We start from the raw sequence: 130,799 nt of genomic DNA, 5'->3' as shown, positions 1-130,799 counted from the left end.
GAAATGGAGGAGGCTTTAATTATTTTGCCACCTTCTGGGATAATCAGCTGGCCTCTGGCTGGGTGCTGCTGTGGGGCTCAGGAGCTCTGCTCCCAGGGAGCTGGGGCAGGTGAGGGGACACTCACCATTAAACCCCCCCAGCTGTGCTGTGAGGGATGGGCAATCTATTCTGGGACCAGTATGGGACCAGTACAAGCAGTGCTGCTGGCTGGGACGTGGTGGGGGAGCCCTGCTTGTGGCAGGGACGGCAGGAGGGGCCCGTGGGTCAGTGCCCGGTCCCGGGGTGCCCTTCCCGGGCTGTGCCAGCCCTGCCACGGCCGTGCCCCGTTAAGGCAATGCCGCCTGTGCCTGTAACCGGAGGAGCTGGGCGCTATCCGGCGCAGGGTGAGTCAGTGCCCGAGGCAGCCCTGGGCCGGGAGCATCCCTGGCTCTGCTGCTCCCTGCACCACCTGGGTGACCTTGGGCTCTGCTCTGTTCCCCAGCTCGCCCTGCCCTCCTTGCTGCCTCAGGTTCCCTGGGGGGGCACAGGGAGGGTGGTCCTGGCTCACTCCTTGACACTCTTGAGCTGCAGGGACGCGGCTGCCCTGGCTGGAGGGGCATTCCTCACCCCGTGGGGGCACCGAGATTCGCCCCCCTGCGGCCAGCCTGCCCCAGCCCCTACAGCCAGAATTTTTGGGAACGCGGACACCCCCGCGGCAGGGATGCAGAGCACGGACAGCCTTGGACCACCTCCTCCGAAGGGATGCATGAGGACCTGACCTCCCTGCGGCATCTCTGCGGCACCGCCATCCTCGCTCCTTTGCGGGGGTGACCCCGGGTGCCAAGGTCACCCAGCGGGATCGCGGCGGGTGCCGGGGCCGCTCTGCACTCCCCGGTACCGGCCGCGTCCTCCTTCCCCGCTCCGCCGGGCCTGCCGCGGCTCCCGCTTGCGTCACCCGCCGGAGCCAGCAGCTATTTTGGGAACTGCAAAGTCACTGGCGCAATTAGACGGCTGGCAAAGGCAGCGGGGGGACCGCGGGCACGGCTGCTCCCCGCGCCGTGCCGTGCCGTGCCGTGCCGTGCCACACGGGCACCGCCAGCCTCCCTGCGCCTGCAGGGTCCCTCTGCCTGGACAAACGGCCACGGCTGCAAATCCTCCCATCCATCAATGCCTTCTCTCTGCCTTTTTTTTCTTTTTCTTCCTTCCTTTTTTTTTTTTTTTTAATATTTAATTTGATGTCGCTCCCCCGGCAGGAGGCTCCCCACGTGGGCTGCTGAGCCAGCTCGCTGCCACCGCTGGCGTTTGGAGAGAGGCAGCAGCAGCACAGGGATTGTGTGCCAGGGCGATGATGCCCTGCGGGTTGGGGGGGGTCCGGCTATTCCCGGGTGCTCTGCTGCCAGCTGGGTGCTCGGTTTAATCCGGTCTGCATCCTCCGAGAGCAGCCAGCGCCGTGCCCCAGCTGGCCCCGTGGCAGACGTGGGGCTGTGGATGGGCTGCGGTGACACTGGAGGGACACCTGACCCTGGGGCACAGCACAAAGAGAGGTGGCGTTCTGCCACGCAGTGTCCTTGGGGGACAGCCCAAGGGGATGTGGGGACAGCCAGAGGGGACAGCTGGGGATCTCAGTCCCTCTGCCCAGCGCTGTTTGGTTTCTCTGCCCACCCTTCTCAGTTCCCGGTAACCTTCAGGTCATGGCAGAGGGGATGTGTACAGAAAGGCTGGGACAATCTGATCCTGGCAGGCTCCAAACACCCCAAAAGTGAGGCTCAAAAAATCCTTTCAAAAATCTCCAGACTGTTCTATGTGACCTGACATCTCTTTCAGTCCTATCCCCCAGGAAAAAAAACCACCCCAAATCCTCTCTCCAAACCATCCTGGAGAGGTGCCACAGCAGGAGCTGGTGCTCAGCTCCCCTGATCCCATATGGGGCTTCGGGTGGGAAGGGCCAGATCCAGACGGATCCCTGGGCACAGCAGAGGTGATGGGCGCTTGCAGACTGACCCCACCCTGCTCTCCATCCCTCCGAGCCCTGGAGGAGGGGATCCCTGCCTGCGCTGGGGCTGGAGGAGCCGCTGGTGCTCCTGGGCTGGGCACAGACAGCGATGGGTGGGACCAGGGGGTGGCTCTGGGGTGCCAGGGGCTGTGGGAGGGCAGGGGGAAGGTGGGCATCGTGTGTTCCCCGCGGGCTGGGGGAAGAGGCCGCGGCGGTGGGGCTGGGAGCGGTGAGGCTGTGCTGAGTCACGCTGCAGAGCCTGCGAGCAGGACTGCAGCAAGGCTGCCTGTGACAGCCCTGTCCCTCCGCCCCCGGCTCCTCGCCTCCTCCCGGGGGCCAGCACGCTCATGGGGCTTGATGTCCAGGCTGGGGAGGGCCCGCTGCTCCCCTGGACATGGCTGTGTTGAAGTTCCCAACCCTGCTTGACTCTCCCCAGCCCCCTTGCCCTTCAATAGGGATGGGGCTGGTCCAGGATGGGGGTCCTGGAGTTCCTGGGCAGGGAGAGGGGAGGACTGAGCTGCCCCTGGGGGATGTGTCCCCGAGCCCAGTGCAGAGGGGTGTCCCTGGGTAGCCCTGGGGACAGCAGGGTCACTCGCTGCCAGCACAAACACAAAGGGCACTTAGCAGCCACTGGAACATGAGGCAGATCTCCCCTGGCATGGGTGGAGTGGGGTGGTGGGTGGGCAGAGATCCCCCCAGCTCCTCCCTGACACCACCAACCCAGCACACAGAGCTGAGCATCCACCCCTGCTGCTGCACAGGAGAAAGGCTGAGGCAGGTCCCTGCTGCAGAGGGAAACTGAGGCACGGGCTGTGCCCCGAGTATTGGCCCCAGATGCTGCCACTTCTCAGGCTCAGAGTCTGGGACAGCCCTGTCCCCACAGGACGCTGTGACCACCTTGCCTGGTGCTGCCTCCCAGCCCCACAGAGCTCAGAGCTGCTTCTGGAGGGCCCGAGACAGGCAGGGCTTTTTTTAGGAGCTGGGTAAGAGCCGTCTGGGCGGTATTTATATCGGCTCCTTAAATAAGAGCTGCCATCTGAGCCTGACGAGCCTGCTTAATTATTAATGCCCCGCAGGGAAGCAGCACTCCTGCCTGCTCCAGGCCCACCTTCCCGCTGGGATCCTGCATCCCAGGTCCCACCCAGCTCTCCACCAGCACCCAGGGTGGGCTGTGACAGCCTGGACATCCCAGAGCGCCCCGGCTTCCCATGGGACATTTCTTATGTGGGAGCATCTTCCCCAGGGCAGGGAGGAAGGCTCAGAGGGGATTTTCCATGGCATGGGCATTGCTGCAGTTTTTAGTGGGTGTTGGTTATAAGGGGAGGGTGGGAGGCACAGGGTGATGCTCTCCCATCCCATCTCAGCAGCTTGAGGTGGTTCCAGGGAAAATCATCCCTGGAAGCCCCGAGGGGTAGGGGCAGCCCTGCTTGGAGACAGAGCTTATGCTAAACAGCACGGGAGGGCAGCTGCTGCAGCAGAATTAATTTGAGCTTGGAAAGTGCTTTGAAAGGCTGAGATGAAAGGCCAGGGCTGGGTACAAAGAGCTGCAGCTCCACAGACAGGGGGAAGGAAACTCCCAGCAAAGCACCCTCAGTCTGTCATCAGCCCCAGCAGCCACAGCCCCTCCATCCCCTCCTGCCCCAGGTGAGGCAGCCTCTGGCTCTGGGATGTTTTGGGGAGGGTTGGTGAACCCTGAGCTCACCCAGATGTTGGTTGTGGGGTCCTTGGTTGGGTGTGACCTCCCCCAGCTCTGGTTTGTGTCAGGGTGGAGGGGCCAAGGCTGCACCGTGAGGGGCTGGGGAGGTGCAGGGGAAGAGGGACAGCCTTGCCCTGCTCCTGAGTTGTGTCCCTTGCTGTGTCACACAGCCAGGCTCAGGGCAGGATGGGGGGAAAGGGGCCAGGGTGCCACAGCACTGGGGTGGTGGGGACAGTCTGGCCTAGTAAGGGGTCAGGCAGGGAGGACATGAGGGCACCACTGTCCTGCAACCTCAGGGAAGGGGACACTGAAGCCAGAGGTTTCCCCATCTTGGTTTTCCACCAACATAACTGCAAGAGTCACAAAAGTGCTCCCCTGGGCAGGCAGCCCCTCCTCAGGGCAACCCAAGCAGCAGCTGCCTGGGCAGTGGGACTTGGGGTGACCTGGGGCTGTGCAGGAACCTGGGCAGCATCCCAGGGATAGATCCCATCCAAACCCCCACACCAGCCCTGGAAAATGCCACCCTGTGTCCCCTGGCCTTCACAGCTTTGCCACCCACCAGCTGAACACACCAAGCAGTCGGGTCACTGCTGGTGTGGCAGATGTGCTGCTGTGGTGACAGCTCCTGGTGTGGGGACAGGTTGGGACACCTGCACCATGCATCCCCTTCCTTGGGCATCCCCTTCCCTGAGCATCCCCTTCCCTGAGCATCCCCTTCCCTGGGCATCTCCCTAGCTCCAAGCAGGCAGACATGGAGGGAAAAGGCACCAGGCTAGGGGCACATGACTGTTGTTCTCCTGCTGGAAGTGAGGGGTGAGGATTTCTGGATCCATTTTCAGAGCAGTCAGCAGCTCACCCAAGCAAACTCCAAGTCACGGAGAATTTCCTGCTTCCCCTCACGGTGTCACAAGGCATTGACAAGACGTAGCAGGGAAGGCAAGAAAATGCAAAGAGAAAGACTCTTCTTCCAGGCCACAGGAATTAACAAAGTGGCACATTTGAAGGCAGGGAAGTATTTTTAATCCCACAGGCAGAATCCAGGTTATTAGGTTTTTCTGGGACATCTGCAGAACAGACCCACATCCTTTGGGTCGTTGTGATTTCCCAACACAGCAACTGCCCCAGCCTCTCACTGAGGGGTGTCTGCAGGCACCAGAGGTGGGAAAAGGGGATTTAGTGATGTCCAGCTAGGTAACACCTCCAGCTGCCCATGCTGCCCACCAGAACCTTCTAACTTGGACCATCCACCACCAAACCCTCACCCCACTGCTGGCCAGGCTGTGCAGCAGAGGAATTAGGTGTTGTGAGGGGTGTTGATTTATGCATCAGAGCTCAAAAAAGGGGGCTGGATTCACTGCAGATAAATATTACAGCCAGATTGCTACTCTGAAGAATTTACAGCATCATGAATATCCTGTTCTGACCTGTGATGGGGAAGGAAATCATCTGCGTTGGGAAATGTATTTATGGCTCTGGTGCTCTGACAGAAATAAATCAGTATTTGCTCGTTTTGGGGCAAAAACAGGGTCACTGTAAATCAGCAGAGTCGGGCTGGCTGAGAATGTGCCAGGTTTATGGAAAATACTAGATAAGATTCCAAAGGTTTGTATGGAGAGGCAACAGTTTTTATTAGGACTGTTGATATATTTGGAGAAATCAGGGGATCTTCCAGGTGCAAAAGCACTTCTTCAGGTCTGGGCTTGTGTTCAATATTGTCCCTGAGAACCCAGGAATTGTACCCAAGGGATAATATTATTTATTTTCCAAGTTAGAGGATGCATATATCCAGCCCAAATGCAGTGGATCACCCAGAAGGGGGTGAGCAGGGAATCTGCTCTCATTCATTCACAGATCCGAGCGTGCTTGTCTCGGGTGATGCCCCACAGACACCTCCAGATTATTGATAAGAAACAGCAGCAATAACTGAAAAATTGATTTGGGAACCAAACTTCTTTAATATTCTCTTGCATTCTGCACTTTTTTACTCAAACCCTCTCCCAAAACTGGCGCCAGGCTGAAAACAACCCCGAGCTCTGCAGTGGGAGCTGTGCAGAGATGCCAGCGAGCCCCCAGGGGAGGATGAATGAGCCTTTATCAGGGGAGAGGAATAAACTGCCCTTGTCTGAGGGATCTCTCCTCGGGATGGCCGGGCAGTAAACAAAGGCTGGGCACAAACAAAGGCTGTTCTCACCCGCAGCCACGTGCGCTGCTGCGGGGTGTGAGGGAGGAGACAGCCTCTGACTTTTGCAGAGGAAATGGAGAGGATCCGGGCGTGTTTCTGCTTCTGTTTAGCAGAGTGGGGGGGGGGATTTCTTCTGCTCTCGGAAGCTGTAAACAAAAGAGGATTCTGTGCTACACAAATCCAGGCGATGCCGTTCTCTGCTCTTTGCAGAGCAGTGCTAAACCCACAATAAAATCTTGCCCCAAAAGGGTGTTGCTCACCACCAGCAGCATTCCCAAACCAGTTTGTCCCCACCCACGTGGGTGAGGCCGTGGCTATGGGCTCTGGACAGCCACAGCAGTGCCCTGAGGACACTGGCACATCCCAATGCCACCCAGGCTTCCTGTGAGGTTTCAGAAGGAAACCACAGGGCACAGGGGGATGGCTGAGTCCTCTGAGCTCATCCTCACATTTCCCAAAGCACCTGTGCGGGGACAGTGGCTTTGGGAAGGGCCAGGGACACGTGGCACAGGAAGGACAGTGTTTATCTGGGCATCAGCACTGCCTGGCTCTCTCCAAGCAAGATAAAGTGCTTCCATTGGGATCACTGTTTATCAGAACCCTTTCCTTTCTCCCAGTGCCACAGCATCCTCTCAGCACTGCTTTATCCAGAGGCTTTTTAGGAAAACAGGATTAATTAAACCCTTGCATTCCTCCCAGTGCTGTAGCCTCCTCTCAGCATCACTTTATCCATAGATTTTTTAGGAAAGTGGGATGTCTTATGACTCCCAGTGGCTCTCCCCATGGCTGGAGCAGACATGTTTTCATCCTATGGGTTATCCATGAGTGACTGCCCAAGGTGGCTGTCACTGTCCGTTATCCAGCGTTGATCTCCAGTGGGAATGCTCTCCTCTGTGGATCAGAACCCTGGCCATGGTGGGAAAAAGGGGGCAGGGGAAAGCAGGGGACATCACCCCAAGATTGTCACCATGACCCCAGGCACAGCAACACTGCAGGGTCTCCGCGGGGGAACGGCGCATGGGCTCTGAGTGGGTCTGGGTTTTGAGTGGAGCAGGGTTGTCAGTGGGATCTGGTTGTGAGTGGGTTTGGACAGTGGGTGGGTTCGGGTTGTATGATCAGGATCTGTGTGGGTCAGGGCCACAAGTGGGCCTGACCACGAGTGGGACCACGCTGTGTGTGGCTCCAGGCTCTGAGGCCAGCCTGTGGGTGGCTCCAAGCTGTGAGTGCCCATGGGCTGTGAGTGGGCACGGGCCGTGTGTGGGCTCTCCGTGGGCCTGGGTGATGAGTGGGCACGGTGAGGATGGGCTGTGTGTGCCGTGTGTGAGCTCTCCGTGGGCACAGGCCGTGTTTGTGGGCTCTCTATGGCCCTGGGTGATGAGTGGGCACGGTGAGGACGGGCCGTGTGCGGTGTGTGCGGGCTCCGAGCGGGCCTGGGCTGTGACTGAGCCCCGGGCTGTGCCTGGGCCGTGGCAGCGTCCCCGCCCTGAGCGCGTCCATGCTGGAACGGCTCCCGGGCCGCGAGCGGGACCAGGCTGTGAGTGTCCCTGCCCCGCGTGGGCCCGTGCCCGGCGCTGTCCCGCGGCTCCATCCCGAGGGCCGCCCGTCCCACGGCGCCTCCCGGGCCCCCCCCCCCCGCTCTCCCGGCGCGGCCGCGCCCTCCGCGGCCCACCCGGGCCGGGCTCCGGTGAATCAGCACAGGCGGGGCCCAGGGGGGCCAGGGGCCGGAGCCTTGGCGCGGGGCACGATGGGAGATGTAGTTCTGAAAGGAGAGCATGGGCTGAATGAACTCAGCGCCGCTTGCGCATCCTGAGGACTTCATCTCCCGTCGTGCTCCGCGGGCGGGGGGTGGGCGGGGCAGCGGGGGAGGGGCGGGGCGGGGCGGGGCGCGCGCAGGGGGGTTGTGGTGGCCCGCGGCGCGCGCACAGCACCGGGCGCAGCCGCCGCCGCCGCCTCAGCCGCAGCAGCGCCGAGACCGCCGCGCCCTCCTCGTCCTCCTCTTCCTCCTCCTTCCTCCTCCTTCCTCCTCCTCCTCCTCCCGGAGCCCGCAGCCTCCTCGCCCCTCTCCCCCCCGGACCCCGCGAAGATGGTGGACCGCGAGCAGCTGGTGCAGAAGGCCCGGCTGGCCGAGCAAGCCGAGCGATACGACGACATGGCGGCCGCCATGAAGAACGTGAGTCCCGTCCCGCGGCCGTCGCGCTCCCCACACACACACACATAGACACACGCGCACACCTTCCTCCTCCTCCTGCCCCGCTGGGGCCGCCCTCCCCTCGCCCTTCCCGCGTGTTCTCCGCGGTGGGTGGTGGGCTCGGCCCGGGGGGCCGCGGGGGTGTCAGGGCCCCGGTCCCTCGCCCTCCGACACCCCCAGCTGAGTCCCGTTCCCGCCGCTTTTCCCCATCCAGGGTTACTTTGCTTTCTCCCGACCCCCATCCTTGCCCTAGAGCCCCCCACGCATCCTTTGCCCTGCAGTGGGGCCCCCACCCAGCCCCACGCATCCTGCTCCTCTGCCCCGGAGCCCCCTTTCCACATCTTTCGCCTGGTCTGGGGCTCGCATCCAGCCCCACACATCGCTCTTTCCTGCCCTAAACCCCCCCCCGTATCTTCTCCCTTATTCCCGGGCCCCCACCCAGTCGCACACATCCCCCTTTCTGTCCTAGAGCCGCCCCCCATCCTCCCCTGCTCCAAACCCCCGCGCTTTGCCCTGCTGCCCCCATCCAGCCCCACGCATCCCCCTCCCCTGCCCTAGAGCACCCCCACATCCTCTCCTCTGCCTCGGGGCTCTTTGCCTCCGCAGCCCCACATCCCCCCACATCCCCTTCCAGCCGCATTTCTGCTCTCCCCCCGCCCCAGGCCCCCTCCCGTGCCCCCTCCCCACCCTGCCTGAGCGTGGCGGGGCACGGGAGCCAGGCGGGGCTGCGGCGCTGCCCGGGGGGGTCACACCGGCTCGGGGCCCCGGGAGGCGAGGCAAGGGGGGGACCCGGTGTGGCGGGGGGGGGTTCGTGCACATCTCTCCCCGCTGCCGAAATATCTCCCCGTGCATCCCTTCCCACGCGTGGTCGCCGGGGCTGGTGTGTGCCCCTGACCCCAAAGATCGGCAGCCCTTTCACTGTCAAAGCTCTTATTTTTACTGCTCTTGGTTGGAGATTTATGAATTGAGTCATGTTGTATTCATTTCACGCTCTTAAAATAAAGACTCTGCATATAGCAGGCTGATCTGATTTGTGACACTGAACGCTCCCTTTCAATACTGACATTTTGACAATATAAGAAGGGAAAAAAAAACATATCTCTGATCTGATCTTGCAAACAAAGCAATCGTGGGAGGCAGGATCAAGTCATTCCAGAAGATTCTGCATTTGTCATATTGCAGAGAGGCTAGACTGGGTGGAGGGAGGGAGGGGGTGCTTTAAAGGGGAAAACTGTTCTTTATGTTTGTCTTCTTAGTCAGGTCTGAACCTTTGCTGGGAGCTGGGGTGTCCTCCCCGGCTGATGAAAAGTGAATGCCGATCTGGGAATGTCGCAGTCTGCCGTGGGTGCAGCTCTGTTTGCCCATATTGCACCATTTTGTCAATAACCTTGCATTTATCAAACAGACAAAACTGTCACAGCCCGAGCCCGGGGAGGGAGGAGATGTCTTATCAAGGAATGAAATACGGATAATCGGAACGAGATATTATCACATTAAGCCAGCCTGGCTGTCCCTCTGCTGCTCTATGGCTTTTATACCATTTTCTGATAGCGGCATCTATTCATTTTAAAGCAAAGCCTGCTGTGTGAGCAGATCCTACAGCTCATTTCCTACGGATAATGCAGCCGCCGTGACAAAGCCAGCAGGGATATGCCCGGGACTCACAGCCGCGTTGCACTGTGAATTTCTCTTAGCCTGCTTCCCCGGGCTGGGTGCTCGAACCCCAGGTGCTGTTAAGAGCTCGTACGTGTGATTTTTCCTTACGGGCCCTGGTGAAACAGTAACCCGGGCTAACGCCTCTTATCAGCTGCCGGGTAGTTTGGCCGTAAGGAAACGATCCCCAGCGGGAGCGCTGACGCCTCCCTTCACCAGCAAACAAAAGGCAGAGCTTTGTTCTTCCTTTCAGCACCGCGCTGCCCCAGCTCCGGCACGGCCGGTCCGGCGGCCACGGCCATGTCACAGCCGTGTCACAGCCGGTTATCCCCGTCCCCCGTGCGCTGCCCAGCCCCCAGCCCCGGTTGTGCGGGAGGCTGATGACCTCGCACTCATTTCCGTAGCAACGCCTAGTGATGTCATATGCCATGGTCCAAGCTGCAATGCACCCAGGCGGTAGCAGAGAGCATGCGGGCTGCGCCTAGCGAAGGTGATGCAGAGCCATCCTGCCCTCCAAACCTAGCCCTGCCTAGCGCCCTGCTGAGAAATGCTGGATGGTTCTCCTTTCAAACCTGTCGTGGCAGTGATGGGCATTAAAGAGGCTCGTTTTTCCAGCAGCTTCATCTCACCGTTGCATTTTGGCGGCTGCCTCACATGGGTTGTTCAGCCTCAGCCCTGTGTGCTTGGGAACCTGTGCTGAATGGATGTGTTAATGGTTTAAAATGGAAATGGTGTGCTGGGCTTCTTGCTGTCTGCTGATTCATCTAGGGATGTCTGGGATTGCAATAGTTTCTCAAAAATAATATTTATATATAATAACTTCTACTTCCTTCCTTCTTGCAAGTGCTAGCTGCCAGTGCCCCTAATTGCTACCTGCAGTTGTGTTGCTGCTGCAGGAGCAGGATTGCTCCTTCAGTCCCCAAAAGGGGTAGGTTTACTGGGGAGGTCTCTGAAAACAACAGATGATTCCTCACCTAGCAGCGGGAGCAGAAGGTGATGCCACACCCAGGAAGGGTGCAGGGCTGGGCCCATCAATCCAGGGTATGTCTTCATGACCTTGGTCACCTCAGTGCTGTCTGGGGGTACCATCAGCCCTCTCAGGTGCTGGGGGACAGGAAAGCTCTCTGCTGGTCCCCAGTGTGGTCAGACATTGGCCTTGGGCTGGCTTGCTTGCTGGAGTTTCACTTCCCACAGTGCTGGTGGTTGGAGCAGGATGCATTTTTGTCTGGTTCAGCTTCAGGAAGAGCTCTGCTGTGGGAGCCCACGCCAGGGCTGGGGATCAATATCCATTAGTGCTGCTGCTGGAGGCTTTCCGGAGGTGGGAGCCCTGCCAAGCCCCTGGGCCAGCACTGCCCAGGGAGCACAGCACGTGCCTCCCCACAGACCTTTACGTGGAGGGGATGTGCAGGTGAATGAACAAAATGATTGCAATAAAAGTGTGTGGGGAGGATTATTGCACTGCACCTATGGGTGGTGTAGGTGTGGGGCTGTCCCCTGTGAGGGGAGCACTGCTCGATTTTGGGGGGCCCAACCTCTGCAGCAGGGCCATGGCTGTGCTGCACGCAAGGACCACCAAGTGTGGGTGTGAAGGGGGGACTGTTGGAGATGCTGGAAAGCAGATGGCTGCTCCAAGCTTCAGACAGCACAGCTTGGTGCAGTAAATGGCCATTGTGGGTGGAGGAGGAGCATGAGGATGGGGAAGTGCAGGCCTTCCCTGGCACGGGGTATGTGGGCTTCTCCCGTGATGGTCACCAGCTGGGCAGGTTATCATCCCCCACATCCAGTTATCAGTGCTGATAGCAAGGCTTCACACAGACAGCAGGATCACCCTTGGAAAAGGGGTAGTGACACAAATGAAGCCTATCTGGAGAGTCCCCAGGAAGCAGAGCAGGGATGATTAGCTGCTTTCTGCTCGCAGTGTACACAGACAAAAGGGTGGTGAAGGTGGAAAGGCTTCTCCAGGAGGAATGCTGGGCAGGCCATCTGTGATGGTGGGAGGGGACCAAGGAGTGCGAGCTGCTGTAGTAGCACTTCCCAGGGGGGCTGGGGATGGCTTTGCAGAAAGCATTCCCAGTGCTGAGGTAGATGGTGCAGTCATTAGCTGTTGGCATGCCATGGCAGCATCGATGCTCTTGTGCAGGCAGATTGAATGCTGCCCAGCCTCACGGTGCCTGCAGAGCACTGCTGGACTGCAGTGGTGCTGGGCATTGCAGACAACCTGACTCATGAGCAGGGCTTCCTTCCTGGAGGTCCATGGGGTCAGGACAGGAAGGTGGCTGTCAGGGGCTCCTGTCCTGACCTTGTAGAGGTTCACAGTGTGGGGTTGTCTCTGTGTGACTCAGCCTTGGAACCTCATAGCCATAGCCTGAGTCACATCTGCTCCTAAGCCACAGATAGGTCACAATGTGCCCTGTGTGTGACTGCAGTGGACACTGCTCACAGTAACTGGCCAGTCTTCAGCACATCAAGCTCTTAAAAATTCCTCTTTGAGCTCCTGTGAGTTCTTATTTAGTCCATTAAGGAAGAGTCACTGACTTACAAGATCATGCTGGGTGTCTTAGTTGGCCGAGTGTGGCATCCAAGGTGGATTGGACCCAAAATATCTCTTCTTGAACTAAACAAAAGTGATATTGAGACTGTGGTGGAGAATATGGCAGCTGAATACATTAAAACTTGGGCAAGGGCTCTCCATGAACCCCTGGATTATTTGGGCTTATTCAGTAGATCTATTGGATGTCTAACCATGAAAGTGCAAGAAGATTGGTGGGAGTTGTCTTGATTTATTAAATTTTTTTCAACCACCTTTCTTTGCTGCTTCTTGTGTAAAAGATGGCTGGTTCACAGGAGATTCTGTTGTTTTAGTACACCAAATAAACTTCATAATGTCAGTGGATAAACCCTATCTGCCCCAGCTGTGTTCACCAGTTGATCCCAAAGTTGCTCTCTGGAATCAACTCCTTGAGCAATGATGATGTGTGCTTGGGCTTGCTGGAATGCTCAGGAACAGCAATTTAGGGACAACCACAGAACTTCAGCTCCAGAAGTGTTTCCTGGGTTGAAAACTCCAGCATCTAGGGACATACACACTGTTCTTGGAAACTGGATGATGCCTTTGGCATCCTTTTAGTGGTTCTCATGGATGTTCTGGATGGTGCTTTTAAGAGGGTTATCCACATAACTGTGGTGTATCCCTGTGCCTCCTGCAGCTGAGATTTGGTTTCTGATCAGGGAGGTGAAAAACATGGTTCTGCCTCAGCTTCTGTGGCTGGTAGAATTAAGATTTTCCTTAATTTGAGGATCCCTACTCTACTTTTTCCCCTTCTTCATGTGTATTACTGAACCACTTTTCTTGTGCCTGGGCCAGTAGCATTAGTGCTGCTCAGGAGCATGCTCAGCTTGGCTTTCCAAGTAAGAATAAGCAGTCTCAGCCTTGCTAAGCTTAAGATCAGGGAGGTGGAGTAAAAGTGACCTGATGGACCCCATTAGCCTATGGGGGGCCTGGGTCACAATGACCCCAAGGTCACAATCCTAAGGACAAGGATTTTTCAAAGCCTGATACTTCTACTGCCTCTGCAGGGTTGTAGCTTAGAATTGGAGCTACTAGCTGTTGCTCTTGAGGACAGAAGGAGAAACAGGGCTCAGGGTGCAGCTGATGGAGCAGGGGCTGGGGAGGAGAGTGGTAGCCATGACCCCACATCTGGACAAAACTCCATGGATGGTGACACATCTGGCAGGGCCTAATGCACCAACTCTATCACTGAACTCTTGAGCTTCTATTTGGAGCAGCTTCATGCCAAGTAAACCATGCACAGAAATTGTGTGCAAGAGTACATATTTAGGGAAAAAAAGAATCCAAGCTTTTGTGTGTCCCAGCTGCTAGTGCTTGAGTAACCAGCTGCTTTTTGGGAGGTGGCTTTGTCTGAGCTCAGATGTGTCCTTGGATGTGGAGCACTGCTGAACTTGTTGGTGCTGCTTTCTCCTTGGCAGAGGTGTGTTGGGAGCTCAATTCCAGTCTGGCAGGGAAGAGCCATGTGGACTGTCAGACTAGTTCAGACCAGAGCTGGCTGCTTGGTGTCCCAGCCAAGCACCAGGCTGTTCAGAGGCAGGTACAGGGAAGGAGGCATTGAAAAATGCCTCCAGTCTGACCTGAGGGAGCTTTTCCTCAGGTGGGTCAATGCCTGAGGCATTTAGTACTCTGCCTTGTGCTTTCTGCCCTGTTCAGCCTCCTGAGCTGCCACCAAAATGTGAATGCATATTCCAATACCTGCAGTCCAAAGCACAGTGGAACAGGATTTGCCTGGCTTCCCAAGCGTTTCTCCATTGACAGCCTTGATAGGATCCAGGCATCATCTTCCAGCTCACTGTGGCAAAGCTGTGAGGCAGGGCTGAGGTTGTTTCTGGGTGGTGCTGCACCCTCAGTGCTTCCAGGCGTTCTCCTACGCTCCAGTGCTCTGCAGCTCATGACAGATTTTCCAAAGGAGGAGTATTTTTGTGCTAACTGGTTTGGAGCCAGCTTAGACCTTCTTCCCTTTGCTGGTCAAGTCTTTCTTTTCCTTCTGGAAAGCTGAAAGCCTTCAACAACTTCTGTTCTTTACTGGACAGGTAACTAACCCAACTGGTCCTTAGCTGAAGTCTTATTCCCCAAGTGTTAGAGTCACATAACTGCAGAGAAATGGCAGCTGCCATTTCTGCAAAATGGCAACTGCCTTTTCAGGGAAGCAAAAATTGAGTGAAAACAGAAGTATTGATTTGGCTAGTGATGGTCACTGCTGGGCAGCAATAGCCTGGAAACCAGCTAAAACAAGGGGAAGTAGCAATGGATTGGTCACCTTGCTGGATTTTGGGTGGCTTTGTCTGTCAGCCTCTGAACTTTGGCTTGTCTTGAAGAAGCAGTCCAGATAAATGGTGGTGGCTGGTTTAATGCTGGTGGCATTGAGATAAAACATTCTGCTGTGGCTGCTGGCTGCCAGGCTCTGCCTGTGCTTCTGCCAGTGCAGTTTTTGGTCATCGAAGGTGAGGGAACTCTTCTTTCCTCATGCAAATAAAATAGCTTTGTGGGAATGTTTTTCCCCCTGTCTGCTTGATCTAATGAGCAAAGTCCTTCCTCCCAGCCTAAAATGAAGGAAAATGGCAACAAAATTACTTCAGTTCTGCTGTTTAAATTTATTTCATGTTTTAAGTAAGAGGTCTGACTCTTTGCTTCAGAATCCAGATGCCAAGATGTGGGATTCCCACCCATGGCTCTGGGGGAGGAGCTCAGCAGTGGGATGGCTTTGTCCATCTTTTCTGAATGCACAATGATAGTGATGCTGAGCTGCTGCATCTTTCTGGCCACTTCTATGGGCTGGAGCCCTGGGAGCTGCTGGGGCTGGTCAATCATAAGGGTTGATCTTCACTCTGGAGTCTCATGCTGATTATCTTGGTATAGTCTGGAAAAACTCAGAAATGGTAAATTCTGGAAAATGGAGCTGAAATGATGAGGCAGCAATTCTTGTGCTGCAGGAAACACTGACAAGACTGTCTCTCAAAAGCAAAGCCTTCGTGTAGTGGTGAAACAAAAGCCTTTGTCTGCCTATTTAAGGGCAAACCTCCCCCAGTTTGAGGTTTTTCTGTGCTAACCCAGATTTAGTCACATCTTGGACATGACCCAGTACATGCTCAATTAGATATTAAACAAACCTGATTTTTGGCCCCAAGCTAGTGATCTAGTGACCAGGGGCAGTGCATTAGTTAATTGCAGTAGGAGAGTGACTAGAGAATGATGGCGTGAGATTCCCTTAAAGTGATCCCCAGATTAGGGATTAGAGTACTTAATGTTTTTCTTCTGTGAAGGAGATGTTGGAATTGAGTCCGTGTATGGGTGTTTGAGGCAGCTGTGCTTGGACGAGCCCAAGTCTGCAGGGATTCCAAGTGCAAACCATTCCTTAATTGTTTGCAAATTCCCTCTGATCTCTCTAGATGGGTTGGCTTGCTTGGGATGTGTCTTTGCTTACGTACCAAGCAAAGCTGCTTGGCGTGTCAGTGTGCTTCTGACTCCTCTCTGAGATGGTTTCAGCAAGGCTCCAGGAAAACACCAGTGAGAAGTCTGAGCCTCAGTGCTAATGAGGCTGCTGATGGACACGTTGTTTGGACAGTTGTGGTGCTCAGCAGCATCAAGTTTATTAATAGTAGGTGGAGAAGCTGTTGCTGTGCCATGTGCTAACAGACATGCTCAACAATTGCTGTAGGAGATCTCTACTTGTAAAAGGCTAATGCAGCAGTGAATGAGAACCTGGGGGAGATTAACAGCCTTTGATTTACACCCAGCTGGGGCAGGCCTTGGAGCTTTGCCTGTTTATGCTGTTGGGCTTTGTTACATGGGGTGAATATTTCATTACCTAGAATTTGGGAGCTTGGCTTCTTGTGTTTGGTGGTGTCAAGATGATGTTGGCACCTGAGGGGTTCTGTCACCTGTGATGAACTGAGATCAAATCTGTGGTGGGAGTCCCTTGGGCTTCAGAAGAGGCTGGGAGGGGATGGCTGCAGCCAGGCAAGGGGAGTTAAACAGTTGGATCTAGGATAGTGACCCTCCTTGTCATTTAAAATCAGTTACAGTGCTCCAGAAAGCTGCCAGAGCAAAAACTTGACTTTCTTCTTTTCTGCAAGTTCATTTAAGAAGTTAAATAAAATTGTCTTTGCTAGAGGTGTGTAAAATCAAGCCTAAAATCCCCAAAGCAGTGGGAGGGTAAAGTACATCTGGAGGCATAATCACCTTACTCACTGATGTAGAAATTAAACCTATCGTGGAGCTGGCATGCAGGAATCCACCTGGGTGTTCTGGGAAGTCTCTTGCTTAATCTGGAAAAACATGTTTGAGACACCAAGGAACTGCTAGATTTGCAGACCAAGAGACCTAGAGCAAAAATCTTGTGAGGTGCTTGTTTTTAATATTTCCAGAATCTTACCTTGATGTGCAACAACCAGGTGTTCCCAAAGTGTTTGTGGGAGTGACCTGGAGCAGCTAAAAACATGCATGCTCACTGCAGGGAGTTTTGCATGGCTGCAGCTTCTCCCATTTCACCCTTTGGAGCAGCAGCTTGCAGCTGCCATGGCAGCAGTGGCTCTGCCATGCCAGCAGACAGGAATTGCCCAGTTCATCCTGCTCCAGCAGAGCTGGGAACAGGCTCTCCCAGCAACCAGAACCTGCTCTCAGCCTTGGGGTGGCCTGCCCATGGCACATGAAGCATTCTCTCTTGGCTCAGCTAGGCAGAGGTCATGGGCACAGGCAGCACAGAGCCCCTGATTAAGGACAAGGCCTGGCATTTGATGCTCTGGGGAGGATCTGATGATCTGGTGGCAGGATTCTTACTGCCTGGCACTGGGGCTGGAGGTGAGCAGGAAAGCACTAAGATCTGAGCCAGATTAGTACCCTTGGAAGCTGTGAGGTAAATCTTTAAGCAGCTAATGCTCCCAGCAGCACTAAACACCCTCCCCACATGAAACTTGGTGCATTTATCTAGAGTCGCTGAAATCTGTCTAGCTTGGGTTTGTTTTACCATTAATTGGAAAGAAAAAAAAATATCTTCCTCTGCATGGACCAAGTCTTAAGACTCTAGAAATGTCCAGTAGCCATCCTGTGAATGGCTGCTTCAGCTCAAAAGCCTGTGAGTAGGTGGAGTCTTCTGAGGAATAATGCTTAAACAGAAATTTAAAACCCCCAAGTCTTTAAACTTGTACAGAAATGCTTCTGAGGAAAGAGCTGCAGTTACTCTTGAAGAGCTCTTCACCTCTCACCTGGAAAAGCTTAATGCAGCCCAGAAGAGCCTGTAGCAACCATGAATTGTCATTCTCCTTCCAAAAGGATCAACGGATCAACTCTGAGCTCCTGAAACTTGCTGTGAGCTCCAGGGGCACATCTGAGCTCTCTCAGCAGTGGCACGCTGTGGCACTGATCTTCCACGTGCTTAGCAGAGAGCTTGGAGACCAGGCTGTCAGCAGGGAACAGAGCAGATAATCTGAGGCAGGAGAGCTCCCCAAGCTGTTGGGTGATGGAGAAGGGTGGTGCTGATCCTGTGCTGCTGCTGAGGCACTCAGAACACAGCAGTGGGCAGATGATGCTGCCAGCCTGCCATATCCTGGGGAAGGAATAGCTTGGCATCCCTTCTGTTGCTTTGTAGTTAGCAGGCAAAGGTGCTGGTATCCCATCTGCCAGGGACAGTGTGATGAGCCCTGAGTGACAATCCCCTGAAATGCTGGGGCTGATGTGCTTGGACTTGCTGCTCTCTCCATCTGGTGGCTGGGAGGCACTAGGCCAACAGAGGTCAATCATTTTCCCCGAGAGTTTTTAATAAGCACCAGGCAGGTAGTGGCAGCAAGATGCTGAAACAAGTTGTCCTCCAGCCAGTTTTCATCTTGTTTAATAGCCTGTCAGTAAGGCTAATGGGAATCAGGGTGTTAATAAGGAAAACAAGAAAACTTGAGCATAATTCCTTCCTGGCTCAAAAAGCACATGCTGGCTAGAGGAGCAGCTCCCTGCAACAGGACTGTGCAATGCTAACTCAGAAATGGTTTGTAGCTCCTTGAACATTTGTTTGTAAAACACTTGAACATACACAGAGCTGGGAGGCCAGAGTTTTTCCTTCCGTTTGGTTACTGGGATGTGTCCGGGCTGCTCTCTGTCCACAATAGCCATGGCAGGCAGATGCTCCCTCGTGTTTGCCTTATCTCAGGCTGCAGAAGAAGTCAGGGACACAAATCAGTGGCACCCAGGTGTTCTGTGGTGGAAAGAAACCCAGAGTCGTTAGACCAAGTGCTGGGACTGCAGTGCTGCAGATAAGGGCTGGTACACAAAATGGAGCAGCTCAGAGCTCTGCTGCTCTTACTGGTGTTCTCACCTTGGCTCCCTTCAACCTTTCATGTGAAAGAATGACCCAAGCAGCTGAAATTTGCTTTTTTTCCAACTGAAATCCATGATGGCCACACTGAAACTGGAGCAGGAGGTCTGCAGGCTCCAAGGACTGATCAAACCTGAATGCAGTGCAATCACATGTAGTTATTAAGCTACAAAGGCCAATAAAATAAATGAGCTCTTGGTTTCCACATCTCCTAGTTTGAAGACTTTGTCTTGGGTGGTTCAAAGTCGCCTTAAGTAATAAAGGCTGCAGAGTGGGATGAAAGCTGCTGTTAAATGTAGGAACATGCAGAAATCCTAATTGGTGTCTGGAGCGCCTGAGTAGCCTCTGAGATGCAGTGGGGCTGCAAGCAATAAACAGTTCTCTGCAGACACGGGTCCTTGAGGCACTGGGGGCAATTTGAAATGTAAGGACAGAACCATCCCATGTGCCCTCAGCTGCTGTCCTGTGACGTGAACTGGCCCTGCCAGCATAGAAAATGGGAACTAGTAGGGGATAATTCATAGTGAAACAGGCAGAGGAGAAGGCAGTGGGGAACTGTGTCTGCCCACAGCCTGCACGTGCTTTTTTTTGGTCTTGTCTGGGATGAGAGGAAGGGTTTGACCTACAGCCCAAAACCCCCCTGGCCACACTGAGTTAAAACATGAGCAGAGGACAGCAGAAGGGGTCAGCAAGGAGAGAAGCAGTTCTGGTGTGACTTCCACTTTGGAAGTGTGACATGGGGGCGAAGGCAAGGCAACAGGGAAAAGAACCCAAACCAATCTGGGAACATTTTAGATTTAGGTCTGGTTTAACACACGCCTACTTCGCCAAAGTAGGACAGTGCTTAAGAAAAGCATCTTTCCCACTGCTGTGATGGAGGACAGCTCACTCTGGTGCTTGGGGAGAAGCTGCTCTTGGTGAGGCTGTGTGACATCGAGTCGTGACTCTCACCAGGCTGCTGGGTAATGGTGACAATTTCTTGTACTTGAGGGCAGCCATTTCTTCAAGCTAGGGCGAGCTGGGGACAGGAAAAAACAGCCAGAATGTCAGTCATGACCTTCCAAAATGACAGCACTTGGGCTGCTGAAGGTGGTCTTGACACAGAATCATTAAGGTTGGAAAAGACCTCCAAGGTTACAGAGTCCAGCCTTTAACCAGTCACCACCTTGTCAACCAACACTTAATGCCACGTCCAGTCATTTCCTCAATACTTCAGGGATGGGGGCTCCCCCAACTCCTTAGGCAGCCCCTTCTGATGTCTGACAACCTTTTCTGTGAAGAAATTCTTCCTGATGTCCAGCCTGAACCTGCCCTGGCACAGCCTGAGGCTGTGTTCTCTTGTCCCTGCTCATGGGTGGTGGGGTCCCAGCATGAGACAGCAGCTGAGATGGGGGCAGGTGACATATCTGCAGGTGTTGTGACCTTTTTCACTCCTTGAGCCTGGAGGGGTTGTGTGCTGGTTGCCCCTTGCCAGTGGCTACAGATCAAGAAGGAGTTTCAGTGGTCAGAACATCATTTCAAAAGCACATTGGCCTTTCAAAAAATGAAACACAGGAGGGGACCTTCAGGCCAGTGCTCAGGCTAACGAGCTGCATGTGAAGGAAAACAAGGCACTTGCTAGGGTTTGTGTGGAGAGATAACAAATTTAATTACATGGTGCAGGAGCTGTAGATAGAACAGGAAGCATGAGTGCTGAAGGGGAGATGGATGTTGTGTATCCTGGCAGGAGAGGAGCTCTGATGATCTTTAAAAGCTTTTCTCAGTGAACAGTTTGAAGTTCTCATGGCTGTCTCTGTCTCTCCAGGAAAGCTTCACTCTTTTGTAGCTGTCTGCTGTCCTGAAGGACTCAGATTCTCTTTTAAGCAATAAGAAGAGCAAGTGTTGAGGTTTATAACATGGGTTAAACTGTCAGATGTTGATGGTATTCCCCAGGGAAGGATCTCTGGGTCCTGTCAGCTTGCCAGTGCTGTCTGCTTTAAGATAAGACATCAAAGCCAGGCAGAAGCTATAAATGGGTGGGCACTTAATTATCAAACTAAGTGAAAAGTGTGCAAGAATAAACAGGTAGAGCTAAGTCCTGTGATGGATCTCCACTGCAGTCACTGCAGGGACCTCAAAAACAATCATTTCCTGATGTATACTCAGACCTACTCATGCAAGGTGAGAAGTGGAGGATGGGAGTCCTGGAATAAGCCCCTAACCAACCTAACTTGCTGTTCTCTGGGAGCAAACCTTCCCCGTGGGTCTCACCAAAGCCTGTTAATCATGATACTTCCAGAAAGCAGGTGCTGTAGAACCAACCCTTGGGCTTTTGGAGTTTACATACCTTGACATCAGGGACAGGTAAAAAGTTCTGCTTGTTCCCTGGCTTCTCCTCAAGAGGCTGAAGCTTGCCTGGCTGCAATGTGATCCTCGGGCATGCCAGGAGCCTGCCAGGTTTTGGGCAGGGTGCTGAGTCAGAGCTCCAGCTGTAGTGGAGAAATCAGGAAAACCTTCTCAGAGATGGTGCTGCCTCTGCAGTGCTTTGTTGCAAATCAGAGGGCTTGGATTTGTACAAGCCTCTTCTGGTCTCCCAGGCAGTATCAACCCTAAACTTCCAGTAATTTTTGTCCAATGGGAACTCAGGGAGATTCCCCATGGCTTAAGGGCCCTGGAGTCTGGGTAGTGCAGACACTGTGCCATCAGAGAACTGGTGAGACTGGAAGTGGCAGTGTCCTCCAGCTTGGTGATGAATGTGCCTCCCAGCCAGAGCCTGGCAGCATGGACTGCTCCATGCCAAGCTCCCTGCACTCCCTGCCTAGGTGTCCTTGTGCAGTCTGCTCCTGGCAGGTGTGTTCTCCTTTTTTTTTTTTCCAGAATAGCCAGATGACTTTCCTCTATCAACTTTCCACCATTGGATCAGCTCCTTGTCCTTGGCTGTTTGTGCCACATCCAGGACTTGACACTGGCTCATGCATCCCCTGCCCCTCTCCCTGGTCTCCATGAGCACAAGAGTGAGATGAGGCTGGACAGTTACTGGGATTTGCAGAGCAAATTCTGCTGTTCCCTGCTGGCAGCCAGGGAAGTTCAACTCCAAACTGACTGAGCTTCCCAAAGAGCAGGTAGACTGCAGCCAGGGCCTGATGGTTTTGTGCTCCTGCCAAGCACTCCTAATGCCAAACTAGGATTTTCCTTTGGCTATTTGAAGTCTCTGACTCCATGTAACAGTGCTGGAAATGGCATCAGGGGACCTGATCCCTCTGGGGAGGTGAAACCCCTTCAGGGTCTGAGTTAAGGGGGAAGGTTCTGCCCTTCCATAATGTGACTGCTACAATGTGATCCAGGCCTGATGCAGGATATTGCCTTATTTGATGTTAAATCAGAAGCATTCAGTGCAATGCTACAAACTCAGTATATCAGAACCTGCTGTTTAGCCAGTGGCTTGGTTGAGCTCACTTTGTTTCTGTATCCTGCAGTGTAAGAAAAAAAAGCCCTCAGCATTTGTTTGGCCAGCAGAGGCTGCAGAGAAGGCCCAGCCCCACGTGCATGTGACAGGCTGGTGCAGAGGTGTTGGAGTGGATTCTGCTGGAGATGGGCACTGGTGCAGTGCTGTGGAAGAGCAGAGTGACAGTGACTGCACAGTCTGGAGTGGGCAGGGGGCTGTGGCAGGAAATGCCAGCACAGGCAAGGGGGGCAGCAGGCAGCTCTGGGCAGACTGAGGGCAGAGATGTCCTCAAAGGCAGCTGAACCTGGGATATATCTTTTCTGCCTTTTTCTGACTCTGATAAGGCAGCTCAGTGTGCCCTGCTGTCTGATACCTTGTATCCTGGGCATCTTGCATTTTCTTCCTGCTGGGAATGCAAGAGCCAGATGGTTTTCTGTTCTTCCTCCCTCAGCTCAATTGCAAACTAAAATGTGTGGGACTACAGCCTCTTCCCTCTCCTGGTGCTGAGGGCTGTGGTCCTTGTCCCCACCCGTGTCACATCTTGGCCATGTCTCTGCAGTGCTTCTTCCTGGGAGTCTGGGTCCTGCTAGAAAGCAGTGACATGGTTAACAAGGCTCCCTTCCTGCTTTTACAAGTTCCCTGTGAGCTCCCTAGGGGAATCTGCTGTCTCCACAGGTGTACCTTCCATCTGTCAGCCAGTTTGTTGAAAGGATTTTGACAGGCAACTTTCCTCCGTAATCCTTAATAGCTTCGAATTTAAAATGTTTATGGCAAAGCTAATCCCACGAAACTCCCTGTAGTTTTAATAAATCTGTCCTCCAGCAAGACTCTTCTGGTGAGAGGAGGTAAATCTACTTCTTCCTGCAGTGATAGGTATCTGCAGACTTGGCTGTGGGGCACCTGCTTGTTCCTCACTTCAGAACTGGTGTCTCTTCTCAGGGAGCATCTTGCTAAAAGCAAAATTTCATCTGGTGATCAATCTCCACAACCCCTGGCAGGACAGAAAACTCTTGGAATCAGTGAGTGTTTTGTATAGCTGTTGGCGTTGGACACTCCATTTACAGCTGGAAGAGAATAACTCAGGCTGGCATTTCTGGATGTTTCTATTTCCAAATCCCTCACTCAAAACAGGGCAGCTTTGGTGGGATAAGCCCCCAGGTAACCTGATGGAGTCTTTGGTATCTCTGAGGACGGACAACCCATAAGCTCTGGGGCAGGGGTACACCTTGCTTGTGCTCCCAAACATGTCTTTAACCCACAGAATGATTACTGTGTGTTTGTGCAGGTGTCACTGAGAGGGAAGAACGAAGGGAGACATTCTGTAAAACTGCAGAGCACAGCAGGCAGGCTGGAGGCAGTGTGTGAGTGTCTCACCACGGGTATTTGGGCACATTGTGGTTGGGCCCTGCCTGGCCCTGCTGCAGGAGGCAGGATATCACAGGGATCCCGGGGCCCTGTGGTTAAACAGTCACCGTTGTCTTGGCCAGGAGAGGAGTGTGAGGGTTGGGCTGGCACTGGGAGCTGGGGATGGCATCGCTGCCCTGCTTACCTTGGGCGGGAGCACTGGCAGCTGCCCTGGCATCCTGCTCTGTGCTCTTTGTCCTGTGCCTCTGGCAGCTGCTGATAGTCCCAGGAGATCCTGCCCTCATTAATGTGACACCCATTTCCCTGCTGCCTCGGCTGTCTCTCACTCTGCAGCAGAAGCAGCTGTGCTGGTTTGCACAGGAAGACCCTCTTCCATATAGAAAATGGGCTGCTGTTCCTCTGCCAGGCTCTGGAGCATCCTGTGGAGCAGCACAGATCCACACAGCAGCAGGGGTGGGAGTGGAGGGTCTGCTTGCTGCCTCTGCCTTGAGGGAAAGGGCTGGAGGGGGTCTGATCAGAGACTCTGCTTGCTGTGAGGGAAACAGGCTTAGCTGTGGCCTGGTTTTGGGAGGAGACATTAGCCAGAGCATGGCTGAAGAGCTGCAGGAGGAGTGGATGTTCTGGAATGTGCAGGTCAATATGGTGTGAGCAGCTGTGAGTCGTTCAAGGCCATTCAAATGAGGTCCTGGGCTGGGCCTTTGGCCTCCTGCTCCCCACCATAAATGTGGTTATCTGGGCCCAGAGCAAACCTTGTCCTTACAGATCCTTGTGAAAGTGACTCAGTGTTTGCAGAAGCCTTTCACATCCAAACAATTACCTAATCCTTTACTGCCCTGAGGTGGCTCACAGGTTCCTGCTTTGGTGGCCTGATTCCCAGGTGGCTGTGCCCAGGGTGTGTCCTGGGGGAAAGGGGACAGTGGCCATGCCCAGGCTCAAAGTGGCACTTGGCAGCTGTAACCAGCCCAGGGGAGCAGCCGTGTGCAGCTGCTGCGTGGTGTCCTGGCTGCTGCAAGGGCTTCTCCTGCTCCTTCCTGGGGCTGGGAAGCTGCTGCAGTCTTGGCCAAAGGTGCTGCCCAGGTAGCTTCAGGCAGTAATGGTGTTGTGAGAGCTGGAATGGGATTATTGTGATATCAAGTGGTGCTTCCCAAGTTACTGAGGGAGCTCTGTGCTCATCATCTCCATAATCCCTTTGCAGTTTTTGTGGTGCATGAGGCAGGTAACGCTGTTAACCTCAGTGAGGAAAACCCAGTGTGGGGGATTTCCCCTCACCGTGTGAGCTTCAGTCCTCTTCTGTGCAGGTGCCTGAGGCAGTTGCAATTGTGCTGTCTCAGAGATTCTTTGGGTGTCTCTGAAGCGTGCCCCATGCTTGTGGGAAGTGGAAAAGATGAACACCCTGTAGCTCTGGTGGTGCTAATCCATGCAGGTAGCTCATAACCCTGGACCATCTCCTCCCTCTTGCTGTGACTGTCCCTCTCCCCTGCATCACCAAGCCCAAATCTCATCCTACAGGTGAAAGGCATCTATTTCCTAGAAGACTTTTCTGGAAGATGCTGCTCTCTCAAATAAAACCCAACGCCTGCTCTTTTTGTTGTGGGTCTGGACCCCACAGCATGATTTCCCAGCTGGCTCCTGCTGGATGGGAGCAGAGACAGAGCTGGATGACAGAGCAGGACTTTGCGAGCTGCCTGCCTCCTCCTGCCTCTCTCTAGAGATGCACAGGAGCACCCAAAGGAGTGATGGGAGTATCAGAAGGCTGGGACTTAACCCAAACGTCTCTTTTCTCTCCCCCTCTCTCCACACAGGTGACGGAGCTGAACGAGCCCCTGTCCAACGAAGAGAGGAACCTGCTGTCCGTGGCCTACAAGAACGTGGTGGGGGCGCGGCGCTCGTCCTGGCGAGTCATCAGCAGCATCGAGCAGAAGACCTCTGCAGATGGCAATGAGAAGAAGATCGAGATGGTCCGTGCCTACCGCGAGAAGATCGAGAAGGAGCTGGAAGCGGTGTGCCAGGATGTGCTGAGCCTGCTGGACAACTACCTGATCAAGAACTGCAGCGAGACGCAGTATGAGAGCAAAGTCTTCTACCTGAAGATGAAAGGGGACTATTACCGCTACCTGGCCGAGGTGGCCACCGGCGAGAAGAGGGCGACCGTGGTGGAGTCTTCGGAGAAGGCCTATAGCGAAGCCCATGAGATCAGCAAGGAGCACATGCAGCCCACCCACCCCATCCGGCTCGGGCTGGCCCTTAACTACTCGGTTTTCTACTACGAGATCCAGAACGCGCCGGAGCAGGCCTGCCACCTGGCCAAGACAGCCTTCGACGACGCCATCGCCGAGCTGGACACCCTCAACGAGGACTCCTACAAGGACTCAACGCTCATCATGCAGCTCCTCCGCGACAACCTAACGCTCTGGACGAGCGATCAGCAAGACGACGACGGCGGAGAAGGCAACAACTAGACCCCCCCGATGGACTGGCAGCCGCACGCTGATGCTAACTACTGCAGTCTTTATTTTTTTCCCACGAGTGGGGGGGGTCCGGGGTGGGGGAGGGAAAGGGAGGGGACACCTTCCCAGGGAGGCCCCCCACAACCTGTCTTTGATTGCCTCGTTGACATTTTTGCCAAAACACCACTAGTGGAAGTCAGGCTGGCTGTGCTGGTATGGAATAGCAGCCTCACTGGCATATGGACTGTTCTGTAGATTATTAATACAAGTGGAGCTGTCTTTAATTTAACTTTATTGCTAGAAATAAAAAAAAAAAGGTTTTAAGACGAATTTGCGTGGATGGAATGGCCCTCATTTTTAAGGAAAGCAACGCAAAAACATTTGGAGAAAAAAAAAAAAAAAAAAGAAGGGGAGTTCTGTGGTTCCAGTAAGGCTTCGAGCGTTTGTTTCCGCAGCCCAGGTGCCGTGTGCCCGCTCCACGTCGCGGGGCCTCTCTCTGCAGCTCTGCTTGCCAGGGCGCAGCTGCAAATCCCCAAATTGAGAAGGAATTAAAAATAAAACCAACAAAACTAAAGAATTTGGGGCTCGCAAAGCCCTGGGATTTAGGCCATCCAATCTTTTTTTCTTCTTTTTTTTTTTTTTCCTTTTTTTTTTTTTGGTTGAGATATTTATTAGGGTAGCTTACAGTATTAACACTAAATTGCAGTTTACAGTATTTCTACATTACAGCCATATGACATCAAGCCTTTGATTGTCTGTTTTTCTTTCTTTTGCTAGTTCTTTTGGCTTGCCTTCCTGAGCAGTCCTCGCCTGTGGACTGGCTTTAGCTATTCTGTGTCGCCCAAGGCAAGAAGACCGCCCGCCCCGAGGAACATCAAAGCTGCTCTAGTTTTTTGGTCAACAGCTTAACAGGTGCTTGGCTAGCGGCTGTTTCAACTATTTTAAGTCCACAGCAAAAGGTTTAAGAACTTAATTAGACAAAGGGGGAAGTGTTTAAACTTAAAAAAAAATGCCACTTAAATAAAAAACAATAAAAAAAATATTAAAAAAAAAGAGCATTCAGGTCTGTATGTCATGTACTGTGTTTGGTATTTCAAAAGACCATCCTGATTTAAGGTGCCACAGCTGCTTCCTCAGGGATTGCACTGCCATTTCACTCTGCCTGACTTTCTCCCACTGTACCATGAGGTTTGTCAGCAGATCTCCAGCACCCAGGGCTCCCTTGTTTGTCACCAGGGAAGCCGGGTGCATTTTCCTTTCTCCTGGGGAAGCTTGTGGTGTAATGAGTGAACTTCAGGAGCTTAGACACTAATTTGGTAGAGAAATTCCTCAAGGGAAGAGCTACAATCATAGACATTTCTGTCCACCATCGGGAGCCCAGGAACTTAGTTCTCTTCTTAGCAAAACCTTTTCTCAGTCTGTCTGATCCGGCCGGGGGTGGGAGTTGGGGCATCTGAATTGCTTAGCAGGTACTACTTACCCCATTTTGAGTAAGTTTAGCTTTAATTTTGATTTTTTCCATGGTTGTTGGAGGTTCACTGCTGTTCTCTGGCTCGCGGAGTGCTGCGCCCTGCAGCGCTTCCCCCAGCGCCGCGCAGTGAGGAGAAACCGCGCTCGTGCTTTAATTCAATCCTTATCGTGATTCTGAGGCTGATTTTGGAACCAGGCTTTCCCCGGCCCTTGCGAGAGCCAGCCCGACACGGCGCCTTGTGCTGAGGCACACACGGCACCGCCGCTCCCGCTGCCGGGGCCCGGGGGGACGGAACCGGCTCCGGCCCCAAGGGGCGCCCCAGCCCCGGCCCGGCTTTGTTTGGGCCGGGCTCCCCCTGCTCCGAGCGCCCCGCAGGGAACTGGGGGCGCAGCCTCCCGCGGCGAGGGCTGTGCGGTGCCGCTGTGTGCCGGGACCGGGAGATGCTTTTAGGCTTCTGAGCTCCCTCTCATCGACCCCCGTGTCCCGTGAGCAGTCTTGTCCCAGCTGTATAATTGGAAGTGATTTACTGGAATTACAAAACCTATCTTCTTTTTTTTTTTTTATTTTTTTCTTGGTTTTTTTCCCAAATAATTACTACTCTTTTTGGCTTTTTGCTCTGGCTGCTTTAGGAAACTTATGCAGGAGAGATGGCACAAGAGGGCTAAAAACGGAGTGGGGGTCAGGGACTTGATTTTTAAGCAGCTTGAATGGTTTCTTTCATTTTTTAAGAGATGCACTTGCCTATGATACTGTCTCTCCAGTGAAATGATTACTGCTCCATTACTCTATTGATACAATATTGTGCATGCTAGTGTCGTATTTCTATACAGTAGCTTGAAATTTATTAACTTATACTGTAGATGTTATGTATTCCTATGACAAAATAGTCTTCAAAAATTTTTTAAAGTTTTTTAATTTATTTTTCTTTCCTTTTTTTTTTTCGGGGGTAAAGTTTGCTCTACCAAATAGTGATCGTAACAAACTGATCTGTTATGGATGTTGCTATAGTGACATGCAATTATATATGATTTTGTTTTTAAAAAGGAAAAAAAAAAGCAAAAGAAAACACCAGTGTTAGCTTAATCTTAATGTCTGGTGTTCGTCATGGTGAAATTATAACTATTACAGTGTAGGAGAACAATGACTGTGTTCTTTGAATGAGCCTTTGTTTGTGCTTTTTGTCATGTTATGCAGTGAACTATTTTTAAGGTCTAATCAGTGATTATTTTTCCAACTCCGTGTTTCTGTAAGGAATTATTTCACACACGGACCATTCTTAGCAGTTTTTCCTCAGTGATGGAATATCATGAATGTGAGTCATTATGTAGCCGTCGTACATTGAGCAAATAAACTTACAGATCTGACGTCAGCGCTGCTTAATTGTTATCGCCTTGTCTCGACTTTCTGGGGGGCTCCGTGGGTCGGGGGGGGCTCGGGGACAGCCTGGCCTCTGCTCCTGGGCCAGCACCTCCCTTCCCCTGCCGCTGGGGATCCGCGTCCCGCGGCTTCGGGCTCTGGCCGGGGCCTCTCGGGTGCTCTGCGGGGCGGTGGAGCCGCGGGGAGGGTGCCGTGGGTTCAGCAGTGCCTGGGTGGCTCCTTCCCCACCTCCGTCCTTCCCCACCTCCGTCCCTTCCCGATGCTTTTCCGCTCGCAGCCACACGCGCGGTGACTCACGCTGTAAAAATATTCCCCTCCCCGCCAACCCATAAACAGAAAATGTGCCTTGACTCAGCGCCCTGCGAGGGATCCGGGGCTGCGGCACCCACACCCCCGGCCGGGGCTGCGAGCGGGAGCGGCTGGGGGCTCACAGGGCACCCCCACACAGGGAGGGACACCCCGACCCCGCCCCAGCGCCGTGGCCTGGCCGCAGCCTCCACCCTCGGCCTTTTTCGGGAAGCAAAAATCACCGTGGTGAGGCCACGGGAGAGGGGAGGGGGCTGGGGATGCTCCTCGGGGGCTTCTTCCCCTGCAGTGAGGCTTGGGCTGGAAAAGCCTCACACCCAAACGGGAACCTCCTCCCCCCCAAGCACAGGAGTGACCCCCAACAGCAGGAATTGATCATCAGGATTGGGAATTGATCCCATTGATCCCCAGGATCTGCCTGAGACCTGCCAAACTCATCACACCCCTGGCTGCCGGGCAGGGGCCTGGGGGGCAGGGGCTCGGGGGCACAGGGAGCCCCCCGGGCTCGGAGAGGGGCCTCGCAGCTGCAGGATTCCTCCCAGGTCAGCGTCGGCCAGGGATGACTCAGGGGGGATTAGTGGGATTTGACTGAGCAGGGAACATCGGGGGACATCGTGGGCCTGACCTCGGCCATGTAGGGCCAGTCCTGCCCAGAGCCCCGGGGGCATGGAGGGCACAGGGGACACGGGGCCAGCCGGGGCCAAATGGCCCCAGGGCCACAACCCAGCCCCTCTCCAGCCTCCAGGGAGGCTGCAGCCCCCGAGCTGAGCCCCCAGCCCCTCAGACAGTGGGGTGGAAGGAAGGGGGAGCACTGGGGGCAGGGCTTGGGCTCAAGGGGCTGCACTGCTGGGGTGGGTTCTTGCCCATGAAGCCCCTATTTGCCCTCTGACCTTAAGGGGGTGTTTGTGCACTTGTTTTTTGGGGATTCAGCATCCTAGGATGGTGACACTGACGTGTGGAAAACCCAAATATTCTCTGATAGGGCATGTGGAGACCCTGAGCGTGGGAGAGCAGGAATGAGGAGATCTGGGACTGGAGACACGTGGGATGTAGGAGACCCAGATTGTGGAAAACTGGGATGCTGAGACAGGGATGTTGGAGACCTGGCATGTGAACACCAGAGATGTTGGAGACGTGGGATGTAAAGCCCCCAGAATGCTGGAGGTGGATATGGAGAGCTGAGATGAAGGAGACCCAGGTGTGGGACATCCAGGGTGTGCAGGTCAGGGACATCGACCCCAGGTTGTGAACACCTGAGATGAGAACAGGGGATGTGGAGCCCTGGGTTCCAGACCCCAGTGCTGGGCAGGGCTCGGGGGCCCTGCTGGCCCCTCTGGCCCCAGGCAGCCCCGTCCCGTGCTCTGGTCCCGGTGAGGCTCCCACAGGAGTGGCCCAGCCGAGGGGCAGGGGGCAGACACGCCACAAGGACAGGTTTATTTCACCAGCTTTTATTCCGGCTGATTCTGTCGGTTCCTTCACATTTATTCAAGGCACTCAGTGGCAGGGCGAGTACAAAATCAACAGTAAAAAGGGGGTGGGTGTGAGGGGGCAGCTGGGGGCGGGCGTAGCAGCGGCGGCTTCTCCTCTTCCTCCTCCTCCTCCGTCTCCTCCTCCTCGGTGCCGCCTACTTCTTGGCCGGCTCCTTGGCCTGGCTCTCCACGGTGACGGGGATGGTGATTTCGGCAGACTGGATGGCGGGTTTGGGCAGGGGGGCCTCCACCGTCAGCATTCCATCGGGAGACAGCGAGGACCGCACGGCCGTGGCTTCCACACCAGGGGGAAGGCTGGGAGGAGAGGGGAGAGAGGGAAAGGGAGGTGAGGGCTGCAGCATCAACCCAGGGGATGCAATGCTCAGCCCCAAATCGCTGCCTCTCCCCCTCCCAGTTTGGCTGAGCAGCATTCCCAGTTTGGCCAGTGGGCTTTAGAGGGTGTGGGTGGGTGGGAAAACGTCCCCAAAGACATCGGGGCTGCACCAGGTGTCTCCCCTCCTCCCTGGTACTCACGTGTATTTTCGGGTGAAGCACCTGGAGATGAAGCCGTGTTCATCCTGCTTCTCCTCGTGTTTGCCTGCAAGGAAACAAAACCTCTCAATGGCTGGGCGTGAACCTTCCTGCCCCACCCCAACACTTGTGAGGGGCTGATTCTGCCCATCCTGGGGCTTTTGCCGTAATATCAGCCTGGAGCAACTTGGAGGCACCCTCTGCAGGGCCACCCCGGGTGCATCCCCCAAATTTAAGCAGAGGAAAGTGCAGTGCCAGGAGCTGGGGGTGGCCAAAGGGGCCCAACAGTGCCCAGCCGGCCCCACAGCTTGGCAGGGCTGGAGATTGAGCAATCCCCTCTCCCTGAATTCATCTGGGAATTGCCCCATTCCTGTCAGGCCCGCCCTCACCCGGCAGGAAGCACATCCTGGCCTCGTGCCACAGATCTGGGCTTTGTCGCAGCATCCAGGCTGCTGTGGGGGCTGCAGGCCTCACAACACCCCACATCACCCCCGGGACCCTCTGTGGCTCCCTGTGTCCTTCCAGAACAGCAGCAAGGGGTCAATGTGTGGGGCTGGGGGGGGTCCCTGCACTGAGTGCACCCTGAGACTGAGCTGTAATGCTGGGCCTTCCTCCGTGCCTCGATTTTCTCTTTCCCTTTCCCTTTTTCTTCTCTCCTTTCCTTCTGCTTTTCCTTCCTTCCCTTATTCCACCCTTTTCCCCCCATCAAGCTCCAGGACAGCAGCTCCCCCCTCCAGGAAGCCCCACCCCAGCACCCACCGGTTATCTCCACGATATTATCCTTGGTTTTCACCACCAGCTCCTCGGGTGCAAAGTGGTTGACGTCCAAGGTGACCTTCCAGCTGTCGGCGGTCTGGCGGATCTCGGAGATGCCGCTGCTCAGCTGCCGGCTCAGCGCCTGCCCAAAGGGCGAGCCCGGCGCCGGCATCAGGGCGCTCTCCCGGGGCAGCAGGCGGAAATAGCCGGGCCAGGCGCTGCCGCTCGGCCACTTGTACCAATCCTCGGGGATGTGCGGCATCCCGAAGGACTGGTCGAACAGGCGGCTGCCATGGTACCTGGGAAAAAGGCCAATCACTCGGTTTTTTAGAATTTTAAAAGTTTAGTAGTGTCGTGGTTTGAAAGGAAGTGAGTTTTTTTGGGATGCTGTGGTCAAACCAGTGGGTGCTCAGATTTGAGTATTGGCACCTGGTGTGGCCACTGGGGACATGGATACGCCTCTGAGAACACAGGGGTTAAAAGCAGAGGACTCCCAGGAAACCTTTCTCTTGGGTTCCGGTGGGGAAAGAGTTTGGATAAAATTGTTATAAAAAATAGTAATACGATTAGAGTAATAATAATTTGGAGAAATTGAATTAGGACAATACGAGACAATAAATACAAAGAGTTACGGATGTCCAGGTACCTTTTTCTTGGCAGTAGGAGCCCGAAAAAGGACACCCATTAACAAAGGATTAACCCTTAAAAGCAATAACCTGTTGCATATTCATACACTTCATACATGATGCATAAATCCATTTGAACACAGGATTCTGTCTGGTCATCATCAACTTCTTCCTCTGAGTCCTAACAGCGCCTTCAAGGCAGGAAGAAGTTCGTTTCTCCTGATAATGGGGCAATAAATTCTCTTTCTCTGAAAGATTCAGGTGTCCTGTGGCTGCTATCTCACTGCAAGTCCTTTCTTTAAAAAAAGCATCCTACATAGCATAGTTTCTATTTTAACACTTTTTATAACCTAACACTATATTTAACACACTACTTAAGAGAATTAATACAGCATTAATTTCTAACACAACACATATAATATTCATTTCGATATTTGCGAAAAGCCAATCATAAAACGCATGCACGTTTCACAGTACCAGTCACGGAAGGGGTCCCAGCTGGGGCTGCGCAGGAAGGTGAAGGGGACGCGGCGCTCGGCCATGGCGTGCGGGGCTGCCCGGGGTGGAGGCGGTCCGGCCCTTATGAAGAGGGCCCGGGGTTATTTTTAGCCAGGCAGCTCAGCTGGCTATTAATGGAAATCGCGGCAGCCCCGCAGAAGGGACCAGAAGCTTGTCCCGGGGCTGGGGCGGCCGCACGCAGCCGCAGAGGGTGGGCGGGTGGGTGTGCAGGGAGGGGGCTGGCAGCCTGCAGGGCCCCCCTGCCAAGGGAATGTCCGTCCTCCTTTCATCGGGAGAGGCTCGGCCTGCTTGGGAGTGATGGATGGCCCTTGGAGCCGCTCCCGGCCTCTCTCCCGCCTGCCTGCCCGGAAAACGATCCCCAGGATGCGGCCCCGTGCAGCGTGAGAAGGGGCTGGGGCTGGGCCAGCGCCTCGGGAATGGCCGGATGAGTCAGTGCGGGAGGCTCTGAGTGGCCCTGTGCTGTGTCACCGCCTGCCAGAACCTTCCAGAGCCCCCCAGCTCTTGATCACCCACCTGCCAGAACCTTCCAGAGCCCCCCAGCCCCTGGTCGCCCCCCAGCCCCTGGTCACCCCCCAGCCCCTGGTCACCCACAGGCCAGAAGGTTCCAGAGCCCCCAGCTCTCGATCACCCACCAGCCAGAAGATTCCAGAGCTCACCAGCTCCTGGTCACCCGCCTTCCAGAAGGTTCCAGAACCCCCCCAGCAACCAGTCACCCCCCAGCTCCTGGTCACCCACCTTCCAGAAGGTTCCAGAGCCCCCCAGCCCTGTGGGACTCCAGTGGCTCCAGTGCTCAGCACTGTGGTAGGAAGCCCCTGCACCAAGCTGGGCTCCAGTGCCCAGGAATTGGGTCCCTGAGGCCCTTGTGGGGTTGGTGAGGGTCTGGGGGCCAATGGGACCTGTGGTGGTTGGGGGGGGCTTACAGGGCCTGATGGGGGCCAGTGGGGACTGGGGGCTGGCTGTGATAATGGGGCTAGGGGGGCTCTAGGGGGGCAGAGGGACTGAGGGGCTGGAAGGGGATCCTCTCATCCAAGTGTCTCCACACCCCTGGCACCCAGGAAGGGGTTCCCATGTGGGGTCAGAGGCCAGGCTCCCATCCTGGGGAAGGGCTGGCAGCTCTGGGCCCCCATCACCTGGGCCCAGCTCCCCTCTGGCCCCAGATTTGCCCTGGAGAAGACGGGAGGTGGGGGGCACCTGAGCCCTGACACACTCAGTGTGTGAATTACTGACCTTCAGAAGTAGGGGGGGATGGAGCAGCAGGAAATTTGGGGGTGATAATGGGGTTAGGGGGGCTCTAGGGGGGTAGATGGACTGGAGGGGACTGCAGGGGGGCTGAGCCATGTGGGCCTGGGGGCTGTGGCAGGCTGAGGGGGCTGAACCAGGGGAAGATGGGGCACTGCAGAGGGGAGGAGTGGGAGGGATGCAGGGAAACGAGAGGGATGTGGGAGGGAGGGAGGGGAGAGATGCAGGCAGGGATGCAAGGAGGGAGGCAGGGAAATGGAGGGGAGACAGGGGAGGATGCGAGGAAGATGCAGGGAGGGATGCTGGGAGGGAGGGGAGGGGTCAGAGGAGGGATGCAGGGAGGAAGGGAAGGGTGGCAGGTGGGAATGCAGGGAGGGCTGCAGGGAAATGGGAGGGATGGGAGGGATGCAGGAACGCAGGGAGGAGCAGGGAAGGATGGGAGGGATGGAGAGAGGTATGGAATGGATGGGAGAGTTGCAGGCAAATGGGAGGGATGCCGGGATGTGGGAGAGAGGGGAGGGATGCAGAGGTGCAGGCAGAGATGCAGGTGAGGATGCAGGGAGGGATGCAGGCAGGATGGATGGCAGCTGGCAGACAAATGGGAGTGATGCAGGGAAGGATGCAGGGAGCCAGGAGCACGGCAAGGAGCCAGGGAGGATGCAGAGGGACCCCCACAGACACAGCAGGGTTCTCGGAGGGATCAGACACAAAACTCCCGGTGCTGCTCCACATGGAGGGAGAGGGAAGAGCAGGATGGATCCGCGGGGAGCCGGAGGGAAGGAGCAGGACAACCCTGCCGTGCTCCTGGCAGGAAGAAACCTCTCAGTGCCCAGCAGGGTAATTTACAATATATACTGTATATTTATTATAATTGCACCAGCTCACGGCATCTACAGCTGTACTCACAACCCAGAGAGAGAGCGCACGCGCGACAGGAAAATACTGAAGTATTTCTACAGAGTATTTGTTCCAGTTGGCTCCCTCCCGGCAGGAGACAGAGACTGTAAAAGAGGAAGACTGGAATTTTTCCCTGATGTGCTGGCTGCTCCGCGGCGCCGCTGCAGGCGGGGCTCGGGTCTTTGGGAGCCGCGGCCCCACGGGGGCTGCAGGGCTGGGGCTGCAGGGAAATCCCCGCTGCTGGCTCGGGTGTGGGTCCTGTCAGGGGATTCCCCCGTGGCCCAGCAGGGTGGGGGCTCCAGCGGCCGCTCTGAGCTCCCCGTGGGGCGCTGGGGGGCCGGGGGCTGTGGGGCAGCAGCTGGAATTGCTGGGGTGGTTTTCGGAGCGCGTGGCTCAGGGTTTGTGGGGATGCTGGGGGAATTCGTGTCCTCCAATCTCCCCCAGGCTCCAGGAGAGCAGAACCTTTTGTCTCCTCCTCCTCCTCCTGCCACAGTCGCATCCAGCGCTGCCACCCTGCCCAGGGCTGGCACGTGGGGACAAGCTGCACCACGGAGTGCCACCAGCGTGTGTCCCCTCCTTACCTGTTCACCCCATCTCTAACACCTCTGCTTGTTCGGGTGGGTGGCTGGGACACCCAGGGGCTGCCACCCATCACTGCCCAGCTCCTGGGATTTTTCTCCAAGGGCTGGTGAATCCTCAGCCAGGACATGCCAGGTTTGGGAGGCTGACCCTGAAGTGCCCTTTTGCTCCCGTCTCTGTCCTCTCGGCTCCTCTGGTTCGTCAGGCCCCGGCTAAGGAGGCTCAGCTGGACCCCAGAGGATCCTCCCGACCCCGGCTGGCTGGAAACCAGCGCCGGAGCCTGGCTTTGCATCCAGGGGCAGCGGGTTAGTCCGGGCAGCTGCTCTCCCACCCAGGGAGGCTCATCCCCATTGTCCTGCTCCAGCCAGCCGGAAAACGCGGGGCCACCGGCATTAAACACCAGCCCCGGGGGCCACGACTCTCCTCAGCGCCTGGGGACTTTCTTTTTTTTTTTTTTTTTTTTGGGAAATCAGCAAAATCCTGCAAAAGCCGGGCGGCAGGCCAAGCCCGGGACCCTCCTGCCTCTCTCTTCCCATAATTGAGTTTAAAAAGCAGCCACTTTTCCCCAGAGCAGGAGGGGGCAGGCCATGCCAACGCCAGAGGGTGGCTGGATGCACCCCCTGCCCAGCCCCAGCCCTGCAGCTCCCTCCTCCCGGGGGTGTCCCCCAAACTGGGGGGGTGGGTGGGTGCCAGGGCCGGCTCCTGAGCTGGGACCAGCAGCGTTTTTCTCTGGATCTCCTCGCTTGGGAAGAGAATTACAGGTGCTGCCGGCTTTGTTCATCCATGGCTCGGCGTGTGCTCAGGTCTGGGGGGACCCCAAAATGTTTTGCAGAGCCCCTGTGCCCCGTGACACCCTGGGGACAACTTTGCTGGGGGAAACAGGGCCTTGCTCACCTCTGGTTGGCATCACACCCTCCAGCTGAGCCTGCCCCCCCTCCCGCCCACCTCCCCGGGATGCTCTTGTGCTAAAAAACAGTCAAACAAACCCAAAAAAAGCACAGGGGGACCCCAGGGGTGTCCCCAGCCACCCCCACCCTCTGGCCCCAAAGTCTCTGCAGAGCATTTGTTCCCTGGCTCTGTGCTCGCCCACCCCACCCCGCCCCTCCCCGGCACTCGCAGAAATACGAAGAGATCCGAGATCCTCCCCTTCCCCATCCCGACCCCAAAACGCCCCGGAGCGGGGGGAACCACCCCCTCCCAGGGCGTTCCCATCTGAGTTCCCGTCCGTGCTCTCCCCCGCTGCCAGGTCCATCCTCAGCATCCCCCGGGGCTCCTTTGCACCTCCCCGCTGGTCCCGTCCCTCCTGGGGGCGCAGGCGGCACGGAGGGGGCAGAGCTGGGCTGTCGGGGGCTGCCGGGGGGGCTCAGAAGCCGGCGCTCTCCGAGCTGCTGCGGCTGTTGTAGCTGGGGCTGCGGCTGGGGCTGCGGGAGCGGCTGGGGGGGCTGCGAGTCCGGCTGCGGCTGCGGCTGGAGCTGTAGCTGTCGTAGCTGCGGCTGCGGCTCCGGCTGTACGAGTAGGTGCTCAGCGAGCTGGAGGACGAGGGGCTGGGCCGGTAGTAGGGGATGGGACGCTTGCGGGCGCTGCAAATGGAAAAGGGAAACTGAGTCAGGGCCCCCCCCGCGGCCGCTCCGGGAAGGGGATTCGGCGCTGGAGCCCCCGCACGGCCAAGCATTGAGCCAGGGCAGCCAAGCATCCCAGAGGCCGCGCGTCGGGATCAGGACCCGGCATCACCTCCCCTTCCATCCATCCATCCGTCCGTCCGTCCATCCATCCATCCCTCCATCCCTCTCCTCCTCCCCTGCCCCCTCCCCCGGGGTGTTAGTCCTGGATTAGGCAGCGTCGAGGGCAGAAAGTGAGCAGGTTAATGTGGCTTTTGTGTTTCCCAGACACCAAAGATTGAAAGCTGCTGAAAAAGAGACGTTTGGGATTAGCGGGGGGCGAGCTGCAGCCCGCCGGCGCCTGAGGATGAGGAGGGACACAGGAGGCACGGGGACAGTGGGGTGGGGGGACACAGGGGGCAGCGACATCAGGAGTCGGCCCCTTGTCCCTTCTCCCAGCCTGGTGTTAGTGGGACCAGAGAGTGGCTGGGTGCTGGGGGTGTGAGGAGACACAGAGGGGTCCAGGAGGAAGAGGAGGAGGAAGAAGAGGAGGAGGAGGAAGGGGGAAGGTTACCCTGGGAGCCGGGCTGGCGGCGATGCTCTCCGGGAGGGACCTTGGGATGAAATGGAAAAGGAGAAGTTGGCGTCACTGAGGTAGGACCACATGGTGGAGGGTTTGATGGGAGCTGGGGACAGGAACTGGGGCTTCTGGCTGCGCTCTGGGGCAGGCAAGGGGGGCTGGGGGTGTTTCCCTGGCTGCCCCCTCCCTGCAGCATCCTCTACACCTCCCAGAAATGGCTCTGCTCCTCCTGAACCCCGAGCAGAGCAGGGTCTGCCACCCCCAGCCCCCCAAGGATGGTGATGGGATGAGGTGAACAATCCCCACAGGGACCATGGGCTGCGTTCTCCAGCCGAGCCCTGCCAGCTCTCTGGGGACATCCTGGGAAAACCTGGATGGAGCAGGAGGGATGGAAACCAGACAATGGCACCTGGGTTGGGCTGGGAGCAGCTTTCCCAGCCCATTCTCTTTCCAGGGCATCCATCAGGGAGAACTGTGGGGAGCTCTAACACATGGGCTCTGCAGTGTTCCTCCTGTCCTTTCTCCTGTCCTCCCTCCTGACAACTCCAGTCCTGCCCAGGCAAAACAAAATCCCTCCCACAGGGAGGCAGATTTCTGAAATCCAGCCCCCCCTGATCACCCAGCTGATAGTGGGAGAGACAAATAGGTCAGGAAGGAGGTAATCTGGGCTGGGCACGGCCCCGCCGCCAGTGCTGCATCTTAACGAGGTGCTACATATGCACACAGTGTTTTGTCTGGCACGAAATATTGCCTGTCTTACAGCTCAGGATCCTGAGGCAATAGGATCCCAAGGAGGAGAAACCAGCTTTTGGAGGGCAGGAGAGACGTGATTGCGGACGTGAGCACTGCTGGAATATGCGCAGCGGATTAAAATTAATTCCTGTTTTCATGCCTTGAAATAGGAAGAGATCAGAAGGTCACAGCATTGGAGGCAGTCTGGTTACCCATCTGTCTGGGCCAGCTGATTCACCCAGCCATCCTCAGAGCTATCTGTGCAGCCACAGAGCTGCTGCTGTCCATTTGTGTGTCCATCCATCCATCCATCCATCCATCCATCCATCTGTATGTCCATCCATCTGTGTGTCCATCCATTCGTCTGTCCGTCCGTCTGTCAGTCCATCTATCTGTATGTCCATCCATCCATCCATCCATCCATCCATCATCCATCCCTCCATCCATCCATCCATCCATCCATCCATCCATCATCCATCCATCCATCCATCCATCCATCCATCCATCATCCATCCATCCATCCATCCATCCATCCATCCATCCATCATCCATCCATCCATCCATCCATCTGCCCACCCAGGCACCCTTTGGGGTCAGCTGGCATCAGAGCCCAGCCCTGTGGCAGTGTCAGGGTCAGTGGCAGTGTCAGAGTCAGTGGCTGTGGCAGTGTCAGGGTCAGTGGCAGTGTCAGGGTCAGTGGCAGTGTCAGGGTCAGTGGCAGTGGCAGTGGCAGTGTCAGTGTCAGTGTCAGTGTCAGAGTCAGTGCTGTGGCAGTGGCAGAGCCTTTGCCCAGTGCCAGGACACACCTGGTGATCCTCCTGGGCTCCATGAAACTGGGCGAGTCGCGTCTCCTCTTCCTGATGGGGGAGTAGCTCCTGGAGCGGCGCCGGGGGCGGGCGGGATCGGGGTCACCGTGACGTGTTCGGGGCTCGTTGTCCTTCTCTCTACAGCCCGGGGAGGAGGAGGAGAAGGGTCAGGCAATGGGCGCTGGGGTCCCGTGTGGGACGCAGGGACACCGTGTAACAGCAGTCACTGCCCGGATGTCACTCCCACCTGGGGCTGGCGTTTCCAGTGTGACCAGCAATGACATGTCCCCTCCCCGAGTGCCAGGGCAGCCGGGACTGCCCTGAGCCGCGATGCCCTCTGAGCCCCCTGGCACCCGCGGTGTCCCCGTGCCGCTGTCCCCTCGGGCCTGACCTGCTGGCTGGCTTTTTCGGCGAGGGCGAGCGGGAGCGGCTGCGTGCTGCTCTCTTCTCCCGGGAGCGGGAGCGGGACTTGGAGAGGGAACCACTGGAGCTCCAGGAGCTGCTGCGCTGGCCCGGGCTGGGGGACGGGCTCTTCCTCCGCTCCGAGGCGTGCCGGGAGTGCTTGGCTGACGACTCCGAGCTGCTGTTGGGCCGGCCCCGGTGGTGCCGCTCCTTCACTCTGTGAGGGCAGATGCCAGCACCGCCTCGCACCTGTCCTGGCTGGCAGGGTGTCCCCACCCCAGCCAGGGACCCCAGGTTCACATAAAGAACACTTCATGACACCAGTTTTTGACTGGGCTACATCCCTGACTGTAAAGCACAGGGTTTCCATTTGCTTGGCATCCCACATCCTGTGGGATGCTGTAATCCCCTGCTGCCATCCAGGCACTGCCCTTCGCAGTGGGATAATCCCTCGCAGGGATGATCCTTCCCACAGTGCTACCATTGACCCACTGTGGCTCTTCCCTGTCCCCATCCCTATCCCCTATCACCATCCCCGGGTCTGTCCCCATCCCCATTCCCATCTCCAACTCGTCCTTATTGCCATCCCCATTCCTGTCCCTTTCCCACCCCTATTCCCACTCCCATCCCTTGAGCATCCCTACCCAGCCCCGCTCCCCAGGGCTTTGCCCGGATGGATTTAAGGGATTGCAGGGAGCCGCACCCCAAACATCCGAGCCCAGCTCTCGTATCCCGGCAGGGATGACAGGAGCCCATCCCGGGCACTCCCTTACTTCTTGCCGTGCGCGCCGTGGTTCCTGTCGGGGCCGGCGGGCGGGTGGTAGGGGTGGGAGCCGGCCGAGCCCTCCGAGTCGCTGCTGGAGCCGGCGGGGCTGAGCGGCGGCGGCGGCGGCTCCCGGGGGCCCGGGGGCCGCCCCTTGCTCTGGCCGCGGTGTCGGGACGGCGGCGAGGCACTGCGGGAGCGATGCCGGTGGCCGTGCTTGGCCCGCTCCGGCGTGGGCGACCGGGGGCTGCGGGCGCCGTGTCGGCCGCCCCGGGTGCGGGGGGACGGCGGCTCCGTCCTGCCGTGAGCCCGCGGAGAGGGGGACGCCGAGGCCGGCCTCTGGCAAGGGGGGGAGAGAGAGAGAAAGAAGGAGGGAGAGGAGGAAGGGGGGAAGGAGAGAAGAAAGAAGGAGAAAGGGGATTTTAACGGGGGGGCGCCGGGCCGGGGGCGCAGATCACAACGTCAATGCACATCGCATAAGGCAGGCTACACAGACGCTACTCTGCACCTTCCTCTCGCCCTCAACAACGTGGGTCATGCAAACCTCCGCATGCAAAACGCCAAAAAAATAGAACTCAACTTAAATCGTAATAAAAACCCAAAGGAAGGGGTGGGATGGGAGGAAAAGAAATAAATCCAAGAAAGCCCCAAGTCGTCGGGGAGGGAAAGCTTGAAGGGAAAGAAACAAACACCCCCCCCTCCACCCCAAAAAACACCTGGAGAGGGGATAAAGCAAACCCTGGTGCCCGCCCGCCCCGACCAAGAAAGGGGAAGGGAAAAGGGGGATAAAACCCAAACGAAGGAAGGAAAATGGGGGAGAAATTAAAAAAAAAAAAAAAAAGAAAATATGAGAGGAGGGAAGGTGGGGCAGTGGGGGAGAGTAAATCAGACTGAGCCGAGGGGAAAGGGTCGAACCAAAGAGGGCTGGAGGTGATGGGGTCTGCTCACACAGAGGCATGCACATATATAGAGATATATGTTCTGATACGTGTAGATTTTATCAATAGTACGGCTTTCGGCTTAAAACAAATCCAGAAACGAGGAAAAAACGGCACAGAGCGACAATGGAGGGCAAGGCAGGGGAGGGGGCCGGGGGGACGAGAAGGCATAAAAGAAACCAACAAAAAAGAAAGAAGAAAAACCATCCAAATCAAATCAATTTAAAAAAATAATAAAAATAAATAAATAAAAAACAAAGCAAAACTTCACAAATGTCCTCGTTACTGAGATAAACGAATGTCTCTGAGCTCTTCCTGGGACACGCATTGAGCTGTTAGCTGTGACTCTGCAGGGAACTGCTAAGTCCTCATCAGCACTCAACACAGACTTTGCTTTCTGCTTCCTTTTTATTTTATTTTTTTCCATTATATGCTTTTTTTTTTTTTTAAGTCCCTCTTGGTTAACATCCACTTACCAAAAAAGTGGCATTTCCTCCTTTAGTAGGTAAGGTATGAAGAGAAGGGAAAAGCGGGGCAATATAAGTGCATCATTAGATTCACAAAAATGCAAGAGAGAAAGAAAGAGCGAGAGAAGGAGGAGAGACAGAGACAGAGCCAGAGAGAGGAGAAATAAAACAAACCAACTCACTTCTCCTACAGGGAGGGGAAACCTTGGGCCACCACCGTGGCCAAGCCCTGAGCACTGAGACCTCAAGGGATTTTGCCCAGCCCTGAGGCTCCCAAATATCTCAGCTCCTCTGAGCCACAAACGCTGCCTGGGTGTTTCCCCCATCTTTGCAAACACCATGAGACCAAAAAGATGGGTGGAAACAGCTCCTGTAACACCAGTCCTGCCCAAGCTGGCAAACCCCAGCTCGGGGGCCTTTGGGGTCTCCTTGCCCCCAGCCACAGAGCAGTGCCAGGTCCCTGAGAATCCCTGGGAGGGTGAATCCTGCACAGGGCATGGCTGAGTCCAGCCAAGGGGGTTCAGGGACATTGGGGTGGTGCCAGGATTGTGCCACCACACCCAGGGCTGGTGACCCCAGTTCCTCACCATCCCCTTGCCCCAAATACACCAGTGAATGGTCAGTGAATCCTTGAGGCTGAGGTTCTCTCCACCCATCCCCCTGTGTTCTCAATGCCACTTTTCTCCCCCCAAAAAAGAAGGGGGCAGGGTGAAGGGCTGGGATTCTGGGGACCACTACAAAGATGCTGCAAAAGGGACACGAAGCTTCCATGTTCCTGAGCATCCCAGACTTCACATCCCACCACCTCCTTGTCCCCATGGAAAAGCCAATCCCTCCAGCCACAGAGCAGCAAGCTGCAGCCGAAATGGGGGGGATCTGGGGGTTTTTATTAAAAATCAGTTGCTGTTGCAATGGCTGCAGCGAGGGGAGGCTGGCAATGACCATCAGCCCTGCAAGGATCTGCTCCAGGGGGATCAGCAGCCCCAGAGAGGGGGATCAGGGGAGCCCATGCCCAGCCCCACATCCCAGGAGAGGAACATTAAAGCAGAGAAGATGATGAAGAAGAAGAAGAGGACGATGAAGAGATAAAGAGAGGGGGTTCCTCTCTACCAGGGTGGCATTTTGGCACTGGCTGGCCAGGCCATGGGCTCAGGCTGTGGGATGCAGGGCTCCCACCCAAACCCTGGAGTCTCCTGCCCTGGCGTGCAGAAAGGCAGCAAAGGTAAAAGCATCTCCAATAAACCCAAATTGCCAAAGAGGGAATTTCCCTCAGTCTAAGAGGGAAAACACACACTGGGCACCTGTGGGGATGGAACAGCCAGGGCAGGGATGCTGTCACCTGCCCCTCACAGACTGGGATGTCCTGGACCTGCCTCTCTCCACGCAGGAAGAATTAAACCTTTCCCTACTGCAGCCTCCTCAGTATTTTCCCTGAGCTGGGTTTTTTCCCCCTGAAGAGGGGCTAAACCCACACATCTCCCCAGATTTCTCATTTCTTGCCCCATCCATCCACCCAAAACCCCCTGTGCCCACTTCTACCCGTGGCCACTGCCCCTATTTCTCCCTAAATATCTTCACCTTCATTTAATGGGGGATCGAAAGGGAACAGCCGTGCTCGGCCCCTGAATGGAAAGGAACACAAATTCAGAGGGCTGAAAGACACAGAAATGCATTCTACCGACAGCACGAGGAGACAGGGAAGAGAAAAGGGGGGAAGAAAGAAAAAAATATTACGTGGACAGGGCAAAAAAATATATATAAAAAAAAAGAACGAAAGAGAAGAGCATGGCTTTGCAGCTAACTGGGGAAAACCATACAAATAAAAAAAATAATTATATATAGCCACCAAAAAGAGACAAAATGAGAGACAGAGAAGGGGAGTGAGAAAGAAAGAGAAAGAAAGTCAGAAAGAAAGAGAAAATAACATTAAATCAAGCTACGGTGCTTTTCAACAGGCTCATCTGCAGAAGTGAACGTGCAGAGGTGGACAAAATACCTACCTTTGGAATTGGCAGTGACAGGAATGCAATAATAAAAAAAGAAAACAATAATCTCCACATTTGGAGGGCAGAATGGGAAAAAGACAAGGACTCTTTAGTACGGCGATCCAGACCCCTCGGCTAATCCCGTTTGCTTTGCTTAGAATTTTTAAAATTATTTTTTAAATTGGTCTCTTTAGCTTCTAATTTTTTATTCTCTTTTTTAAAAAATGTTTGTTTGTTTGTTTGTTTGTTTGTTTGTTTGTTTAATTGGGAGGCTGCGGCCGGCCGCCGAGCGGGGGGGCCGCGGGTGGGGGTGGCTGGCTGGTGTCTGTAACCCGATCAGGCTGCGGTTCAGTCTTTAAAAGTCACTCTATACCATGGCCAAGTCCCGGGTAACATGCAGGGAGGGCGATGGATGGAGGTGGGACACGGCGAGGGATGTCGGGTGGTGTTGGCCCAAAGAAAACCGGAGAAAGAGAAGGGCTGGAGGGTGCGTGTGGGCGAGGAGGAGGAGGAGAGGCCCAGGAGGAAGGCTGGGAAGGCAGCAGGGATGGATGGAGACAGGACCGGGTATTTAAAAGGGAAGGCAACGCCGCGCAGCGCCCCGGGGCACCCCTGGCGGCTCTGGGGGTGCTGGGGTGGGCACGGCTCCCCCGGCTGAGCCCGGAGCTTTTGGGGGGTCTGCGGGAGGTGGGGAGGGGGCTGGGGACTCATCCTGTCGGGATGCAGGGTGCGGGATAGCCCCGCACCCAGCGGCCTCATCCTGCAGCCGGGCAGGAAAAGCTCGCACGGCTGCAGGATCCAGCCGAGGAGAGCAATTTGAGGAGGAAAAGGGCAATTCGCTCCTTTGCGGTGTAGAGCTGCTGGGTTCTCTTCCCTTTTAAATTCCTTGTTCAAAATATAGAAAATGGAAATACAATGTTCAGCGGCCGTAAATATTTAGAAAACACTTCGGGTTTTTGGTTTTGTTTTGTTGTTGTTTTTTTTTTTTTTCTTCTCCACATTAACACACACAAAAGCAAAAAATTCTAGAACAACACGACGACGACGGGGTGGGGGGAAATAAAAATAAGAGAAATATATATCGTTTGCATTTCTGTACATCACAAGGGAAAAGAAAATAAATCATGAGAAAGGAAACTAAAACAAGGGGGCGGGGAAAAAAGCACGTTTCATTGCCCTTCCCTCCCCCTCGTCCCTGCTTCTGCTGAGCAAGAAATGGAAGTGTATATTACCGTTTGGGTTTTTTTCAAATGGGAGGCTAAAGAAAAACACAGATGGGATTAAAAAGAAAAAAAAATAAAAAATAGAAACCAGAGAGAGAAAGAAAGAGAGAGAGAGAGAGAGAGAGAGAGAGAGAGAGAAAGTTGTTGGAGAAAAGTCCCGCTGGTGCCGGGGAGCCAAGGGAGCTCGACGGCCTGGGCGATGCTGGGGTGGGCAGGGGGAGAGCGGGGCCAGCCGGGCCCCCGGGGGCGGCGCCTCGGCACCCGACCCGCCCCACGCCCCCGCCGGAACCACAGGAAAGAAGAAAGCAGAGAGGTGCCCCGAGAGCTGGGCAGGGTGCTGGGTGCTGCTGGGGGTGCTGGGCTGGGCAGGGTGAAGGGGACGTGGGTGTGCACCCCGTGTGCCGGGGTGCCCCTGGCCCTGCAGGTGTTGGGGTGTCAGCGTTGGTGCTGCCAGCCCAGGACCTCACCTGTGGGAATAAAGATCCCTGGGGCAAATGGGGACCTGTGTGGGCTCCATCAGTGGAGTGTCCTGCTTTCACTCAGACCCCCTTAGCCAAAGCAGGTTCCTCACCATGCCAGCACTGGTTGAACTGGGGCTGGCTCCCTGGGCCCACTGGGTTAGGGCCTTGCCCCACTCAGCAAGGGAGCAACCCCCAAGGTTTCACCAAGATTTTCACCTGGGGATGCTGAGGCAGAGCTGGGGATGCTCAGCTCTGATGTCATCTGCCATGGGGACCTCAGTGTCCTAAAATCTGAGCATCCAGTATCAAATCCCCTCCAAACCCTAAGTTGGTCAGACTGGGTGTTGGAGTCCTGAGCACTGGTGCTGGCCCTTGGCACTAGGGAGAATTGGGGTTGGTGGGCAAACAAGAATTTTCCTGCCTTGGCCATTTCTTGGCAGCCTGGGATCAATCTCAGGGAGGTGCTGAGCCCAGTGGTGACCCTGGCAGGTGATGCTGGCCTGCCAAGCCATCATCCGGGGGGGTGACATCCGCAGGGCGACCAGTGGCTTTGGGACAGGGATGACCTGTTGGCTGCCCTGATCCCTGCCTCAGGGCGACGGGCTGGCTCCCCCAGGGAGATCGTGCACCCAGCGCGGGGTCGGTGAGTGCTGGGAGGGTGCAACCTGCACCCCACATCTCCCCCTTGTGCTCCGGTTGGGCGGGGCGGGGAGCCGAGCGAGTGGGGAAGGAGGGCAGAGGAGAGCAGGGGGGCAGTCCTGTGGAGGGAGGAGGGGAGGGAAGCGAAGAGTGATCCAAGAAAAGCCTACGTACATCCGAGGGCTCCGGGAGCGGGGCGCCGTGGCTGTGGCGGCCGTTCTGGGCGCTGCCCTTGTGCCCGTTCTGGTGCGGCGAGGCCGAGCGCTGGGGCGAGGGCGAGGACGGGCTGCGGCTGGAGCGGGCGCTGCTGCCCTTGGGGCCATCCTGCCTGCGCTTGGGGCTCACCCTGAGGGCAACAGCACCGTCAGCTGCCGGCACCCCCGGCCCCGAGCCCGGCCCCGCCCTTGGCCCGGCTCCGGCAGAGCCGCCGGCTGCAGCCCAGGCTTTATCGAAGCCAGAAATGGGGTGAGAATTGGTGCTTTGTGCTGTCTTTAGCTAAAAATTGAAACCCCGTCTGCGGACCATGTTCCCAAACCTTCCAGAGATGCTGCAGCACCATCCCACTCCCCTCTATAGCTGTCTCAGGGATGTCTCTGCCACCTGCCTTTACCCTCCATCCCCTGGGGTCCTCATCCCTGGGACTCCTCTGCCACCTGCCCTCTGCCCTCCATCCCCAAAGGTCCCCATATGTGGGACATCTCTGTCACCCACCTTCTGCCCTCCATCCCCCAGGGTCCCCATCCCTGGGACACCTCTGTCACCTGCCCTCTGCCCTCCATCCCCAAGGGTCCCCATCCCTGGGACTCCTCTGTCACCTGCCCTCTGCCCTCCATCCCCCAGGGCACCCATCTCTGGGACACCTCTGTCTCCCACCTCCCTGCCCTCTACTACATAAGAGTGTCCATCCCAAGATCATCTCTGTCCCTGCCCTTTACCCCACAGGGTCCCATTGCGGAGGCTGGGGGTGGCTGTGCTGGTGGGGACGGGGGTCCCGGGCTGTCCCTTACCTGCCCGGGGATTTGGAGCCGCTGTCGTCGGAGGAGAGCGAGGCGCTGTGGGAGCTGCAGGAGCTGCGGCGGTGCGAGCGCCAGGCCGGGGACTCGCTGCGGGACCTGCGGAGAGGGCGGCCGGGGCCGAGGGACAGGCTGAGCGGCCGCGGGGGACACGCAGGGACACAGAGAGCCCCGCTGCCCCCGCCAGCCCGCCCCTCACCTCTTGCGCTCTTTGTTTTTCTCTTTCCGTTTGTTCTTGGGGCTTCGAGACCTGCGGGAAGAGCCGAAAGCTGCAGACGTGGGAGCGGGGGCAGCACCTGGGGGTGGCTTTCCCAGCCCCCCAGAGACACCGAAGCTGTGGGAGGAGTGAGGGGAAGGACCTGCCTGGTCTGGAGCTGGGCTCCATTGAGGTTCAAAGCGTGGTGGGGATCCCAGATGGATTTGGGGGGACTGTGGGGTCAGTGCAGGTTGGTGGGACCAGGCAGGAGAAAAAAGGGGGACTGGCTCTGCTCAGCATCCTCAGGGCTTGAGCCCATTGTCACCTCCCCAGCTGTTTTGCCCTGTGCCCTCTCTGGCACCCTTTGTGTGTTTTTCACTCCTTTCACCCTAAAATAGCAGTGTTGGCAGAGGGCATCTGCAGAGCAGGGCAACAGTCAAGGTTTGCCCTGGCCATGGCTGCCTGGGATCCCCTCTCCTCCCCTGGGGGACATTTGGGGCCCCACAGTCAGCCAGAGTGGCCTTGTGCCATACCCAAGGGCAGAGGACACACAGCAGTGTCCAGCTATGGGGTGAGGAGGCTCATCATGATGGGCAGAAGAGAGGGGACAGCAGGAGGGCAGCACACAGGGGGTCCCTGGCAGGGGAAGCTGGCAGCTGGTGGCAGTGGGGTGGCTCCTGGTAGCTGTCACTCTTACCTGTGTCTTCTCTTTTTTCGTGACCCGGACTCAGACCTAAGGGATGAAGAGGAGGCAGAGATGAAGGAGATTACACTGATCTGGCCAGGGGGGAGCAAAGGCTTGGCAGTTTCCAAGCATGGGGACAGGGGGGTGGCCCCGAGGTGGGCTGCTGGATGGGGCAGGTGACAGTGGCTGTGAGGAGGTGATGGCCCCATGAAAAGTCATCAGAGTCCATCCCTATCCACTTCTAAATCCCACCCCAGCCCAAGGGCCTGAGCAGCCTCAACCAGCCCCTCTGTCCCCAGCCACCCCTGCTGTCCCCAGCCTGCTGTTATGTCCATCCTACCTGTCACGTCTGTGTTTCTTTCCAGTCTTCTTTTTCTTTTCCTTGCGGATGGGTGAAGAGCTGTCACAGCTAGAGGGGAAGTGGGTGCCCTTGAGCAGGGAGCAGGGGACTCCCCAGCCTCTTCCCCCTGGCCCAGGGGAGCCTGGTCCCACCACCCCCAGCCACGTTGCTTCCCCTGGACCACCCCATGGGATGCATGAACATCACATGGCAGTTATTTCCTGGGGGATTTGGGCTGGGGGACAGAAAGGTCAGCCCCCTTTGGCAGAAGGGCTCTGGCTGCCTTCAGTTATGGAACGCCCAAATCCTGCTGTGTCTCATTGCCACCTCGTGGGCTCTACTGCCTCCAGCAGGAGACAAGGTGGCCAATTCCCAGGGGGATTTCAGAGGGGGACAGTGGGTGGCAGAGGCCAGTCTGTGCCCAGTGGCCTTGCAAGCCCAGAAGGGACCCCACAGCCCACCCAGCCCAGTGGTCACTCACCTGCGCTCTGAGCCGGGTTTCCTCTTTTTGCTGCCATGGGAAAGGCAGAGAAGAAAGGGACATTAGGGACAGCAGTGCTAAGTGGTGAGGTTTTGGGTAGATGGACCCTTCACAGAGCCATATCCTGCCTGGTGCAGTGCCCTGTGGCAGTGAGCTCCTTCCCCACACTGACCAGGCAAGGTCCCAGCAGTGCATGCAGTAGGTGTGTGCACACATGTGTGTGTTGCAGTATCAGTACATGCAGATGCATTGCACCTCTTAAGGGTGCACATTCAGGGATGTACTGCCCCCTAAAGTGGGGTGACTTGCCCCTCCAGAGCCTGGCAAAGGGCTGAGCTGGGAGGTGAGCTGCCCTCCAGAGAGAGGGGACAGCACAGGGACAGCCGGGCACTCACCGGCTCCGGCGGTGACCTGATTTCTTCTTCTTTTTCTTCTTGGGTGGAGGAGAGGTGGAGCTGCTCGAGCGTCTTTTCAACCTGTGGGAGACAGCAGACAAGGCTGGGAAAAGAAGAAGGGACAGGCCCCTGGCCTCTGTGTCCCTGGATAGGTAGCCTGTGCCCAGCAGGTCCCCAAAAGCCACGCAGACCTGTACTCGCGGTGGCCGCTGTCCTCGCGGTAGCACTCGGCCGAGCAGTCGCACTGCAGCAGGCAGCCCTCTCCATAGGCAGGGTACTCCACCTCGTACTCCTCCCCATCTGCCCCGTGGTGGTTCTCTATCACACTGCCAGAGGAGGGAGAGCAGGATTAATTGGGGATCCCCATTCCCTGTTTCCCATCAGAGCAGCTGGGGCAGCCCCAGTGGAGCTGCAGGGGTTGGGTGACATTGCCTCTGCCACAGCATCCCCAGGGGACCTTGGTCATGTCCCTTGATGTCCACACACAGCAAAGTCCCAGGGTGCAGGTCTGCTCAGGGTATTCCTGTGGCTCCAGTCCCTGCAGAGATCCCCACCAGGCTGGCACAGGGACACTGTGACACTCAGGCCACCATCTCCCCACAGGGCTCAGCCTCAGCCTCGTTTGGGCCCCTTTTGGCTTTGCTCAAGTGCTGGGGCTGAGCAGGAGGCTGGCTCAGCCCAGGTGGGTTGCAGGGCTGGATAAGGGTGAGAGGAGCTGGCAGAAGACCAGCAGTGGAAATTTAGGTGGGAACTCCCCAGGATGATCTGGGCTTTGAGGCCAGCATCCCCACAGCGCCACCAGCTCAGCACTGGAGCTTCAGGCAGGTAATGGTCAATGTCCCTCCTAGGCCAGGTGAAGAAGGGGTGGGAGGACATCATGCCTAGAGCCATCAGGGTCTCTCTCTTTCTCCTGAGTGACTTCATCAGCATTAATTTTTCCCACTGCCATGGAAACCGGCATGAGGTTGCCATTGACTACCGGGGCTGTGGGCAGGGCTTGGTAGAGGCCTGGCAGCTGGACTAGGACAGTCTCAGGAGTCCCTGCCCAGCCTCTTCCTGATGCCCCCACCTCCCTGGGCTGGCTCTGCCATCAGCCCCAAGTGCAAAACCCACAGTGAGCCTCTCATTTGCTCTTGGGGGATCTAGGACCTCTCACCCATGGAGGGACAAGGATATCCAGGTGCACTGGAAGGAAACTTAAGAGATGTGGACAGGCATGGAGGGTACCCAGCAACACAGCAGCCCAGGTGCTTGCTTTCCAAGGGATATTTGCCCTCAGAAACCTGATGCAGGCTCCTCTGCCCTTCCCAGCCTGGAGGTGAGCAGTCAGCAATGCTGGTGGAGAAGTGCAGCCCCACAGCATCAGTCCCTTGGCAGCCTGGCCATTGCCTGAGAAAAGGGAAGCTCCCAGTCCCAGACTGCAGATCTGACAGAGGCACGTGTTGGCATCCCTGACCACAGGCAGGCCATGGGCTGTTTAACCTAATTAGAAATGTCTTGGACCGAAACTACACACGAGGCACCTTCCTCCCCCACGGATGAGCGCTCAAGCAGGACTTGGGCTCCCTTCTGTGCCACCACCATGGCTGGCTGGGTCCTCTCCACATGACTCCTGCTTTGGCCATGTCCCAAAGGTAGAATCAGCCTTTCAACCACCCACCCAACTGTGGGAAGGGGGAGAAAAGAGGCAAAGAGAGAAGGGAGCGGGGTTAATTCTCTGTGTGTGTCTCTGCTCTGTGAGCAGGCAGTGCTCCACGCCAGAGCCTGCTGCCAGCACCTCACCCATTAGCTGTGCTCAGCAGCTCAAGACCAGCCTTGTGCTGTTCCAATTATCCCTCCCTGCCCAGCACACACTTGCCTTTGTCTGCAATCCCACCAGCCTGTCCATCAAACCCTTCTCCTTGGGGACCAGGCTGTACCGAGCTGTGCACATGGAGACGGGAGCTGGGAGAGCACAAAGAGCAAAGCCAGGGACTCAGGTGGTCACAGCTCTGCTCGATGCCTCAGTTTTCCCTGGGGAGTTATGCAGATGATGCTGAGCCCTGGCATTGGCTCTGAAACAGGACCAGCTGGTTCAGGCTCACAGTCCCGGCAGCCAAGGACCGCACGGTAAAAGCCCAGAGCGGTGCTGGAGCAGGACCAGCCCATGAGGTGTTCTGCTGAGCACTCTCCCAGCCACCACAAGGGCTGAGGCTCTTTATTTAAAGCTTATTTAACCCCCTTGTCCAGCTTCTGTCAAGCAGCAGAGACCTTTGGCATGCAGGATATCCTCCAGCAGCTCAGATCCCTGCTGTTTGAGGAGCCACCTCCTTTGGACCCAGCTCCTACCAGCCTCCTCAAGCGCCTCTGGCTTTGCTCTCCTCCGAGCAATCCTTTGCTGTGAGACTGCTCCTTCCAGCTCAGCACTATTATTTATAGCCCTGGGGCTAATCTTTAATGATTACCCTTCATTTTGCAAAACCAAGCCTGTAAAGGTGACAGCCAGGGCTGCCTGGGTAACTTGCAGGCACCTTTGGCTTCCCCGTGTGCTCGTTACTGTGCTGGCCCTAACGAGCCTGCCAGGAAGATGCCCTGGAGATGACTCCTGCCCCCACCGGCAAAGGCCACTTGTTAACATCTCAGGCATGATGCTCAGTGACCTGGGCAGGATGGTTTCCCCCATGCCTTGTTTTTTCCTGCCTGCAGGAGGAGGATCCTGAATGTTTCACACTGTTCCAAGCCCATGAGCCCCCATCCAGGCAGGGCACAGCCATGTCCCTGTGTCCCACCCTGCCTGGCGTGCCAGCAGAGTGGTGTGAGGGAGGCTCTCCCTGCTGCCATGGCTTCCCTGCCTCCCCCCTCGCCCTGATTTCCTGACCCTAATGAAGCATTAATATTCAGTGAACCTGAAGCATCTATTCCTGTCCCAAGTGACCTGGTTTCCAGGCTGATGGATGGTGCACGCCAGGCCAGCCATGCTGCCTGGGCCATTAAGCATTGCACTGATAAATCATCATCAAGCCAGGCTGGACCCTGGTGAGGCAGGGAACAGTCCAGTGCAGGGCAGGAGCAGCAACTGGCATGTCCCCAGCAGGAGCTGGGCTGCTTTGGACACCAAACTTGAACCCTAAGCCCCCTTCTAGGGCAGATGCAGCCCCCCAGGACAAGGCACTGTGAGGAGTGATTAGAAGCAGAGGAACAGCACAGGATCTCCTTGGAGGAGCTTCTTCCATGGGGTCCCTGTCCCTGGCTGGTGGAGTGAGCCAAGCATTGAGAACTTCTGCACTTGGGTTTCATCCTCTGGGACAGGACCATTGCAATGCTGGCCTCTGCACAGCACCCAGAGGTCTCCAAACGACCAGTGCAGGACAACCTTCAACCTCTCCAGAGGTAGGACACTGCCTTAGAGAGGCAAAACCTGCCTCCAACTGACTGAGCAGCCAAGCAACTGACCAATGATCAAATGAAACAACAAACCAGCAAATCAACCAACAAACCATCAAATCAACAAATCAACCACCAGACATCAAATCACCAAATCAACCACCAACCAACCAACCAACCATCAAGTCAAACAAGCATTGACTCAAAGCCAACACCCACCCATCCATCCATCCATCCATCCATCCATCCATCCATCCATCCCTCCATCTCTTGATACCCTCTCCATGTCCATCCAACTATCCAGTCATGCCTTGATATACCCTCATCCACCCACCCACCTGCCCACTGATGCTCAGAGGCAATCAGGGATGTGCCTCTCTGGGATGAGACACACAGATGGACCAACTGGAAGCTGCCTGACTTACATTTGGCGCCCGTGCTGGTCCTCCCTGGTGAGCACACCCTCCTTCTCCATCAGCATTTGCCGAAATGTCCCCACTTTCTGTCGGATCTCCTCTTCGGAGTACCTGGATGGGCAAAGATGTGGTCAGGGCTCCATGCTGGAGCATGGGCTCCCTGTGGACCTGCTGAGGAACTCTACACCTTTGGAAGTGGCACATGGCCCAAGGGGACAATCAAAAGGGGAGGTGGCATGGTGATAGTCATCAGGGCCTGGAGCACAGCAGGACCTCTGCTCAGTCCCCTGCCACCACTATCCATGTCCTCCTCTCTCTTGCCTGCTTCTCCCAGCAGTGCTTGGCAGAAGAAGAGACACCAAAAAAGAAAAGGATGACTATGAAGTTGCCATTCCCTGTGACCACCCCAGGCTTTGGGGAAAGTGCCCACCAAACCCTCTTGGCAGTGCCACCACTGCAGCCAGTGATTCTGGGGTTCCCTCCCAGCATCTCTGTCCCTTCATGAGCTCCCCCTGCTCATCCCCTGGTGCTGTGTGCCCTGAAAGCTGTGCCAGCTCTGCACTGCCGCTGAGCTGACTCAGGCGCCGCAGGGTTATTAACGAGAGACACTAATCACTGTGTCCTGGCATCTGAGAACAGCCACTGCAAACACGGCACTCCTGCTGTCCCCGAGGTGTCCCTGCAAAGGGACAGGTGACAGCCCTGGCCAGGTGGTCCTGTGCCACATCCCGTGGCTGCACAAGGGCACCTGGGCATCCTCCTCAACTAAAAACATCCCAACAGAGGGATGTAGTGGAGAGACCCACGATGCTTTTGGCATCATCCCAGGGGAGAGGGTGAAGGGAGAGGGACATCATGTCACCACCACATTGCCACTCTGGGAGCAAAGGGGTCAGGCTCTGTGTGTGTCCCTGTGCTCAGCCACAGCCTCTAGAGGGGCTGCTCAAGGCCCACCCTCTCCATCACACCCCACCAGCATCACTGCCAAGAGCCCAGAAAACTGGATGCCAGAGCCAGGCCTAGCCCTGCAGTCCCCCAGGCTGGCACTTCACACAGCCCATGCTGGGGACAGTGATGCCCTTTGCAATGCTCTGGGTGCCCTGGGTGAAGAAGGGCACGTGGCACCACCCACCCCTCCTGCAGTGTCCATGAAGGGGAGCAGCAAGGAGAGGGGAATTAATATTAACAAACTCATTTGCACTGAAAGGCTCTCGTTAACTCCCCAGCCACACTCCATACAGAGGAAGGCTCATAACAGGGTATGGAGGCAGCCTGGCTGCTTCCCCTCACCTTGTACCTGGGCATGGGGAGCCCCAAGACCAGGGTAGGACCCCCAAATGCTGCTCTGCTCCATTCCCTCGATGGCAGTGCACCCAGATGGGCAGAGTGGCCACCCCACAAGGATGGAGCTGCCAGCCCCGGCCATCCCATGGACACCAGCCAGCCCACAGCAGCAGGAAGATGTCTGCCCAAGATCAGCATTTGCTGCAGCACATTAAGAACACGGCCGGTGCTCTTGGAGAGGGGACATGAGGCCAAACAGGAGGTGACAGATGGGCCACTGCGGCTGGGCCATTAGCAAATCTGTGGGGGGAGGCCAAGGGGAGGAACTCCCCACCACCTCCAGGGATGGAGGCAGGAGCACCACCAGCCCTTTCCCTCCTGCATTCCCCTGGTGCTGCTTATAACCCTGTAGGAGGGGGTTTGCTTTTGCATTTAACATACAGAATGGATTTGGGAAAGAAAGAAAATGTGCTGACACTTCTTTTCTGGACAAGGAATCCAGCCTGCAGGCAGGGAATAACTGTGCAGGCAGCCTGGAGCGAGTTACAGCACAGGCAGGAGGAGCCATCCTCCTTTAAGGAAACAAGGGAGTGCTTAAATCCCTGCAGAATCCCCTCTGCTGACACTCACATCCATCCTGGAGCTCTGCCCTCATCAACAACTCCCCCAAGGCCATGGCCAGGAGGCTGCCCCTGGTCCAGGCAGAAACCTCAGGGGTGCAAATCCCTTCTCATGGAACCCCCCTGGAAAGCCCTTGTGTGGAGGGGAAGAGCAGGCAGAGGATTAAGCAGGTTGACCAAGATTATTACTGTAATTATATTATCATTTCAGCGTATCACCATCATCAGTGTTATTAATAGCCTTAATAACAGCAAAGCAATTACAGCAATAACAACAATCCTGGTTGCAGTGCTGCTATTACCCATTGCAGTAATGCTACTACCAGTAGTAAGATCCCTACTAGGGCTCGGGAACCTGACAGGAGGATCAGGGCTCCCCAAAGCGCCAGGTCAGCCTTATTTATTTCCATAATGACAAATTAGGCACAATCATTATTCCAGTCTGTGTGAGACAATTTAATTCTGGGTCACGCTTGCACTCTTAATGAAAGCCTTGGCGAAGCCTTCCCTCAATCCATTTTCCTTCTCCCCAGCTGATACCAGTCCCCATCTACCCAAGTGTGCCGAAGAATTTGCTCCATCCATCAGGTTTTAGAGAGCTGTCAGAGGGATCAGGATGTTTGCCTGCTGCCACAGACAGCACAGCCATGCCCAGCAGGGATGGGGCGCTCCTTTCTGGCCCCCCCAGTCCCTTCTGCCGGCCTAGAAAGGGATTTTCCCCAGCCCCTTGGGTTTTTCCCTATCCCTTTGTTTCCCAAGGGGAGAGCAAAGGCTGGGGAGCAGCTTGCAGTGGCCATGGCATTGGTAGGATGGGGACAGGGGGTCCTGTCACCCCAAAACTGGGGAGGAGAAGGAAAACAGGGCAAACTGAAGCCCTAAACCAGCCTCTCCAGTGACTAAACCCCAGCTTTCCTCTGGGATCTCACATCCCAGCCATGTGGGGCACAGAATGGGTGGCACTGATGACTTCCACATCCATGAGCAACTTCACTCCTCTTTCCTGCTTCAGCTTTCCCTGCAGGACAAGCTGGGAGCCCAAACTTCCAAGGAGGGCAAGTGGATGAACTCCTAGGCATTTCCCACCACCGTCCAACCCACCAAAGCTGCTTGGTTCACCCCAAAATGGATTTACTTCCAAACACTTGCCACATGAATTTATTTTTTAAAGGGGGAAGAACAAAGTGCAAACAGGTCAAAAGGATCCCATCCCCAATGTCCCCATCACTCACCCCTGCTCCTCCATCATCTCCTGCAGCTCCATGCACTTCAGCTCCACGCGCCGCTTGCGCTCGTGGTCCAGGATTTCCCGGTGAGCCTTCTTCACCATGCTGGGCTCCACCAACCTCACCTCCTCCTCACCCTTGTGCCACGTTCCTGAGGCACTGGGCTGGGGGAAGCCGTTGGAGGCCTCCTGGGGCGAAGGAACGTCAGCCCCATTGTTGTAGAGAGCCATGACTGCCTGGCAGGGAGAGAAAGAGTCAGGGTCAGCGCCTGCCCTGCTTCCCCTCTCACCCCCTGACAGTGAGGGGACCCTGCGAGGACCTGAGGGTAAAACCTTGCAAGCAGGTTGATGGGGACAGTGACTAGATGTCCCTCAAAAGCAAGGCTGGGGCTACTCATGTCATCATGACAAGAGGGCTGGCTCCTGGGAAAGAGGAGGATGCTCTGCTCCAGACTTGTACTGGAAAAACCTGGCCAAGGGTGGGTCTGTGGGGCCCAAGACAGCAGCAGGACATGGACCCCATGAACCCCATTGTCAGCCAGTGTGGATTTGGAGCAGGGACAGACATCTATCCTCACATTCCTCTAGGGACCCAAAGACCTCAGATATCCCCTTGCATTTCCCAGCTGCACGGGCTGGTTTGGTTGCAGTGGTGGGACATCCTGATGTCTGGCTCAGGCAGCAAACACTTGCTGATGCTGTTGGGCCATGGCCTGGCATCCTCTGGCATAGCCCAGTGTGGGTTGCAAGGGGAGATGAGGATCCCCACCAGCCTCTGCCCCTCTGCCTTCTCCCTGCTCCTTCACCTTCACGTGTCTCTGCCTCCTCTTTTCACCACACAGTCAATGTGTCCTCACTTGGCTCCAAAAATAACCCCTGCAAGAGGACAACTGTTCCCAAGCAGCACTGCCATGCTGAGGCTCTGGCTGATGCTCCCTGAGCCTGAGGGAGGAGATGCTCCCAAATCTCCTGGATCAACCAGACAGACACAGCCCTGTCTCAGCACCCTCGGGCCATTGGAGCATGGCTGAGCACCCATTCCTCGCTGTCCCCGTTTTCCTCCCCTGCCTAGCACTCCAGCCCTCTCCTGAGCATGGGATGCTCCCACTGGAGTTCTGCTGCCTTAACCACCAGCTCCACCAGGCTGCAGAGGCACCACCTTGCCTTTACATGGGCCCTGCACAAAGAGAAATGATCAGGAGCAAAGGCAGAGCATCCTGCCTCACTCTCCAAGCTGGATTTGGGCTTGGAGAAGCAGCTTTTGCCAGAAAGACACTTCTCTGAGGTGTTTCTACCCCAGGGACCCTGCTGGAGAAGGATGGGTGATGCCTGAATGTCATCTCCTGAGCAGGAAGCAGCCAATGGAGGCTGGCACACGCTGCCCATGGAGGATGGGGCAAACACTGGCCCAGGGAAGGAGGAATCCCTAAGCCCAGCAGAAGCAGGAAGGGCAGATGGACCATGGACTGATCCACACTGTTTCAAGCCCAGGAAAGGTTTGCCATTCCCAATGTGCCATTCCACCAGGATACCAGGCAGTTCAGAGCTTTCCATGACCAGGCCAGCTGGGACAGAGCCAGGGTGGGAATGCAGATCACCCATGAGAGGCTTTGATGAGGTTTCTTTGCTGTTTGAGAAGAGAAAATGCCCTGGAGCCCTCCCTGGGATGGTGGGGCCAGAAGGTGTCTCCCACCCCACAGCATCCCCCCAGGACATCCCTGACTCTCCTGCTGCCTCTGGCTGCCCCACACAGTCATTTATCTCCTGATGAGCCTGCTCAGGGAGGACAGCAGCTGAGTGCTTAATTACAAGGCTTTTTTTTTTCTTTTTTCCCCCTCATTACTACCATGCAGAGAGGAGCCGGCAGCCTTTATTTCCACAGAGACACTGGTGCAGCAGGAGCCAGCCAGGGCTCTGCACTCCTGGATGCTCATTCCTGAACCTGGAGGGTCCCCTGGTCCCCCCTTGCCTGCAGCACCCACATTTCAAACCCCATGATACCCCACAGCCCTGCTCAGCCCTCCCTGCCCACCCTGAACCCAGCCCTCTCCATATCCCAGGATGGCTCCAGGCTGGAGAACAGAGAGATGCTGCAGAAAAACCTTGGGGGCTCCTCTCCCTCTGTTTCCCATCAGGACATGAAACCAAAAAGCTGGAAGGAAGCTAGAGAAAGGGGGAAGCTCCCTGCTTAAAAACCTTTCCCCACAGGGGAGGAGAGGGGAAAGGAGAGGATGCTTTCTGCAGCAGCCTCTGCTTGCTTGTCCCCAGTGGGAATTTATTTTATCCTGAGCCCAGCAGTGAATAAATTCATTGCTGAAAAACCTTGACAGTGTGTGGGATATGGAGCTGGGCAGGTAGATGGAGACAAACTGGCAGCTGGATGGGTACCTGTGAGAGAAGGCTGCATGGTGGGGGAGGCATGCAGGAAATGCTCCCTGAAATGCTCCCATCAAAAGGAGGGAGCTGGAGAAATCTCCTTGCACCTGGGGCCAGGAAGGTGGAGGTGGCCTGGGGGTGGACATGGTGCTGCATGCCAGTGTCCCCTCAGCCTGGAGCAATGTTCACCGTGGGAGCTGCCCCCAGCCCCTGCCTCAGCCACAGCACGGGCAGGGAAACAAAGGAAAGGGAAAAACCCACCCACAACCCTCCCCCCAGCCCTCCAAAGGTGCTCCAGGCAAATCCCTGGGTGCCAAACAGAGCCAGCCCTACACTGCTGGTGACAATGGGGACGAGGCATCAGGGCAGGGCCATGTCCCCCAGCTGGGTCTGTGCCCTCCCTGCCCCACAAGGAGAGTCCCAGTGATGCCCTGCACTCCAAGGGACAGCTCAGGGACACAGAGTGGCTGACACCACCATGACCTCAATCCATTGGCCTCCACACAGGGACCACCTGGTTCTGCCAGCACCAAAACCAGCACCAAACCCATCAGCACAGCCCTGGCCAAACAGCAGTGGTTTCCCACCAGGCTCGGAGCTACCCCGATAATAAAGATGATGGTTAAATATTTCATTATCTACAGTAATTACCCAAAAAACATCAATCACTGGCAGCCACTGCCTGGCTGCCTTGCCCAGAGGGAGAGGAGGCAGCCTGGGGCGAGCTCTGTGTCTCCACACACTCCCAAAGGCTGCAGGATGTAGCTGGAGACAACTGCTGGCATCCATTGCCACCTCCCAGATTCCCTCACTGCCATCCTGGCACCATGGGCTGGAGCTGCTGGGGAAATTCCTGAGCAAATCCCTCTTTTCCCATATTAACCAGGCATTCACCCATGGATTTTGGGATCCTGATCCTCCTCCTACGTGCCACCTTGGGCCTTGGGGAGGTCAATCCAGCTTTTCAGCTTGCAGGTGCTTTCTGATACCTGGATTAGAGCTTTTGGAAGTGTTCAGAGATGCCCCATCCTCCATTCTCATCCTCCATCCCTATCTTCAATCTCATCCTCAAATTCCATCCTCATACCCCATCCTCCTCCTCATCCCCTTCCTCATCATCCTGCCCATCCTCATCCCCATTCTCCATACCCCTCCCTATTCTCCGTTCTCCTCCATCCCCATATTCCATCTTCATCCCTCTTTTCCATTCTCCTCCTCCTCACCCTCCACCACCACCCTCCACCCCATGCCCAGGTCTTCTCTCCCTCTCTCCCTCCCCAGCCATGCTGAATCACAACCAGGGTGTGGAGGGCCTGGGCACCCTCAGTACCAGCTCAGAGACTGCCAGGACAGACAGAAGGACGGACACACTGCACTTTGCCCCTGTCACACAGCCAGGACAGGGGGTGCAAGGCCCAGCCTCGCCATCCTGCCAGGGTTTGGGGCTGCTGGTTTCCAGCCAAGCTCTGAATGGAGCTCACTCCCTGTGGCCTGGGGTGGCCCGAGGATGGTCCCACCCCTGGGGCTGTCCCAGCTGGGCTTTGTCCAGCTCACAGGTCCAGAACTCCAGCCCGAACGGAAAGAAGCAAAATGATGGGGAAAAGAGCGTTATTTCACGCTCTGGCCCTTCCCATCCGGCCGTGCTGAGATCTCCCCCCCTGGGCCGCGCTGAGCCCCGGGCGCTGAGCAGCCGCCGCAGGGCCCTGCGGCCGTACTGCGGCTGGAGCCGCTTCCCGGGGGGAGCGGGGACGGCAGCGCGGAGCCGCCGGTGCCTGGATGCTCTCCCGGGTGCCTGGAGGCTCTCCCGGGTGCCTGGGTGCTCTCCCGGGTGCCTGGATGCTCTCCCGGGTGCCTGGGTGCTCTCCCGGGTGCCTGGAGGCTCTCCCGGGTGCCTGGAGGCTCTCCCGGGTGCCTGGAGGCTCTCCCGGCGTCTCTCCCTCGCTAGGGAAAGGCGGCAGCGGTCCCCGGGCGTGCTGCCCCCTCCCCGTGCCTCGCTGCTAATTAAAGCCGCCTCCGGCCGGCGCTCCATTAATTCTCGCCGCATCCAGCTGCACCAGCCGGGGCGGCCGTGAGCACCCGGGATGCGGGCACGGGATGTGGGCACCGAGCCCAGCACGGAGGCTCCCTGGACCACTCGTGCACTGAGCGTGCCAGAGCTCGGCCCCAACACGCCAGAGACAGCCCAGATGAGGTGAGGATGCTCCGCTCGCTCCAGAGGGGCTGAGAGGGGTGGTCCCCATGGTTCTCCCGCCTGTTGGGATCTCATCAGGACACACCACCAGCAAATGAAATCATAACCCTGTCCCCAAGCAGGCACAGCCCCATCCCAGGCTGCTCCCTATCTGTGCTCTGGCGACAGCTGGGAGAAAATATTTTTTTTCAAGACACAAAATATGCCAGAACACCACGGCCAGGCAGCCAGCCTCCTCTGAACACCCAGCTGGAGTTACAAAGAGGAAAAGTCCGGGGCTGCTGCCATTAATTGGGCTGACCTTCTCCGGAGCTGCCTTCCAGTGCCAAAAACTGTGAGTCAGACCTTCAAGAACGAGGGAAAAAGGCAAATGTAGCTTTAAAAGTGCAGCCATTCTGGGGCTCGTTAGCGCTGCCCTCCAGCCCCAAGGCATAGGGATGATGCCCCTGGGAAGGGACAGTGGGAACGGATTGGTGACAGCCGTCCCAGTGCTTCCATCCCTATTTCCCCAAGCCCAGGGCATCTTTTCCTACAGCTGCCTCAACAGAATTTGACACCTCACAGACTTAAAAGCAATTAGTAAAGAATATATGGATGCTGGCTGGGGGGTCAGGAGCTGCAGATGCGTGTGCATACCTACGTCTGTGCAGATATATATATGTATATATAAAAATACATATATATTTTAAAATAGATGAGGAGGCTGGTGGAGAAGCTAAACAGTTGCTAAGCAACTGGGCTCCTTCCTGGCTTGGGGATGTAGGGATGGGGGAGCCAGGATTGGGAACTGGTCCCACACTGGACAAGCATCACACAGGGGTGTGGGCACCGAGATCCCCTGGAGATGATCCAGGGAAAAGGGCACAATGGAGGGTGAGGAGCCAGGATTAACTCCTGTCCCCAGAATGCTGCAGATGAAGGCCCCCCAGCCTGAACCCCTTGGGCTGTTGGCCATTGAGGAGCTCCATTCCCAGCTTTGGCTGGAGAAGAGCTGGTGGGAAAGGGGTCACCCCATACCAGGGAGGGAACCCCACTCAGTGACCCCATTCCTGAATCAGGGATGAGGGAAAGGAGCAGCACATGCTGTGGTAACAGCAATCCCCCCATGCTGAGTGGAGAGGCAGCACATCCAGCTGATGGGTTTTCCTATGGGATCCCCAGCCCTGCATCCCTTTGGCCACACTTCCCTCATCCCCTTGGAAATGCCCTGTCAGACCTTCCCTAAACAGGAGGTGCTTAAACAAGGAATGGGGATGGAGAGGGGGAGCAGCCAGCCCAGGTTTTGCACCTTTGGGGCCATTTGCTTTGCTGGGCAAGGAGTCAGGAGGAGGTACAGTCAGCTCGAGGCCCATCAGCCCTCTGAGGAAGGGGAGTAACAACACTACTACAAATAAAAGCAATTATTGAGCACATGGAGGAGCAGGGGGATGACTGTCACAATGAGGTCACCTTCCCCAACGGGGACACAATCCTGGTGAACAACCCCTGGAGCTGAGCACTGCAGGCAGAGGGGGGTCACGGCCAGTGCAGGGGGAGCATCCAGCTGGGAATCCCCCCTAGACCCCCCTCCCGTGGCTGGCTGGGTGGTTGTGTAACGGGAGGAGCTATTCCGGGGTTTGAGCACATTATATAAGCCATGGGCCACCTGGCCGGGGAAAACGGGAGCTGGGAGACAGGAAGGAGGAGGAGGAGGAGGAGAAAGGGCTCTGGGGATTGGGGACCCCCATATCTGGCAGACCCTCAGCATAAGCACCAACCCCACAGGGTGACCTGCACCCCACAGGCATCCCCTGCCCAGAGATACAGGGTGAGCACCCTCTGCTCCCTCTGCCAGCAGCCTCCAGGACCTGCTGCCACACACCCACCCACAAGGGGATCTGGCTCCTGGGGCACAAGACCCTTTGTCCAGGGGAAAAGCAGCATTTTCTTGGCACCAGAGACAAAGCCAACCAAGACCCCTGCACCCTTCTGCCTGGCAAAACCCTTGCTTGCCATTCCCAACAGTGACCAAGGACCAAAGGTTCCCTTCAAATCGGCCCAATTTGAGGCTCTGAAAGCCCCCAACATTCCCTGCATGTGCTGTCAGGATGAGTCCTGGGGCAGGGGGGGCAGGTGGGATTTTGGGGGAAGCAGGTGAGACACAGAGGGTGGCACTGTGTGAGGCAGAGTGGGGCAGAGCGATGACAATGTGTGTGTGGACACAAACACTGTCCCCAAAATCCCCCCGCAGCGGGGGTGTCCCTGTGCTCCTGCCAGAGGAGAATCCACATGCCAGGGCAAGGAGACCAGTGAGCATCTGCACCCTCAGAGAAGGTCCTTGACATTTGTCATCAACTTGAGACACCCCCAAATGCTGCCAGCTCCCAGGTGACCCCCACACAGCAGTGGGAGCGCAGGCAAACCAAGACACATCCAGTCTGAAATCTTGCTCTGGAGGGAATGAATGAACCTGTGTCCTCTGAAAGTCCCCCTGAGCCATGGCCTGACCCATCACCCCCAGCCCCCTGCATGGCACAGCCTGGACATCCCTGGGGACAAAGCTGATCTGGGAAGGAGAAGCACAGAACACTCCCAAAAGACAAGCACTTGAGTTGCTGCTGTGGCTCCCCGCTGCCAAGCCTTGCCCCCTTCTCCTTCCCTCGTGCAACACCCGCAGGGTTTGAAATCTCATCAGCCAAACCCTCCCCAGCACAGCCTGGGGGTCCACACAGCAGAAAGAGAGAGGGGCTTTGGGAACCTTGTCTCAGCCTTGTCTACCACCTATACCAGCATCTGCTGAGGGATCATCCCTGTCCCGTCCTTCCCAGCCAAAAACCTACTGCTGGGGGTCACCCACTGTCCCAGTCCCATCCTGGCTTCCCCCAGCACGGAAAGGAGGGATGTGGGTGCCCCCCAGCCACTCCCCCAGCACCAGGGAGCCCCTGGCACATCCCCGTCCCTGGAGGGACCCCCTGTACCCCAAAAAGCGCCTCATCTCCAGACTCCTCACCCCATCCCACACCCCCAGGAGCATCAAACCCCACAGGGGACACCCCTGGCACACCCCTCCCAGTGGGGTCCCCAGCTGTCCCAGCACCCCCAATACCCCGTACGCCTTCCCCATCCCTTCCATCCATCGGGGTCCCTTTGCAGACCCCAATTCCCAGCCCCCTGCGGAGCACCGCACCCCCAAATCCCCATCACCGGGGACCGTCACCCGCCTGTCCCCAGCACCACCGGATGGGTGGGGGGGCTCCATCCTCCCGCACCCCCTGCACCTCCCAGCGGCCGCCTCATGGCCCGGTGCGGTCCCACCGCCCCCCGCCCCGCTCCTCTCCCTTCCCGGCCCCGCAGCCCCGGGCCCGGCCGCGCCTCACCTCGCCCCGCCGTCCCGCTGGGCCCGGCCCCGCTGGGTGCCTGTGGGCCGCGGTGGGTGCCGGGGGTGCCGGTGGGTGCCGGTGGGTGCCGGTGGGTGCCGGGGGTGCCGGGGGTCCCGCCGGCCGCGGCCCCTCGGCGCGGCCCCGGCGCGGCCCCTGCTGAAGTGCTGGACAGCTCCGGCACACGGAGCCGCCCGACACAGAGCGCCGCCGCCGCGGGGGAGCGCGCCGCCACCGCCCGCAGCGCCGCCTGCCGGCCGGAGGGCGCCCTGCACCGCGCCGGGCCGCTCCGGGAGCCCCGTCCGTACACAGAGCCCCGGCATTCCATAGATCCCGGTAATTCCATAGATCCCGGTAATTCCATAGATCCCCCGTCCGTACACAGAGCCCCGGCATTCCATAGATCCCCCGTCCGTACATAGAGCCCCGGCATTCCATAGATCCCGGTACTTTCATAGATCCCGGTAATTCCATACATCCCCCGTCCGTACGCAGAGCCCCGGCATTCCATAGATCCCGGTACTTCCATAGATCCCGGTAATTCCATAGATCCCGGTAATTCCACAGGCCCCCCGTCCTTACACAGAGCCGTGTCCTTACACAGAGCCCAGTACTTACACAGACCCCTGTATTTCCATGGACCCCCGTCCCTACACAGAGCCCCGTTATCCTTACACAGACCCCTATCATTCTGTAAACCCTTGCTCTTACACAGACCCCTCGTCCCTACACAGACCCCCGTTATCCTTACACAGACCCTGTACTTCCACAGAGCCCCATCGTCCTTATACAGACGCCCATCCTTACACAGACCCCTCTGTCATCCTTACACAGACCCCATATCCTTACATGGAGCCCCAGCCCTTACACAGAGCCCCCAGTCCTTCCACAGCCCCTTTGATCCCTCCACAGCTCTCCCGCACTGCACAGAGCCCCCCATCCTTCCACAGAGCATCCCCTCACTGCTCAGAGCCCCCCATCTTTGCATAGTGCCCCCATCCCTGCAGAGACCCCCATCCTTACACAGCCCTCCTTGTCCTTTCAGAGGCCCCCATCCTTCCACAGAGCTCTGCTTCCCTGTGTCCCATCCCATCCCATCTCCCATCCTGCACCCCATCCCATACCCCACCCTGTATTTCATCCCATATTCCACCCTGTATCCCATCTCATATCCCACTCTGAATCACATCCCATCCCATTTTCCACCCTGAACTCCATCCCACCCTTCACCTCCTCACCATGGTGCCCCCAGTGATCCCCCAGTACCAGCCCAGTGCCCCCAGCCCTGCCAGTTCCCAGCTGATTCCCCAGCACTGCCTGGGAGCACCTGAACCCCCCCACCCTGGCAGGTGTGGGGGCTTTGGGATGGCTGGGGGGTTGTGGTGATTTAGGAGGTGTTGGGTCCCCAACAGGGACACTCCCCAGTGCTGCAGCTCAGGGAATGAGTCCGTGTTAATGAGCCCATAATTAATTTTCATTTCCTTCAGTGATGCCGAGCACTCACCCTCCTCAGCAGACAGGAAATGGTGAAACCAGAGAAGGGGGAAAGATCCCAAACCTCCTCTGAACCACCTCAAAACTGCCCAGTGTGGTCATGCCAGGGTTTATCTTCCCAAAACACTCTGAATTTACCCTGGCTGCTCTGCCAGGGACACCAAACACACCTGGTCCCACCCCAGCTCAGTTTCCCCGGCACTGCCTGGGCTCTGCATCCCCTGTGGCCACAGCTCCCTCCTGAATCTGGCTGCAGCCTCCCAAGCAGAGCCCAACAAAAGCACCTGACCATCACTCCATGGGGGACTTGGCCTCAGAGCAGGATTTGGGGAGGGAGCAGAGACAGGGATGGGAAGCCAGAGATGGGGTCTAAGGGGACCTTTCCTGGGGCAGCCAAGGCTCGAGAGGCCTGTCCTGGTGGGGATGTCTCCACAATGGATGGCAACGGGGTGAAGCTGTTTCCTGAGGGAGGACAGACCCAGGAATCAAAATGCTGCCAGCAACACCAGCCCTTCATCCCTGCATCCCTCACCTTCCTCCCTGTCCCTGTGCACAGGCTGAGGTGGCAGCAAACCATGGGGACAGGTCCAGCTGGGGGTTCACAGATGCAAACAGGGTTGCAGGGCATGAGCATCCTCTTTCCACAAGGGTTAAACATCAGTTTGGGGTGGTTTGCTACACCTGCTGAGCAAAACCTGCATTCTGCATCCATTATCCATGTCAGGACTACAGAAACAAGGGGCCATGTGTTGGAGTTGTGTCTCTATTAAACTCTCTTAAAAAATTGGGAGGTGCAGCCCCTGGAGCACTGCCAGCACCACTGCTGCCTCCTCCTGCTCCCACCTTTGTCCCTGCCATGTCCCCCCAGGGCTGACAGCAGATGTCACCTCCTAGGAGGAGCCTCCTGCGTGGTCAGGACTATTCCTGGTTTAATGCTGGAGGGGGAAATCAGGCCATGACAGAAGATCCAGCATGGCCAGGGTGAGCCCATGCCCTTTGCAGCACCATTATCTTCCCCACACCCCGCAGTGCTGAATAATGCATCAAGCCCTGGGAAACAAAGAAATGAGGGATGAAAAAGCAGCACAGGGAGACCCTGGCATGGCAAGGACAGGAGCCCCATGGGGGTTTCCTGGTTTTGGCCAGGAGCCAGGGCTTTGTAGCAGGGTTTGACCAGTAGCCCAGGAGAACAGCAGTGGGAGATAGAGAATAACCCAGCTCAAGGTGCAGGATCCCTGGCACAGGCAGCAAACTCAGCCAGAACCACACCTGGAATGGGATGGAGACAGGCAATAGCCAGCCAGGAAGGAAAAATTCAAGAAAAGCAGAGAGAAAAGCTGCCAGGCAGGCGGGCAGGGTGAAGCCATGAGAGCAGCGAGGAGTGATCTGGTGGAGAACAAAAGGGGAGAGATGGAAGGAGCAGAAGGGTCGGTAATTGCAGGGAAACAGGCAGAGCCAGCCACGGCTGGGGGGAGAGGAGGGAAATCATCACTTGAAAGAAACCGAGGATTTAGGAAAGAGGAGAAAGAAAAGGCGATAAATAATTAAAGGAGATCAAACGAGGCAGGCAGCAGAACAGGCCTAATTGCGAGGATTTGCGCTGAGGATCGACATCTCCAGCAGCTCCTCCCGACGCAGAAGAAAGGGCGGCCGCGAGTGGCGGTGCCGGGCGGGAGGGAGCGCGGCACAGGCGGCAGCCCCTGATCAAAGCCTGCGCTGCCTTTCATGGTGCTCAACAACCTCGACGAGCCGGGGGGGGGAGAGAAAATACCAGAAAATACCAGAAAATATCAGAAAATACCAGAAAATACCAGAAAGTGGGGAGGGGGGGGGAAAGTAAAGGTATGAAGGGGAAGGGGCTGGGGCACTGCGATGCTGTGAGAGCCCAGGACAGGACGGGGACAGGGCATGGGGACAGCCCCGCTCGTGCCCAGGGTGACCTTGGCCCCGCGGCTGGAGGCTCCCATAGATTTGGGCTTGACCTTGTGGCCCAGCTCAGTGCTGGGGTGGGTTTGCTGGGTTTCCTGCTTCCTCAGGGTTCCCTAACCTTCCTAGCCCTCAGCAGGGGTTTTTCTTCCCTGTGGATTTATCGGGTCACTCTTGGAAGCCCTGGGAAATGTTCTGTGCTGCAGCAAGATGCCCACCTCCTGTGCCCACCTCCCTCAGCTCATCCAGGAACTCCTGCCTGCTGCTCTCCTTGGCACCTCCTTAGCCAGAGGTAACAAGTCCAGGAGGAAAGAACACAATCCAGAGTTGCCATTCCAGCCTGGAAGTACCCCTGAGCAGTCATTCATCACCAGAGCCATCCTCTGCTTTTGCAAACCCTCCCAGAGCATCACCCAGCATGGGAGAAGCAGAGACCTGCCACTGTCCCAGAGTCCCCAGCTGCATCCTGCCCTGTACCCTGTGCCCACACTCTCATCTGTGACCCCAGCCAATCTGTCCCAGTGTCCCCACAGAGTCCCTGCAGGCAGCAGGTGCCAGGGATGGGCAGGGTGGTGGCAGAGCTCAGCCTGAGCGTGCTAACCTCTCCTAACAGGCAATCAAATCCCTGCCCCGGCAGGACTCCGTGCATATTAATTGCACTGTGTTATCCAGCCATCTGTTCCCACAGCCAGGAAAAGAGCAGTCCCTTTGGTCTCCTTTATTAACAGGTTTCCCTGTAAATGCAAACAAACCCTCCTGCCTCGGCACAGCTCTCCAGCTCTGCTTTGAGGCACCCGGGAGGGAAGTGGGAGCTCTGGGGCATTGCAGTAAATTAAGAGCAGGGAATGCAAAGGTGGTGATTTCACACTGCCTGTGGCCAGGAGGGAGAGCCAGGGGAGGGGCAGAGCTCTGTGCAAAGCCAAATCCGCAGCTCAGATGGTTTGTGATGCTCCTGCTCACGTTAAAACCCTTTGCCCTTGCCCTGTGAGGAGAGGGGGAAGCTGAGCTGGCTGTGGGGGAGATCTGCCTGTGCCCCCAGCTACACCCAGCCACTCTTGGGGTCTATTCCCACCTCTCCTTTCCCCATTCCTGGGCAGAGGATGAGCTGCCTGCTCTGGACTGCCAGCCCCAGTAATGTGAGGCTGAGCACAGAGTAGCCCAGATTGGTGGTGCACAAGCTGAGCTGCCCAGGGGAGGGAAAGGGCAGCAACAGCTCTCTGTCCTGGCAGCTTCTGTGGGGAGAAAGCACTGGAGACTGTGGATTTTGGAGGTGGGCTCCTGAGAGAGGGCAAGAGTTACCCAGCACCTTTCTGAAGTACCTCCAGCCCCTCCAGTCCTGCTCTTTTGCTGGAGCTGGGAAGGCAGCCAGCTTTGGCAAGGCAGAGGCTGCACTAAACTGTTGTTCTTTCTTCTGCTTCTCCTAAGTATCACCAAAATGCCATGGATTGTCCTCAGGCTCAGCCACACCTGCTGCAGCTGTACCAGCCTTAACCCAAGGAAAGTGGCTGCTGGCAGCACCCAGAGCCCCCCAGGGTGAGCTGGGGTTTGGGTGGGAGGTCTGTACCCCCACACCAAAGCACCAGCCCTTGCACAGAGCCAGGAAGGGAAAACAGATTTCCCAGGAATAACAGACACAGGTCTGCCAGCCTGCTCCTGTGGTCATCCCACCTGAAGTCCTCCAGGACAGTGATGATCAGGATGAGGCCTGAGTTACACCACTCAGCATTTTTGCTTTTCTCCTTGTTCTATCCTTTCCTGCATTTAACAGGCTGCTGCAGCAGCACAGGAGCAGCAGGTGGGCTCGAGTGACCTGACATATGGCCATCTGGAGAATCTTTATTTATTACTCTCCACACACATCTCCTCTGTATTTTGACATCTGTGCTCGGGTGCAGGGCTGTGCTGCCCAAGGAGGTGGCAGCTCCATGTGCAGAAATGATGCTGCAGGGGAAGAGGTGCTTAGAGACCATCAAGGCAAAAGTCTGCTCAGTAAAAAGGATGAAACCCCAAGAGATGTGCACAGGGCAGGTTTTTCACCTCCTCCAGACCTGGTCACTCATCTCCACAGGAGGTTAACACAAAGGCTGGCAGCACTGGAATGAGTGCTGTGACTCAGCAGGGCAGCCCTGCTGCACAACTTGGAGGAGAGGGGATGAAGGTCTTGTGTGTCAGAGCCACAGCACCAGGAAACAACTTCCAGGACAGAGGGTTGGCTTTTCTGGGTACACCCAGCTGATTCCTACCCCTCCCAGGGAGGGATATGGCCCAGATCCCTTCCTCCTCCAGGGAATCTGCTCAGAGAGAAGGGGTGGGATGACCCACACCTCTACAAACCATCCCCAGTCCCCAGAGGGATTGTTACCCACCACAGCACTGCTCAGTTACAGGGACAGCACAGGGAGCACTGACACACATCCATCCATCTCTCACCTTTAGCCAGTGCCCTTCTGGCCTCTGATTTCATTGCAGAAAGCCACAAAAGGCTGTCTCCTGTCCTTTCTCAAAAGGGAGCAGATTTCCAGCATAGGGAATAGCTTCAACTCCAAAAATGCAGCATGGGATTAAGGAGAAGAAGAAACAACCCCTAAATCCAAACAGTGCAGGGACTTTGTTAACATTCAGGAGATTTGAAGGAGACCTTGGAGAACCTAAAAGTCAGCAGGTGCTGAGACATAATCCTCTTCCACCTCAGCTCCACTTGCCCAAGCTGTCCCTGAGTCCCCACTGGTACAGGCAAAGCTTTCTGCTTGTCCATGCAATTCCCCTGGACTTTGCTGGGTTTGGACTGCTGACACAAGGAAAGATTGAATAACCTAAGCCACACAATGAACCTCAAGTTCTGAAAAGTCTCCAGTGCTCAGAAATCTGCTCTATCTGCTGTATTAAAAATAGCAGGACTGGGACAAAGGTGTGTTCCTGTCCTGCAGGTTGCAAGGCAAGGCTTTCCCTGCAGCCTCATGGAGCACTGCCCCTGGACCACCTGGGCACCCAGACTGGACACACACCTCTGCAGGTGCACACACACTGGTTTTAACACTCTGGGCTGCCTGTTTCAGGTTTGAAATTGCTGACAAGTTAGAACAGTCTGCCACATGCTTTCCATTTATTGTTTGGAACAGTCTCTGCCACATTTACCAGGTCTGGCCTGTCACTCCTCCTCAGTGTCCTCCAGTTCCACATCCTCCCCTGCCCCCTCCAACACCATCTTTAATTCTATTAATACCACCTAATAATTACTTTGTTCCAAGCCTGCTGAGTAATGACTGCCAACGCTTCTATTTCATTACTATTCCTGTAAAGAAACCAAGCTTTTAACACGCTGGATTTCTGCAGAGGAGTGACAAGGACTGTGCTTGCTGCCCTCCTTGCCCACTTCTTCCACAGGGCAGGAAAAGAACCAGACACTTTATTCTCCATGCATCTTCAACAGTCACAATTGTGTGATCTGGTTCAGAATGATGAACTAATTAAAATAAAAAAAAAATAAAACATGGTAAAGAGAGCTCAGGAAAAAAAAATACATGTGGGAGGAAGATAAAAGGCAGTGACCAAAGAGCATTTATGGCTTTTAGGTATCTTGTAAGCAACTACCCCATGTTCTCTGGCTCAAATCAACATTCACCTCAGTTCCTCCAGAGGTGCTGGGCTTTGGCTTTTCCTTCACTCATCAAAATAAAGTCTGTTCAACTTAGAATTCAACCTACACGGATGAGAGCAATTCAAAGCAACAGCGTAAGCAGCGCAGAGCACGGAGGAAGAGTGAATTAATAACTTCCTTCATTAAAGCTTACCTTCAAAGAAGTCAGCAACAGAACTCGTCATCACCATCTTCTTGCAGACATTTATTTTTATATTCACAAGAGGATGAATGTAAGAGAAATTTATGGAGATGCTAAATCAAGGCTTTTGTTCCTAACTAGAAAGAAGTCGCTCTCAGCAGTTTAATTATTGTCTTAGTGCAGGACTGACGTTTCAAACGCTGTGCTCTTTCACTAACTCCTTTAAAATCAAATTACATAAGAGATTAAGGTAACACAAGGTAATAGAAGTAATGCCACCTCCTGAAAAAACATCTTTTACATAATTTCACTCAGTTATCCCTATACCCATCCTGATCTGGTCACACCTGGTTCCCAGTGGCTGTGCTGAACAAGGAGCCCAAACCCAGGCAGCAGCAGAGTTGGGAGTAATGAGTTCATCCCCTTTCCAAGGCTATTCCATCCCTGCTGAAACCAATCCCCTCTTACAGACCTACAGCCTCCACCTTCCAAAGGACAAGCACATCAGGACACCTCCACATGGTACACTGAAAAAATGAGGCTGTTTTATTGATGATTAGACTGCACTGGCAACAAGCATCAAGCTAATACAGACAGACTTCAACCAAAGCATGAGCTTTGAATCAGAAGTCGATAAGTGACATGATGCCTTAATAAATTAAGGAAGTTAATTCCTCTCCGTAGTCAAGTCTTCACTTGAAGTTCTTTGCAAATTCCTCTCCTTTCTTAATAGAGCCCTTCAGCTCAGACATGGCTGCAGCAACCATCTTCTCTTCAAAGGGGGAGAGCTTGCCAAGGCCTAGGTTCTTCTCAATTCCTTTTTTCTGAGGGAAAGAGGATTTAAGGATTAAGCATTCATTGAATGACCTAAAGAGTAGCTTAACAGTTCTGACTAAGTATTATCCAGCTGAGACAGAGACCCAGCCTGGCACCTGTGTCATCTCTAGTCTGCCAACCTTGTACTTCCTGGAAAGAAGCCTCTTACTATCTGTGGCAACTTCTAGAGCCCTCACAAACTTCTCATTCACTGTTCACATGTGAGAAACCAGAAGCCAACCCAGCAGCTCCTTCAAGAGGAGACTGACACCAACTGACCCTTCCTAACTTCACACCCACCATCTGGCAAGAGGTGTGTATGTCCTTTGCTTGCTATCTCAAACTGCCTCAGAGTGGCGCACACAGGTTTTCAAGATGTCTACATTCCCTCTTAACATTCCTCTGCTTGCATCCCCTCACCAGCAAACACCACCCTTGGCATCCCAGCAGCCATGACAGGGCTGCAGCATCACTGTTTTCCACACCCCAGGTTATGGGTGACAAAAGAACACTGCTTTCAGAGTTCAGCAGAGGTCCTGAAAGCAAGCTATTAATCCTAATCCATGCTGCAGCTCCCCATGTGCCTCAGTTTCTGAGGATTTGCTTGTAGCAGATCAAGCTGAGGAGACAGGATTGCTGACTCTGGTTAATCATATGAAAGCCCAGAGTAAACAGGCCTGACTTGAGGCTAGTGTGACCTCTTAAGCCAAGTCTGAACCTCTGGTTACTCAGTGACCTGCAGTCTAAGAGCAGATAAAAGCAGCAGCATCCTTGTCAAGCTGAGCTATGTGCCTAAACACCACACCCAAATACTGCAGACTCTTAAAGGCACACTCAGCTGCTAACTCCAGCAATAGCAGGCACTCAGCTAAACTGAACCCCCTGAGTAAAACCCACATGACACAAGCAGTAGCTGCTGCTCATAAGGCTTGTGATGTAAAGTACATACCCCAAGCTGCAGAGGTGTAGAGAAGTAGGGGACCTCTGTCACGTCCGACCGAACAAAGGCACATTCAACAACCCCCTGCTTTCCACTCATGGCCTCCAACAGGGAGAATGCAAATCGAGCACCAGCATAGGCCATGGACAAGGTGGCAGATCCTGCAAGAGTTACACCACTTTCAGAACAGATCACACTGAAATTTGATACTTCCTTTAGCATCAAAGGTTTCCATACCAGTGTGCTGTCAGTAATAATGTGTCACTGACTTCAAGTTCACGGCCAGTTAGATAAAGCAGAAGCTTTTAGCCAGTTACATGTATCTAACTGACAAGATTTATAAAAGAAACAGCTTAATTTGACAGAGAAAAATCTTTTAAAGCCATAGGTGGTGTGGGATCAGTTAATATTTAGTGTTACATACTGAGCTGTTTCTAGTAGCACAGCCCAGGCAGCAGTGAGACTGACAACCAGCAGTTCATAACCTGTAAATAAGATTAAACTGCAGAAGACTGCAGCCCTACAGAAAGACAACAAGACTTACTTGGGAGCTTTACTCAAGAACCCACCTGCTCCTGCTTTAGCTTGGACAACTTCAGTCCCAGCTTCTTGAATTCTTGCTGTAAGCTTCTCCAGCTGATCCTGAGGAAACTCCACTTTTGGTGTGCACTGGATGGGAAAAAAGAAGTTACTACAAATACCAGAAGCCCTCTAGATGCAGTATAAACACACAATATTTTTTGTACCACTGCAGTTGTTATCAATAATTCTCAACTGGGCAAAATGGGCTTCCCCAGCTTGTGTGACACTGACCAACTGCAAAAGTCATCAGAGCTGGGGTTACTGCATGGCCTGGAACAGGAACCCAGCCCTGCCCAGCTTCCTCAGGGACAAACCACAGCTTCACAGCCAAACCAGGGCTTGCCATGGCTCCTCACTACTGTGTAGTCCTGTGCATTACAGACACCCTCCAAGCTTGAGGAATTTCAGAAAGTCATCTTGTAAATATTTGGGTCACCGTGGCATTATGGAAGTCAAGCCTTATGGAAGATCCAGTTTCCCAGCAGTATTTAGGAATTCACTGAACCTTCAGTTACAGCTACACCAGCAGCTTAAGCACAGTTGTGTCTGTCCCAATGGACTGTTTAACTAAAGCACCTCTCAGCATTCAGCTGCTCCAAAGCCCTTGCTCTTATTCCCAAGAAAATTCTTCTCTAAAGGATACTTTATTCCCCACTTAGAGCACAGCTTTTCTCCAGATTGCTCCTTGGCCACATCCCAGCATCTCCCCATGAGACTGCACCTGCTTCAGAACTGCATTTCAGCCTGGCTGAAGGGCCAGACTACCAGTCATGGCTGGAACAGGCCTCCCTGCACAGCCTGACCTGTGCCTTCCAATGCTGGAGCTTCAAGTGGGGTTTCCACTCCATCACAGCAAAATCAATTCAATTTTTCTCCTGAAGCCAGGTATTCCTGTCATGAGATACCTGTCACAAACAGTGCCAGGACACCTAAACACCCACACTACCCCTCGGTTCTTATCCCAAACTCCTTTCCTTAGAGGAAAGCTGGAACTGTTTACACTGCCCAGATGGGTTCAGATTTAGGCTGCTGCCTTCCACCTCATCCTGCACTCCATCCCAGAAGGAAAGCAGCCATGAGAGCAGGAAGAGACAGAGCAGGACAGCATGCTCTATCCTGGCACATTTCCTGCCATCACAGAGGCACTTTATATCAACCCTAGCATGCTGCTGAGTGTGCTGCTACACACAGCTGTCACCCTGACTCACCTGAGAGATCAGAGGGATGATGGTCTTCCCAGCATGGCCACCAATAACTGGCACAGTTACTCGAGCTGGATCCAAGCCCTGAAGGAAACACAAAACTTTCCAGCTTCTGAAGCACACGGGCAAGAAAAACAAGTGACTTCACTCCCTGCCCTGGATACCAGGACACACAGGGCAGGAGTTCCAGAGGCAGCTGCACTGCAGGGACAAAGCCACATCCACAGAGCAGAACTCTGGGTTACTCTGATCACTTCATACAGTTACAGGATATTATTACTGCAGGGCTGGATAAAGAGCAGCACAACATAAACACCAGCAGGGCTATTAAGAGCAGTAACCTGTTACAGCTCCTGATACTTTGCAGAGTATCCTGTGACACACAGCACAGAGTTTGACTTGCAAACACACACCACAACTCAAGCCTCTCCTCTGGCTGCATGGCAGGGCTGGGAATGCCAAGGGAATTAAGGCCAACACGTAGCTCACTTGCAGGGCTCAGCTATGAAAAGGAAAGGTCAAAGTCTCTTGAACCACATTTTGCAAGAAACCTTATCTTCAGGCTCCTCTAAATAAGGGAGACAGGGAATCATTGCCTTTGCCTCTAGCTGCACGGAAATCTGAGCTCCTTTGGCTCTCTGCAGTGATTTTGGAAGAACTTTATAGATCTGATGATCAAAGCAGGCAGTATCCCTCCCCCTGTACGTTAACCATGACCTGCCTTTAGTTCAGCCACAAAAGTGTTGGCTCTGACGATGTCCAGTGTTGTAACACCAAAGATTTTGTTGGGATTATACACACCGTGCTTCTTGAAGACCTCTGAAGTTATTGGGATGGTTGAATTTACCTACAAGCAAGAAGAGGCAAGCACTGATTAAAAGCAGTTTAATAAAGAAGCCAATGCATGAACTTAACAGGCAAATTAACAATCTGAACTATACTTTCAATTCGGAATCAACTGTAGCCAATTACTTTAATGCCTAAATTGAAGAGCAATTTACAGTCAGGCTGGAATAAAAATCATTAATTTTAAATAACCATTAAGACAATAAATTTGTTCATTCCCATTACAAAGGCTCCTCCCTTAGTGAGCTAAGGCTTTTATCCCAGCTAATACACCAGCTTGCATTATAACCAGTCACACAGACTTGGAGATATTAAGCACTTTTACATCCAAGTTTTCTCTGAATTAAAAATAGCCAAGAAAAATGGGTTAGTAGAACCAGGCTTTTCTGCAAATACACTGCAGATTTTAAAGACACTGGTCAAAATTAGTAGGACTTAGGATTACTCTAGTATTTGGTATACTCTAGTATCTGGAATTTGGTGAGGTTTTTCCTCTGCATTCCAAGGTCTCCAGAAGACACTTACTGGGTTAGAAATAATACAGATCATGGCTTCTGGACAGTGCTTTGCACAGGCAGTTGTCAAAGAGGCAACAATGCTGGCATTGGTGTTGAACAGGTCGTCACGGGTCATACCTAAAACACAGCCAGGGCAGGATTCCAAGTTACCCACAGTTACCATCACAGGCAGGAAATGCCATCAAAATCCAAAATCAAAATTCTGCTCTGCACAGACACACATGTGGTTTCACAGATCAAGAACAAATTCTCCAGCTGCAGTAAGGAATTGGCTCCACAGGTAACTCCTCTCACTAATAGAGAGATCAGCCCTTCCCAGGAGGAACCAGCCCAACAGAACCCACTTCACTGAGACTGCCTGAGTGCACTGTGACCACACAACCCACACCAGAGGTGCTCACAGCAGCACAACTGCTCCCAAGATGAATTCTCTTCCCTCTTTTAAGTCACTTCCACAACTACAGTTTAAATGACAACTGCTGTGTGCAAATATTGCTGGCTGTGTAAGTGCCACCCCCCACTGCTGTTGCAGCAACTACTTTAACTATGAAAAATGAATATTTAGGAAGAGCTAGGCATTAAAGTCTAGAATTTTGTTATGTTCCTAACAGAATACTGGAAAATAGAAATGGAGGAGGTCAGAAACATTCCAGGAAGGTTTAACAGCATTTATTCAGAGATGCCCCAAGAAGTTGCTGTAAAATTGACACAAACTAAAATGGATTATTTCTCTTCTGCTGAGAAATTAAACAAAGAACCAGTTTTTATTCCTTGAGCATTGCTCTGGGACAAGGAACACTAAGGGAGATTTAGGATGACTTGCATCAAAAGCCTTTGCAGCTCAGGCCCAAGTAGGAACTCCAGAAATCCATTTAGCCCATTTCAGAAGGGACAGTGTAAGAGAGGCTGAATGAGCTGCCTGAGAGCACCAGGAGCTCTGGGGCAGAAGCATGAACAGACCTCTGACACCCCAACAGACACAGCTCTGAGCAGCAGAACTGCAGAGATCCACTGCAAAGCAGCCCTGGGGCTTTCCAACAAACAGAACCTACCTGGTTTTCTTGGGACTCCTGCTGGAATAACAACAACATCACAGCCCTTCAGACATTCTGGCAACTGCTCAGGTCCCATGTAGCCTGAAATGGAAGACATTCAGGCATTATGTTTCTGATAGTTATTAAACAGTTGACACTTTGAAGTATAAAATCATGCCCAGAGGCAACCAAGTTTTTTTTTTTTTTAATTTAACCTTCAATTTAGACTTGATGCTGAAAAGCAAAGCAACACAATTATGGATGGATCCCATTTGATGTTTTATTTTTATCCTTGTTTCAAAACTTACAGAATGAGAGTGGTGAGAATCTCACATTCACCTGTGTCCAAACTCTCAGTTCCTCCAGCTATGTGTATTTACTCCCCAAAAGCCTTGGCACTAGAGTCAGTGCCCCCAAAGAACTGCAGACTGGCACATTCATGTAAAATGTCACCTTTTGGTGATCTTCAGATAAAAGAAAGATGAGCAGATTAAGTTTTGATTTCATCAGAATCTAAGAGAAAAGAAGCACATGGAATTCACCCAGGGAGTGTTAAACCTATTTCTGGTCAAACTTTTAAATTCAACGCTCTGTGATAATTTCACTGAATGTTTCCTGCCAGATGTCACAAATTTCCCTTCAACCACAGCCCATATTTATCTCTATACACGTCAATCTAATCAGCTAAACCTTAATTAATCATTCACTGCTTGAGGAAAAAGCTACTTAAATTGATACTGGGCTTCAGGATCAGTGGGTGAAGACTTCCCCTCAGAGGCAATGGGCACTCAGGGTCAGAGCCACCCCTGTGGGAGGATCCCTTCGGCAGCGAGGCCATTCCCAGGGTACCTTTGACGCTGGCTTTGGTCTCGATGTGGCTGAGGTCGGCGGCCACGCCCGGCGTGTGAGCGATGTCGTAGAGGCTGAGCTTGCTCACCAGGGGGCTGTTCTTCAGCAGCAGCGACAGCGGCTGCCCGATGCCCCCCGAGGCCCCCAGCACGGCCACCTTGGCATGGTTCTGTGCAAAACAGACAGCAAACACGTTGGAGAGCTGTTCTGGCACTCACCTCCCCCAGCAGCGACCTTGGGGATTTCACCACTCTTTCTTTACTTTTAAGTTCTGCTTCTCTTTTTTTTTTTTTTACAAAGTGCTGTGCAAACTTGATGGTTTAAGCCTACAGGAAATGACCCTCACAGCAGCCTCCCCGAGGTTTATTGGTAGGACAGGTTGGAGGAAATGGTTACCTGTGATCTGAAGCTCAAAAGGGAAGCTAGGCTAGGTTAAAGGAACCCAAGGGATCACCCTTCCCCCAAAAGAAATGCCTGCCTGAGACTAATACCTGCTACCCTGTGGGCCCAGGCCTGATTTAAGGCAAATCTGGTTTGTAGTTTTTCTAGTTTACATTGCCAGTATAAAAAAAAATGCTTTCCATTTGGCAAATCAGTACATTCAATGGACTACAAGAAATGTAATAACCACTGCATATATGTGAAGAACATGTTTAGACCTGATATAAATCCAAAATAGCACCTGCAGATTGAGGACAGAGAACATTAAGTGGCTACAATTTCCAGCTTTGATCACATGGATGAGAATCAAGTAAAATCAACTCTGCTTGGTTGCCCTGTGGACCAATTTTATCCTCACTCAGGTACCGACTGGCAGAGTGTAATTTCTGTCAAAAATGCCTGTTTGCAAAGTGCTGCTCCACAAGAGGAAAGCTCCTTCCAGGGCCAGATCAACCTTAAAGTGCAACACTGCCAAAGTGATGGAAAACTCCTGTGGAGACGTAACGAGCAATTACTGCTGATAAAGCCATTCTTTATCACAATATTTCCAGATAAAAGCCATAATAGCTCTACTTCTCGTCATGAACAGCTTAATTACTGTGCTATGCAGGAAAAAATTTACCCAAGAACTGGACCAGATTAACCTCAACCCAGTTTTCTTGCTATTGCAACAAAGATAATTTTGCATGAAACTCTTTAAGAGGAAGCTTGAGTCACTGCTGAGCCCCATTTGTGACCGAGCTGATACCATGGGGTCAAAATCTCACTGCTAATCAATACAGTTTCCATAGACAAGGCTGTCCTATACAACACTTATTTACAGCTGCAATAATCACTCTTTTACATCCCACCAGGCCTATTAACACTGGACAGAGGTCGGTTTCTATCTGTGCAGCCACAGCAGAGTGGTCTGGAGCCAGCACAGTGGATTTTGGCACATGAAGGATTACTGCTAAACCAACCACCAGCGTTAGTTCTTAACACCTCCGGAACACAGGGGCATTTTTGCACCGGAGTAAGGAAGCAGCAAACCCATCACCCTCCGCACACCATCAGAGAGACGGAGCTCATTCGGGATCATCACACTCACAGCCTGGCTGGGCTGACACCCGCAGGGCCACGGTGCTGTCACCGGGCACACCCAGCACCGAGACCGCCCGAGCCCTCTGCCTGTGTGCCTGAGGCACAGTTCCCAGCCCCTCTCCGAGGTGTTCTAGGCTACACCCGAGCCCTGCAGCCCCGCTCTGTGGAGCTCCTGGGCTCCACACACCCCTCACTGAGGCCCCGGGCTCCTTCCCGGCCCCGCAGCCCCGCTCCGAGGAGGGCTCTGAGCTCTACCCCGAGCTCCGAGGAGGGGTCCGGGCTCCACCCGAGCCCCGCAGCCCCGCTCCGAGGAGGGCTCTGGGCTCTACCCCGAGCCCGAGGAAGGGTCCAGGCTCCACCCGAGCTCCGCAGCCCTCACCGAGCAGACCCAGGGCTCTACAGCCGAGGAGCACCGGCGCTGCCTCCCGACCCCGCAGCCCCTATCGAAGGCCTGCGTTCCACCCGAGTCCCGCAGGAGGAACTACGTCCAACTCCGGCCCTGCAGGCCCAGAACGGAGAACAACTAGCCTGCATCCCCGCTCCGCACCCCTTCAACCGGCAGCGCCCGTGCTCCACAGCCTCCTCACCGAGCAGCACCGGGGCTCCTCCCCGGCTTCCCCCCGCGCTCCGCGGCAGCCCCAGAGCGGAGGAGGAAGCGCGGCGGGGGGCGGTGTGTGTGCGGGGGCCGTACCTGCGCGGAGGTGGCGATGCCGCGGCGCAGGGCGGTGGCGGTGCTGAGGCGGGACAGCATGGCGGGCACGGCGGGCACAGCGAGCGGCGGCGGCTCCGGTGACTCCAACGACCTCCAGGGCCCGCGCTGCGCCTGCGCGGCCCCGCCCACCGCTCTCGCGAGACTGCCCCCTGCCGCGGGAAGGGGGGGGAAAGTCTCGCGAGATCCCACCTGAGGTAACCTTGGAGACCGGCGGGCGTCGCTGCGTGCGGCTGGGCGGGGAGGGGGAGCGCGGTGTCGCGATAGTCGGCGACAGCCGGGCGGATGGGGGATGGCGGGGGTGATGTTCTGCGAGCCCCGACACCTCTACAACATCATCAACCAGTACCGGTGGAGATCACGGTTGGCGGAGCCCAACTACCTGTGCCTGCTGGGTGAGGCCGCGGCATAGGCCTGTCCCTGTCCCTGTCCCTGTCCCTGCCTTGTCCCTGCCCCTGTCTGTCCCTGTCCCTGCCTAGCCCCATGCCTCCCCCTGCTTGCTGCTTCCCCTGCCTGTCCCTATTGCTGCTGCCCCTTCCTCCGCCTATCGCGGTCCCTCCTCCTGCCTGTGCATGCCCCTCCCTGTCCCTACCTGTCTTTGCCCTGGCTGCTCCTTCCCCGCCTGCTTCTTCTGTCCCTGCCTGTCCCTGCTTCCCCAGTTCCTTCCTGTCCTTGTCCCTGCCTGTCCCTGTCCCTGCCAGCAGCCAGGCACTGTGCTCAGCCCAGGCAGATATCCTGAGCCATCAGGGCTTGTGAGGAAAAGCACACACATCACTTCTCACCATTTCTGGGGCCTGGCACTTGGCACCTCCCTCCCATCCCATTTCAGGTGCTGTGAGCTGGTGCTGTTTGGCTTTCCTCGTGCTCAGCTCTCCCTGCTCTCATCAGTCCCATGCACAAACACTCTCCCCTGCTGCTCCCAGAGGTTTTAGAACTGGACTAGATTTCTCACCCATTACACAAAGATCCCTGATAACCACATCCATTCTGCATAGTGCCAATACCCCCAGAGGGGTGCCTGTCATTCAGTGTTTTGCTGAGGGGCTTGGCCAGTTTGGGAGTGGGGCTGGGGTCTTTGCAATGCCCCTCTCCACAGCTCTGGAGCAGCAGAGGCAGAGCTGCTGGGCAGGTCAGGGCAGAGCACAGGGCAGAGCACAGGGGTGAGGCTGGCAATGCTGCAGGAGCACACTTGGGGCAGGACTAACACTGCTGGTGTTACACACAGACTCACATCCACCCTGGAGTTTGTTATACCCACACCAGAAACCCTCAGTTTCTAAAAAAAAAAAAAAAAAACCAAATCACTGAATCATCAAAGTTGGAAAACACCTTTGAGTTCATCCAGTCCGACAGGTGACCCTGCAACACTACAACCACCCCTAAACCATATCCCCAACTGCCACATTTCCAACCCTCTTTCTCTGAGTGCTGCCTGAATTCCCACTGACAAAATACAAAGAGGATTCCACCTTTAAAATCCAATTGCTCTGTCTTGGTTAGTTTTGTTTTTTTTTTTCAGATGCCCGTTCTCAGCTTGAATTCGATGACAGCCACATTGTTACAGCCCAAAGGATTGTACTGGTGAGGGGATTGCTGTTTGTGTGAGCCACCCCTGGATTTAGCAATTAGCAGGAAGCCAGAACTGGTTTGAAACCCAGGGGAAATGTCCCAGCCCCTGCTCGGCCGTGCCCCGCGGCTGCCACTGGGGGGATGTATTCTGTCACAAAGCAGAGGTGGCTCCAGCAGCCCCAAGGATTGGCACACAGCAGCTGAAAATCAGGGAAAACATTGCACAAGAGCTCACCCAGCTCTAGCCTTGCCTCACAAGGCCAGCGCTGGCATCTGCACCGCTGCTGCCGGTGGAGCAATCAGCGGGATTTGCATCATTCCTGACTCCTAAGCGGGGCTGTCAGTGCCGTGTCCACCCACACGTACAAACACAACAAACCCAAGCCAGAGTTGTAACTTGCAGGATGTCAGGAGTGCTGATGCCAGCAGAGGAGAGTGGAGCCGTGCCCCTGATGGAATTGCTCTGTGATTTTGGCAGAGTCCTGCAGGGCAGTATGTGATCCCCAACCCCGAGGAGCTGGGCTATGTCAGATTCTGTGTGGTGTATGACCACGACACTGGATTTTTGACTGACACTGACAATCAGGAGGAGGAGGAGGAGGAGGAGGAGGAGGAGGAGGAGGAGGAAGAAGAAACAGGTACGTGTGACCCGTGTCAGTCCAGTCCTCACTGCTGGATTGAGATTCTTCCCATTCCTCATTTAATGTTATGAGGAATAATAATGTTATGAGGTGGACTCCTTGGGAGGAGGAGGAGGAGCAGCCATCTCACATAATCTGCTTCACTGAGGGGAGTGTTTAAAACATTTGTGAAGAATTTAATTAAGACATTTCTTTTTTTTTTCCCCTGTTTACCTAAAGCAGTTATGAGCTTGTTGGAAGAGATGTAAATGTTCCCAGATTTATGTGAAAAACTGTGCCCTGCCTCTGTTTTTTCACTGTGTTGTGTATGTTCTCAGGCTTCAAAAATCCAGGTTTTATTTCAAAGCATGCTGGCAGCCCTGGTTTCCCATCTGTGGATGATCCTCTGAAGCTCCTAGTTGCATGTGAGGAATGGGTTCTTTATTTTTTTTTGGCCACATTTCCCTGAGATTTGGCTTGTCCAACAATTGTCTTTCAGGGAGCAGCACTTCTTCAGAGACTGAAATCAGCAGCTCAGATTCCGTGTGTTCCCAGAGTGAGTACTTCCTTCTTTGAGGGTCACAAAAGGCTTTCACTTCATGATATTTTAAAAGAATTACTTTTAATGGGGGTGGTGATTTGATGGGGTTCACCAAGAAATGTGAAGTGCTGGAAACTTTTCCATGGCATTGTTCAGTTTTCCTTGAACCATGGAAGTGTTTGGCTTTCACACATCCTTTGGCACATCCTTCTGTGAGCAGAACCACTTCTGTTTGTTTGAGCTTTTACAAAAGCTACAGAGTTTTAGCAAAGATTTACATCACTTTTTAAAGAAAAAATAGTGGAGGTGTGAGGGGAATGAATAAAGCAAGCAGGTTCCTAAATGCTCAGTGGTGAGGCAGTAGAGGGAAGGTGGGAAGAATCAGAGCTGGGTTTCTATTGTGCTGATCCATTTCTAAAGCAGACATAGCTAGAGGGAAACAGGATGGATTCCTTGGGAGGAGGAGCAGCCATCTCACATAATCTACTTCACTGAGGGGGGTGTTTAAAACATTTGTGAAGAATTTAATTAAGACACTTCCTTTTTTTCCCCTGTTTGCCTAAAGCAGGCTAAAGAAAAGGGACTCCATAAAACTAAGATTATTAAATTTGAATTAATAAAACTTCCCTATTATGGAAACTTATTACAAGCATTTCCCAAAGTAAAACAGGGAGAGGAAATCTGGTCCTAGAAAAGAAACCAGGAGAGGAATAAAAGATCAGGATGAGAGGGGAAAAGCAGCACCCCCTGTAACTGACCTGCAGCAACAAGTAAAGAATAAGTTGAGCTTTTAACAAAGTTTTCTCCAGAGCATTAGATGGAATGAAAAGGGATTTGCTGTGGATGCCAGGGAGGCAGATGGAGACACTGAACCTGCCCAGGCCAACAGCTCTTTGGTCTCTGTAGGTGCTGAGGAAGGAGATGCCCTCTTCCATGCCAGGAACTTGGAGCAGTTCACCCGGCACCCCGTGCTCCTCCTGAAGGGAGGCTACAGGCGCTTTTCAGCTTGTTACCATTTCCTGAAGAGCCACAAGACTCTGTGGATGCCCCAGGTGAGATGAGACTAATTTCCAAGCAGATGACATTAATATTCAACTGGTGATGGCTGCTGAATTCAGGTTAGATGGTGTTGCAAACCTGGTATGACAGTAACTTCAGACAAAGGAATTAAATGAATTTGAGTTACTGTGCTTGCTCTGAGTCTCACCACTGATTCTTTTACAGCCACACTTCTTCCTCTTCTATTGCCTGAAAGGAAGTTCATGGAAACAAGCTGGGAATGTTCCCCTGATAACCCCAAAACTGGCCTATGGAGAGTACAGATAACTGAACAAACAGTAGCAAGTGGTGACAGGAAGCAGGCTGCTCTCTCACACGTGGTTATCTGGCATAGTACTCAGCACATGTTTTCAAACACAAGTACAATTCCTACCAAGCACTGTGATCCATGTCTTTTCATCAGAAAGGGTCACAACTGCCTTGTTTCAATAGGCCCAGGAAGAAAACAGCCATCCACTCAAACACTGAGTCCTGATTGCTTGGTTTCACCTGTAACCATCAATCTATTTAACTTATGAGAAACAATTACCCTTTATTGCACATTTAGGACAGGCAGGGCAGGTCAAGAAGGTGCTGGACAACAGAGCATTTCATTCCAAGGTGCTTTTTGTTCCCATTGTTCCCATCTGGTTCCCAGGAAACAGCCCATGACACAGTGCTAACCTGGGGATGCCACAGCACAAGAGAGAAAATAATTCACTTTGTGCTGCCCTGTGAAGGGCAATTCACTGCTGAGCTTCCTGCTCACACTCAGCTGGACACAGGCACCTCCTTAAATTGAGAATTGAAGCTTTGAATTGTTCAACTCCTCCTCTGTGCTCCTGGAGCAGCATCCAAGGCACATCCCCTCAGGGATGTGAGGCACTGCTGGCTGCCTGTGTGTTTTCCTCCTCAGCCTCCAGGCTGCCACACCGGATGCAGCTGTGGATTTGTGCTGTGCCACTCCAGGGCACCTGCAGCTCTGCAGGTGGCAGATGATTTCATTTAGCCTTGTAAACAGTAACCAGGGAGAACATCAAAGGAATCTCTCCTGCTGCAGCCCCTCCAGACAATGGAAAGAATGTATTCCACCTCCTGTTTAGTTGGGATTTGCTTCAGGTAATGCCACAACAACAGTGAGGCTGTTAATTATTCCCAGTAAAACTAGCAAAGACTTCAAAATACAGCAAATCCAGGTGATTGAATGAATCATTACACTAAAATATGTCATGGGCTGCTGACTAAGTACCTGTTCAACTCTTCACATGACTTCTGTTTAAGATATATCCAGCAAAGACACTCTCTAACCTGAGCCTGTGGTTTCTTTCTGGCAGGAACTAGACACCTTCCAGCCATACCCTGTAGAAATACTGCCTGCAAAGCTATATATGGGCAATTTCAAGCAGGCCAGTGACAAACAAATTCAGAAAGATCTGAGGATCAAAGCACTGGTCAACGTCTCAGAACAGCCCGTGATTCTGTAAGTCAAACAGTTCAAGGCTCACCCTCACCGGTCTGTGATGTGAAAAATAGAGGTGACACAGAGTTTATTGGCAGAGGAGTCAGTGCCTGTGGCCTTCCAAGGAAACCTCTGCAGATTCCAGTGCCATTTCATGGTCAGTTTTCTAATTTCTGCTCTAGAGTTAGCACAACAGCAACACAGTCCTGCACAGCCTCTGACCATGCCACGGGTGAACTGGGTAAGAGGAGGACTGGGAAGCCCTTGGTATTTCAAGTCTATCACATACCACCTCTCTTCAGGAAAAACCTGTATGTCTAAATAGCTTTCAGAGCAAAATCTTACCAACACATCTGTGTAAAAGCTAAGTCAGCAATATGTCACATTTTTGGTCTTCCTTCCTTACCTGCTCTGTCCATGAGCAGACAGCCTTGCTGGAAATGCAGTTTCACACAGTGAAAAACCCAGTGGCATTTCTCAAGGTGGTGACCCCAAAAAAGTAACAAAACCAGTTACCCACCCCAGGACATATGCACCAGCAGACATTTCTCATGCCTTTGGCCCCAGAGGAATGTCTCTGCACTGTGGGTAATATTCCCATGCCCTCTGCATGATGTGCTTCCACATTTTGGAAATTCCTCACCAATTTTTTGCCCCTCTGAGTCTGTGGAAGGAGGAGTCACTGCCATAGAAAACCACATGAAGGGAACTGGGGGGCCCCACAAAACAGCCACCACACACTCTGTGAAAGCACATCTGCTTTCAGTTTATCTGTTTTCACTTATCTCTCTGTAGGTTATCTATCTGTAGGTTAAGGCATCAATACTGATACCATTGAAATGGAAAATCAGTGACTAAACTGGTTCTGTGTTACAAACATCTCTGTGCCTCACCACAATAAATCCCTTATCATGTTAATGACGCTGATGATTAAAAACTCACAAATGTAACAGCAAACAAAATGATCACCTTGCCTCCAACAAGCACATCTTGTCAAGGCTGCTCCTCTGCTCCATGGGGTCTGTGTGCTCTTTTTCCAGGTTTGCAGAAGAAGGTAAATCCCTCCATGTACCTGTTCCTGATTCACTCGAAGCAGATCTTTTTTCTTCCTTCCCCACCATTTCTCATTTCATAGGTGAGTGGATCCTGATGTGGAATTCCTGAGCCCTTGCTCACTGTAGGATATTAGATGGGAGTGACAGGAAGCCCAGGTAGGAGGGTAAGCACACCCACACCCTGATGGATACCAGAGCTGCCTCACTAACCAGCCTGATGGACAGAGAGGAGATTTTACAGAGCATCTGACTCTGATGTCCCTGCTCACCCTAAAGGATACCTCACTCTGATAACAGGGAGCTTTCCATCCAGACCTTTGCAGCTGGGAATCTACCAGAGCTTCAGAGGATTCCCTCTTACTCCTCTGACTCTCACCAGCCCAAATCTTCAGGCACCAGAGCTTTATTTGAAGCAGAGTGTGACACACATTAGAGAGCTCAGCATGAGGCATTGATGATCTTTGTGATTTGCAGTGCAGACCCACTGTAGGGCCCAGGAGGACTTTCAGGTTGGACAGCATGGACCTGCCTTCAGCTGATTACATCAGATAGGACAAGAAAAAACACTCTGCAGCTCAGTGCCTGCAGCTCAGGCTCCTGCAGCTCCATCCTGATGCTGTCCAACCATGTTGTTATCTTTTATTGTGCTTATCAAACAACATCTGCCACAGACCCAGGCCCTGCTGAGCTGTGCTGGACAGAGCCAGAAGCAAAAGACCACCCTGTGCCCACAGAGCTTAACCCAAGTACAATATCAGACATGACAACTGCACACAAAGAAACAACATTTGTTGTTGGATATAATTTTGTAGTTCTGAACTGAATTTCATTATTTGGTGCACCTGAATGTTGACATTCACTTACTTGCCTTTCATTGTGCCTCATGCTTTTCCCCAGTAGTATTTCAGAAGTTTCCTTCTGACATTACACATGATTTGTGGCTGTTTCCAAACCAGACTACAAGAGCCTATTAGCTGCACTTGTGGAAGTGTTCCACTGTTTACCTGATAGTGGAACTGTTTGTTTGGCAGTGGAGAGCAGATTACTCAAACCAGAACACGAGACTAAAGCTCTCCACATACTCCAAGAGGAGTGTGAATGTCCTCATGCCAGGTCTATGTTGGAGTGAGGCCAGTTCTACCCAGATAGAAGTAGTATCTCACAATAGAAATTAGTTTAAAAATGCTGATTTAGTGCTTGGGAAAAAAACCAACCAAACAAAACATCTTGACAGCACTAAAAGAAAAGGTTTTGCTCTATGAATTCTGGAGTTCAGTTGCCAATATTTTAAAAACATCATTCTGTCTAGAGAGGGAGAGAAAGAATTAAAAAGTTATTAATTAAATATGCAACCTTCCAGGCAAAATAAAATTTCAGTACCTTTAGACCTGTCTGGGGAGCGTTTGTGATGCCGACCACAGCTGGTAGGTCATGAAAGACCACATCTCCTCAGATCCCTGATGTGAGGGTGACACTGATGTGTAATGAAGCATTGACTGGTCATTGTCATTGCTGCTGCTCTTCAAGGCCATGTTTTAACTGTGGATTTTTAAGAAAGGCAAATGCTTACAGAAACGGGAGCTGGCAGTGCCCATCTGCTGCTGTCAGGGCTCCTGAGGGCTCCTGTCTCTAAGAATGCCGCCCCCCTGTCAGCTGTCACCAAATGAGTGCCACGGGGGGCTCTGTTTCCCAGCTCACTAATTTGTGACTGGCATTTCTTGGCTCAGATGCTCAGCTGGATGAGGGAGCAGTGCTGGTGCTCTCCAGCCTGGGGATCAGCCGGAGCAGCACGGCCACCATGGCCTATCTGATGCACTCCTGCCGCTTCTCCCTGCAGGTATGTCCCTGTCACAGTGCCACACCGCTGCCTCTGCACTCCCCTGCTCCTCCTGAAACCCCAGCACTCATGCACAATACCCACCTGATGATGGAACTGATTATGGTTTGAGATTGCTTCTTCTTTAGACCATTAAGGAGGTGGATTAGGTGTGATTTTGGATCTTTGAGTCCTTCCTCTAGAACTTGAGATATTTTTGTTTTTCCTACTTAACTAAAGGGCTAGAAAAGCAAAGCTGTGGATACAGAACATGGTACTTATCTTCTGGATTTGAGGGAAAGAGTGGAAGCTACTGCAGTTAATCCTATCTCTAATTCCATGGTGTTAGAGAAGTTCAGAACACAATGTTCACAGGGCTCTCATTCACCATTGACTTCAGCACTGCCACCTTCCAAAATCCTTTCTTACTCCTCCAGAAGCAATCCCCTCCCACAGACACCCCTCTATAGAAATCTGCAATGGGATAACAGCTGCCCAGAGGGGGTATGCAGGTCAGATGTCCAGCACAGGCTGTTCCATAGCTCTGAACAAGGAAAGAAATGAATGAAGGATGGCTGGGGATGGCCTGGCTGTGCAAGAGCCTGGTGGCCTCTCCCCTGGTGCCAGGCCTTCCTCCCTTTGCAGCATCTCCTGGTGGCTCCTGACAGGGAGCAGGAGAGTTCCCATGGCAACTGACCAGCCTCTCCTTGAAAACCTCCCCCTTGTTTGGAAAATTCAGGAGCTAGAAGGGATTGATCCAAACTTCACTGAAGCTGGGTCTGTATCTGATAAGGTGATTGATTTTGTGCAAACATGTCCAATGTAAGAGGAAAGCTCTTTCCATGGCTGTGTGCCAGTGGGTAATTAGAGGCTGAGGGTGCCAGCAGGGCTCAGACAGGGTTCAGCCCCTGCTCTAACAGGGATGTGATTGCTCCTGCAGGCTGATAACAGCCACTCACTCACTGAATCACAGAATGTGCTTCCAATGGCAGTGCAAAAGTCAAAGCCTGAGCCTTGCCATTCCCCTCAGTTGGCATCAACAGGTTGGTCTCAGCATTTAACTAAATGCCAAAAAAAAAAAAAAAAAAAGAAAGAAAATATTGACAGGGCAGTGCTTGCCCACTGTTGGCTGGGCAAAGCTTTCCTGAGGGATTACCCTGGCAGCCAAGTTTGTTTCTTGCAGACAAAAGCAGTGCAAAGATTTCTGTGTGATCCTCCAGCCAATCCAGGCAAAGATCTTTGAAAGCTTCCAAAAAGGCAAAAACAAGGCAGAGTTGGGATGTGCAGCCCCTGATTCTATTAGTGAGCAATATGTGAGTAAATCCATTGAGTCCAGGGGAACCAGAGACACCCACACTGTGAACCCAGAAGAGTAAATATTGGAATATCAGCCTCAGAGCCTGCAGAATCAGCAAGATTAGAAAAACAAACCAATGGAGCACTATCTGCTGACCTTTGGTCTCATTTCCCTTAAGCAACCCTCCAAGTGCAGGGGTCAAACTCTTTTATGAGCAGGAAGATGAGCACTGACAGGAAAACCCAGGGATGGAGCTGGAGTAATGCTGGGGGATCTGCCCTGTGTGTGTGTCAGAGTTTCTAGGTGATTACTTGGAGCTAACAAATAATTAAGATGGCTGTAATTAATACAGTGGGACAACTGCAAGGTCATAACTGCTCTGCCACATCAGGTCACACCAATCCAAAAATGTGATAACCTCCATTGCTTTATAACCTTTATGGCTGATACTTCACTGCTTTGCTCATCATCTGTGGAAGGAGCAGCATTTTAGAGTGGAAAATCCAGGATTGCATCACTCCAGCAGAGTAGAATAACATCAGTAGTGAAAACAGCCTGAGCTGTCCTCATATCCAGGAGAGCAGAGCATGAAAGGGGACAGGTTTCTCTCAGGGTCACATCTGGATCCAGCCTGTTCCCACTTTGATGCCAAACTCCTCTCTGCAGGTTCTTGCTGTCCAGCACAGGCAGCAAATACAAAGCTGTGTTGACTGAAGTGTAGCTGCTTTGTGAAAATGCCCAAGAGTCACTTTTTGTTCAACTCCTAACACTTCTTTACTTTCCTTCTGTTTACAGAGAGCTTGGAAATACCTTCTGAAATGCAAAATGAACATGAGACCAAACCGGGGCTTTGTGGAGCAGCTCTCAGCCTGGGAGACCCAAATCTATGGGTACCCAGTCACAGACGTGTCTGAGCCAAATTACTGACAGAGAACACCCGTGGGCAAAGCCACTTCCCTTCCCCTCTCTGAGGACAAAGTTACTTGAAAGCTGTGTGAAAAAAGTCCCAAATGTAATGGAAAAGCTTTCCTCTAGCTCCATGTTCATTTTGGGTCAAGATCTGGAGCTTCCTGGGGAACTCAGCTGTGCTGGAGGAGGTGGAAGTTTGGGGAATGCAAGTCCTGCAGGCCCATTAGACACAGCTCGACTCTTTTGTAAGCAAAGGGGATTATAACCACAGCTGAGGGGCAGTCAGTAGGGTTATCACTGTAAGGGTTTGTTAGCCATGGTCTGGAATAGGAAATTTAGAGTCTGACAGTGCCCACTTCCAGTTTGGAGAGGTGACAACAGAATTTCCCTGTTTCAGAAGTCCCTGTGCCCTGTAAGTACCTTCTCAGCCCCCTCAGCCTGGCTGGCTGGATTGGTGACAATCCACCCTTCCCATTTGCTGCCTTCTAATCCTACAGCCAAACCCCTGGGCAGAGGTGGTGACTTTGAACCCTCAGTGCTGTCACATGCAACCTCAACCAGTACCTGAATCAGTCCATCCTTTCTCTTACTCCGAATTCTGTTCTTTGAATCACAAAATAAAACACCACAGAAAACCTTCCCTGCCTTTGCAGCACTCTGTGTTTGGGATTTACCAGTGAGTTTGGGTTTTTCATCCTGACACGCGCAGCCAGGACCGGGAGCGCATCCCGAGAGCTGGGAGTGAGCCCGGGCACCAAGGGCTGCCATTCGAGGGAATTTCTGGTTTTCCAGACTCTGCTTTAGATGGAATTTCTGGTTTTCCAGGCTCTGCTTTAGAGGGAATTTCTCTTTTTCCAGGCTCTGCTTTGGAGGGAATTTCTGGTTTTCCAGACTCTGCTTTAGAGGGAATTTCTGGTTTTCCAGGCTGAGCTTTAGAGGGAGTTTCTCGTTTTCCAGGCTCCAATTTAGAGGGAATTTCTCGTTTTCCAGGCTCCACTCTAGAGGGAATTTCTGGTTTTCCAGTCTCCGCTTTAAAGGGAATTTCTGGTTTTCCAGGCTCCGCTCTAGAGGGAATTTCTCGTTCTCCAGGCTCGGATTTAGAGGGAATTTCTGGTTTTCCAGGGGAATTTCTGGTTTTCCAGGCTCGGATTTAGAGGGTATTTCTGGTTTTCCAGGGGAATTCCTGGTTTTCCAGGCTCCGCTTTAGAGGGTATTTCTGGTTTTCCAGGGGAATTTCTGGTTTTCCAGGCTCGGATTTAGAGGGAATTTCTGGTTTTCCAGGGGAATTTCTGGTTTTCCAGGCTCCGCTTTAGAGGGTATTTCTGGTTTTCCAGGGGAATTTCTGGTTTTCCAGGCTCCGCTTTAGAGGGAAGCGCGGAATGACGGAGGCCCCGCCCCGCCCCGCCCCGGGGCGTGTCCGGAAGGGGGCGTGGCCAGCACCGCCCGTCGCCGCGGGCCGGGCCGGGCCGGTCGCCGCCGCCGCCATCGCCGCCATGGCCTGGGGCGCCTCGCTCGCCGAGTGCCTGCGCGAGTGGGAGGAGCTGCAGGACGGCTACCAGCGCATCCAGGTACCACCGGGCCCGGGACGGGCCGGGGAGCGCTCCGGCCGAGCGCGGCACGCCGCGGTTACCGGCACCGGGGGTGGGGGATCCCCCGCGGGTGCCCCGCAGCATCCCCAGCGGGCACGGCGGGAGCCGGGCTGTCCCCGCTGCAGTCCTGGTGCTGGCCCCCGTGCCCCAGCCCCCGTGTGCCTTGGGGCAGAGCGTTTGGGAGCAGGGCAGGGGTGCCGGGCTGTGCCGGGCTGTGCCGGGGCTCGGGAACAGCGGGGCTGCCCCGGTCCGGTGCCCCAGCCCGCCGCGGACGTGGCGTGGAGAGCTCAGATCTGCCGGTTTTGCTGCTGGGAGCGGGGAGCGGCGGTGCCCGGCGTGGCACGGCCGGACGAGGTGCGCAGATGCTGTTTCAGCCCTTATCGCTGCTCTCGGGGCAGCCCGGAGCCGGGCAGCCCCGCGGGGACAGCGGCCGGCGGAGCCCGGCGCTCCCGGAACGCAGGCACGCTTCAGCCCGGCTTCAGCCGTGTCCCCAGCGCCGTGCCCTGTCACCGCTCCGTGCCACGAAGGTGACCGGTGTCAGAGGTGCTTCCACCTGCTTTGTGTAATCCCCAGGGCGCTGCCTGCCGGAGAAGGAGTGGGCAGGGTTCAGCTCGCACAGGGTCACCCCAGGGAAAGGTTGGCCAACCATCTCCTGCTGCCGCTCGGGTCACTGGGCTGCAGCTGCAGCCGTTCCCTTTCCCCCTCCTTCCCCCCCGAGAGCGGGGTGAAGCGGATGTTGTTGCCCAGATCTGGGGCAAGGGAGGCTTTGAGAAACCTCCTCTTGCTCCATAGGGGTTGCGTGGATGTCCCGGGTCGCCCACTCCGAGCCCTGAGTGCAGCCGCTCAGCGCCGGCCCTTCCCTTGGGACACCTCCTTCCTTCCTGGGTCACTCCTCACCCGGGCTGTCCCCGATGCTGGCACGGCCAAAGGACTTGTCACAAAAGCCACTTGCTCACGGTTAACTCCAGAGCCAGGGGGAGGTGACTCTAGGTGGCAGCAGGAAAGCTCGGTGGTCAAGCAGGGAATGTCCTCGGATAAATCAGGGACATAAATCACTGCTGTGGAACCGGGACTATCTGGGATCTGTTCCCTCCTTGCCGCTGCTTGTCACCAGAGGGAGAAGGGTTCTCTCCTCTGCTCTTGGTTTCACCTTTCTCCTTTGGGAACAACTTTTAAGATCTGGCGATCGAGTGGTTGATAAGAGCTACAGAGGTTAGAATTTGTTTGTGCCAAGGTCTAGTCCAAGGGTTGGAGTGAGCAGCGTGTGGAAGTGGCAGTCAGGCTGCTGTGGCCGAGGTGAGGCTGTTTTCCTGCTGACCTGGACAAGCAGCAGCAGCATTGATCCAGCAGCTCTCCCCTTTCCCTGCTAAAAATAGTGGAGAAATGCAGCCAGCCTTATCCAGGTGTGGTTGGGTTACAGGGCATTGGCTGCAGCCCTGCTGGGAGCCCTTCCTTTGTCCAGCTCATGGACAGGCTCCTTCCAGCTTCCCAGGGGAGCTCAGGCAGAGCCCCAAAGCCACCAGCTGGGAGAGCTGAGGCACAAAGAGCTGCTCATCCTGTCCCAGCACCCAACGCCCCTGTGGTACCACAGCTGTAGCCTGGCCCACTCAGGGTTTATTCCCAAGTCTTTCCTATCTGCTGTGTGCAGTCATTGGTGTCCCAAGCACGGGAACATCCTGTGCATGTCCTGCTTGGGAGTGGGGCTGGCTTCCATCCCCATGGAAGCAGGGCTGGCTGTCCCCAAACACACCTGGCCTTCTGCAGCCACCCCTCCTCTCACCCAGCAGCTGCACAGGTGAAATTAAGGACATTTTTCATAGAGGGCCCAAGGACAGGAGTGTCTGGGCAGGCAGCTCTAACGTGTGCTGGTCTCTCTCTCCTTCCCAGGACAACCACAGGCTGTACAAGCAGAAACTCGAGGAGCTGACCAAGCTGCAGGATGGGATCTCCAGCTCCATTGCCCGGCAGAAGAAGCGGCTGAAGGAGCTGTCCCTGTCCCTCAAAAAGTAAGTCAGTGCTCTGTGACAGCACAGGAGGGGACAGCAGCTAGGACTGAGCTCCCCTCATGCCTCAGATGCAAACCTCTCTGCAGCCAGGGGCTGTGGGGAAGTTGTTCTTCCCCAGCCCCCCTTTCCTGTGCCCTGTTTGCAGTTCAGAGCTTGCAAGAGTTTTGCAGGTACCATGAACTGCCCTCCTCCTGCACAAAGCTCTCCCCATCCTTGCTGAGGGTGAGGGACCCATCTGGCCTCACCCTGCTCCCTTCTCTTGAGCAACACCACGGCCTGACAGAGGAGCTCGTCCTGCAGACGGAGTTGTGGACTTGCCTCCCATGCACCTTCCCTGTCCTTGGGGTGTCCTTGCCCCAGCCAGTCACTTGTGGAGTGCCAGCACGTGCTGCTCACGTTCCAGAGGCCCTCCTGGTGCCAGTGCCTGTGTTTGCTCCCCAGATGCAGAGCCCAGGTGACTCCCGAGCAGGAAGCATCCATCCAAGAGACCCAGAGCCTGATTAAAGAGAGGCAGAACGTGTTCTTTGAGATGGAGGCCTATCTGCCAAAGAAGAACGGGTGAGAAGGCACCTCAGCTCTGGCTGGGCCACCAGGGCCACCCTCCCCATCCCTGTGGCTGTAAGGAACAGCCCCCAGAGCTGCCACCCTGCACCCAGCAGTGTCACAGCAGTGCTGCTCCCCTTGGGCTCCCCAAGGACACCTGGGCAGGAGCCAACAGTGCTTCCCTCACTCCTCTGCCTGCTCATGGCCATCACCCACCCTTGCCCAGTGGCTGTGCCCGAGGAGAAGCCCTGGTGAACACCCCAGTGCCTGTGGGAGGTGGGGTGTGTGCTCCCCCACCCGTGGGAGGGGATTCCAGAGAGCTGTGGAAGCACCTGGGGGCTCATCCCTGGTCTCACTGGTGGCACAAGAGGGGACAGCTGCACAGGCAGGTCCTTGTCCTAACGCTCTGCTCTCTCCCCAGGTTGTACCTGAGTCTGGTGCTCGGCAATGTGAACGTGACCCTGCTCAGCAAACAGGCCAAGTACGGCCCCTCCTCGCTGCTCCTCTGATTTTCCTGCCTTGGGATCCCCTTGGCACCAGGAACAACAGCTCCTCCCAGGCAGACACGGGCTGGCTTGGCTCACCTGGTGTAGATTCCCTTCCTGAGCTGTTTTCTGCATCATTTCCCAGGAATCAGCCAAATCCTTGGCTCCCCCTCACATTCCTGTCTCTGGGCTGGGCTGGACCATTAGCTCTGACAAGTTAATGGGATCCTCCACTGAAGCCATGTCTGTGTTTCCACTGTGTCAGGAACTTCCAGGAAAGACAGACAGTGGACAGTCCCCTCCTCTTTTCTTTGGGGAAACACCAGAAGTTGGTTTTGGCCCCTTAGAGCCTTTCCTTTGCCAGAGATGCCCAGCCAGGAGCCACTCCCCTCTCCCTCTGCTCCCCAGTCCTCCCAGTGGATATGTGTGCACATCCCAGTCTGCCCAGCTCCCCCTCCAGGGCCACCCCCAGGCTGGGGTGGTTTGGGCTGCTCAGACATGTCCCAGCTGTGTGGGAGCAGCCTGGTGTGCTCTGCTCTCAGAAACCCCCCAAGGCAAGGTTCTCCCTGAGTGTCTCCCAGAAACATCACTTTGCCCAGCCAGATGGGATGGGAGGACACAGATTTCCAGCAGCCCCCTTGCTCCAAGCCTGTCCTTGTGCTTCCCTGCAGGTTTGCCTATAAAGATGAGTATGAGAAGTTCAAGCTCTACCTCACCATCATCCTACTCATTGTCTCCTTCTCCTGTCGGTTCCTCCTCAACTCCAGGTGAGTCTGGCTTGGTGCTGGGCAGAGATCTCCTCCCAGAGCCCCCCTGCCTTCTCTCCCATCCTGGAATATCCAGAGCTGAACAGGAGGTCCTGCTAAAGCATCTGAAGGTGGGGTGGCCTTTGTGGCCATGGTCGGTGGTGGGGAGCAGGTCCCTTCCCTTGGGGGTGGGTGTCCCACGGGCTGTCACCGTGCCTGTGGCCCCAGCACCACGTGCCTTGACAGCCTGCTCTGTGTGACACAGGGTGACAGACGCCGTCTTCAACTTCCTCCTGGTGTGGTACTACTGCACCCTCACCATCCGCGAGAGCATCCTCATCAACAACGGCTCCAAGTGAGTGGCCCGGGGAGGGGCTGGGCCTTCCCTGCAGGGCTGGGGGAGCTGAGCCTGTCACAGGGGAGCAGCTCCCTCCCACTCAGGGTGTGTGGCAAACCCTGCTGGGAGCTGCAGGAGGGGGCAGGAGGAGCCTCCCGTTCCCACGGGGGCGGCGCGGGCAGGTGGAGCTGGCAGGGCCCTGGTGCTGCCCAGCCCCGAGGCCCTGGGTCCTGCTCTGAGCCATTTCCCAACCAGCCCTGGGAGCTTGGGGTGGCTGGGGCTGGGCTGCTGCACTCTCCAGGCTGCCTTTGGCTTGGGTTCATGCTCCAGATGTGACTCTGCTTCTCTGTGTCTGCCCTCCAGGATCAAAGGCTGGTGGGTTTTCCATCACTACATCTCCACCTTCCTCTCAGGTGTCATGCTGACGTGGTAAGTCTGTGTCCCTTGTCCCATGGAGGGGCTGCCTCCTGCCCCCTCCCAGCCCCACGTCCCCCAGGCAGCACTGTCTCTCCACAGGCCAGATGGGCTCATGTACCAGATGTTCAGGAACCAGTTTCTGTCCTTCTCCATGTACCAGAGTAAGTGCTGCCACGTGTGCTGGGCCAGGGACTGACCCCAGGTGCTGGGAGTGCCTGCAGAGCTCTACATATGGAAACCTGGCTGCAGCTGCTCAGCTCCCAGATCACCTGGCAGTTCCCTTGGCCTCATAGGATGATGCTGAGGCTGGAAGGTGATCCCTGGGCAGCTCCTGACAGCAGCCATGCTCTCCTTGCAGGCTTTGTGCAGTTCCTGCAGTATTACTACCAGAGTGGGTGCTTGTACCGGCTGCGAGCACTGGGAGAGAGGCACAACATGGACCTGACTGTGGGTGAGTGGGATGGCCCCTTGCTGCTGCTCAGCTCACTGGGAGCTGTGGGTTCTACTGAAGGAAATGGTGACACTTGGATTTGAGGTCATTTTTATCAGTGGCAGGAACAGTAAAAGCTACAAGTCAAACCAAAGCTCCCAGAGCAGCTTCTCCTATGGGGCAGCACAATCCCATAGGCTGATTGTCCCCCTCCTCCTGCTCTGCTGGGACCACCAGCCTACAGCTGGCTGCCTCAGGATGTGAGGTGGCAGTGGATGTGGCTCTGGGCATCCCAGGTTTGCCCAGGAAGCTCCTTCAGACATGGCACACCCCTCCAAACCCCAGGCACTGTGGGCCGTCACCTCCCCAGCCCCTGTGACACTGAGGGCAGGAGCTGAGGGCCAGCTGCAGCCCAGAGCCCTGTGCTGGATTAGGGGTCCCTGCCACTGTCCCCTGCAAGTGGCCACAGTGAGGCTGGAATGGCAGGACCTCCTCAGCCAGGCACGTGTGGGCACTGAGCCTCCCTGCCCTCCATGTCTGGAGGAGCTGGGCTCCATCCCCTGTCCACCAGCCCATTCCAGCTCCTCACAGAAACCTTCATCCTTTGCAGAGGGCTTCCAGTCCTGGATGTGGAGAGGCCTCACGTTCCTGCTTCCCTTCCTCTTCTTTGGGCAGGTGAGGCTGCACCAGTCCTTGCAGGATGTCAGAGCCTGGGGTGGGAGTGGGATGTGCCACATTCCCAGCTGTGCTCAGTGCCCTGGACGTGGCACAGACCCCACAGGCTGCCACAGCAGGGAAATGCTTCCAACAAATGCTAAGCCTTTCCCTCCAAAGCAGCCACCACAACTGGAGAAGTGAGGTGGGGAGGAGCTGGGGTGGTTCTGCTGGGTGCTGTGGTAAGAAGCCTTCCAAAGCCTTTCCAAAGCCCTTCTGAGCTTTGAGCTGCTGCTGAAAGGATCAATCAAGTCCTTCCTCTGTCACATTATTGAGGCTGATGGCCAAAGGCTGCTCTGAGGCTCCCTGAGGCCCTTGGGCTCCAGCTGGCCTGAAACAGGGGGGATGTCCCAGCTGGGGTCCTCTGGGAAGGAGCCCTCTGTCCCTGAGCCTGGATGGGGTCTCAGTGCCCCCACACAAGGTGGGTGTGGGGTTTATACCCAGAGGGAGCAGCTGGACAGGCACCAGCCTGGGGCTGAGCCTCTGGAAGCAGCAGCAGCAGCTGCCCTGACTCTCCTCTGCCCTGCAGTTCTGGCAGCTCTACAACGCCATCACGCTGTTCCGCATGCTGCAGCACCCCGAGTGCAAGGAGTGGCAGGTAAGGAGGCTCCTGGGAGGGCCCTGGCAGGGGCAGCCCCAGCAGGTCCCTCCTGCTGACCCCAGCCTCTCCTCCCACAGGTCCTCATGTGTGGCCTCCCCTTCTCCATCCTCTTCCTGGGCAACTTCTTCACCACCCTCCGCGTCGTCCACCAGAAGATCCAGAACAAGAACCAGGACACGAAGGAGAATTGAAGAGGGGCCCTGTGGGGGCCTGGACTGTTTCTTCCCACTGGCTCCATCCCCTGTCCCCATCTCCTCGATTCCGTCCGGACTCTGGGGTCTCATCCCATCCCTTGGAGGCCTGGGTGTGGGACAGAGCTTGGGGCCTGCTCCTGGACAGTCCCTGTGCTCAGCACGGGGCTGGATCCGTGCTGGAGTCCCTCACCTGCAGCCTGGAGCACCCTGCACCTCCTGTCCTGGCTGCCCTCCCCATCCAGACAGCAGGATGCCTGGGACAGCCACTGCCCTCCCTGGCACTGGGATGGCCTCTGGCTGCTGCTGCTCCCCACTGGGACAGGGCAGTGTCCAGGGACTGCCTCCCACAGCTCCTGGGGTGCTGGAGGCTCCCCCTTTTCCCTCCAGCCCTGCACCCAGGGCAGCCCCTGTGTGCTGAGGGCAGGGACCCTCCAAGGGCAGCTGGGGCTGTGCACAGCTCTGATTCCAGGGCTGCCCCAGCTCCTCCCTCACCTTCAATCCACAGGGAAGGGGTGGCTGGGGCACGGGAGGGGTGGGAGCAGCAGGAGCTGGGGCTGTGCAAGCAGCAGCCTGGGCTGGCAGCTCCTGAGGCTGCAGATGTGAAAATAAAGGGAAGGAGCTGCCCTGGCTCAGTCTGGGAACTGCTCCCACACTCTGCTCTGTGGCTTTGGTTCATCAGGAAGGGGGTCCTGACACAACCTCCCTGAAAGGAGGGTGGAGGTGGGGGGCAATAGGACAATTGTCACAACAGGACAAGAGGAAACAGCCTCAGGTTCCACCAGGGGAGGTTTAGGTCAGATATTAAGGAAAATGTCTTCACAAAAAAGGGTTGTCCAGCCCTGAGAGAGGCTGCCCAGAGCAGTGGTGGAGTCACCATCCCTGCAGGGATTTAAAAGCCATGTAGATGTGGCAGTTGGGGACACGGTTGAGTGGTGGGTTTGGTATTGCTGGGTTAAGGGTTGGACTCAATGAGTTGGAGGGGCTTTCCAGCCTAAATGAGCCCATGATTTTATGGAAAGTCATCTCCCTGTGCCCTTCCACCAGCCTGAGCTGCAGGGGGTTCTCCTTCCCATGGCATCCCAAGGAGCCCAGCAGAACCTCAGTGTCCCTGGAGGTGGGGAAGAGACACCCTGTACCAGCTGTACCAGCACTGGGAGCTCTGGAATAACCAAAGAGCAGGTTGGGCACAGCTGCACCCCAGTCCAGAGCCCCCCACTGCCCTCCTCCCTCCCCCTTCCACATCCCAGCACTCAGGGTAGGGGCTGCCCCAGCTCAGACCAAACCCAGAGCTGCCACCACATCCCCAGATTTCCTCCTGGTTATCATCCATTGCTCCTCCTGCCTCCTTCTTCCCTCTGGCTGAGCAGAGAGATGCAGGAAGCAAACTCCAGACACAGGGTTTTTATTCCAAGGGTAAATGTATTTAAATAATTTACAATCACTGGACAGCCTGGAAGTCTGGGGTTTCCGTTGTTGTTTTTTGTTTTGGTTTTTTTTTTGTTTGTTTGTTTTTTTCCATGCTAAAATCACAAAGATGTTCAAAATAAAAACCGTATTTAAAAAATGACCGTACATGGTGTGAGGGAGGGGCTGGGCTCAGGGGAGCAGGCAGGGCCCCCATGGGCTGAGACCCCGCCTCCCAATCCGGCTGTATTCCACAGGCAGAGGAGCTTCCCGCTGCTGCTGGAGCCAGGGCAGGCAGCAGGAATGGAGCAGGACATGCTGCTGGGGCCATGGGACAGCTCTGTGCCCAGAGGCAGCTGCCAGCCCCACATCCCAGGGGTGGCAGGAGAGAGGCAAAGCTGCGACGCCAGCCCCAGCACAGCCCCTCCACCCCTCTGCTGTCCCTGCAGGCCAGGCTGGGCTCCAGCCCCGGGGATAAGGCAACACCTCGTGTCCAGGGAAGGACTCCCTGGCCGTGTCTGTCCCTCGTGGCCGTGTCCCTGCTGTCCCTGGCCTCAAGGCCAACGCTGGTGGACCCTGAGGTGCTGGTGACACCGCAGCTCCTGGGCAGCAGCCTGAGCTACCCCCCTGCCCCTCTCAACCCTTTCCACCCCCTGAGTGCCCAGCCTGCCCTGAGGGAATGCAGAGGCCCAGGAAGGGTTGGGAGTGATACTGGGGTAGCCACACCATCACCCACAGCAGCACTGGGTGAGCAGGCACTTGCCATCTCCCCTGGCCCATGCCTGGGGACCCGTTCTCTCCCCGGCCCCGGCAGCCCCGCTCTTAGCTCCACACATCCAGGGAGTAGCGGCCCTTTGTCATCAGTTTCTTTACATAGTCCACGGCCTGGGGCTGGCTCATGCTGCCAAACTCGGACACGATCTCGTAGAAGGTGTTCTGCACGTCCCGGGCCATGTTCCGGGCATCGCTGCAAACACGGAGTGAGTGAGACACCAGAGCACGGCCACACAGCCACCTCCCGCTCTGGAGGGTGTGCTCACCCCAGCCCCCTGCCCTCCTCTGAACCAGGACAGCAGAACCCTCCCAGGGCTTGTAATGCACGGCTGGGGAAACTGAGTCACACTCCTTTTCCTGAGAATTGCCCCCAAATCCCCATCCTGTCCCCAACCTACCCGCACACATAGATGTGAGCCATCCCCTCATTAACCAGCTTCCAGACGTTCTCCTTGTTCTTCTTCAGTAAGTGCTGGACATAAACCTGGCAGGAAACAAGGTGGGGGAGTGAGGGGAGAGGAGCAGAGCTCCCCCTCACCTTTGAGAGGGAGGCTTAGGAAGGCAAGGCTGTGCTCATGCCTCTGGGAGACAGAGCAAGTGCTGGGTGCTCCTGCCTGCCATGGGAGTGATGGTGGGCAGCAGGAACAAGTGGCAGGAGGAACAGTGTGGTACCTTCTCAGCCTGGTCCCTGGAGAAGGCCACGTTGAGCTGGGTGAGCACTCCCTCCTTCTGGAAGCGGGCCAGCTCCTCCCGGTACAGGTAGTCCTCGCGCTCGTGGCGGCAGCCATAGTAAAGCACTGTCTCACCAACCTCCTTGCCTGCAGGGTGGGGCACACAGCCCCCATCAGCTGGGCCCTGCCAACCCCAGCCCTGCCCCTTCCCAACCTCCCCTTGTCCTGACAGAGCCCCGGCCCTGTGCTCTCCCCCACCCTGGGCTCGCAGAGCTGCACGATGGTTTCTGGTTACAAGGGGAAGCTCAGGACTGATTCCCAGGAGTGGCAACAGGCTTTGGAATCCAGTCTGAGTGACCTGACTGTGGTTATTTGGAGGTGTGGTGGTGGCATGTGGTATTCACATGCCCTCTGAACAAAGAGAAGCTGTGAGACAAGCAGAGAAGTCGGAAAACACAATTCTTATCTTGCTTGCTGTGCCTGTGTTGTGCTAAAGTAGAATGCAATATGGAGATTGTTTACTCAAAGTGAGGATGCTTTGTTCCCTTGTCCTATCAGGGCCAAGAAGTGTGTGTGTGTTGGACTGTCAGGAGAGAACCAGAGATGAGTGCAGGTCTGTGCAGTTGTGGGCAAGAGTGCAGGGCAGATTCAATTGAGATGAAATGTATATAGTATAGTATAATAAAGTAATTCATTAGCCTTCTGATGATGGAGTCAGATACATCATTCTCTCTCCCCTTCATTGGAGTCTCCTTTGATTTACAATAGTGGCAGAGATCAGAGAAGTGGCCCAGCTCTGTCCACCCCCAAACATCCTCTGTGGCCAAGAGCAGGACAGAACACCCTTGTGTGGACAAAACCACTCAGCCCTGTTCACCCTGCCCCAGCACTCTGCTTTTGGCTGGGCCAACCCGCAACAGGACCAGCAAAGCTGCACCTTGGAGGCACCAAACTGCCCCCAGAGAGCCCTGCAGCAGCTCCAGCCCCTGGGCACTCACTCACTCACCCTGCTGCTTGAGCCAGGCCCTCTCCTGGATGAAGCCCATGAAGGGGGCGATGCCGGTGCCTGGCCCGATCATGATCACGGGCGTGCTGGGCTTGAAGGGCAGCCGGAACTGCGACTTGCGCACGTACATGGGCACCAGGGAGCTGCTCCCCTGCTGGACAGGCACCTGGGAGCTGCTCTCCTGCTGGCCAGGCACCTGGGAGCTGCTCTCCTGCTGGCCAGGCACCTTGCTCCTGAGCCAGCTGGTGGCCACCCCTTTGTTCAGGCGGCCCGTCTTGGTCTCGTACTCCACTGTCACAGCACAGATGTGGATGGAGTTGGGATGGACCTGGGTAGAGGGATAGAATATAAGGAAATAAAGATGGTGTAGAAAGTAATCTTACCCCTAAGGAGTTGCAGCTGGGTCAGTTAGCAAAGATTAGGAACAGGCCTGACTTGAACAGGCCACAGCTGTGACCAATGAGACGAAGATGCTATAAAAGAGTGGGGTGGCTGGTTGGGAAGGGAACTGGAGTCAGTTGGCTGCTTTGTGAAGAATAAAGAGCCAGTGCTCTGAGGAACTGCCCACGGGAAACACCAAGAAGGTGTGAAACTTCTGTGATAAGGAGACAACAGCATGGAACCTCTGCAATAAGATGACAACAGACCTGCAGGGAAAAGATGCTGGAACCAGGCAGAGAAGGAGCCCAGCAACCCCACACTGTGCTCAGGAATGTGGGATAAGTTGAACTTCATGTTAACATTGGGACAGCTACTCCTCCCTGTGTGCTCCTCATGGGGCTTCTCTCTTGTCCTCAACTCATCACAGGACCACTGAGCTTCCCTGGAGGTTGCCAAGAGGGACTTTTGACCAGCCCCTAAAACGCCACCTTGCCAAGCAAATGGGCAAAGAGGAGCAGGGCTCCAGAGAGTCTGGTGGTATCAGGGCACAGCTGGCTGCAGCATGGGACTTTGCACAGACCCTCTGGGAAGCTGGGATAACTCCATGCATGAAGATCACTAAATCTGCCCTTCTCATAGTAAATGTCACCAGGAGAAGCTCCCAGCTGAGGGAAGCTGCAGCTGAAGAGGTCCCTCCACAGGCACATTCCCTGCTGGAAGCACACCCACCTTGGAGGAGGAGGCGATGGAGTAGTAGCGGGCCTGCAGGCGGGGCAGGAGCTCGCACAGGTGGTCGATGGGGGGGCGCAGGGAGGGCATGTCCTGCAGGATGGCCAGGATGTTCCTGCGGGCCTCCACCACCCAGCTGAGGTACAGCGCCTGCAGGCAAGGAGAGCACAGGCATCACAACCTCCCCACACGGCTGGAAAACATCCCCCCTGAGCCTGAACTGCTGCTAGTAAAGTCCAGGGTAAAGAAACAAAAAGGGCCTTTGCATAATATCCACAGATGTTTAATTCAGCTGCACCATGAGATGTTCAGGTGTGGAGGGATAGAATGTAAGAGAATAGTGCAGAACACAATCTCACACCTGAGGAGTGCAGCTGTACTAATCACCAAAGATTAGGAACAGGCTTGCCCTTAATAGGCTACAGCTGTGTCCAAGAAGACAAGTGCACCACAAAAGAGTGGGTTAGATGGTGGAAAAGGGAGCTGGAGTTTGTTGGCTGTACTGTGAAGAAGGAGTCAGTGCTGTGAGGAGCTGAGAAATCACCAAGAAGATATGGAACTTTTGCAATAAGATGACAACATTCAGGTCTCCAGCACACACACCTGGAGAGCTCAGCTTTCTCTCCAGGGGCCTGGAGGCTTCCCCTGATCTGGGGGCAGTACAAAGATAAGGGCCAAGCAGGGAAATGTGAAGGAGTGGCTCATGAACATAGGGACAGACACAGGAACAGGGGAAGCAGCCAATGGGGCGTAACTTAGGAGATGCCCCCCCAGGGCCTCCACACCCTGTGGGCTCTCTGGCTGCCTTTTGGGGACCCCCCCAGCCCAGGTGGGCAGGGCAGTGCTCCCACCTTGCCCTCAGCAGCAGACGAGGCCATTTTGCGCAGGCGCTCCTGCTCGCCGCTGTCCGTCGCGTACTGGGCCAGCTCGTAGAGCACGTTGGTGCGGGGAGGGTTGGTGATGTCCAGGTAGTAGGTCAGGGCTGTCCTGTATGATGTGGGGCAGGGGAAGGGATGCTTCTTGTTGGATTCCTCTGGAGAAGTGGGAGAAAAAAAAAATTAAAAATCCATCCGCCTCATGCTGTTAAGAGGTTTTGTTCCGGCTGCAAAACTGGCAGCAGCTCCACACTGAATTACCTCCATCTCCCAGTAGCCCATTTTGTGTTTCACAGATGCTGCCTGATAGTTTTGCAGCAAAAAACACACCCTGTGTCCCCCAAAGGGCTCCCTGCCCTGAGATGTGCACGAACAGTCCAGCAAACCCCCAGGCTAAGCAGGGGGCTGCCCTCCATGGCTAATTCGGCCTCAGGCACTTACAGCTCCATCAGATCTGGCCTCAAAAGTGTCCTTAGGCTCTGTCAGCCACATACAGCTGTGCTCCAAGGCCAGACCCATTCTGTTCAGCCTTGAGAGGTCCAAGGCTGGGGGACAGGAATGACAGCACAGGACACTGCACAGGGGGCCACAGGCTCCAGCAATGCCTTAAATCCACTTTGTCCCTAGAAACCAGGAGCTCTCTCAGGCTTCTGGGCCAGCACATCTGCTGCCTCAGGTCTGGCTGTGCTGCTCCAGGACTGTGATGGGCAGCAGCTGCCATCTCCCTCCTGCCAGAGGCTGGCTCTGCTGGGAATGCTCCCCAGGAACAGCTCCTTGGATCAGCACAAGTGCTCCCTGCTGGCAGTTCAATCCCCAAGCCTGTGCCTCCTCCCAGGACTGAATAAGAACATCTCACACACTCAGGGCCCTGAGGAGCTCCAGGGCTGCTGAAGGATGCTCTGGTGGGCTGATGCTCCATATTTAGGAGTGTGCTGTTACATAATTTGTTGTTGAATGGGCTCACCAAGCACATTTCACAACTGACCCACTTCAGCTGATCTCAGCAGGCAGGCTCTGAGCCCCTCCTAAAACAGCACAACACTGAGAGGGGCTGTGGGACATCTGGAGGTGCCCCACAGGATCTGAGGGTGAAGGACAGAGGCCACGGCTGGAGAACTGGAGACCCTCAGGGGTCATCCCTACTCACCATCCAAGTTGTTTAGGGACATGACAGTGTCCAGGTCCGTGCCCAGGATCTCACCAATCTGGTTCACCAGGGAGGAGTCGTTGGCTGGGTACACAGCCACGTGGTCCCCAGACTCATACCTGGCACAGAGCAGGAGGAGAGCACATGGAACACCTGCACCACTTCTTGACCACCCCCAGCAGCTCAGCCAGAAGACAAGGGGGCTGGTGCAAGAGGCAGCAGGACTGCACTGAGGTCTGATGCACAGGACCTGCACCACCAGGACCCACAGAGCCAGCAGTGACAGCAGCAGTGACATTGTGGGATGATTTTTTCCCAAGGTTTTTATTAACAGCAGTTCTGCCAGAGTTTCAGCAAGGACAGGTCAGTTTCCCAACAGAACAGAGCAAAGCTCCTCAAAACCTCTGCAGTTGTTATGTTAAGCCACCTGGATTCATGACTTCCTAACAATTTAAGGAATTTAAGCCAGTGGGAGGGTTTTAAGAACAGGGCTTTATTCCCCCTATGCACATACACCCAAACCAGGCACACACAGGCAAGAGCAGTCCTCAGCTCAGCTGCCCTCTCATTTATTGACTTCTAGAGAATTCCTGCAACTGGCACTGCTCAGGTAGGACAGAGATGTGGGATGGGATGGACCCAAAGCAGTGCAAGAGCTGGGAGCAAGTCCTGGCAGGGGGTGCCTGGTACAGAAGCCCAAAGGGGCAGTTAAGGCTGTGTTAAGGAGCAAGGTCTCCTTCTAAGTGCTGGATGAGGCTGGTGCCACATCTTTTTCTTTGCTCCTGACAAAAGAGAGGAGCAGTCTCCCCCAGGGAAGTACCTGATTTTGGAATTGGAGATATCCAGCTCCAGGTGCATCAAGTGTCGCTCTCCACCCTCGTTCAGCTTGCGGTTCTCTGTGACCTGAGCCAGGAAGGGGTTCTTGGCATCAAATGGGCTGCAAGGAAAGACAAAGGTGCTCTGGGATTCCCTCCTGCAGGCTCATGGAGCTCCTTGTGTCCAGGCATGATCCCTCTGACTCCAGAGCAGGCCCCCATGACTTGATCCTGTTCCAAAGCACACTGCACCCCAGCATAAACCAAACCACAATCTGCTGCTCCCCACACTGCCACAGAAAACAGATCATGAGCCTGCTGCTCCCCACACTGCCACAGAAAACAGATCCTTTTCCTTCTCAGCACAGCCCAGCAGTCAACAGCTTCTTTCCCATTAAGGACACATGACATCCAATGGGATTGGAGGCACTGTCACATCTCGAAGAAATATTTCAGGCTGGAATTAATGTTTAAAGCTCATCTCTCCCCACAGCAATACTGCCAGCAGCCATCATGCATTGGCTGCTGCAGGCAAGGAAAGGCTCAGGACAGATGCTGTGGATGTACCAGCCAAACAGCACATGTGACCACAGCCATCTCCTCACCATAAATGATTCATTAATTGGGGAATCTCAGAGTCCCAGTGGAGCTTTGAGCCCATTTCTCTTGGGCAGAGAGCTGCTGTGCTGCAGGTGCTGTTACAAACATCAGGGAGCCACCAGCCAAGCCCTGCCCCAGGCAAAGCCTGCCCAGGGGTTTGGCACTCACGGCTTCTGGTTCTCGTAGCTCTTGAGTCTGCCCATCTCCCCCGTGTAGACTTTGTTCATGTTCACATCTGTGTGCACCACCAGCTCGTACTGCCGGATGCTGGGGGCAAAAAGGAGAGAAAAGAGAAAAAAGTCAAATTGGAACCCACAAGGTACAGCTGGAAGCATCATCTCCTTTGCTGGATTTGCTGCAGCTCAAAAACAAATTCCACCCCTTTGCCCCTCTTTGAGACATGAGAAAACAGGAAGACTCTGCAGAAAGGCCAAAGCAAGGGGAACCCTCAGCCTCCCTGGAGCCTCACAACCAGCCCCAAAGGAACCAGAGCTATCATCTCCCCACTCAGAACAGGAACCCAGAGCTGGGCTCAGACTCACACCAGCACAGGCTCAGGCCAAACAGCCCCACTCACTGCTATACTTCACTTGTGCCCTTGAGTCTGGAAGGGGAGGCAGTGCAGAGGAAAGGGAACAGCAGCCCAGGGCTGATGACACAGCCACCAGTCAAGGTGGCCAGTCCATGACACCCAGGAGGAGCTGCTCCCAAACCCACCTGGACTCTTCTCCTGTAGCCTCCACCCCGAAGTGCTCACACACTGCTGGCCAGAACTGCTCTCTCCAGGTGATGAAGTCTTCTTCCAGGCTAGCCAGGGCAGAAGAGAGAGTCAACAACCCAGCCCCATTCCCAGAGAAGCCAGCTGAGACCCCTGTGTCCTCCTCCCATCACTGTGGGAAAAAGCATTTGCCTCAGACCCAGGCACCCTTGGTACCTCCACATGCCCACAGATCACCAGGAAAGCACCTGCAGAGCACTGAGTGGGAACTGCTGCTACACCAGACACCCCTCCCTTCCCCAGCTCTGCCAAGGAAGGCTTTGTTATTTAGGCTCAGTCTTTAAAAAACTCCCTGTTGCCCACCCCTGGCATGAGGTGACCTTCCTAAAAGGTCATTATTCCTTTGTGGCACTGCTTATTTTTCCAGGCTCAGAGCCTTCCACACATGGCATATCCCTCCCACAAGGCCCTGCAGAGCTTAGAGGTAAAGCCATAGGTTGATGTAATGTTCCAAGGTGCTCAGGTGAACACAGAGAGGTTAAAAAAAAAAAAAAAAAGAAAATATCAATATCATTGTCCGAGTTGGAAAGTTGCTGCCTCCCACCATAAAACAGCTCCCAAGGAGATTAACCTGCCTGCCTCACTGGGATAGGTGAGTTTATCCACAAAGGCAGAACAGTTGTCCCATGAGCATTTAAAGCTGAGGTGGGATTTCCCAGACACAGGATCCCTCAGAACACTCCCTGTGCACAGAGAGCTGATTGTGGAAGACACAGCAGGCACACACACTCACAAACATGTCAACCCCAACAACAAGCCCTGTGGAGCTTGGTAGTGGAGCCAATTCCCTGCCAAGGTCTCTTCCAAGATGTTTTCAGCCAGCTCTGACCAGCCCCTCAGCCCAAGGCACTCACTTGCCATCATCATCTCCCAGCCCCAGCTCAAAGATGCGCTGCGCTCCAAGCTCCTCCAGCCTCTTGTCCACGTACTTCCCCATGGCATTGAAGTGCTCATAAGTTTTGTTCCCCAGCCCAAAGACCTGGAAGGGAACACTCATGAGCATGCAGAAGCAGGAGATGGAACTTTCCCCATCCATTTGACATCCTCTGGACAGGTATCACCCATCACAAAGGATGCAGAACAAAGACAGTGAGACCTCTCCCAGCTCCCCCATCAGCTCTCCAGTAAGAATCTACCACTGAGAGTGTGTGGTCAGGAGGCACCAGCACCTCCCCTGAGCCTGGATGCACTTCCAAGAACTCCTGCATATCTCCTTGTGGGACCAGTAAGAACCTGGACTGCCTGGAGAGCCATTGCTGGCCTTTGCCTCTCACAAACCACACAGTAAATAAATCCTTGCTCACTGCTTCACACAGAGTAGCCTCACATCTCCACCAGTGGATTTTACTCTCATTTGCAATATTATGCTGCCTAAGGAATTTGGCCAGGTTTTAGGTGAGGTGGCTGTTTCTCAGCCAGTTATTCAGCTTAGCATGGGAAGAGAGCTACACACTCCTCCAAGTGATTTAATTAGTGGGAGAAGACCTGGCCCCAGGCTGCTCAATTAGCTTCTGAAGAGCAGTAGCAGCCTGTAGCTCATTTACAAACCTGTATTCAGTGCCTGCAGGGCTGTTTGGGGCTGTTTATACCAGGGAACCCTGATGATTTAGGGAGTGGAGAGCAAACTCTGACATTTGCATTTAAAGCCTCCACAAGTACATTTGCAGGTGTCCACAAAGCCTGGGCAGGAAGACAGCAGGGACCTCATCCCAGACAAGGTGTACAAGGCACAGACATCATGTTGGGCCTTTCCCCAAGCCACTCTGGAGGGCTATTGGCCTTCCTGCCCAAATGCAAGACAAGAACTGGAATAGAGCCACTTACTGCAAACCGGAGACCCGAGAGGTCGGCATCAGCCTCCTGCAGCCAGTCATAGAAATCCTGGGCATTATCTGTGGGATCCCCCTCTCCATAGGTGGCCATGCAGAACACTGCCAAGGATTTGTCAATCTCAGAGAGGCGACTCAGGTCCGACTGCAAGCAGAGGAAAGAAGGAATATTCAAGGATCCCACACTGTGGCTGTTGGGAAATTCCTATTCCCACAGTGTAGGTGTGCAAACAGCACTACGTGTTTACAGAAGGGGTTGGGAAAGGCCAAACCCACCCAAAATGGCTGGGAAAATAAAGGAAACCACCCTCACTGGATTGCAAGTCAATATTTCTGCTCCACCAGAAAGAAAAGCAATGGGATTTTCCATGCAAGGCTTTAAAGGACCAGGAGAATGTAGAATGGCAAGGACCGAGCCCGTACCTGCATCTCTCGGGCTGATCTTTTCTCCCCTAAATGACACAACTGTCCCTTGGCCAGGGTCATTGGATTTTTTTAGGGGGCACTGAAAGGTTGTGACTATCCCAAGGCTGTTCAGGGCTAAATTACCAGGTCATACTCCTCTGGATCTGCTGCCATGCCCCGGAGGCCATAGCGATGGGCATCTTTGGCCAGGCGATTGGCAAACTCCTCTGCTGTGCCTGTCTGGGAACCATAGAAAACCACGATATTTCGGCCCTGGAGAGAAAGAAAAATCCCTTTTTAAATGGTGATTAGTCATTTGGCAAATGCATGGATGAAGCACAAAGGAAATGCCTAAGATCAGGAATCCTGGACTGCAACCTAAAGGCAACCAGGAGCGTGTGCTTGTGCAGGACTCCAAGAGCTTGGCAGAAAACTCAGGGCTGAGCTGTTAATGAGAACATGACTCTTGCCACTCTCAGAGGGGAGATTCAGGTCAGACTAAAACCCAAAGCAAAGAATAAACTTTCCAGATTTATTCTCAACTTCAAGGCTGCAGTGTGACTCCTGGAAACAGGGAACACCCTGGATGGGAATGCAGAACTTGCCAAAGGCTCTGGGCAAGCGCCTGAGCACCAGAGCTCCTGCTCTGCTGCAAGCCAGCTACTTTGAAGTAGAATGGAAAATGCATCCAGCCTTTGCTTCCTCTTGTGTCCAGAGCAGCAGAGTCAAAAGCTGACAGTTCTGTGTACAATTCCCATTGCACAGCCAGCCAGTTTGGGAAGCAACCACACAGATAAACAACTGCCAGCCAATGACTTCAAAGTCTCTGCCATTTCCCTTCTGACTTTGATCTCATATTACATTATTTTTTTCCACCACTGAATTTTTACTTTAATTTCTTCTCTAAGAACAACTCTCAGGCACAGACTAAAAGAGCTATTCCTGGCTGCTCACACAGCCTTCCTCTGGATGCTCTCTGCAGCAGCCATGTGGCTGTATCCAAACCAGCTCCTCCTGCTGACACTTTCCAGAGGAAAATGGGATGGTTCCAGAGGAAACTGGGATGGACATGAGCTCCCCCACCTTCCCAGCACCCCCTGGAGGCAGAACAAGCAGCTTACCGTCTTCTTCATCTTCTCAATGAAGCTGCTGTCCCTCACTGGAGCTGCTCTGAAAGACAGGAGGAACATCTTTTCAGACGAGTACATAAATTTTTGAGGTCAGGAATAAGCAAGTGGGAGAAAAGTGGCCTCCAGACATCAGGAAAGCTGCCCAGAAGGGTGTGAATCTCCACTGAGCACTGTTATTCACCTGGTCCCAGGAATGCCCATTGCTCAGGCACAGGGCTTCTGCACACAACCATGGAGCAGGGACTTGGAGCACAGGGGAAAAGCTGAGCTCCTGCCTGACCCCCATCAGTGAATCCCCCCACAGGAAAAGCCCAGGCACACAGCCCTGCCCACCAGGAAACCTTTATCAACTGCTCTGAGAGGTTTCACAGCTGAGCTAAAGGATCTCACAGGAGCAGGTCTCCAGATAAGTCTCAGGGGCCAAGCCGTGGTTTGATAGAAGGGAATGGAAAACTCCCTCCTTCCCACACCACTGTGGGCAGGCAGGATCAGTCCTGAGCCATGCTCCCCAGGGCACATGCCCCAAAGCTGAAGTCAAACAGGGCTAAAAATCAGCTGTTTGAACCTCCAAACAGCATGCCAGCCATGAGCCCCAGGGCTGCAGAGCCCTGTGGAGCAGGCACACGCAGCTGATCAGAGCCACAGAGCTCCCAGCAAGGCCACCACTGCCAGCCAAGGTCCTGTGGAGATCATTCTGTGCTGGGTTCCCATTCCCAGGATGGATCTCCTGCACAGAACATTTGCATTATTGAATAGATGTGGCTTTCCCTAGCTTGGAAGTGGGACAAACCCCAGCAGAGCCAGAAACATGGAGGTGGGGATTCACACTGCTGGGGCTGCCCTGTTAGGGAGGGAGCCAGAAGAGCTTTGCTATCCTTAGCACATCTTTGGATTTTCAGTGTCATGGAGTGAAAACAGCCCAGCCCTGAGGACTCTGGGAGCCTCACAAGCAGAGGTGACCATAACTACAGTCAGATTAGGTGCTGGGAGCTTTTCAGAGCAGGCTGGGACAGAAGCTCCCCCGCTGTCCTCCCCCAAGTCTGGTAGCAGGGAATAGGAACGTGGGACCCGTGGGACCCGTTTCCGTGCCACAATGGAAGAATGCAAGGCCGGGTCTCCTGTGGGAAGAGAGAAGCCTCCAGGCAAAAAACAAATGGTTTTGGCTCCAGCCCATGTAAGAATGTGAAGAGCTTGCTAACAGTTTCCTCAGCTCTGTAGCCCAGAGGGAGGGATCCTGCGGATGTGCTGAGGCATTTGTGGAGAGCACACACACACAGAGCAGCAGGGTGGGAGACACTGATAAAACATCCCTTCCAGCACCCCTTGCTACCCAAAGGGATCAAGGAGCTCCATAACTGGGCCTGACAGCTCTGAGCACCAACAGTCTCATACAAAAGACAAAGCACACACAAAGGACAAGCAAAGCTGACCCCAAAAAGCTCCCCAAGGCAGCCATGCTCCCAGGAGAGCTGCTTCACACCCTGCTTGGCTCTCTCAGCAGCTAACAGCCTCCTCATGTTGTCATTTGTCCCCTGTTGGGAACTGGGATATCACAAATATCCTAAGGGAGCAGCCTCAGCCCTGCCCACGCTGCAGCCAGGGCATGGGCTCAGGAGAGCTCTCAAGACTCAGCTCTCACTTAGTTTTTATCTCCTTGGTGAACTTCTTTAATTCCTGCCCTCTGCAAATGAGATCCAATTAAAACAACTGTTGGTTTAACTACTAAACAAAATGCTTTTAAAGGAGGAGAAAAAGAAAAGTTTTTAGATCCTTTCAACAAGCTCCCTTTGGAAGAAAAAAGGGAGCAGCACATGGAGCTCGTCCATTTTCAAAGGAGGCAACCCTGCACTGAAGTGAGTGCTGGAGAACAGGCTGTGGCTCAGATACAGAAGAAATAATGAGTCTGGCTTTGGAAAAAAGGCTACACAACTCACTGAAATTGCTTCATCAGGGTGGCCTGAAAATCTGAGCAACGAAAACACACAGGCACCAAAGGCAGAAACTACACACATTTCCACTGCTCTGCCAGGGAAACTTGGAAGAGAAAGTTTGTCCTCAGCAAGGACTGCTCTTACAGCTTAGACAGCTCAAGGTAGCAGCTACAAGCACCAGAAGAAGCACTGGCTGGAGGGAAGGGGATTAACCCCATTGTCAGAGTGAGTCTGTAACTTGTACAGCTCCCCCACCCTTGGTGAGAGCCCACAGCACAAACAACTCCCAGGGCTCTCTGTCACTTTGGTTTCAGGAGAAAGAAAGGACAGGGGAGGAAGCTTCCAAAAGCTCAGCAGGAATACCAAAGCCTGTCTCAGCTGAACACTTCTCCTTCAGAAAGCTCCCATGGCTTTCCTGCTGAAAGCAGAGATACATGCAGAAGTGAGGACGCAGTCTGGATGCTGCACAGAAACCGAGCACTGACAGCAGGGACTCCTCTGGAGCAGCCTGCTACCAAGCAGAGCCTCTCCCCTCCCTTCTCCTCCTGTTGCAGAGGGAGGAGGCACCCACTCCACCCAGCTTTGGAGCTGGGAGGACCCCAGCAGCCCATCAGGCAGAGTAACTCACCTGGCCACGGCCGGCTCTTCCCGCGGGGCTGAGTACACACAGCCCATGGCAGAGCAGGGAGGAGGCAGACAAAGAGTCCAGGGCAGCTGTGTCTGCAAAGGGAGCTGAGGGGGGACGGATCTAACTTAGCTCTGGAGCCACAGGCACACAGGCCTTTCCATTCTGCTCCTCCCGGGCGTTAAAACCAAGCATCAGCCTTTTGTTGAGGAGAAGAGAGCCGGCACAAAAGGTCCCGGCACGGGTCATAGCAGGAGTGGTGCTGTCCACTCCAATCCTCCTGGTGGGGCTTTGGAAGTTACTGAGTGGATCTGCACAGTCCTGAGAAACTGCAACATCTGGCAGCAGTGGCAGAAAGGAATTAGGAGTGGAGAATGAAACCTCCCAGGATCCTCCGCAGCACACGTCCCTCTCCCACCCGCACGGAGCAGGGGACGGGACACAAAACCCTCCCCCTGCCTCGTTCCCTTGGAAACTGTTTATATCACAGCTGCTTTTATATATTCTTTTATAAAAAAAAAAAAAAAAAAGAAGAAGGAAAAAAAAAGGGAAAAAAAGCTTGATGCTGTAGCTGAATGAAACGATTCCAGACACTGCGTGAGCAACGCTTTGGGTAACTATGGCAGTGCCATTACGGAGGCAGCTCAAAGGAGTTTGTTTTCCTCAGGATCCTATTAAATTAAATTAGAGATGGTCTCTCTCTCACACACAGGCAGCAGAGAGCTAATCAGGCTGAGGACTTGGAGCAATTCCTGCCACAGGAAGCCCTATAAGTACCAGGGAATGGATTTCTGCATAGCTGCAGAATAGAGATAAGCCATTTTCTGTCCCAAACAATGTTAAAGAGGGGGGGGAGAAGGGAGAGGGTGACACTCAGCATACCAATGGCTGTCCCACCAGCATCTCTCCCCAGGATGACTGTCTGCAGAGTGGGGACAGGAGAAGGGAAAGAAATCTGTGATTGAGAAACTTGCAGAGGAAGAGCAGCCAAAGAGCAAAAATAAATTCCTGCATTCCCCCGGCAATGGCCCTGCGAGGAAGCGCGGTGGCCGTGGCTGCTGCTGATCCAGAGCTGCTCTCCCTAACGACATCTGCAGAGCAGGCTGCAGGGAGGGCTGCTCTGGTGGTTTTAATTAAGTCTGAAAATGGTCAAAACACAAGCAATGCTCAGTCAGTGGGATCCCAGCCTGGCCCACACACACTTGTTACACGTCACAGGTACAGGACACCCCGTCTGCAGGAGACACTGCATGTGCTGGGTTCTGTCCCTTCCGTGGGCACTTCAGGCAGGAAAACAGCTCCACTTAAGGGTGAAGATCAGCAGCCTGATCCCTCTCTGAGCTGTGGCTGAACCTGGAGATGCATTGCTGGGGCAAGATCATGATGATTCCCAGGCCACGCAGAGAGAACCCAGAACAGGGCATCTCAACCTCACATCTGCTCTTCCACAATCAAAGGCAGTAACAAAAGGCATTTTCTTTGCAGACCCTGCTGAGCTGACATGGTTTTATGAAGGTGTGCTGCTCCCAAAAACCCCAGAAGGGCACTGAGGTGCTGGATGCTGTGTTTAGGTAAGCATTGCACTCTTCAGCATTGCAATCACATTGCTAAAGCAGCAGCCACTGTGATGTGTCTGAATTGTTATTCAGCACCTTCATCCTCCAGTGTTCTGAGGCTGAAATTGGGGGGCCAAAGTGACACAACAGAAACCATCAGCCAATGCCATCAGATAAAGCAGTTCAGGACACTTTGGCAGAGCTGCAGAGAATGAGCTGAAGAAATGCAACCCCCCTAAAGGTCAAGGCTCTCCACTCTGGCCAGAGACAGCCCCACTGAGGCCTCTCTGCCTTCATGGGTCTGGGACAGCTTCCCTGCCCCCCACATCCAGCCAGCCACAGGCAGAGGCTGGCAGTGGGATCCTGATTTGCTTGTTCATCAGAAAGGAAACTCCACCCCAGACTGAAGGATTACAGGAGGGAAGGAAACCCAAGGCTGACCAAGCTTGTTTTCTCACTCATTTTCCTCCCGGTTCCAGGCATCCCATAAAATCACACTGCAAAAGCTGCAGGAAGTCACTGTCTCTGTCCTGAAGGATGGATGTGCCACCAGCCACAGCCTTGGCTTTTAGGGTCACAGTGCCCTGGGACCAGCTTGATACAATGACCACAGCAGGGCTGCAGCAGGGTACAGGAAAAAAAAACCACTGCACAGCCTCCTGTCACTCTGCACCTGCCTGGCTGACACTTTTCCAAAGTGCAGCTGTGTCAGACAGCTTGCTGAACAACCTCACCTCTCTGGTTATCAGCAACAGGAGGTGCTGCTGCTCCACATCTCCCACAAGGAGCAGCTGCTCCCAGGGACAGAGAAGGCAGCACAGACCCCACAGAAGAAACAAAGTGCCTGTGAGGCAGCTCAGAGCCAGGGCCTGCAGCCAGGCTGGGATGGAACCCATGTGCTGAGGCCCTGCAGCAGAACAAGGTGGCAACACACAACCAGCAGTCAAAGCTTCCCTGCAAGGTCACCACAGCCTCTGGAAGAGCTGCACATGATGGGCTGCAGGTGGAATCAGTCACAAGGATGGGGAGCACGGGAGCCCAGGCTGTGCCATGGCAGGATCCAATTTCAGATGGACAGTGCCCTTTTCCCAGCCAGCACAGCCATTCTTACAATCTCCAGAGGCGACCACGTGCACTGACACACACAGCCCTGGCTGGCAGGCATGGCAGGGAAAGCATCCCAGTAATCCAACAGGACACATTCCCAAGGTAAGGCTGGGCTGGCACAGGCAGCTGGGCTGCTGCCAGCCATGTGTGCACCCATCTGCACAAGGTAGCACAGCCAGGGACACTGCTGCCCTTTAGAACCCTCCCAGCCAGAAAATGTACTTTCCAACCTCCAGAAACAAAGCACGAGCTTAAAAAACCCAGCAGAAAACTGATGTTAAGTTTGGAATGTGACTGAGACAAGGAATGAAATGCACCCAGATCTCCACCTGTGGGGCTTGTTCCTGGCCCCAAGCCCTCTGCAGGAGACAGGGTAGAACAAAGCTCTCCTTCTCCAAATTCAGTCTCCCACTCCAGGGCTAACCTGGTATCAAAAGCCAATCATGTTTTACAGGAGCTGCCAAGCAGCTCATCCCAGGAGCTATTTCTTTCCTTCATAGCCAAGGGTAGATAAAATCTCCAACAGGAAACCTGCTTAAGAGCAAGCAACCTTTCTCCAGATTTACCTAAATGTGACTTTTATCAGAAAACACCAAGAATGAAATCCTTAAGAGTTCTGAAGTACAGCCAGAGGCTTTCCTGCCTTGCTTGGGAAAGGCCAATTCCCAGTTTGGGCCACACGGTGGGGTAAGGCAGAACTGCAGCCTGGCTCTTCCACCGGGATTTCTGCACTGTGAGCAGAACCCACAGCTGAGGGCACAGAAACGCCCCCTCGCCGACCTCCCACAATCCAGCTGAGCCTCCCAGAGCCCACCACAAGAGAGAAAAGCTCCCCTAGAGCCACACAGGCTGAGAGTTGTTACTTACACTGTCTGCATCTTGGGGAGCTCAGGCACTTCCTCCTTTTTCTTGCGGAAGAAGAACCAGTAGGTGAAAAGTCCAGTGATGAGGGAGATGAGGAACACGTCTGTCATGCTGAAGAGAGAGTCCTGCTGTGCAGGGCTGTCAGCAGCAATGGTTGGGTCCATGCTGGGCTCCCCCATGGCACTCAGAGGCACTGTGAGCAAGGAGAAACAGTGAGTGCCAGCAGCCACACGGGACAGCATTACAGCACACCCTGAAAATGAGTTTTGCTTTACGCTTTGTCTTAGGAGCACAAGGCTGCCCAACAATTCTTGGGCTAGAGGCCTTGCATCACAGCTCTGCAAGGTTCTTCTGTGTCCCACCAAGCTTTTTCCTTGCTGTTGTATCCATGCTGATCCATCCCTCTGCCAGCAGCATCAGAGCAGCCCCACACTCCAGCCAAGGAGCCAAACCAGGCTCCTACCCCAGCAACAGGGACTCATGGCCAGCCTTTACTAAAGCCCTCACTCACCACACAACCCCTGGGTGTTACTGAGGGATGACCCCACTCTTCAGTCATCCCACAGATCTGGGGCTTCCTCCCTCCTTCCCACAAGGTGACAGGATGCCCTGGCCCCACTGCTGTGCTGATATTTCTGATTTACTCCATTGCAGAGTGGATTTACTATCCATCTCTCCCTGGGCCTTTGGCTTCCCAGTCCCCTCCATGATCTCCCCCAGTTTAACTTCCATCTCCTTGAATTGCTCCTTCACACTTACCAAGGCAGAGTTTAAGTGATTTGGGACTTGCCCACAGCCATACCCAGAGTCTGTGGTAGCACAAGGATGAACACCCAGCCCTCAAATACCCAGGCAGACCCATGGCCCCTGTCCCTCCCCTGGGGAGCCACCCATCCCTCCCTCCCTCCCACTGCTGTGCCAAAGCTCTGAACCCCTCTGACCCTAACCCAATGGCAAGATTATCTTCCCTACATGCAAGGACACACTCTGTCCAAACAGACAGATAATTAACTCTAAACTTGATTTGGAAGGGCAAAGTGACTCTCTCTTTGTACTTGGGCATGCTGCCAACCCAGGGGACCATGGACATTTGAACTTGCACGTAGGAAAGTGACTCAGAGCCATGCTGGTGTCACAGAGGATACATGCCATGGCTGAGAAATAAAAGTGACTGAAGGAGAAGAGAAGAGAAGAGAAGAGAAGAGAAGAGAAGAGAAGAGAAGAGAAGAGAAGAGAAGAGAAGTGATGCTTAGGGAGCACTAATGAGGGAGACCAGGTACCTTCAGCAAAGATCAACCCCCTGTTGTTACCCACACAAGGGAAGTCCAGCTCCAGACAACACAGAGCCCTGTGCCACAGGGCACCAGCCATAAAAATCACCCTGTGGAGCACAGGGAGAGGTCCACAGCCACCTGGCAGTGACCCTGGGCAGGTACTCTGGAAACCAATGAGTGCTCAACCCCACAAGAAGTTTCATTTGGTGGAGAACTTGGCAAGTAACTGCATTACAAAGAGCACTCAAACACCACCTCAAAGCTGCCCTTTAGATTCCCACAGAAGACACCGAGGCACGGTGCTGGAAGAAAAATAACAGTGATGTGACTGCAGACAAGCAAATTGCACATTCCTCTCCATCAGACAGGTCACCCTGTCCTCCCTCCTTGCAAACAGGCTTTCCATGGCTGGAGCTTGGAGCCAAGCAAGAGCTGGATGTTACTTCTGTACAACTGTAGACTAAACTGTTAGTTAAAGCCTCCACAAAAAAAATTAGTTGCCAAAAAGGCCCAGCTCCCAGGAAGATCCCTCTCCTCCTCCTCATCTGGTTCCAGTAAATCACAAAGGAGCTGGTCTGGCAATCAGCATCAGGGAAATCTGCTGGTGGAGGAAAACTGTTGCTGGTTTATTGCTTTTATTCCTGATGAAAGAAGTTTTAATTACAAGCTCTTCTCCTCTCCCCCTCTGCCACCCAACCTGTAGGAATTTCAGCCAATCTCAGCCAAAACCTGCCAGTGAACCCTTCATTTCACAGAGTTTTGGGGTTTTGGTTCTTGCCATCTCACTCATCACTTGAACTCTCATTACACCTCAGGGCAAAGAACCCCTGAGTGGTCCATGGTTCCTAGGGAGCCTCAACTGCTGCCTGTGCACAGCACAGCCCAACTCTGCAAAGAGATGGAGGAGTCAGTGCCCAGACACAGGCAGGAGTAAATATCTCCAACTCTGCAAGGTGGCTTGGTTTGTTCAGCAGCAGTTTCACTGCCCAAATTACACAAGGGTGGACAATTCCCCTCACACAGGGCAGTGATGGCCATGTCAGTAAAATTACCCTCAGAACAGCCTGTCTTCCACTCACTTTCCCTGAAAACTCCAAGGCACATAAGGCAATGACAAACCTTTGCTCAGAAGAAGCCATGAATAAACACAAGGCTGATGGAGACCATGCTGAGCTGGTTTGGGGCAGGAGCTGCAGCTCTTTGCCTTCTGAGCCCTGGGAAAGGCTCCTTGCTGAGGACACAGCAGCTTCCCTTGTCACCAAGGGCAGGTGCAGAGAGCTCCAAACCAGACAAGTTTGTGGTGAGCAGCACCTGGCCCACAGCAATTCCCAGCTCCAGACAGCTCAGACATGGATATTCATGAGCTGCCCTGTGTGGGCAAAGAATGAGGGCAAGAACCAGCCTGTGCTCTGCTCAGCCAGGTGAGGGCTTTGTCTCCAGCCAAAATTCATCCCTGTGCTCAAAGCAGCAGAGCTGCAGCTCCCAGAGCAGAGGGGTTTGGCTCTCTCAAGCCTCCAGAGGAGGTCTGCTCTGCCCTGGAGAGAGGCATCCTCAGGGAGCAGCTGCCAGGAATGCTGCCTGGGGGGATGTGGGGGTGGAAGCTGTGCTATCTCCTTGCCTTGACCACACTGCAGCTCTCCAGGGCTTCAAAAGGGAGCCCTGCAGCTGCAGCCAGGCCACCCACTCACTGCCCACAGCCAGGGAAGGGAATATTCCAGGAGGTTCATGGCTCTGGTGCATCCAGCAGAGCCTGGTTTGTTCTCCTCTCTTCATTCACAATCTCCACTGCACAAAGTTTCCACACTGACTTCTAACCCTGGGAGGAAATGTGATCATGGCCTGGTGACAAGAGCTGCTTTAATTTTGATTAATTTTAATTTTGGGCTCCCTCTGGTCCTGGACATTTGGTTATTCAAGGTTTATATCCCAGCTACAGATTCTTCTTTTTGCTTTCCCTTCACTACCCCTACCCTCAGGAAAAGGTTTGCTTAAGCATAGTAAGAGAAAGGCCAAGAATGTGAAATCAGACCTCATTTCTCTTTTTTAAAGGGCTGTCTTAGCTCAGGAACTATTGAACTCACTTCAACCAGCACAGGAAGATTATTGCTCAGCTTATCTCAGTCTCACCTAGCTGGCTGTAACAATTATTTTCCAGAAGTTCACAGCAAATCTGTCATTTTCAAATGACATTTTCATGTCATTTTCAAATATATATCCTTTACTAACATCCAGTGAAAAGAAACCTGACTCTTACTTGAAATTTAGCTATCCTGGAAATCCTGCAGTCTCTGGAAGGGCCTTGGTAGAATCCAACTAGATTTTTAAAAGGAAAAGGAAATTTATGATACAGAGTAAAACTTTCCCTGACAACAGTTTCAAGGGTGGTCATTTTATCCACAGTGTTTATTGTATCTTCAATCTAGGTAAAACAAGATGTCCACATCCCTGGGCTTTTTTCTAATGGTGGCTCCAGTTCCTGGATCCCTGCTTGTGCACACAGCAAAGCCATCAGGCTCAGCAAGATGTGAGCATTTCCATCACACAGAAAAGTCACAACATTTTGAAAGATTGCTATCAAGCAATGCTATGTTTTAGCACAGCTTTTCAGCCCCTGAATGTGAGAATTTGCTTGATACATGGCAGCTCAACAATAATTCAAATCATCAGGGACCTTCTTTGCACATCTCTGTGCTAGCAAACACTTCATCTTCATATTAAATGAAATGTATCCCTCATTCTCATGCACACCTTGGAAAAAGAAAAAGGTCTGGAAACACTCTCAGTGCCAGGCATCCTCAAATTCCCCCTGATTTCCCTACAGACTAAAGGGTCTATAAGGTCACAGGGTTAAAAATACATAAATATATATAGAAACAGTATTACAACAAACAAGACAGGAGTGATGAAGGCCAAGTGGTCAGCAACCTGAAGAGATTTATTCTCCTTCCTTGCATCAGAAGATGGTGCATCAGATGCCCCCAAAAGCACCCCAGGACACAGCACCAAAAGCACAAAAGGTGGCTGGGAGGTTTCCCCTTGTGGAAGTCACCCTGTGGTATCTCCTATGACCAAAAGCCTTGGCTCTGAAGCTAAACTGGCCATGTGGGCAGGAAGTTGTCTCTCTTGAGACTGAAGCAGCCTTTTTCTTAATGTAGTATCTGTGATGGGTTTCAAATACCTCAGCTGGACTTCCCAGTCCCAGACCAGGACTGCAGCCTGTGACTCTTGCCCCAAAAATGAGTGACCAAGTTTCTCTGCTTGACTCTGCCCCGTGCCACCACCAGCACACCCTGACATGCAGAGTCAGCCTCGCCCAGAGGGGAAGGAGAAGGAGAAGTGCTGAGCAAGCACAATCTCACAGGGTTTGTGTGATACTGGCTGTTAATCCCTGGGCTGCTCCAGGGAAGGGGCCAGCTGAAGTAAGATAAAGTGACACATCAGCATGGTCCCAAATGAAATGCTCTGGTATGCAGAAATCTGTCTTATACCTTGTGTTCAGCACTGCATTCTCCTGGGAGGTACTGAGGTTTTAGCAAACTTTGGAACACAAAAGTTATCAATTCCTGGATGGGGATGGACATCTTTCTGTGGGTCAACACACTGGCTTGATTTTATTTAAGAAATAGGAGGGGGCAGAGGGAAAGACTCAGTCCCAGGGTTTTCCTTGAGAAGCATAAGAAGGGAGATGCCTTGCTCAGCAGGGAAGGAGAAGGAAAACTGCTGAGCCCAGGCTGCTCACTGCCCCCACCTCTGATCATCCATCCCCAGCAGCAGCTGGAGCACCAAGGAGCCCCTGACTGCAGCCCAGCACACCAGAGAGGGATCCCCACACACCCTGCAGACACTGCCTGCCCTGGCATGGCTGGCACAGGGGCTGCACCCCCAGAGCTATCAAAACACCCAAGGCTTTTCCCTTTGGACACCTGCAGATAAGCACAGGAGCTGCAGGTGGAACCTGTGCTCTGCAGCATGTGCAGAAAGAGAATCAGTGGTGATGGAGTCAAAGAGGAGCTGCGTGACAAACGTGCAGTGCCACCAGCCACCAGTGCCAGGCTACATTCAAAGGGAGCTCAGCAGGGTGCAGGCTCAGGAGCCTTCCCAGCCCACAGCAAGGTCCAGGCTGCCTCAGCTGAGCAGCAGCAGGGACAGCAGGCAGTGGTTTGGAGCCAAACCACCCCTGCAGCAAGGAGATCCCCTCATTTCTCACATCACAGTGCCAGCTGGAGCTCTGGAGCCCCTGTCCCCTCTCCACCATCCCCTCATTTCTCACATCACAGTGCCAACTGGAGCTCTGGAGCCCCTGTCCCCTCTCCACCATCCCCTCATTTCTCACATCACAGTGCCAGCTGGAGCTCTGGAGCCCCTGTGCCCTCTCCACCAGCCCACCATCCCCTCATTTCTCACATCACAGTGCCAACTGGAGCTCTGGAGCCCCTGCCCCATCTCCACCAGCCCACCCAACCCCTCCAGCAACACTCACCAAAGGACTGCCTTCCAGATTTTCACAAACAGGAGTCCATGCAAGGCTAACTGCAGATATAACAGCAACACACACTCAAAAAGCTCCTTCAGACTGCCCTCCTCCAGCTCAGACTGAGAGCCCTGCAGAGGCACACAGGGCAGGGGACAAGGGGGCACTGCTGGCAGGGAGGGCACTCGTGCTCCTGCAGCCATGTGACAGTGACCCTCATGTCCCTGACTCAGCACAGACATCACGTTAGGCAGCACAGAGGAAGTGCAGCTGTGATGATTTCCAGTGCTGGCAGCTCTGTGTGGCTGGGGATGTCACCATTGCCACCAGATCTGCCAGACCCCTCTTTCTGACCAGGAAGGACCATCCTGAATTCCCAAGGCAGAGGCAGGTGTGTGTGTGACCAGATTTCCCTTCTCACCTTGTCTGCCCCAGGGATTGCCCTTCCTCTTGTGCTGACAGATTTAGGGCACTATCAGCCTTAAGAAGAAGCCTTAAAAAAGCCCAATTTTAAATCAGAGACCAATTTTTTCCACCAGCATCATGGCACAGCCCCAAAATTCAACCTCAGAACAGACACATAAAAGATAAGCAAGCAAGCCAAGTGAAAACTCTGACTCTTTGTACAGCACTGACCTGCAGCCTGAGATTTAGGTACAATGGCAAAACAGGGAGACTGTAAATAGAAATGAAACAACTGAAATATCTGGGAGGAAAAAAAGAAAACCCCTGGACAGCCCTCTCACAGGTCTGCAAAGTTTGTGGAGAGCTCACAGCACCAGAAGGAAGCTGCACTGAGATCCCACCACTCCTCCCAGCAGCAGCAGAAGGAAGAGACTTGCCCACAAACAGGAATGCAGTCTTGTGACCAGCCAAGGGCTCTCTTCTTTCACCCACTAATGACATCAGGCAGGTCACTGGTGGCTGTCAGGGAGAGGAGCCCCACAGACACAACCCCAGGAGGGAGGAGAGAGGCAGCAGCAGCAGAGACAGCAGGGCTGTGGTGGAGGTGCCATTCCTGCCCTGTGCCTGGTCTCCTCTGAACCCCACTGCAGCCAAGACTTCCTGCATGTTAATGTGTGATATTGGGCCAGGAGACCCTCAGGGCAAAACCAGATCTTCTCTTATTCCTCTTAGAAATGCAATAAATTAGACTGAAGAAATTCTGTTTACATCAGCCTGTGCCAGCTTCGAATGAGCTCTTTTTACTTTCCCTTTTACTAAAAGGAGACCTGGCAGGAAAAATCAGCCTTTCCAAAACAAAAGCAGTTCAAGGAAGCAGCTGCTCACATCCAGGATATTTAACAACTGCCTTGGGTCAGCCTTTTCTCCACAGCTCTGCCACACAGAGACTGCATTTCCCATCAACAAGAGGATGCTGATCTGGGCAGACAAGTGGCCCTGTTTGGCCTGGTCTGCACAGGCTCCATGCTTGGGGTGGGAATCATCCCACAGGTGAGTCCTGGGCTCGTGGGAAGGAAGGCACAGTGAGAAACCTCACAGCTCTCCTTGCCCCTTCAGCCTCTGTTGGACCACAGGTCCTGGGGTGAAGGATTGCCACACCTACAGCTTCCCTATCCCTTTCTTCCCACAGCTTCCCATTAACCAGCTCAATAAAGAAGGGTAGAAAGTAGCAAAGCCTCACAGAAAACCAGGGAAGTGCTTCTGCACTCTTCCACCAGCTCAGAAATCCCAGCCCAAGCTGAGGAGTTGGCTGCAGCAGCACCTGAAGCAGGGAAGGGAACACAAAAACTGCTGGGTTTTTTTGTGAAATAAAATTTGCTCTCACTGTGAAAGGTGTCTTCTACCCAGACCCTGACACACCAGCTCAGACATCAGCAAAACTGCTATTTTAGACACAGGACAGATACAGAGTGTGCATCAGTCAGTCTGGATCTTGAAATACTGCATATTTGAGCTTCCACTGTGTCACACTTGCATGTTTTTTGGCCCCTGGGTCTTATTCAAGGACAGCAGAGCAGCTGCAAAAGCAAGGAAGAGAACAAGAACTGTTTTACTGAGGCAGAAAAGAAATCTCTGCTATGGGTATGCTCAGGTGGGGCTGTGCAGTGAGCCCAGTGCACTGAACCAAAGGATTTAAGGCATTATCCAACACAAAAATGAACTCAAACTTGCCAAGCTGGCTTCAAGCAAGCTAGAATAACTGAACTTGCACATTTCCTTCTATGAGATAAAAGCCTGACTCTGAACCTTTAAACATGGGGGATCTCCCCAGCTTAGGCACTTGGACACCTTCCTTCATAGATTAATGTGAGCCAGCAGAGAAAAACAGGATTTCAGGGTTACAGGACAAACACAACCTGAGAATGGCAGGTAACTGACCCCCTGTGAACCAACACTGCTCCCCAACCTCCCCTCCCAGTGAGGGACAAATCCAGAACACCACAGCCCAGGAATTGCTTGGAACAGGAACAGGGGCCTTGCCAGCACCAATCTTCAGGAGCAGGGACAAGCCTGCAGGAGTTTTACACCACCCTGATGCCAACTCCATGGGCACCTCTCAGGCCAACAACTGCTCAGAGGCTGCAAAACCTCTGGAGAAACCCATCCAGGCATGGGCTCTGCATGGCTCAGGTCCTGCTGAAGATGTTTTTCTAAGATCAAGAGGGAAAATGACGTTTTTTCAGCAGCCTCTTCTGTGAGTGCTGTAGCCTGTGCTGCCACAGCCAGAGCTGGACATTCCTCCCCACAGGCTGTTTGCTCACCCTCTACCTGAGTTTGTGGAGGGTTGGTGTGACAGCCTGTGGCTTTGCCTTATGCCACCATTGGGAAAGGAGCCCTATGGATGGGGTCAGTAGCCAGAGACTTTGACCTCTTCCACCAGGAAAAGTTTAAACAACAAAACCCTCCAATGCTGGTCTCTTTTGAGAGGTTTCCCTTGAAACCAACAGCTGAAAGAGCACCAGAGGGACAGGGTTAAACACATCTTGCAAAGTTTTCACAGTTGTCAAGACTTTTGATCAGAACAGTGTGTTTTGGGGATTTATTCATTTATTTCAAGAGAACCAAGCACTGTTTGTAAGGAGCCAGGATATTTTGTATTTATAAGCCCAGTTTCCTCTGAGAATTGAAGAGTTTTTCAGACATTACAGGCCCATCTCCTGCGTTGCTGTAGGGGATGGAGGTGTCACTGCATTACCCTTGCACCTCTTGGAATCTCAGCACTTAAGCTGTCCTGCTCTGGCTGCCCTATCAGGAGGATGTGCAATGACCCTACAGAACCTCCCTGCCTGCCATGGGTCAGCAATCTGACCTGGACTTCACCTTTTTGAAATGATTTGGGAAACACAGATCACTTCCCAGCCCAGCCCCTTGCAATCACACACAGCCATGGCCACAGCAGACCTCAGAACATCAACTCCATCCCCAAAACATGACCCAGGCCACAAGACACCTGAGAACTCAGGGGTCACAGGCTGAAAGGCTGGTCCCAGGCTGCAAAAACCACAGCTCTCCAATGCCCCAGCAGAATCAACAAAAAGAGAAGAGACTTGACACGGGGTTTTTGTTCCTCTGTAACAGGAGCTGCTCCTCTTACCTCCAGCAGTTATGCATTGAGTCCTGTTACACAACCAGGGCTTGCACAATCCTTGCAGGCATTTTATCAACTTGCTCCTCCAAAGCTTGGAGTTAGAGAGGAGATGCAGCAATGACCCGTGAAAGAGTGTCAATTGATGTGTTTCACAACCACACAGCAACATCCAGCACCACAAAACCAGACCTACCAACTCCCCGGGCTGGTTGTTAAACCTTCCCAGCAGACTTCCCTCGCACTGCCAGAGCCAGATTTTACCAAGGAGAAAAATCCAACCCCATCTCAAACTCCACACAGCAAGAAAGGAAGATAAATAAATCAATACCTCCATTCCTTGCAAAGGAGTGACTGCAGGCATGAACGTGGCTGATTACTAAGCAAAAATACCACAATAATCTGCCACCAAGGGTCAAACTCAGCCACTCTTTGGACTTGTGGCCCTCCAGAAGCCACCAGACACAGCTTCTGATCTCTCTGTCTCGATTCCATGGGTGACAGCAACATGCAATTAACTTGAAATGTTTACTCAGGGACAAACAGCAAGAGATTATGAGCAGCCTGCAATTATTATTTGTTCTGACCTATGAAATTGTCAGGCCTATAAAAAAGCAGAGGTGCACCTGTCACTGCAGGGCTGGTGATTCACTCTCCACAGCAGCATGTGCAAAGTAATCTCATCACTGGGATCAAATGATCACGTTGGGAAAGCAAATTATGCAAGTTCTAAGAATTGTGTTTTTTGAGGCAGGAGAGTCCACGTCAGGAAACAGAACAAAGTTCAGTGACCACAGAGGTAACTGCAGGTGATTTTCCTTTATACCAGGGGAGGAGAAGGCAGGAGCACAGACCTGAGCAGGGAAGTCTTTTCCCCAGTCCTTCAGAACTGAGCAAACACAAACTTTGCTGTATCCCAACAGGCAAAGGAGAGAGCAAAGACCAAACGGGATTTCAGTCTGACAGCTCCACACTTTGCTTTTGCTGCAGGTAAAGAAAGCATCACTCCCAGCACCCACTGCCAGCCACCCTCCCCAAACCCAACTGCACCCAGAGATGCTCCACAGCCTGTGACACTCAAAAGAGAGGGGTTACCTTGCACCTATGGCTCTGCAAACAAGAGCTGGTGGGGCCTCTGAGCTCCAGCACGGAGGGTGGTGAGCAGCAGGGAAAGTCCCCCTTGAGGCAGTTCAAAGAGTTTTGGTTGTATGGCCCTGTCCAGCTCCTCCAGCTGCTCTGCAAGAAACAAAAGAAAAGTTGCAGAAGGCACTTGGCTGTCCAGGAAGCACAAACCCAGAAATTACTGACTGAACTGGAGGCAACTGCGAAGTGATGACAAGCAAGAGGTTCTTCTCTGTCACAATTAGAGCAGGACTAATTAAGAGGGGATTAAGCCAGATTTGTGACACTACACCCTCCTTCCTGCCCACTCTTCAAGGCCTTCACACTCAAGGATTAAAAGAAGGCACTCAGCTGGTGTTTCTGCCTGTAGCTCTGTATCCTCCCTGCTCTGTTCTGCAAACACAGTTCTCGTGCACAGCCACATCCAGGTGCAAAACCAAGGCACACTCCATGCCATGCACACCCTGCCTCAGTGCTGTCAACCAGCCCAAGAAAAACCTGTACTGAGACAATGCTGGGTTTTCCAGGAAGGGTCTGGCTTAGCAGCCCTCCCAGACAAAACACTGATTTCCTCATTTGCAGCAGATTAATCAGCGAGCTGCTCTGCGTGTGTGCAACAGTTCCTCGGAATTTCTCAAAGAATTACAGAAATATTGGAACAAAGCCCATCCCCTTCCATCTAGCAAAAGGGATGTGTACACCACTGCACCTCAATAAGCAAAAAAAAATTCTGAAACTCCACAGCTCCTCCTGGCAGCCCACACAAAGTGTAGAGTTCTGTTGTGGAGGGGATGTCCCCACCAACGCTATCACTGATTCACTTCCACAACTCAGAAACACAGACCTCACTCCTTCCTCCTTGCACTTTTCCAGCTTCTCAGCCAGATTTATGTTTCTACTTTTTAAAACACAAACTCATTTCACTTTTCCAGACTCACATCAGAGCACCTCAGTGACCCCTCTTCTCTGTACACATTCCACTAAGCATTCCTGTTTCCTTTCACACTCCAAAAGCTAACCCAAGGTCTAAGCACTGGCAGAACAAAGCACACTCCAGGCTGCACCAGCAGTGCTTACTCCTGCAACTAAGACAGCTCCCCAGAAACCAATTCCACGCTGATGACTAACTCCCAACACCATCATCCAGGTACTTTCACCCCCTCCAGCCTCAATATTCCCTAAACCAAGGGGTTCCCATAATTTCCTTTGACAAGCACACTCCCTAGGTGAATAATTTCACTCTTCTAAGAAACTCCTGCAGGAAAAGTCAGGAGCAAACAGTCTTCCCACACCCCAGCAGTTTATAAAGTGAAATAAATGAAGCAACAGCAGAACAGCCCAGCCTGCAGCAAAGGTATCAATTAAACACTGGGAATAACGTTCTCCAGGGAAGTGCCAGAAAATTAATCTCGTTAAAGGCTTTAAACCAGCAACACCTTGGGATGGGGTAAGGCTGAGCAACCCTTCGGTGCTGTGGAAGCAAGGCAGGGCAGGCATCACCCCATTCCCAGGGCTGCTGGTCTGTCCCCTGCCCCACAGCCCCTGGGGTGACAGATGTGATGGGGTACCCCCCAAAAAACAGGGGGGTGCACACACGCCAGCCCTCCATACACACACATTTATTTATTTCAAGAGAACCAAGCACTGTTTGTAAGGAGCCAGGATATTTTGTACTTATAAGCCCAGTTTCCTCTGAGAATGGAAGAGCTTTTCAGACATTACACATCGGCCACACCAGTCTCGCCAGTAACAGGGGATCAGCACCACCAGATATTCCCAGATAAGAGGGGCTCTGGTCACCCCAATTCCAACAGGTAACAGGGGAGCAGCCACATCAGACTCTCCAGGTAACAGGGAGCTCTGGTCACCTCAATTCCCCCAAATAACAGGGGACCAGTCACATCAGATTCTCCAGATAACAGGGAGCTCTAACCATCCCGGTCCAAAACAGGGGGACAGCAGAGCACAGTGCTCACATTACAGGGCTCATCCCAGTCCTCCCCGACGCCCCCAATAAGAAGGACCTCTAAACACTCAGTAACCCCCAGGAACAGGACACTCACTCACACCACACCTCCCAGTGAACAGGGGGCTCTGGTCATGCCAGTCCCCCCCCACATTCACATCGATGTCCCCGCCAGCGACAGCGGTGCCACTCACCCCACACACAGGGGACCGCAGTCATGCCCGTAACACGCAGCCAGTGCCCCCAACACAGAAACAGCCCCCATGCCACGCCAACCCCACCGGGGGATGCCGGACCGCCCCTGCCCAGCACAGAAGCCCCCGGCGGCGGAGCTCAGCCCCAGAAAACCCTTGGTACCGCACCCTCCTCACCACACGCCCCCAGTGCCGCGGCTCCCCGCACCCACCGCCGCTCCGGCCCGTCTGGCGCTGGCGGCTCCCGCGGCCCCGGCGCGGCCGGCACGTACGGCGGACCGCACCACCCGGGCATACGCGCAGGGGAACACGCCGCCCTCGCCGCCCGCTAATAGGCGGAGAGCGCGCCCGCTGGTGGAGATCACCCCTCTGCGGCGGCGCATGGTACAGCCCCAGGACGGGGGTCTTAAAGGGACAGGAGCGGCGGGAGGGGCCGGGTAAGGTGAGGGTCAGGGGACGGTCAGGACTGAGGGGGTCACGGGTGGGGTCAGGGGCTGGTCAGGGTTGGGGCGGTCACGGGTGGGGTCAGGGTGCAGAACAGGGCCCAGAGGCCACCATGTGTGCCAGCAGGGGCTCGGTCTGGGGGCAGGCTCAAGAGGGGAGACAGAGTTGGGGTGAACATTGTAGTTTGGGGGTGAGTATGGGGGCAAGCGTTGAGGTCATGGCGGGGTCAGAGTTGGGGTGACAGTGGGAGCAGAGATTGGGGCACTGTGGGGTCATGAACTGGGGTCAGTGTTGGACACTAACTGGGCTCAGCCAGGACCTGCAGACCCAGGAGCCCTGTCTGTGGCCACTGCTGGGTGCCCGTGGTGTGGGACTCCCAGCCCCCCCCAGGGTCGCTGTCCACACCAGGGCCCCGTGGGGACTCAAGGGGACCCCGAGGTGGGGGCTGGCACCCAGTCACTGC

The 130,799-nt window shown here is 54.4% G+C and overlaps 7 protein-coding genes across 14 annotated transcripts; 3 read left to right on the top strand and 4 right to left on the bottom strand.

The window, feature by feature from the left end:
• Window positions 1–7,739: 7,739 nt before the first annotated feature.
• On the top strand, window positions 7,740–28,641 carry YWHAG (tyrosine 3-monooxygenase/tryptophan 5-monooxygenase activation protein gamma). The gene is made up of 2 exons (XM_071448032.1): window positions 7,740–8,021; window positions 25,157–28,641. Exons 1-2 carry the CDS (start codon window positions 7,935–7,937, stop codon window positions 25,811–25,813), a joined length of 744 nt encoding a protein of 247 aa, XP_071304133.1. The 5' UTR covers window positions 7,740–7,934; the 3' UTR covers window positions 25,814–28,641.
• Window positions 28,642–30,387: 1,746 nt separating this feature from the next.
• Window positions 30,388–34,382, bottom strand: HSPB1 (heat shock protein family B (small) member 1). 2 transcript variants are annotated; one of them, XM_071447504.1, is made up of 5 exons: window positions 33,592–34,382; window positions 32,815–32,916; window positions 31,715–32,010; window positions 30,959–31,022; window positions 30,388–30,739 (listed from the first exon to the last, which is right to left on the bottom strand). In XM_071447504.1, exons 2-5 carry the CDS (start codon window positions 32,877–32,879, stop codon window positions 30,580–30,582), a joined length of 585 nt encoding a protein of 194 aa, XP_071303605.1. In that variant the 5' UTR covers window positions 32,880–32,916; window positions 33,592–34,382; the 3' UTR covers window positions 30,388–30,579. The 2 variants fall into 2 exon arrangements, with proteins under 2 accessions (XP_071303605.1, XP_071303606.1); XM_071447505.1 differs by lacking the exon at window positions 32,815–32,916.
• Window positions 34,383–36,788: 2,406 nt separating this feature from the next.
• Window positions 36,789–64,307, bottom strand: SRRM3 (serine/arginine repetitive matrix 3). The gene is made up of 15 exons (XM_071447503.1): window positions 64,104–64,307; window positions 56,188–56,417; window positions 53,064–53,165; window positions 49,467–49,601; window positions 49,276–49,356; window positions 48,881–48,910; window positions 48,400–48,468; window positions 48,072–48,107; window positions 47,378–47,428; window positions 47,173–47,277; window positions 46,340–46,511; window positions 40,463–40,791; window positions 39,679–39,906; window positions 39,288–39,425; window positions 36,789–37,151 (listed from the first exon to the last, which is right to left on the bottom strand). Exons 2-15 carry the CDS (start codon window positions 56,409–56,411, stop codon window positions 36,935–36,937), a joined length of 1,917 nt encoding a protein of 638 aa, XP_071303604.1. The 5' UTR covers window positions 56,412–56,417; window positions 64,104–64,307; the 3' UTR covers window positions 36,789–36,934.
• Window positions 64,308–71,825: 7,518 nt separating this feature from the next.
• On the bottom strand, window positions 71,826–80,464 carry MDH2 (malate dehydrogenase 2). Its single transcript, XM_071447730.1, has 9 exons — window positions 80,305–80,464; window positions 78,090–78,258; window positions 77,259–77,342; window positions 76,214–76,323; window positions 75,564–75,689; window positions 74,849–74,926; window positions 73,628–73,727; window positions 73,068–73,219; window positions 71,826–72,126 (listed from the first exon to the last, which is right to left on the bottom strand). Exons 1-9 carry the CDS (start codon window positions 80,362–80,364, stop codon window positions 71,995–71,997), a joined length of 1,011 nt encoding a protein of 336 aa, XP_071303831.1. The 5' UTR covers window positions 80,365–80,464; the 3' UTR covers window positions 71,826–71,994.
• A 96-nt stretch (window positions 80,465–80,560) lies between these two features.
• Window positions 80,561–91,263, top strand: STYXL1 (serine/threonine/tyrosine interacting like 1). Of its 2 annotated transcripts, XM_071448098.1 has the most exons (9): window positions 80,561–80,717; window positions 81,842–81,903; window positions 82,370–82,529; window positions 83,011–83,067; window positions 83,959–84,104; window positions 85,425–85,570; window positions 86,590–86,684; window positions 88,332–88,441; window positions 90,513–91,263. In XM_071448098.1, exons 1-9 carry the CDS (start codon window positions 80,615–80,617, stop codon window positions 90,642–90,644), a joined length of 1,011 nt encoding a protein of 336 aa, XP_071304199.1. In that variant the 5' UTR covers window positions 80,561–80,614; the 3' UTR covers window positions 90,645–91,263. The 2 variants fall into 2 exon arrangements, with proteins under 2 accessions (XP_071304199.1, XP_071304200.1); XM_071448099.1 differs by lacking the exon at window positions 88,332–88,441.
• Window positions 91,264–91,990: 727 nt separating this feature from the next.
• Window positions 91,991–98,827, top strand: TMEM120A (transmembrane protein 120A). The gene is made up of 12 exons (XM_071448096.1): window positions 91,991–92,194; window positions 94,103–94,221; window positions 94,663–94,779; window positions 95,186–95,245; window positions 95,921–96,016; window positions 96,261–96,350; window positions 96,696–96,761; window positions 96,849–96,910; window positions 97,108–97,200; window positions 97,790–97,854; window positions 98,423–98,491; window positions 98,572–98,827. Exons 1-12 carry the CDS (start codon window positions 92,006–92,008, stop codon window positions 98,683–98,685), a joined length of 1,140 nt encoding a protein of 379 aa, XP_071304197.1. The 5' UTR covers window positions 91,991–92,005; the 3' UTR covers window positions 98,686–98,827.
• Window positions 98,828–100,087: 1,260 nt separating this feature from the next.
• On the bottom strand, window positions 100,088–130,206 carry POR (cytochrome p450 oxidoreductase). Of its 6 annotated transcripts, none has more exons than XM_071448090.1 (17): window positions 130,105–130,206; window positions 127,706–127,846; window positions 117,319–117,508; window positions 111,224–111,272; window positions 110,247–110,375; window positions 109,693–109,842; window positions 108,723–108,847; window positions 107,808–107,897; window positions 107,259–107,357; window positions 106,496–106,612; window positions 105,676–105,794; window positions 104,505–104,686; window positions 103,654–103,803; window positions 102,544–102,871; window positions 101,539–101,684; window positions 101,265–101,350; window positions 100,088–101,059 (listed from the first exon to the last, which is right to left on the bottom strand). In XM_071448090.1, the coding sequence occupies exons 3-17, from the start codon at window positions 117,492–117,494 to the stop codon at window positions 100,915–100,917; spliced, it is 2,091 nt and encodes a 696-aa protein (XP_071304191.1). In that variant the 5' UTR covers window positions 117,495–117,508; window positions 127,706–127,846; window positions 130,105–130,206; the 3' UTR covers window positions 100,088–100,914. The 6 variants fall into 6 exon arrangements, with proteins under 6 accessions (XP_071304191.1, XP_071304192.1, XP_071304193.1 ...); XM_071448091.1 differs by having other exon boundaries at window positions 127,706–127,841; window positions 130,105–130,202; XM_071448092.1 differs by having other exon boundaries at window positions 127,706–127,841; window positions 130,061–130,169.
• Window positions 130,207–130,799: the final 593 nt, after the last annotated feature.

Source organism: Agelaius tricolor, unplaced genomic scaffold (genome assembly GCF_023055355.1).
Source record: "Agelaius tricolor isolate 1412-34295 unplaced genomic scaffold, bAgeTri1.0.p SCAF_25, whole genome shotgun sequence".
NCBI classification, from domain to species: domain Eukaryota; kingdom Metazoa; phylum Chordata; class Aves; order Passeriformes; family Icteridae; genus Agelaius; species Agelaius tricolor.
Note: the sequence above shows the minus strand (reverse complement) of the source record. Positions and strands in the feature narration are given on the sequence as shown.

Excerpts from the sequence above, each read along its gene's own strand:
- YWHAG (XM_071448032.1), top strand. The coding sequence starts at position 7,935 with ATGGTGGACCGCGAGCAGCTGGTGCAGAAGGCCCGGCTGGCCGAGCAA. Across the intron at positions 8,022-25,156 it reads TGGCGGCCGCCATGAAGAAC|GTGACGGAGCTGAACGAGCC; the intron begins GTGAGTCCCGTC and ends CTCTCCACACAG.
- HSPB1 (XM_071447504.1), bottom strand. The coding sequence starts at position 32,879 with ATGGCCGAGCGCCGCGTCCCCTTCACCTTCCTGCGCAGCCCCAGCTGG. Across the intron at positions 31,023-31,714 it reads TAATATCGTGGAGATAACCG|GCAAACACGAGGAGAAGCAG; the intron begins GTGGGTGCTGGG and ends GTTTCCTTGCAG. Across the intron at positions 30,740-30,958 it reads TGCTTCACCCGAAAATACAC|CCTTCCCCCTGGTGTGGAAG; the intron begins GTGAGTACCAGG and ends CTCTCCTCCCAG.
- SRRM3 (XM_071447503.1), bottom strand. The coding sequence starts at position 56,411 with ATGGCTCTCTACAACAATGGGGCTGACGTTCCTTCGCCCCAGGAGGCC. Across the intron at positions 49,602-53,063 it reads GACCAGCACGGGCGCCAAAT|TGTGATAGAGAACCACCACG; the intron begins GTAAGTCAGGCA and ends CTCCTCTGGCAG. Across the intron at positions 47,429-48,071 it reads CGAAAAAAGAGAAGACACAG|GTCTCGAAGCCCCAAGAACA; the intron begins GTAAGAGTGACA and ends CTCTTCCCGCAG.
- MDH2 (XM_071447730.1), bottom strand. The coding sequence starts at position 80,364 with ATGCTGTCCCGCCTCAGCACCGCCACCGCCCTGCGCCGCGGCATCGCC. Across the intron at positions 77,343-78,089 it reads GACCAAAGCCAGCGTCAAAG|GCTACATGGGACCTGAGCAG; the intron begins GTACCCTGGGAA and ends CTTCCATTTCAG. Across the intron at positions 73,728-74,848 it reads TCATCCCTCTGATCTCTCAG|TGCACACCAAAAGTGGAGTT; the intron begins GTGAGTCAGGGT and ends TTTCCCATCCAG.
- STYXL1 (XM_071448098.1), top strand. The coding sequence starts at position 80,615 with ATGGCGGGGGTGATGTTCTGCGAGCCCCGACACCTCTACAACATCATC. Across the intron at positions 81,904-82,369 it reads CAGCCCAAAGGATTGTACTG|AGTCCTGCAGGGCAGTATGT; the intron begins GTGAGGGGATTG and ends TGATTTTGGCAG. Across the intron at positions 85,571-86,589 it reads TCAGAACAGCCCGTGATTCT|GTTTGCAGAAGAAGGTAAAT; the intron begins GTAAGTCAAACA and ends CTCTTTTTCCAG.
- TMEM120A (XM_071448096.1), top strand. The coding sequence starts at position 92,006 with ATGACGGAGGCCCCGCCCCGCCCCGCCCCGGGGCGTGTCCGGAAGGGG. Across the intron at positions 96,017-96,260 it reads CGGTTCCTCCTCAACTCCAG|GGTGACAGACGCCGTCTTCA; the intron begins GTGAGTCTGGCT and ends TGTGTGACACAG. Across the intron at positions 97,855-98,422 it reads CCTTCCTCTTCTTTGGGCAG|TTCTGGCAGCTCTACAACGC; the intron begins GTGAGGCTGCAC and ends TCTGCCCTGCAG.
- POR (XM_071448090.1), bottom strand. The coding sequence starts at position 117,494 with ATGGGGGAGCCCAGCATGGACCCAACCATTGCTGCTGACAGCCCTGCA. Across the intron at positions 110,376-111,223 it reads TTGAGAAGATGAAGAAGACG|GGCCGAAATATCGTGGTTTT; the intron begins GTAAGCTGCTTG and ends CTTTCTCTCCAG. Across the intron at positions 101,685-102,543 it reads GGCCTGGCTCAAGCAGCAGG|GCAAGGAGGTTGGTGAGACA; the intron begins GTGAGTGAGTGA and ends CCCACCCTGCAG.